The sequence below is a fragment of the Microcebus murinus genome, chromosome 4, assembly GCF_040939455.1.
Source record: "Microcebus murinus isolate Inina chromosome 4, M.murinus_Inina_mat1.0, whole genome shotgun sequence".
NCBI lineage: Eukaryota > Metazoa > Chordata > Mammalia > Primates > Cheirogaleidae > Microcebus > Microcebus murinus.
This window is the reverse complement of record NC_134107.1, coordinates 54,223,150-54,367,328: the sequence shown is the minus strand read 5'-3', so window position 1 is coordinate 54,367,328 and position 144,179 is coordinate 54,223,150. Positions and strand designations below refer to the sequence as shown.

General features: G+C 37.2%; 8 protein-coding genes across 11 annotated transcripts; 5 read left to right on the top strand and 3 right to left on the bottom strand.

Annotated features, from left to right (window-relative positions):
* Positions 1 to 31,563: 31,563 nt before the first annotated feature.
* Positions 31,564 to 32,517, top strand: OR10A5 (olfactory receptor family 10 subfamily A member 5). The gene has a single exon (XM_012744156.2). The coding sequence runs from the start codon at positions 31,564 to 31,566 to the stop codon at positions 32,515 to 32,517; it is 954 nt and encodes a 317-aa protein (XP_012599610.2).
* Positions 32,518 to 43,245: 10,728 nt separating this feature from the next.
* Positions 43,246 to 44,238, top strand: OR10A4 (olfactory receptor family 10 subfamily A member 4). Its single transcript, XM_012744155.2, has one exon. The coding sequence runs from the start codon at positions 43,269 to 43,271 to the stop codon at positions 44,214 to 44,216; it is 948 nt and encodes a 315-aa protein (XP_012599609.1). The 5' UTR covers positions 43,246 to 43,268; the 3' UTR covers positions 44,217 to 44,238.
* Positions 44,239 to 51,632: 7,394 nt separating this feature from the next.
* LOC142870537 (olfactory receptor 2D2) lies at positions 51,633 to 52,586 on the bottom strand. Its single transcript, XM_076001390.1, has one exon. The coding sequence runs from the start codon at positions 52,584 to 52,586 to the stop codon at positions 51,633 to 51,635; it is 954 nt and encodes a 317-aa protein (XP_075857505.1).
* Positions 52,587 to 63,168: 10,582 nt separating this feature from the next.
* LOC105859915 (olfactory receptor 2D3) lies at positions 63,169 to 64,146 on the top strand. Its single transcript, XM_012744165.3, has one exon. The coding sequence runs from the start codon at positions 63,211 to 63,213 to the stop codon at positions 64,144 to 64,146; it is 936 nt and encodes a 311-aa protein (XP_012599619.2). The 5' UTR covers positions 63,169 to 63,210.
* A 9,820-nt stretch (positions 64,147 to 73,966) lies between these two features.
* Positions 73,967 to 74,954, bottom strand: LOC105859912 (olfactory receptor 2D2). The gene has a single exon (XM_012744162.3). It carries the CDS (start codon positions 74,952 to 74,954, stop codon positions 74,001 to 74,003), a length of 954 nt encoding a protein of 317 aa, XP_012599616.2. The 3' UTR covers positions 73,967 to 74,000.
* A 9,499-nt stretch (positions 74,955 to 84,453) lies between these two features.
* LOC105859893 (olfactory receptor 2D3-like) lies at positions 84,454 to 85,398 on the top strand. Its single transcript, XM_076001389.1, has one exon. The coding sequence runs from the start codon at positions 84,454 to 84,456 to the stop codon at positions 85,396 to 85,398; it is 945 nt and encodes a 314-aa protein (XP_075857504.1).
* Positions 85,399 to 93,002: 7,604 nt separating this feature from the next.
* Positions 93,003 to 110,462, top strand: ZNF215 (zinc finger protein 215). Of its 2 annotated transcripts, XM_012744213.3 has the most exons (6): positions 93,003 to 93,202; positions 99,362 to 99,917; positions 103,990 to 104,075; positions 105,507 to 105,639; positions 105,935 to 106,030; positions 109,489 to 110,462. In XM_012744213.3, the coding sequence occupies exons 2-6, from the start codon at positions 99,512 to 99,514 to the stop codon at positions 110,355 to 110,357; spliced, it is 1,590 nt and encodes a 529-aa protein (XP_012599667.2). In that variant the 5' UTR covers positions 93,003 to 93,202; positions 99,362 to 99,511; the 3' UTR covers positions 110,358 to 110,462. The 2 variants fall into 2 exon arrangements, with proteins under 2 accessions (XP_012599667.2, XP_012599668.2); XM_012744214.3 differs by lacking the exon at positions 105,935 to 106,030 and having other exon boundaries at positions 93,004 to 93,202.
* Positions 110,463 to 119,130: 8,668 nt separating this feature from the next.
* ZNF214 (zinc finger protein 214) lies at positions 119,131 to 139,248 on the bottom strand. Of its 3 annotated transcripts, none has more exons than XM_012744208.3 (5): positions 139,150 to 139,248; positions 138,556 to 138,618; positions 137,820 to 137,908; positions 125,325 to 125,486; positions 119,131 to 124,159 (listed from the first exon to the last, which is right to left on the bottom strand). In XM_012744208.3, the coding sequence occupies exons 2-5, from the start codon at positions 138,570 to 138,572 to the stop codon at positions 122,472 to 122,474; spliced, it is 1,956 nt and encodes a 651-aa protein (XP_012599662.1). In that variant the 5' UTR covers positions 138,573 to 138,618; positions 139,150 to 139,248; the 3' UTR covers positions 119,131 to 122,471. The 3 variants fall into 3 exon arrangements, with proteins under 3 accessions (XP_012599662.1, XP_012599665.1, XP_012599664.1); XM_012744211.3 differs by having other exon boundaries at positions 138,422 to 138,618; positions 139,150 to 139,245; XM_012744210.3 differs by lacking the exon at positions 139,150 to 139,248 and adding an exon at positions 138,979 to 139,142.
* Between the last annotated feature and the right edge of the window lie 4,931 nt (positions 139,249 to 144,179).

Here is a 144,179-nt window from a genome sequence, read left to right as displayed (position 1 = left end):
AGATTCTAGTTATCAGCCCTTCATCAGATGTGTAGCTTGCAAAAATTTTCTCCCATTCTGTGGGTTGTCTGTTTGCTCTTTGACAGTTTCTTTGGCTGTGCAGAAGCTTTTTAATTTGATAGGTCCCATTTGTTTATTTTTGTTGCTGTTGTGATTGCCTTTGGGGTCTTCTTCATAAATTCTTTGTCTAGGCCAATGTCTAGAAGAGTATTTCCAACATTTTCCTCTAGAATTCTAATAGTTTCACACCTAAGGTTCAAGTCTGTTACCCAGCATGAGTTGATTTTTGTGAGATGTGAAAGGTGTGGGTTTGTTTCAGTCTTCTACATGTGGCTATCGAGTTTTCCCAGCACCATTTATTGAATAAGGATTCTTTCCCCCAGTGTATGTTTTTGTCTGCTTTGTCAAAGATTAGTTGGCTATATAAGGATGGTTTTATATGTGGGTTCTCTGTTATGTTCCACTGGTCAATGTCCCTGTCCTTGTGCCAGTAAAAAGCTGTTTTAATGACTATAGCCTTGTAGTATAGTTTAAAGTCTGGTAAATTGATACCTCCTATTTTGTTTTTATTGCCTAGGATTGATTTTGCTATACAGGGTCTTCTCTGGTTCCATACAAAGCATAAAATTATTTTTTCTATACCTGTGAAAAATGATGATGGTATTTTGATAGGGATTGCATTGACTCTGTAGGTCACTTTGGGTAATATAGACATTTTAACAATGTCAATTCTGCTGACCCATGAGCATGGTATATTCTTCCAAGACATTCTATAATAAAGACATCTGCACCCAGTTGTTTATGGCAGCATAATTCACTATTTCAAGGATGTGGAAACAACCCAAGTGCCTGTCAATTCATGAGTGGTTTATTAAAATTTGGTGTATATATATATATATAATGGAATAATACTCAATTATAAGAAATGACAGTGATCTAGCTTCTCTTATATTCTCCTGGATTGAGCTTGAGCCCATTTTCCAAAGTGAAGTAACACAAGATCAGAAGTAGAGGCTCCATTTATACTTGCCATCAAATTGGTACTGACTAACACTATGGTGCTGACTACCATGTGAGTAATATTCTTCAGGGATTTGGGTTTTGGGGGTGGGTAAACTCACAACTAAAGGATACAGTGAGCATTGTAGAGGTGAGGGGCATGCCTCTAACCCTCGCTAGGGAGAGGCAAAGATACAAAAGGTAACCAAGATGTTTGTACCCTTATAATACCCTGAAATAAAAAAAAAGAAGCGCTATATGAATGTTAATTATAATGATGATATCTTGACAATGATGACAGTGATAGTAGTAGTAATTATGATGAAATGATAACATGCAAGAGAAGTCTGGAGGGAGATAAGGGTGGAGAGGTAGGCGGGAATAAAATATTGAAAGGTCTGGTATGCTGAAGAATTTGAATGTTATTTTTTAAGTATGTATCTCCATTAAAAGGTTTTAAGCATGATGTAACAATCACCTATGTGTTGAAAGGTTGCCCTGGTAGCAATGTACAGAATGGGTGGCAAGGGAACCCAGCCTGCAGCATAGAGACCAATAAAAAGTCTTATGCAATTGTTCAAGAGCCAAAAACTCAGAGCCGCACAAAAATCACCTCTTAGTTTCAGAATTTGAAGCCCTCCATCAAAATGAGTCAGCAGAGCGCCTGCTGACAGGAGAGCTGACAGCTCAGAGGACAATCACTGCTGCTCTGGACTGCATCTACTCCTGTAAACCTGCAGGCCAGCAGGGACTTGAGCTTCAGAGGTGGCTGTTTGCCAAGATGAGTTCATTTGGAGGCATGTACCTACAGTCTCTACAGCCTGAGTCATTATCCCCTTCTCCAGATCTGGTCCCATCTATTCACCTAAGGTTTCCCTCCAGGCCCCAGGATGGGCCACTGGGAGCCTCAGTCAGCTGTGCTCCCTGAACAGCAGAGTGCCTCATTAACTACTTTTTAATGAGGTCACAGCCTGTGATCGCTCATTAATAGGCTGGTTAGTCTGCTACCCCAGGGGTAGAAGAAATTGAGGACAGAAGTCAGTGATAACAGAGCTCAACCCAAGCATAGCTGCATTATAGGGAAAGTGAACTTAGCAGAGACTCCTAGGATTTTACTCTGAGGTCTCCAGGGTCCCTTCCGACTCTCAGAAAACTGGAGATCTGGAGGGACCAGGGCCTTGGTAGGAGGCAGTGACAAGAAAGTCAAGGGATCCCAAGCCTGGGCCAGCTCTTACACTAGAGATTCTTGAGGGACTCAAATGTTCTTCAGGTGTTCTTGGATGCTTGTGTAAATGTAGTATTGCTCTTAATACTTTTTGTCATCTTGTCTTCCATAACCATGGATTCCCTTGCTATTCCCCCTACATGTTTAAGTGCAGATTGTGTTGTTTACTAAGTCCTTTTAAAATGTATTGGTCTTAGGAGTTCAGTCGTTGGCCTTCTTCTCTCCTCCCTGTGTACTCTCTCTCTTAGACATCCCACTCATTCACAGGGTTTCAACAAATCACCCCTGGGGAGTTGAAACTTGGGCATTGACTTATATTAATATCTCCCACCAGGATTAGCGCTAGAGCCTCCTAATTGGTCTCCCTGACTCCAGTCATGCTGCAGACATACACATACAGCTCATTCCAATCCACCCTCCTTAGCCTGCTCTGAGTTCTTTCTAAACATACATGTGACGATCTGTCACTATCATGCTTAAAACCTTATGTTTAACCCTCATAGTCAGAATGAAAATAATGTTCTTAGCATGTCATAAGAGCCCTCTTATCATTCAGGTCCAGTTTCTCATTCCAATTTCAGTTCTTACCACATCCCAGCCATACAGTTTGAATGAATATTCAACTATTGTCATACCAGACTATTTTCTTTCACCATCCACCATGCATCTTCAATTTCTGTAGGCATGGCCTTTGTTATTTCCCTCAAAAATTCAAAGTCTAAAAAAACCTGAATTCAAATTCTGTGTCTGCTATTTACCAGGTATTCAAGTGCATGAAAATCACCCTAAATTTATATCCTTCCATTTCCTCATCTGCGAATGCTATGATACTATCACATGGGGTTAATGTAAAGATGAAATAAGAATAATGAAATATACTATGAAAATGTTCAAAATCCAGTTGTTCTGTGACAGAAGAGGTACCAGGTGAGTTAATCAAATAATATTAGTGAACTTCTTACACTTATGAAACTTTATGATTCTTCCCATACTTTTGTATTTATTCCAGTTTAAAGTAGTATATTAGTTACACAGAATTTTCAATAGGTGTTCACTACTATTTATAATATAAGCAAATTATTAGGTTCCCTCCTTTTCCCAGGGAGCAGAATAAATAAAGGAACACATATTTACTGTTAATTGTGATCTAAGTATTTGTTAATGAAGGAGTTAATGAAGTATCATTTACTCCTCCAAGGTATAGAATAGGGCAAAGTAACAACTAAATAGTATCAGAGATTAGGTTTAAATCCAGGTCTACCTGATGCCAAAATATCATGTTCTTTTCAAGATAGTATATTCCTTCTCTAAAACATAAAGACAGAAGCTAGAAAGACATTAGGAGGAAAAGGAAAGAATTGATATGTAATATGGAAGGCCAAGAGGCTTTAGGAAGGTCATAAGAGAAAAAAAAACCTTTGAGATCAATGATATAAATAGTTATAATATTAGTATATATGATGAACTATTTCTTTGGGATTATTGAAAGGACTCATAAAGCTACTTTTATTCTCTAAATAAAGCTACTTGGAACATAATAAGTCTTCAACAAAAGGTAGATATTATTATTAAATCTGTATAGCTTTACTCAATTACCCTGCCTATAATTCTTTCCTCTCATCCCATATTCCCACTACCAAGTTAACACCTACATATTATTTAAGATTGAACTCATGTTTTATCTCTTATGGATTTCTCTCTCATTTCTCTAGGAAAATCTGAGTCCACTCTCATTTGAACACATATGATATATTGCGTTTATAACTTGAGCATTAATGGCATTACAATTGTATTTTTATAAGCACAGAAGACACAGTAAGAACAGTTTATCATTCATGTTTGTATTTCTGAGACCCAGTCCAGTGCCTAGCATACAGTAGGTACTCAGGGAATGATTGAATGAATGCATAATCCCCAAATTGTCTCTCTAGCCTTGATCTATTCTATTCCTACTGAAATGTGAGGTTTCTATTTCCAACTGTCTCTGAGAAATTATGCTCAGGTGTCAAGGCATACGTCAAGCAAACAAGCTCCCAGACAAACTTATCGTGTCAATCTCCAAATTTTTTTCATTTGAGCATATTATGGGGGTACAAATTTTAAGATTTCAAATAATGCCCTTTACCCCCTCCCCCCACAAGTCTGAGTTTCTAGCGTGACCATCCCCCAGATGGTGCACATCTCACTCATTATGTATCTATATACCCGCCCCCTGCCCCCCTCCCCCCTGCCCAATACCCTATTACTGTAGTTCCTATGTGTCCACTTAGGTGCTGCTCAGTTAATACCAGTTTGCTGGTGAGTATATGAGGTGCTTGTTTTTCCATTCTTGGGATACTTCACTTATTAGAATGGGTTCCAGCTCTAAGCAGGAATATACAAGAGGTGCTATATCACCATTGTTTCTTAAAGCTGAATAATACTCTATGGTATACATAAACCACATTTTATTAATCTACTCATGAATTGCTGGACACTTGGGTTGTTTCCACAGCTTTGCAATTGTGAATAATTGTGCTGCTATAAACATTCAAGTGCAGGGTATTTTTCATAAAGTGACTTTTGATCTTTTGGGTAGATGTCCAGTAGTGAGATTGCTGGATCAAATGGTAGATCTACTTGTATTGCTTTGAGGTATCTCCATATTGCTTTCCACAGAGGTTGAACTAGTTTGCAGTCCCACCAGCAGTGTAGGAGTGTTCCTCTCTCTCCACATCCACGCCAGCATTTGTTGTTTGGGGACTTTTTGATAAAGGCCATTCTCACTAGAGTTAAGTGATATCTCATTGCAGTTTTGATTTGCGTTTCCCCGATGATTAGAGATGCTGACCATTTTTTCATATGTTTGTTGGCCATTCTTCTGTCTTCTTTAGAAAAGTTTCTGTTCAAGTCCTTTGCCCACTTTTTGATAGGGTTGTTTGATTTTTTCTTGCTGTTTTTCATGAGTTCTAAGTAGATTCTAGTTATCAGCCCCTTATCAGATGTGTAGGATGCAAAAATTTTCTCCCATTCTGTAGGTTATCTGTTTACTTTCATGACTATTTCTTTGGCTGTGCAGAAGCTTTTTAGTTTGATCATGTCCCATTTATTTATTTTTGTTGCTGCTGTGATTGCCTTTGAAGTCTTCTTCATAAATTCTTTGCCTAGGCGGATGTCTAGGAGAGTGTTTCCAACATTTTCCTCTAGAATTCTAATAGTTTCATACCTTAAGTTTAAGTCTGTTATCCAGTGTGAGTTGATTTTTGTGAGAGGTGAAAGGTGTGGGTTCTGTTTCAGCCTTCTACAAGTGGCTATCCAGTTTTGCAGCACCATCTATTGAAAAGGGATTCTTTTTCCCAGTGTATGTTTTTGTCTGCTTTGTCAAAGATTAGATGGCTATATGAGGATGGTTTTATATCAGCATTCTCAGATCTGTTCCACTGGTCAATATTCCTATTTTTGTGCCAATACCAGATTGTTTTAATTACTACAGCTTTATAGTATAGTTTGATATCTGGCATATTAATACCTCCCATTTTGTTTTTGTTGCCTAGAATTGCTCTTGATATTCGGGGTCTTCTTTGGTTCCATACAAAGCGTAAAATTATTTTTTCTATATCTGTGAAGAATGCTGATGGGAGTTTAATAGGTATTGCATTGAATCTGTAGATCAGTTTGGGTAGTATAGACATTTTAATGATGTTGAGTCTGCTGATCCACGAGCATGGAATGGATTTCCATCTGTTTACATCCTCTGCTATTTCCTTCCTCAGTGTTTCATAGTTCTCCCTGTAGAGGTCTTTTACCTCCTTGGTTAAGTATACTCCTAGATACTTTAATTTCTTTGTTGCTATTGTGAAGGGTATTGAGTCTTTAATTTGGTTCTCAATTTGATTGTTGTTGGCATATACAAATGCCTCTGATTTCTGTGTATTGATTTTGTATCCTGAGACTTTACTAAATTCATTGATCAGTTCCAGGAGTTTCTTGGTTGAATCTTTGGGGTTTTCTAAATATAATATCATATCATCAGCAAACAGTGAAAGTTTGATCTCTTCTGCCCCTATTTGGATACCTTTAATTCCACTTTCCTGTCTGATTGCTGTAGCCAGGACTTCCAGCACTATGTTGAACAGAAGTGGAGATAGTGGGCAGCCTTGTCTGGTTCCAGTTCTAAGTGGGAATGCTTTCAGTTTTTCCCCATTCAGTATGATGTTGGCTATGGGTCTGTCATATATGGCTTGTATCATTTTTAGGTATGTTCCTTTTATGCCTATTTTCTTAAGTGTTCGTATCATGAAAGGGTATTGAATTTTGTCAAAAGCTTTTTCCGCATCTATTGAAAGAATCATATGATCTTTGTTTTGGCTTCTGTTTAAGTGGTGAATTACATTTATAGATTTATGTATATCGAGCCATCCCTGCATCCCTGGGATGAAGCCTACTTGGTCGTGATGGATTATTTTTTTTGATAAGCGTCTGGATTCTGTTAGCTAGGATTTTGTTGAAAATTTTTGCATCTATATTCATTAGGGATATTGGTCTGTAGTTTTCTTTTTTTGTTGCATCCTTTCCTGGTTTTGGTATCAGAGTAATATTTGCTTCATAAAAGGTATCAGGGAGGTTTCTGTTCTTCTCGATGTTGTGGAATGATTTCTGCAAGATAGGCACCAGTTCTTCTTTGTAAGTGTGGTAAAATTCAGGTGTAAAACCATCTGGACTGAGACTCTTCTTTTAGGCAGATTTTTAATTGCTGTTTCTATTTAAGCTCTTGAGATTGGTCTGTTCAGGAATTCTATTTCTTCCTGACTGAGCCTAGGGAGGCTGTGTGTTTCTAGAAATTTGTCCATTTCCTGCACATTTTCCAGTTTGTGTGCATAAAGATTTCTGTAGTATTCGTAAATTATTTCTTGTATCCTCTTGGGATCGGTTGTGATATCTCATTTTTTGTTCCGGGTGGAGCTTATTAGAGATTTCTTTTTTCTGCTATTCATAAGCCTACCCAATGGCATGTCAATTTTGTTTATTTTTTCAAAGAACCAACTTTTTGTTTTATTCATCTCCTGTATAGCTTCCCTGTTGTCAATTTCATTTAGTTCTGATTTGATCTTGTTGATTTCACCTCTTCTGCTGGATTTGGGGTTGGTCTGTTCTTCTTTTTCCAGCTCTTTGAGTCATTTCATTAAATTGTCTAGTTGTGATCTTTTTGACTTTTGGTTGTAGGCATTTATGGAAATAAACTTTCCTCTTAGTACTGTTTTAGCTGTGTCCCAGAGGATTTGATAACTTGTCTCTCCATTGTCATTTTGTTCAGAGAATATTTTTATTTTCATCTTGATTTCTTCATTTATGAAGGAATCATTTAGTAGGAGTTTGTTTAATTTCCATATTTTTGTGTAGAAATGTGAGTTTCTGTTAGGGTTGATTTATACTTTTATTCCACTGAGATCTGAGAAGATACATATTATGATTTCTATTTTTTTAAATTTCTTGAGTCTTACTTTGTGTCCTAGGATATGGACAATCTTAGAGAATGTCCCGTGAAATGATGAGAAGAACGTATATTTAGTGGATTTGGGGTAGAATGTTCTGTAAATGTCAGCCAGATCCAATTTTTCTAGAGTTTTGTTAGTCTATTATTTCTTCATTAATTTTCTGTTTGGAGGATCTGTCCTGTGCCGTCACTGGGGTGTTGAAGTCTCTGGTGCTTATATAGTTGCTGTTAATCAATTTGCTTATATCCAGTAAGGTTTGCTTTATGAATCTGGGTGCACCTAAGTTGGGTGCATATATATTTTAAATTGTTATCTCTTCTTATTGAACTGTGCCCCTCACTATTATATAATGACCCTCTTTGTCTTTCACTACTTTTGTTGGTTTAAAAACTAAATCATCTGAGATTAGAACTGCCATGCCAGCCTTCTTTTGGCTTCCGCTTGCCTGGAATACTGATCTCCACCCTTTTACTTTTAGTCTATATGCATCCTTGCAGGTTAGATGTGTTTCCTGAAGACAGCATAGACTTGGCCTGTATTTTCTTATCCATTCAGCCACCCTATGTCTCTTGAGTGGAGAGTTTAAGCCATTCACATTTATTGAGAGAACTGATAGGTAAGGTAGATTACTGTTCGTTCTGTTGGGTTGGATGTTGTTGCTTTGATTTCTCTCTTGAGCCATTGTAATATGTGGCCTTTAATCTTTGGGTTTTGGTTGTTTTTATATTCGTGAGTTTTTATTATGCTGTTCCGTGTGTAACACTGTTTTGAGTACTTCTTGTAGGGCTGGTCTTACCTTGGTGAATTCTCTGAGACTTTGCTTATCTTAGAATGTCTTAATTTCTCCTTCATATATAAAGCTTAGTTTTGCAGGGTACAAGATTCCAGGCTGGGTGTTATTTTGTTTCAAAAGAGTGAGAATGGGGCCCTAGTCTCTCCTTGCTTGTATTGTTTCAGTTGAGAAATCTGGCATTATTCAGATTGGTTTTCCTTTGTATATAACTTGCTTCTTTTGCCTACCAGCTTGTAGGAGGGTCTCTTTTGATGATATTTTCGTCAGTCTGATGACTACATGCCATGGTGTTTTCCTTTTTGCATTGTATCTCCCAGGAGTCCTTTTGGCCTCTTGTATTTCTAATTCTATGTTACTGGTTAGACCTGGGAAATTTTCCTCAATTATTTCTTCAAATATCTTATCCAACCCTTGGGTTTTTTCTTCCTCCTTCTCTGGAATCCAGTGGACCTGCAGGTTATTTTTCTTTGTATAATCCCACAATTCTTGTGAGCTTTGCTCATGTCTCTTATTTTTCTGCTCTAACTCTGTGATTAACTTATTTGATTTGAATGTGTTGTCTTCAACCTCTGAGATTCTTTCTTCTGTTTGGTCCACCCTATTTTTGAGGCTTTCCACTGTGTTTTGAATTTCCCTGAATAAATTCTTCATTTCCAGAATATCGGATTGATTCTTCTTCAAGATCTCGATTTCCTTAGTGAATCTTTTTTCCAAGTCCTGTATCTTCTTTGTAGTTTCCTTGTGTTGGTTATCCATTTTTTCTTGCATACAATTGAGCATATCCATTTTTTCTTACAATCCAGTTTGGGAATTCTTCTGTCATTTTAGTGTTTTGGGTTTGTTCAGACTCCGTTTCTTAAGAGCTGGTGTATCTCCTAGGGGGAGTATTTTCGGTTTGATTTTTTGAGTTACACTGGGCCGTCCCCATCAGGATCAGTTGCTAGAGCTCAGCTGTCCTCTCTTTTGTAGTTTCTTGATCAGCCACTGGGGGAGCTCTTCTACCACACTTGGAAGTTTCCCCTGATGAGGGTAGTAACTTGTGGGGCCTGCCCCTGACTGGGGAGGAGATCCAGTCCCAGCTTTTTGTTCAACTGGGTGACCTGAGCTCCTTTGGGAAGCGAAGTCTTTTATACTGTGTGCTTACGAACTACACAGGTCTAGCGGGTTCTCCCTAGATCTGGGGGAGAGTGGGTTTTCTTGTCTCACCCCACCTCTAGGGGTGGAGCCTACCACTTTCGGCAGGAGAGTTGTAGGCTGGGGGGAGGAGTTAGCTCCCCAGTCTGCCCTGCACCCCGGGGCCCCACGGCTGTAACTCCCCTTGGCTGTTAGTCTTCTCAGTAGTTCATTGGTCGAGCCAGGCCTGGCGAGTGGCAGATTGTGTTGGGGTGGAATTTGCCAGGAGAGACTCTAGGCTGGGCGGGGAAGGGGGCTTACCCGGCACACCATATGACGGCTGGGCTGTGGACCCGCTCAGGCCCACTTGCAGGGCACCAGCACTGGGGGCGACTATTTAGGTTGTGGCAGGTGCCGGGTTGGGAGTCTGGGTCATCAGGACACCCCATAGCCTCCTCTATGCCACCTGCCTGATCTCCTGTTCAGCCATAGGCCTCGCTCTTATTTACCTGCCTGGTGCAGTCTTGTTTGCCCGAGGCAGTTACAGCTTAGAGTCCCTGACTTAGTGAACAGCTCTGTAGATTTGGCCCTGCTGGTTACCAGAGGCAAGACATCTAACTGCCTCCCCTATCAGCTCAGTTCAGTTTCCTCCCATTTTGGAGCCGTCCTAGCACAGGGCTCAGGGGAGTTCACGGTATTTTCCACCATTGACCACACTCTCCAGCACCCTCTTCTCCTGCCTCCATTTCGCACCAGTTTCAGACAGGTCCTGGCTGGATGGGCGTGGAGGTCAATGGGGAAGCAAGGAGTTCTCCTGTGGGTCTGATCCCACTTCACCCCCTGGCTCGGCAGGCCAGTGCCCTCCCATGCACCCTATTGTTTGTTTTGCACTCTCCAGAGAATGTGATCTTATCTCCCTTGGTTTTCCTTTTATGAGAGTCCTGTGCTGAACCTACCTTGGTTTTACTTTTATGAGAGTCCTGTGCTGAACCTACCTTGGTTTTCCTTTTATGAGAGTCCTGTGCTGAACTTCTGCAGACTCTTTTTTTTTTTTTTTGGAGTATAGAATTTTTTTATTTCCATCTTGATTTCTTCATTTATGAAGTAATTATTTAGTAGGAGGTTGTTTAATTTCCACGTTTTTGTGTAGAAATGTGAGTTTCTGTTAGGGTTGATTTCTACTTTTATTCCACTGAGATCTGAGAAGGTACATGGTATGATTTCTATTTTTTTAAATTTCTTGATATTTACTTTGTGTAAATCTCTAGGATATGGTCAATCTTAGAGAATGTCCCGTGAACTGATGAGAAGAACGTATATTCAGTGGATTTTGGGTAGAATGTCCTGTAGATGTCAGTCAGACCCAGTTGTTCCAGGGTTTTGTTTAAGTCCATTATTTCTTTATTAATTTTCTGTTTGGAGCATCTGTCTTGTGCCGTCAGTAGGGTGTTGAAATCTCCGGTAATTATCGAGTTGCTATTAATCCTTTTGCTTAGCTCCAGTAAGGTTTGCTTTATGAAACTGGGTGCACCTAAGTTGGGTGCATATATATTTTAAATTGTTATCTCTTCTTTTTGAAGTGTGCCCTTCACCATTATATAATGACCCTCTTTGTCTTTCACTACTTTTGTTGGTTTAAAAACTAAATCATCTGAGATTAGAACTGCCACGCCAGCCTTCTTTTGGCTTCCACTTGCCTGGAATACTGATCTCCTCCCTTTTACTTTTAGTCTATATGCATCCTTGCAGGTTAGATGTGTTTCCTGAAGACAGCATAGACTTGGCCTGTATTTTCTTATCCATTCAGCCACCCTATGTCTCTTGAGTGGAGAGTTTAAGCCATTCACATTTATTGAGAGAACTGATAGGTAAGGTAGATTACTGTTCATTCTGTTGGGTTGGATGTTGTTGCTTTGATTTCTCTCTTGAGCCATTGTATTATCTGGCCTTTAATCTTTGGGGTTTGGTTGTTTTTATATTCGTGAGTTTTTATTATGTTGTTCCGTGCGTAGCACTGTTTTGAATACTTCTTGTAGGGCTGGTCTTATCTTGGTGAATTCTCTGAGACTTTGCTTGTCTGAGAATGTCTTTATTTCTCCTTCATAGATGAAGCTTAGTTTTGCAGGGAAGAAGATTCTAGGCTGGGCATTGTTTTGTTTCAGAAGAGTGAGAATGGGGCCCCAGTCTCTCCTTGCTTGTAAAGTCTCATTAGAGAAGTCTGGTGTTATTCGAATTGGCTTTCCCTTGTATGTCACATGCTTCTTTCGTCTTACAGCTCTTAGAAGGGCCTCTTTAGTTTATATTTTGGTCAGTCTGATGACTGCATGTCGTGACGTCTTCCTGTTTGCATTGAATCTCCCAGGGGTCTTCTGAGCTTCTTGAACTTGTATATCGAGATTTTGAGCAAGGCGTGGGAAATTTTCCTCTATTATATCTTCAAATAGCTTGTCCAACCCTTGGGTGTTGTCTTCTTCCCCTTCTGGTAACCCTATGACCCTCACATTAGGTTTCTTCACATAATCCCACATCTCTTGTAGGCTTTGCTCTTTTCTCTTGTTTCTCTGCTCTATCTCTGTGATGGTTTTATTTAGTTGGAGGGTGTTATCTTCAAGCTCTGAGATTCTTTCTTCTGTTTGATCTACCCTGTTCTTGAGACTTTCCACTGTATTTTGTAGTTTCCTAAATTGATTCTTCATTTCCAGGAGTTCAGTTAAACTTTTCTTCATTGTGTCCATTTCTTTTTCCAGATCCTGGAGGCTTTTTGTGGTTTCTTTGTGTTGGTTATTGAGTTGTTGTTGCATGTCGGTGAGTGTTCTTATGATCCACATACGGAATTCCTCTTCTGTCATTTTGGTTGCCTGATTTTGGTTGGTGTCCGTTTCTAGGGGGCTGGTGCTCCTCTTTGGGGGTGTGTTTTCCGTTTGGTTCTTCATATTTCCTGAGTTCTTTCGCTGATTTCTTCCCATGTTGATCAGTTGTTGTTTCTTTCCTCTAGGTTTTTGTTTGGATATTCACATGCCTTGTTTAGTTTCTGAGCCGTTAGGTGGTGTCTGTGGGTGAGATTCGACCACTCCCTGTATAATGAGCCAGTGGGTGCTGTGATAAGGCTGTGCAGGATGCTGTCCCTGTCAGTAGGTGGCGCTTGCTTGGAGGAACAGGCTATGCTGTTGATTTTGAGTCCTGTTATCAGCTCTTGTTCTGGGTGGAGCTGGGTTGGGTAAGCTTGCCCTCAGGCACCACCAATGCTGTTAGCAGGAGTCAAAGTTCTGTTCTCTGCTTCCAGGAAAAGCTGTCAGGGTGGGGCTGGAATGGTCCCGCTCAGCCAGAAAGTCTGCTTGTGGGGGTGGTGCTGTCTGAGACCGGCAGTCTGGAGCGGGCCTCGCTTCTTTCCACCCTCCCCAACTCCGCAGCTACTCCTGGGCCTCTGCCAGCAGGCCAGACCACACGTCACCAGGCCTCCCCGGATTGTGATGCCTGCGGGGAGGTTCCCTGCGCAGAAACGCTGCCTGGGCTGGGCACACAGCCTCCCTTTGGTGGGAGGGTTGCCCTCTAGGACGCTGATCTGCCCCTGGAGGCACACACACCTCCCCAGGCTGTTCACAAATATCCCTTCTGTGCCCCGGGCAATGCTAGACCTCAGTGCACGGGATCTGGTCTGCAGGTCCGACCTCTGGGTCCCAGAGTTCAAACTGTATCCCCACCAGGGAGAGGATTTCTGGTCCCAATTCACCCACAGGGAGCCCAAGCTGTGTCTGTGTCTCTCAGCCTCTGAGTCAGCACCGTTCTCCTGGGAACACCGTGCCAGCAGCACCTGGGAGGGCTGGCGGGTAGGGAGCTCACAATCTGAGTTCCCCTTAGTCAGCTGTAGGGTCCCAAAAGGGAAGGTCCCGTTCCCTGGAGGTGCCTCCGGTTGGTGGCTGTATTGTCTCTCTGGGCAGCCTCAGGTAGGGTCGGCGGAGGGGAGAAGGAGGCAATATGGTGTCTGCCATGTGGCTCGGGTCTGTGCACATGGAGGTGCACAGGGACTTGGGAGTCTGGTGCTGCATCCGCTACAGGCTCACCGCTAGCTGGCGGTGGCTGTCTCTGGGCTGGTGTCTGCAGGTCTCTCCACCCGCTGGGGAGCCCACCAGCAGTCCCAAATGCAGGGGAGGGGAAAGGTGATTTATCCACCTACCCTTCCCGCTGGTCTCCGGGCTGCTCCAGCAGTCTCAGCTTCCAGTTCTGCTCCGAAGCCTCCTCCCATGGAGTCTCCCTGGGTCTCAGGTACCCCTCCTTCTGGCTCGTCTTCTTGCTTCTTTTTTCTAATTTCTGCTAGAATCTGTCTTTTCTGCAGAGACACTCTTTCTGGCGGTGTTTCTCGTCCGCCATCTTGATCCTCTCCTCTGCGGACTCTTGATACTGTCCTTGTAGTGGGGAGATCCGCTCGCATGTAGGAGACCAAGATCTATGTCTCCTTTCTCTGGGAGCAGGAGTCCAGGGGGTTAACTTTACTCTGCCATTTTCCAGCCTGAATATTGGTTATTTTTTAACTTTTAGTAGGTTAAAAGTCTCAGGAATGATATTCTTAAGGGAGAAGCACAAAACACCTCTGTGAGGGTGTCTCTGCATGGCCCAGAGGCCTCCAAATCTTAAAAAAAAATTCCTATTACTCATTCCTTTGTTTGATCCCACCTTTCATTGGCATATCCTTCATTTAGTCGGTGAATATCTATATACTGAATCCTAAAGGTACAATGAACAAAATGCTGCCCTCTAGGAGCTCCTGGCTTCTTGAGTGAAACAGACAAGTAAATACACAGCTAATAACCAGACTCTACAAAGAACTCAAGCAAATCAGAAAAAGAAATCAAACAACCCCATAAAAAGGGGACAAAAAACATGAAAAAGACATGAACATAAGCTTTTCAAAAGAAGATAAACTAATGGCCAATAAACATGTGACAAAATGCTCAATATCTCTAATCATCAGGGAAATGCAAATCAAAATAACAATGAAATGTCACCTAACTACACTGGGAATAATTTTTATCAAGAAGTCTCAAAACAACAGATACTGGTGTGGATATGGAGAGAAAGGAACTCTACACTTATACACTGCTGCACTGCAAACTAGTGCAACCTCTATGGAAAATAGTATGGAGATACTTCAAAGAACTAAAAGTAGATATACCATTTGATCCAGCAATCCAACTACTGGGTATTTACCTGAAGGAAAAAAAAAGACACTTTATAAAAAAGACACTTGAACTTGAATGTGTATTGCAGCACAATTCACAATCACAAAGATATGGAATCAACCCAAGTGCCCATCAATACATGAATGGATTAGTAAAATGTGGTATGTATACTATGGAGTTCTACTCAGCCGGAAAAAAATGGTAAACTAATACTTTTTAACAACCTGAATGTAACTGGAAACCATTTTCCTAAATGAAGTATCACAAGAATGGGAAAACAAACCACATGTTCTCATTATTAAGTTGGAACTAATTGATCAACACTCATGTGCACATATGGAAGTAAAACTCAATGGAAATCAAGCAGATTGGGCAAGGAGGAGGGGATGGGTAAAATCATACATAATGTGTACCATGCACACTATCTGGGTGATGGGCACACTTATAATTTTGATTCAAGCTGTACAAAAGCAATTCATGTAGCCAAAACATTTATACCCCTGTAATATTCTGAAATAAAAATTAAAGAACAAAAGGACAATGCCATGCAAAGGGGTTTATTATGTTATAATTCTACACTGATAAGTGCTATCATAAAAGTGTTCAACTAGTCGGATAATCCTGTCAATTCTTCCTTGGTAGAAATCTTTTTACTCAAACCTTGGTTCAGTTCCCATTTTCATTGCCCACTGCCATGAGCCCAGCCAGGCTCTTATTTATAAACTATTATCATAAGCACCTCCTTACTGTTCTCACGAATGGTAATTCATCTCTGCCCTCAGGGAAATTAGAGCCCTATGAAAAGAGAATTAAAGAAGTTGCAAACAAATATATGATTATATATTACTATCAGTGCTATGAAGTAAAAGAACAAAATTCTCCGAGAAAGTATAAATGGGACGCCCAATGCAAGGAAGTTAGGGAAGTCCTTTCTGAGGAAGTCATAACAGAAAATGAGAGCCATATCAGAAAACTGAGTAGGAGTTAACTAGGTAAAAATTAGGAGGAAAAACATTGAAAACAAATGTATCGACTTACATAAAGTTCCCAAGGCAGGAAAGAATTTGGTGAATTAGATGGAAAGAACGAAGACAATCTGACAAAAATTTAGTGTGATTAAATAAGCAGTGTTAGTGGCAATAATAGTAGTGGTGGTGGTCATCAAATAGTCAGCTGGAAGTCCCTTTCCCCTCTTTGATGGCAACGTTAAAGTCCAAGGTCAAATAATATCATGATAGAGCCTTGTCATATATGACATTCACCAGGTTTGGCATATTTTCTACACTTTATCTTGTTTCCTTCTCACAGCAGGTATTGGGCAATTTATACATCAGAAATTGGGAAGGAACATGGAATAATTTTCTGTAGGTCATAAGGTGAGGAATCAGTGGAGGAGAACCAGAATTAAGTTTTGTTTTATTTCAAATATGTATCTGTTTTTTATTAAAAAAAAAACAATTATTTTGCACAAAAGAAAAATTTAATCAGAATCTTTCCCTCTGGAAGTTGAGATTAATTTCCCTTCCTTGCATGTGGGTTGGATTTAGTAACTCATTTCTAAGAAACAGCATATGGAAATGGAAAAGAAGTAATTTTACGGTGCAGAAAACCTGGCACACACTACCATAATGAAGTGATTAAGGCTAATATAGTTAGTGATAAGTCATGTTGATATCATGCGCACCCTGATATGATGTGATGAGAAAGGCACCTCACTTCAGTGGCAATATCCCCCTGCCCTGCCAAAACAATTAAATAAATAAAACCAGTCTAATAATGAAAAAACAACAAGCATGACCTAACTTGGGGACATTCTACAAAATACTTGACCAGTACTCTCTTCTAAAGTAAGTATATGTGATAAATAAATACAACATAGTATCCTGGCATGAGTTCTGAAACAGAAAAATGACATTTGTGGAAAAAAACGATCAAATTCAAATAAAGCCTGTAGTTTAGTTAACAGTATTGTACCAATGCTAATTTTTTAGTTCTGGCGAACGAACCATAATCATGTAAGGCTTTTTTTTTTTTTTTTTTTTTTAATATCTGAAAAATTTTCTTTTTTTTTATTTTTTATTTTTTATTTTTTATTTATTTTTTTATTTTGGCATATTATGGGGGTACAGATTTTAAGGTTTCAATAAATGCCCATTTCCCCCCCTCCCCCCAAAAGTCTGAGTCTCCATCATGACCATCCCCCAGATGGTACACATCTCACTCATTATGTATGTATATACCCACCCCCCTCCCCCCTCCCCCCTCCCACCTGCCCAATACCCTATTACTGTAGTACCTATGTGTCCACTTAGGTGCTAGTCAGTTAATACCAGTTTTCTGGAGAATATATCTGGTGCTTGTTTTTCCATTCTTGGGATACTTCACTAAGTAGTATGGGTTCCAGCTCTAACCAGAAAAATATAAGATGTGCTATATCACCATTGTTTCTTAGAGCTGAATAGTACTCCATGGTATACATATACCACATTTTATTAATCCATTCTTGGATTGATAGGCACTTGGGCTGTTTCCACAGCCTTGCAATTATGAATTGTGCTGCTATAAACATTCGAGTGCAGGTGTCTTTTTTGTAGAGTGTCACTGGATCATTTGGGTAGATGCCCAGCAATGGGATTGCTGGATCAAATGGTAGATTCAGTTATATCGCTTTAAGGTATCTCCATATTGCTTTCCACAGAGGTTGAACTAGTTTGCAGTCCCACCAGCAGTGTAGGAGTGTTCCTCTCTCTCCGCAACCACGCCAGCATTTATTGTTTGGAGATTTTTTGATAAAGGCCATTCTCACTGGGGTTAAGTGATATCTCATTGTGGTTTTGATTTGCATTTCCCTGATGATTAGAGATGTTGAGCATTTCTTCATATGTTTGTTGGCCATTCTTCTGTCTTCTTTAGAAAAATTTCTGTTCAAGTCTTTTGCCCACTTTTTAATGGGGTTATTTGATTTTTTCTTCCTAATTTTCGTGAGTTCTAAGTATATTCTAGTTATCAGTCCCTTATCGGATGCATAGGATGCAAAAATTTTCTCCCATTCTGTAGGTTGTCTGTTTACTTTCATGACTATTTCTTTGGCTGTGCAGAAGCTTTGTAGCTTGATCATGTCCCATTTATTTATTTTTGTTGCTGCTGTGATTGCCATGTAAGGCTTTTGTTTGTTTTTATTTTTGTTTTCTTGTAGAGCTAGGATCTTACTGCGTTGCCCAGGCTGGTCTTGATCTCCTGGGCCCAAGCAATCCTCCTACCTCAGCCTCCCAAAGTGCTGGGATTACAGGTATGAGCCACTGTGCCCAGCCAAAATGCTAAAGTGAGGGGAAACTGAGTGAATTATATAAAGGAACTCCATATTATCTTATGACTCATCTATAAATCTAAAATTATTTCAAAATTATAAAATTTTAAGTAAAACTATTCAGTCAGTATAAAAATGATACACAATCAAAAGTAGATCCAATACCGACCTCTGTTCCTCCATCTCCTTGCACAAGGCAACAACCTATTATCAATTTCTTGTGTGTCCTTCCAGAAATTTTCTAATAATAAATTTTATTTATATATTTGTAATTTTTTAAATAAAATCTATACAGTTTATGTTATGTGGTGTGTATATAATATTCACCTTGATTTTTTTTAAATAAGCTTTTTAAATTTTATACCCAATTTAGATTTACAGAAAAGTTATAATGATAGTATACCTAGTACCCATATGTTCCACACATAATTTCCCATTACTAACACCTTACATTAATGTGGCATATTTACCACAAAGAACCTACATCGATACATTATTACTAAAGTCCATAATTTATGTAGACTTACTTAATTTTTACCTAATGTCCTTTCTATATCCCAGGATAACATCCAAGATATCACAGTACATGACGTCATTATGTCCCCACTGGGCTTCATTGGCTGTGCCAGTTTCTCAGACTTTCCTTGTTTTTGATGATCTTGACAATTTTGAGGAATACTGTTCAGGTATTTTGTAGAATGTCCCTCAACTAGGATTTGTTTGAAGTCTTTCTTATTTAGATGGGGGTTATGGTTTTGGGGAGAAATACAGGAGTAGTGTTATTCTCATCATTTCTTATCAAGGATACATATTATGGACATGACTGAGTGCTGTTGATGTTAACCTCAGTCACCTGGCTGAGACAGTTTATCAGGCTTCTCTACTGTATAATGTTCCTCTGTCCTCACCCCCGGCATTCACACTGTACTCTTTGGAAAGAAGTCGCCATGCTAAGCCCATGCTCAAAAGGGGAGTTATGTTTCATCTCCTTGTGGGCAGAGTATCTACACAAATCATTTGGAATTCTTCTGCAAGATTTTTTTTATTCTTCCTGTTTTATTTCTTGATCTAATCATTTATTTACACCAATATATACCCATGGGTATTTATTTTCTACTTTGTGTTATAATCCAACATTATACTAGCTTTGACTACCAGAAACTCTTTCATTCGATTTCTGGGTTCCTTTGACATAACCCAATAGGGTTTTTTTTTGTTTTTGTTTTGTGAGCGCTTTCTTACTTTCTGTACTATAAAAGGCTCCAGATCCTTTCATTGGAAAATAGTATTAGAAACAAAAATCTAAGTGTTAGATATTCACCTTAATTTTTAACATATGTATTAATATATATTCACAGTTACATGCCATTATATTGTATCCTATGGAATATTCATAATTTTTTAAATCAGTCCCCTATTGATGGAATTAAGATATGTCCCTCATTCTTTTGCAATTAAAACAGTGCTACATAAAAAATAATTAGGACTTTTCTTTCTCTAAAACTGAACGACTTTTAAAGCCTCAATCAAATAATTTAGTGCCATATTATCTTCGTCTTACATTATTCACGAGCTATTTCAAAACTTGATAGGCTCAACTCACCTGTACACCCTAGGGACCATGAATTGTGTTTCCTAGTTATACATTTTCCCTAACAACAACCAGTGTAGCACTAAATAACAACAATAACATAATATTCTTACATTAAAGTATGTATTTGAGCCCTTTTTTATCTACAGTTTCCTATTTATTCCCTTCTGTATTTAATAACAGCCACTTAGTCTTATGTTCTCAAGTGTTTACTTATAGTTTGGTTTGGGTTTATGAACACAGAAAGAAAATCTATTTGTTTTTGTTTTTTTTTTTTTTAGTTTTAGCTTTTATATTTATTCTTTTTAAAAAATTTTTTTATTTTTTCATATTATGGGGGTACAAATATTGTTAGGGTTACATATATTGCCCCTGCCATTCCTCCCATGCCCTCCCCCCCCCCGCCTTACCAAAACATCAAAAGAGTACCTTACATTTAGTAGATAGTTAGTGAATATTTATTGAATAAACAAATAATTGTTAACTATGTGATAGATTTAATTAATACAAGCCATTTAATGTCATCATAACATAAACCCCACACAATAAATTTGTTGTCTTTAAGCAATTTGGATACTGAAGCTCAGAGAGATAACAAAATTGCTAATCATCAAAGCCAGAGAGTTCCAGTGCTGAGATTAAATTTAGTTTGCTCTAACTTCAAACTTTTAGTTCTTTTTCTCTACATAGTGCTACTTCTCTAGGCTAGCGTGTGGCTTTCCTTTCTTGAATTTTATTCTCTTGGCATCTGAAATTCATCATATTCTCAAAGGACAGTAGATCCAAGAAAGGTCAGGTCCCCCTGCAGAATGGAAGAGGAACTTAGGTGAGCCCAGAAACACCTGGGGGAAAACACAGGTGCCAGCCCTGCGACTAACCCAGAGGACAAAAAAAGGCACTGCTGGGAATAAGTCTCCTAAAGCCAGGTCTAGGAGCTCGGACAACCCTCATAGAGTGCTCACTCATACCTGACACAGAAGGCAGCAGTGAGGTGATTATAGCTCCAGTCATTAATAGATAAGCTGAACAAGGCAGATGTCCCTGTTGGACACAGGTAAGATTCCTTATCAATGACTAAATCTACCAGGAGCACCTCTCCAGTTTGTTACTTAACCAGACAAAATTTGGGCAGGGTTTCGTAGAACACCTAATTCTATTCCTCTATCCATGCTGGGCAGATCTCATCAGTTCCTCGCTTCCCTGGGCCTCAGTTTCCCCTTCCTATGTAATAAGAAAATTGAGAACTGAGGCCACAAGAAGATTGATATTATCCAGAATTTTTTTTTCCAATTTTGTACTTTAAATTTTGGGAGGTCAGGAAACTTCCAGGCCCTAAAGTCTTAACAAGACATGTAACCCCTCTAGGTCTTGATTTTCCCCTAACTCAGAGAAGACTTGCTTCGATGGAAAATTCATGATGCAGAGACATCTGAGCAAATTATTTCTTTACACCAATTCTATGGTTTTAAAGGGTTTGGAAGAATGGGTTCCTATTTCTGGGACAGTCAAATAATTAGCAAACAATGCTCCTGGGAAAGTTCTAGAGGGACCTGACAAGCAGCCTGTGGGCTGGCCGTGGGCCACCAGCTTCTGCAGTATCTCCCACACTGGAGACAGGGCGCAAGCTCTTCTTTCCCAGAAGTTTCCAGACGTTCTATGGGAAACCCAGCAGGCTCTTTCATCTCTGCCACTCTTCCTTCCCAGCCCTCTCCACAAGGACCACACAATACACATGTCATGAAATGGAACTGCTAGTGAAAGGGGAGTTCTGACAAAGGAGAAGCAGTCAGTGATAATAGTAAGAACTCTAATGGTGAATGAAAATTCCAGGAAGAATGAACTTTGTCAAATCCATGTATTCATTCATCCAAGTAGTTATCTAAAACACATATATTAAATAATTAGCTTATTCTGAACTGACACTGGGCTTCATCCTAGAAAGATGACTAAGATAGTTTATACTATGAAGGAGTTTACAGATTAAGATGTAAGTTGGCAATGAAAATATCTGAATAAATATGTTAAAGGATATAGGAAAATAGATAAGATGACTAATCCTATCTGGAAGCATCACATGACAGCTGAGTTTTGAGGATGTGAAGGGGTCAGCCACGTAGAGGAGGGGATGTGCACAGACAGAGGTGATGTCACATGCAAAGGGAACTGACATGTTCAGTAAAGAGCAAGAAGCTCAACAGTGAAGCAGAAGGAGGAGAGATGTATGTGGGGGACCAAAGATGGCACTTCAGGTGCAGCTCATGTTCGTTTTATACACCTTGCTGGAAACCCCAACTTTTTATTATAAATTTTTCTCATTATGGTTTTAAGTGCAGGCTCTGCTATTTAATCTCTATGTATTACAAAGGTTTTAAACTACAAAATTACATATCGGTTCTAAATTTCAGTTTATTTATCTCTAATATGGGGAGGATTATGATGGCTGTTAAATTACAGAGTTGTGAGAAGAAAATAAGAGAAAGAATGTAAAGCCTAAGGTATAAATTTATTACATACTGAATAAATATTGCCGGCTTCATCATTATCATAATTGTCATTATTTTCATTTGTAATTTTTTTAATTTCAATAGATTTAGCGAGTATGAGTAGTTTTTGTTACCTGGATGAATTGTATCATGTTGAAGTCAGGGCTTTTCTGTACCCATCACCAGAATAGTGTACATTGTACCCAATAGGTAATTTTTTATCCTTCATCTTCCTCCCACCCTTCCCTCTTCTTGGTTTCCAATGTCCTTTATATATATTTGTACCCATTTGTATCCTTTGTTTAGCTCTGACTTATGAGTGAGAGCATGTGGTGTTTGTTTTGCCCACTTTTTAATGGGGTTGTTTTCTTTTCTTGCTGATCTGTTTGAGTTCCTTATAGATTCTTGACATTATTTCTCTGTTACATGTATAGTTTGAGACTATTTTCTCCCATTCTGTAGGTTGTTTATTTACTTTTTTTGATTATCTCCATTGCTGTGCAGAAACTTTTTAGTTTAATTAAGTCCCACTTATTTATTTTTGTTGTTGCTGTATTTGCTTTTGGAGTTTTAGTCATAAATTCTTTGCCTAGGTCAATGGCCAGAAGAGTTTTTCCTACATTTTCTTCTATAATTTTTATGGTTTCAGGTCTTACATTTAAGTCTTTAATCTATCTTGAGTTAATTTTTGTACTTGGTGAGAGATAGGGGTCCAGTTTCATTCTTCTGCCTTTGGTTATCCAATTTTCCAAGCACCATTTATTGAATAGGGTGTCCTTTCCCCAGTGTATGTTTTTGTCTGCTTTATCAAAAATTAGTTGGTTGTAGCTCTATGGATTTATTTCTATGTTCTCTGTTCTGTTCCATTGATCTGACTTTATGCCAGTATCATGCTGTTTTGGTTTGACTTGCAGTATAATTTGAAGGTTCATTTTTTTTTTTATTTTAGCGTATTATGGGGATACAAGTGTTAAGGTTATGTATGTTGCCCATGCCTCCCCTACCCCCTCGAGTCAGAGCTTCAAGCGTGACCATCCCCCAAATGTTGCACATCTCACTCATTGTATTTGTATATACCCATCCCCTCCTCCCACCTCCCATCTGCCCAACACCTGATAAATGTTATTCCTATATGTTGAATAACATATAGGTATTGAGGTGTTGATCTGTTAATACCAATTTGCTGGTGAGTACATGTGGTGCTTGTTTTTCCATTCTTGAGATATGATACCTCCAGATTTGTTCTTTTTACTTAGGTTTGCTTTGGTTATTTGGGCTCTTTTTAAATGTTTTTATTGCTAATATATAGCAAATATAGCTCACTGAAGAAAATTTGGAAAATCAGAAAAATAAAAATAAAAAAATCCCCTCCTTTTACCACTTTATGTAGATCACTTTTAAATTTTGCATATAGCCTTTCAGTCTCTTTATATGGCATATATTTTAAAAGTTGGAAATTTATTATATGTGAGCAGGTGTGTTCTTGTTTTTCAATTTAATATTATATGGTGTTTATTACATGACAGCATTAAATGTTCTTCAAAATGACTTTAATGATAATCCTTTAAATACATGCTTCATAATTGACCATTCATTCATTTTATAAATGATCGTTTTGATTTATCACTATAATAATTGTCATTGAATAAATTTATACATAAAATCATTGCCTCCATCTCTTCTACCAGATGGGATTACTCCGCCAAAATGTATGAATAATAAAAGATTTTCATATAATTATGCCAAATTGATTTTCAGAGAAATTATACTAATTTACAGAGCCATAACGAATTAAGATATTGCCTACTACACCATCCCTTACTAGCACTGAATATTATGTTTTTTAATACCTCAAATTTGATGAAGGAATAGAATCTCTATGTTGACTTTTTATTTTTATTACTAGTGAAATAGAATAATTTTCACATCTTTACTGGCTATTGGTATTTCTTGGCAAATTAAATTTTTATATTCTCTGACTATTTTTCTTTGGGGGAGATCTTAATTATTTAAATGGCTCATTTTATATCAAGTGTAAAAACACTTTTAATTATTTATTGCCATTATCGTAAATATTTTCCTAAATTTTTCACTTGTCTTTCCCCTTTTGTTTATGGGCTGTTTTGTGTTATCAGTATTTCATTTCTAATAATATCCAAGTATTTGTTCTTCTAAATAAAAAGCAATGTATTTTCACTATGGGAAAAGTAAAAAATATAAAACATAAAGAGGAAATTTAAAACACCATAGTACCACTAAAATAGTAACAAACAAATGGAATTGAAGGCTTTCTATGTATGTATGTGTGTGTATATACATATTTTCCCCAAGGAATGATTTAATTAAATGTACTGTTTTGTAGCCTACTTTATAAATTTAGCAAAACTATACTGAAAATTTTCTCATTTATTTGATATTCTTCTATAACACACTTTTAAATTACTGCACAGCATTCCATAGTGCAGATATAACACAATCTATTTAACCATTCTTCTATTTTTATATTTTTAGGCCTGTCTTATTATTTATTTCAATTACACTATTATAAATAAAGCTGACAGAAGCATTCTGGCCGCTAAAATTTGCACATTATATTAATCTATAATAAAATTGTACATGTGGAAATCCTAGTTCAAAGAGTCTTTGATACATACTGTGGAATCTACCTTTTCTTTAGATCCACAATGTTTGAATGTCTATGTTCTTTCCCTTTTACCCAAAATAAGTATTATTATATTTTAAAATTCAGAAGAAAAAAGAATCTTTTTGAAAATTTATATTTGCTTTTATGATTACTTTAAACTTTTTGATATATCTTAGCCATTTGACTTCTGATCTTATGAATTAAATGATTATAGCTTAATTTGTAAGAATTTCTTACCATCAACTTATAGTGTCTCCTTTGTAATTTATATTTTAATTTGTATTTTAGGGTTTTAATGCTTAAACATTTAATTTTTAGAGTAAAATCAATAAATTTTTAAATGAATTCTACTTTAGAATACATGCTAAGAAAGATCTTCAGAATGCTAATATAAATATTAATTAAAGTAATATTAAATAATTAAATAAAATACATTTTCTTAAAACTTAACCAGATTTTAATTTTTACATTCAAATCATTGTCATATTGGATACCTTTTGTTGTATATTTAAGGTGAAAATGTAACATTTATTTTCCCCTCACATTGCCTGAGTGTTGCTTATTGAAGTCCTCCTATATATGCAGTGCTCCTGAGCTTTGTTCTGTGTCAATTATTTCCCTAAAGCACAAAACTTCAAAGCATGCACAAAGAGACATACTAATAATAAAATATTTTAATACTATGAAAGAGTATAATAAAATATCATGAAGTAGTATTATATATCTGATTATGCATGTGTTTTTGCTCTAATTTTCTTAATGTTTTTAGAATGACATTACATGTATTTATTAATTTGTTAGTAAGTAAATCTTTACAATACTACCTTTTCTTCATGTACACAATATGACACTCACTTTGTCTAAGATACTTTTCTAACATTATGAAAGTGTGTTACATTCCATAAGAACATGTCTATTTTTGACATGCTTAGTATTTTGTATGTTATTGATACAATGAAAATTTTTATTCTAACTAGTTTCTTTTTCATAAGTATAGGAAAGCTACTTATTTATCTATCCTATAACTGGCCAAATTATACTATTAATTAGGACTATTAATGCTAACTTCTTAGTGATAATAGCTTTTGTCTTCTTGAAATAATAATGTTATCTTTTTCTTTCCAATATTTATGCCTATCTGTTTTCCTTTCTTATAATATTGGCCAATATTTCCAATTGTGATGCTAAACTCCTATGGGACTCTTGAAGTCTTTAGATGGGCTTCAAGAGATTTTAGACTTCACCAAAAAAACTCCATGCAATTTTTTGTGTATGAATATAATATATACATGGATAGATGTATATTTATTTGTCTTTTGAAGGAGAGAGATTTCATATCTTTTGTCAGATTCTCAAAAGAATCTATGAGCCTCCAAATTTGAAAACCTCTGTTATAATGTTTTCCTTGTAAGTATTGTATTGCTATTATTTTTACATAGTTATTAAGGTAATATTTAAAAAGTAGTCTTCTTTTCCTGGTTGACCAGAACTTTATTTGTTTGATATTTTTAAAAATCATAAATAAATATTCAATTATATAAAATATATTTTGGGAATCTACTAAGATTAATATTTTTTAAATTGTGCTGTTGATATCATGAATCCCACCTATTAAATAACTGTGAGCCATATTTGCACTCTTGAAGTAAATTCTACTTTAGCTAATGTATTAATGAAATATAGAATTTGGATTCACATTGCTAAAATTGACTTTTATTTCTGATTTTTGCATCTCTACTCATAAGTGAGATTGATCCATGGGAATTTTTACATGTGTTAATATCTTCAATTCAGAATAAGACATTTGATTTTGTCATAATTACAGAATAAATATTGTTCTCTTCATTCTGAAGAGGTTTAAATGACTCAAGATCTATCTCTTCCTTGAAGATTTGAAATAAAGATCTCACACAACTGTGCTGGCTCAGTACCATTTTTGTTTTATACTTTTGATGAAATTTCTTCCACTTGTATTTTTATGTTTTTAATTCAAGATTGGATCTTTTATTTTACCAGAAAAACATCCATTTCAAAATTTTTAATAAATTTAGTAATTTGTGTATTAAACTAATTATGTATAGAGATATTCAGATCATTCTCTTCTACCTATAAAAGTTTCCTTCTGTGTCTGGGGTTTTCCATTTCTTATTCCTAATATTTTTATTTGTGTTTTTGAAGAAATGGTTTTGAGTTTTATTTTTCTCTCTTTTTTTAACTTTTTGAGATCATTGTAGATTTGCATGCACTTTTAGGAAATAATACAAAGAGATCCATATAACCTTTACCTAGTTTCTTCCACATCTCAAAAAGCTATAGTAGAATATCACAACCAGGATATTGCCATTAATGTAGTTCAGATGTAGAATGCTCCATTTCTATGAAAATCCTTCATGTTGGTCTTTTATATCCTTATCCACTTCCCTCTCATCCACATCCTTTCCTTAATCACTGGCAACCACTAATCTGCTTTTCATTTCTGTTAATTTTGTCATTACAGGAATGTTCTATGAATGAAATAATATGTATCTTCTTTCACTCAGCATAATTATCTGGAAATTCATTCAGGTTGTTGTGTGTATTGATAGTTTATCCTTTTTTATTGCTGAGTATACCAAGGTACAGATGCACCAAAATTTGTTTAATTATTCACCTGTTGAAAGACACCAGGGTTTTCTTTTCTTTCTTTTTTTTTTTTTTTTTACCAGTTTGAGGATATTTGAATACAGCAACTATGAACACTTATATTTTTGTGGGAACATAGGCTTCATTTTTCTGAGATAAACATTCAGAAATACAATTGCTGAGTCATATGGTAGTTGCATGCTTAGTTTCTTAAAGAACCACCAAAATGTTTTCTAGAGTGGCTATTTACATTTCCATCAGCAATGATTGTTATTCCAATCCTCACCAGCACTTGGTATTGTCACAATTTTTTTTTTGCTTATTGTAATATGTGTGTAGTGATACATCATAGTGGTCTTAATACGTGTGTATACATTTCCCTGATGATAAATAATGGTGGACAGTTTTTATTTTTTGTTTGGTTGTGGTTTATAGGGGTATTTTTTTTCCATACAAAATTCTTTTTTAAAACAATTTCAGAATATCATGGGAGTAAAAACACTTTGGTCGCATATGTTGCCTTTGCACAGCCCAAGTCAGTGTTACAAGCATGCCCGTCCTCATACAGTGTGTATTGCACCCATTAGGTGTGAATTTACCTATCCTCTCCTTCCCCTCTCCCACCTGCCCAACATCTGATGAATGTTACTTCCATATGTGCACATAAGTGTTGATCAATTAGTAGCAATTTAATGGTGAATACATATGGTGTTTGTTTTTCCATTCTTGTGATACTTCACTTAGAAGAATGGGCTCCAGCTCCATCCAGGATAATACAAGAGGTATTTGTTCACCATTGTTTTTTATGGCTGAGTAGTACTTCATGGTATACCTATACCACATTTTACTAATCCACTAATGTATTGATGGGCACTTCGGTTGTTTCTACATCTTTGCAACTGTGAATTGTGCTGCTATAAACATTCTAGTGCAGATGTCTTTTTTATAGAATGCCTTTTTTTCTTTTGAGTTAATACCCAAAAGTGGGATTGCTGGATCAGATGGTAGTTCTACTTTTAGTTCTTTGAGGGATCTCCATATTACTTTCCACAGAGGTTATACTAGTTTGCAGTTCCACCAGTAGTGTAGGAGTGTTCGTATTTCTCTGCATCCACACCAACATTTGTTGTTTTGGGACTTTTTGATAAAAGCCATTTTAACTGGAATTAAGTGGTATCTCATTGTGGTTTTGACTTGCATCTCCCTGATGATTAGACATGTTGAGTAATTCTTCATCTGTTTGTTGGCCATTAGTCTGTCTTCTTTTGAAAATTTCTGTTCATGTCTTTTGCCCACTTTTTAATGGGGTTGTTTGATTTTCACTTGGTTGACTTTCCTGAGTTCTATATAGATTCTAGTTATCAGCCCTTTATCAGATGGGTAGAATGTGGATATTTTCTCCCATTCTGTAGGTTGTCTGTTTGCTCTCATGGTAGTTTCCTTGGCTGTGCAGAAGCTTTCTAATTTAATCAGGTCATTTTTTATTTGTTTTGTTTTGTTGTAACCATTTTCTAGTCTGGTTACTTAACAGAATTCCTCTCTATTTTCAAAATTTAAAAAAGTCTTTTATTTAAAGACATATACTCATGTAATTCTTTTTTTTTTTTTTTTTTTTTTTTTTTTTTGAGACAGAGTCGCACTGTGTTGCCCAGGCTAGAGTGCTGTAGCATCAGCCTGGCTCACAGCAACCTCAAACTCCTGGGCTCAAGCAATCCTCCTGACTCAGCCTCCCAAGTAGCTGGGACTACAGGCATGTGCCACCATGCCTGGCTACCCTTTTTTATATATTTTTAGTTGGCCAATTAATTTCTTTCTATTTTTAGTAGAGACAGGGTCTCACTCTTGCTCAGGCTGGTTTTGAATTCCTGATCTTGAGCAATCCACCCAACTTGGCCTCCCAGAGTGCTAGGATTGCAGGCGTGAGCCACCATGCCCGGCCATAAAGACATATGCTCATGTAATTCTTTTAAAAATTATTTTATTTTGTACTTAGGGATTATTTTGGTTCAAAAAGTCATGTTTTTCATTAGCTCAGAGATATTAATTCTTCCCTGGGTACTTCTTTGAATGTTTTTCTTTTCCTTATCCTTTGTTCTATCATTCTGGAATGCCCATTAAATTTATTTTATTTCTTGTATTTCACTTTATTATTCTCATAATTTTTATCCTTTCAAAATTTTTACTAGTAACTTATGTATAATTTCTCAAACTTGTATTCTAATTAACTAATTCTAATTAACTAATTTAGTTCTAGCATTGTGCTCCATGGCCTATTAATTCAATAATCATAGCCGCCCCTCCCATCCCACCCCACCCCTGCCCCAGGTGGTCTTTTCTGACCTAAGGCTGTCTTTTTTATGACTACTTATTCAATATTCAATATTGCACAGGGCTTGGTTGTAAGTAACTAATAATGACAATGCAATGTCTCTCTATTTTCTTTCAGACTCTTTTGAGAAGGAAAACAATGGCTCTGATGTCTTGGGTTTATCTCATTAATCTAAACCAGTGTTTTCATATCTTCCATGACTTTCTCTGTTTATTTATTCTGAAAGATAGATGTCTGGTTTGTCTTGCAATGACAGTAGGAGAGTTTCTAGTTGAGATTCTCTGTTTCCTGAATCAGTAGTCCTTTTATTATCTTTTTAAAATTTGTATTTATTTCTCTGAAGTTGATGTCAAAACTGTAGACATTGCTTCAGTTAATCTTTAGTGCCTCAGAGAAATCTCACATCAGTTTTACTGTAATTCTATTATAAAAATTTTCTTTTCTTTTATAGATGTTCTGGAGTTTTAAATATAATCTTGAAATTCATATTATTCACCAAGAACCTGGCTAATATTTAGCCTCTTTTCAGTAACTTTGCTGCTTGAAAATGGATTGTGAATGAAGATTGCTAGTGTTGATGAACATATCCCAGTCTTCTGGGTCCCAGGCATACAGCTCTGGATCCCTCCTCTAAGCCCACCCTATACCACCCATTCTCATGACAATGGCAGAGTGATCTTTCTACATGGCATAATGACAATGTCACTCTGCTGCTTCAAATATTCAGGTGAATCTCCTCAGCTATAAAATAAAATCCAAATTCATTAGGATGGAATAAAAGTCTATTTATGTAATATGTTCAAAACATTGACCACATTCTTGTTTGTCTTTTACTTCATGTCAATTCTGCTTTTTACTACTCCTAATAATGTTTTTATTTTTATTATTATGCTTTTAATTTTTTACAATAGTTTCCTAACTATATCCAATTCCTTTTTACTTATCACAGCCTCTCAGCCAATTTCATTTTCCAGCTTCATCTCACAATTTCTCTATTAGAATTCAATATTCTAGATTACTAAGATAGTAAAAAAAAAAAAAAGAGCCTCTTGATAATCAACTGCAAATTAGAAACAAATGGTACAAAATTGGGATCCAGTTGAGTTTAGGGAATCTCCTAAACATCTTGGTATTAATGATTTTGGTTCTCTTGGTTGTCTTCTCCTCTATCTTCACTGTGATTTTGCATAAATCCCAATTCTAATTCTCTTAGGTATCAATGAGTTAGTCCTCAAATAAGGCAGAACAGTCCAGTGAACATGGTGTAGTAAAAACTAGAAGGACTTTGGAATACAACAGATGTGGTTTTGAGTCAAGATCTGCCATGTAATTACAGTTCCTTAAATTCTCTGAGATCAGTTTTCCCACCTATAAAATAGGAATATAAAAGGACAAAAACATGCATATGCATCTCACTCACCTGTCAAATTCTAGCCAGGAAACAAAGATTTACAAAGAGTAGAAAAATTATTATTTGCATTATTTCCTCAAATGTGCTTTCAGTATCTCCTTCAAGCACTCATCATTCTGACTTTGCATGGCATTTTCATGTAGGTTAATGTATGAATAGGAAAATATCAACTTCTCCAAAAGGTGATTCAGGGCCATGTCAGAGTTTAAGCTCTGGTTATTCTTTATTTTGTCTTTATTCTTAAACAACACAAGGCCTTTCCTCTTCCAATTGAGACCCTGACCCTACCCCTTTCTATGACATTAAAAAGGAATCTGAAAAACAAATCCAGAATCTGACTCCTCCAATCAAGAATCTCTCTCCATGACCACAGCTGGAGATTTTTGCCTATGCCTATGGCTACAGAAAACTGGACAAGAGTAAGTGAGTTTATCCTCATGAGCTTCTCCTCTCTGCCCACTGAAATGCAGTCATTACTCTTCCTGGCATTTCTAGTCATCTACCTGGTCACCCTGACAGGAAACAGCCTCATCATTCTGGTTACCCTGGCTGACCCCATGCTGCACAGTCCCATGTACTTCTTCCTCAGAAATTTGTCCTTCTTGGAGATTGGTTTCAACCTAGTCATTGTGCCCAAAATGCTGGGGACCCTGCTTGCCCGGGACATAACCATCTCTTTCCTTGGCTGTGCCACTCAGATGTATTTCTTCTTCTTCTTTGGGGTGGCTGAATGCTTTCTCCTGGCAACCATGGCATATGACCGCTATGTGGCCATCTGCAGTCCCTTGCACTATCCAGTCATCATGAACCAAAGGACACGTGTCAAACTGGCTGCTGCCTCCTGGTTTCCAGGCTTTCCCGTAGCTACTGTGCAGGTCACGTGGCTCTTCAGCTTTCCATTCTGTGGCACCAACAAGGTGAACCACTTCTTCTGTGACAGCCCCCCTGTGCTAAGGCTGGTCTGTGCAGACACGGCACTGTTTGAGATCTACGCCATTGTCGGGACCATTCTGGTCGTCATGATACCCTGCTTGCTGATCTTATGTTCCTACACTCGCATTGCTGCTGCCATCCTCAAGATTCCATCAGCTAAAGGGAAGCATAAAGCCTTCTCTACGTGCTCCTCCCACCTCCTCGTGGTCTCCCTTTTCTATGTATCTTCAAGTCTCACTTACTTCCGGCCCAAGTCCAACAATTCTCCTGAGAGCAAGAAGCTGCTATCCTTGTCCTACACTGTGGTGACTCCCATGTTGAACCCCATCATCTACAGCCTGAGGAATAATGAGGTGAAGAATGCCCTCAGCCGGACCATCCGCAAAGCCCTAGCCCTCAGAAACAGTATCCCATAGACATCATGAAGTGAGACTAAATTCTATTAAATGAGAAACAGTCTCATCTTTGAGATTCCTCTTTTCACATCTCCACAGATATGGAATCCAGTTGCTGAAGTGGCTATTGGAAAGCTCAGTGGAGAGAACAGAATGTAGAAGTAGACTAGACCTCTCACTACCACCTGCCAAACTACTGTGCCTGCCCATTGCAGACTTAAATTGTTTTTCTTATTGATTCAATTGGTATTTTAACACTTTTGTGCCCAAATTTTTCCAGATATTCCATCCCTGTGTGACATACATTGCGGACAATGTGAAAGTGCTAGTAATTTTAAATGGACACACATAGCAAAATAGAAAACAGCCCACTAAAAATCATCTTGTATGTCTCTTCTTTTGGGCAAATCAGACTCTCCATTGATTAGGTAGAAAATCCTATGATCCCTCTCAATGCACTGTCTTAGTTCAGTTCTTATGCCCTTGAATCAGTGTTAGTTCTTTTAAGTTTACTGGTATGCAGTATACAATGTAGGAAAGTGGATCAACAATTCACATGCATAAATTATTATTACCTATACACATCCATTTCAAGTTTATCAATAGATAAGTTAAATTTTGTATGTACTATTCTATACGTATTTTTACATGTTTGCCTTCCTCCAGCCCGTGCATAACTCCTGTAACTCTTTGAAAATAGTAACTGCACAACTGTTTATGTTTTAATATGCCATAGGCATTTCTGAAAAATTTATGTTATGTAAAACCCAGCACTAAAAATATTATGGGGAAATAGGGTCAGAGTTAAAGTTAGACTCAAAATATATGCAACTTTGAAGCCACAACATTAATAGAAACAGCAGCTGGTACCTAGAGAAACAACACAGATTTCCCAGGCAAGCAGCTCAGTGAGACTAGAGGTTTCCACAGTAGATATTTAAAATATACAGTAGCAGATCACAGGAGCTACAAAAATAAATAAATAAGACCTCATCAAATTAAAAAGCTTTTGTACAGCCAAGGAAATTATCATTAGAGTGAATAGACAACCTACAGAATGGGAGAAAATATTTGCTCTCTACACATCCGATAAAGGGCTGATAACAAGAATCTATCTAGAACTCAAAAAAATCAACAAGAAAAAATCAAACAACCCCATCAATAAATGGGTAATGGAAATGAACAGAAACTGTTCAAAAGAAGACAGAATAATGGCCAGCAAACATTTAAAAGTGCTCAATGTCTCTAATCATTAGGGAAATGCAAATCAAAACGACAATGAGATATCACCAAACTCCAATAAGATTGGCCTGTATCAAAAAATGCCAAAGCAACGAATGCTGGTGAGGATGTGGAGAGATAGGAACACCTTTACATTGTTGGTGGAACTGCGAATTAGTACAACCTCTGTGGAAAAGAATTTAGAGATACCTCAAAGATCTACAAGTAGAACTACCATTTGATCCAGCAATACCACTATTAGACATCTACCAAAAGGAACAATAATCATTGTATAATAAATACATCTGCACTTGAATGTTTATGGCAGCACAATTCACAATAGCAAGGATGTGGAAACAACCCAAGTGACTGTCAATGCATGAGTGGATTAATAAAATATGGTATGTGTATACAATGGAATACTACTCAATTATAAGAAACTATGCTGATATAACACCTCTTATATTTTCCTGGATAGAGCTTTAGCCCATCCTCTGAAATGAGGTATCACAAGAATGGAAGAGAAGGCACACTTGTACTCACCATCAAACTGGCACTGACTGATCAACACTAAGGTGCTCACACAGTAGTAATATTCTTTGGGGGTTGGAGGTGAGTAAACTCACAACTAATGGAGGTGGTAAGCATTGTAGGGGGGAAAGGGCATGCCTCAAATCATTATTTTTACATTGCAAAGTCATAACATGTAACCAAAATGTTTGTACTCCCACCCATAATTTCCTGAAATAGTAAAAAAAAGAGAGATGCCAAAAGAAATATATACAGTAACAGTGAAATGAAAATAATAGAAGTTCTTTAATTAGAACAACAATGTTTGATGCTGAGACAGTGAAGATGGATTTGACAGTCTAAACCAGGGAAGCAGTCCTTAGGTGATTATGGGAATAAGTGCCACTTGCCAGGAGCCAAATGCCACACAAGCAAGAGGTACCTCTACCTGGGAATGGTTAACACTTGGGTGGGCACACTTTTAAATTTTTATGAAAAACAGCTACAAGAGCTCCTGATGCCAGAGCTTAAAGACATATGTATGTCATTGTTGAAAGGTATCACTCTATCTATTCTGGTTTGCCTTGCTCAAGAAAAACTTATACATTGTAATGAAATCATTCTCTGATGTTTTCAGTAGTGTATGAAAGATGAATAAATGGATGGGTAGTCCAGTTGAGAAATTATGGCGACTTGGAATAGAGAGGTATGACTGGGAATCAATTCTAAATAATTTTTGGAGGAAAAATTGATAGGATTTGTCAGCAGATTACATGTGGAGAAATGCACTACACAAGAAAGGAGGGTTGATTCTGGAGCAAGACCAATTCCCGTGGTAGAGCATAGGTGTTCTGGAGGCCTGGAAAAGATCCACAAGAGAGGTGTGAGAGATGATTTTCTTTTCAAACCTGAAGCTTTTTTCTTCATATCTCTATGATGAATCCCTTTCTACCTTTCAGGAATATCTACCCCCAAACAACAAGAATTGGACTTGCCTTAAGACCAAATCTTTCATCACAAGTCCAGGTTCTCCCGGAATCATGTGTGGAGCCAAGGATGCAAGTGAAATTAACCTAGTAAGGAGAAACCCGTGTTTGAGTGGGGGAAGTTGAGTAAGAATGGAGAAGAAACTAAGCAACGGTGCAATTTCAGGTGAAGTCCCAGATTCAGCCTGATTCAGAAGGGAACCCCAGAGCATAAAAACAAAACTCACAGTCTGTTCACGTCAGGGCATTATTGGCTACTGGTGGACTCTGGGGTGGGAAAAGAGGGAAAAACAAAACTCCCAGGTACCTCTGTGTGCTGGAGAGGGTCCCCAGTGCCCAAGGGCAGTCTTCTGATGGTTTCAGGTATAAGCTGTTAGGGAAAGTTCACAAGTAAAGCTCGTGCTAAGTGTTCTTACTCCCCACGCACACACGAAAACTTTTGGAGGTGATAGGTGTGTTTATTACCTTCATACATTTTTTGTAAAAGTAGAGCTTGCAGAAGCTGAGGGAGTGGGCACAGAGCTCGTGAAAGTGACTCAAGAGGACTGAGGAGGAACTACAAGCATCTACCATAGTCCTCCCTTCAGAAGTGCTTTTAATCATTTGAGTATTTGAATCAAAAAAAATCCACAAAGATTTTAACCAGGATATTGAAAAATAACCACTGAGGTATATGTATACCATGGAGTACTATTCAGCTCTAAGAAACAACGGTGATATAGCACATCTTATATTTTCCTGGTTAGAGCTGGAACCCATACTACTAAGTGAAGTATCCCAAGAATGGAAAAACAAACACCAAATATACTCACCAGCAAACTGGTATTAACTGAGCAGCACCTAAGTGGACACATAGGTACTACAGTAATATGGTATAGGGCAGGGGGGAGGGGGGAAGGAGGGGGGTCTATACATACATAATGAGTGAGATGTGCATCATCTGGGGGATGGTCATGCTGGAAACTCAGACTTGTAGGGGGAAGGGGGAAAGGGCATTTATTGAATTCTTAAAATCTGTACCCCCATAATATGCCGAAATAAAAAAAAAAAACACAATGAGAAAAAAGAAAAGAAAAGAAAAATAACCACTGAAATCCTAACTCCAGAAAACAGTTCAATGTGTGGTACCCTCTCCAACTTCAACACCTATGCACCAGTGTGAGTTGCTGATATATTTATTTTTTTTCCATGAGTAATGTGAACCAAAGACAAATATTCAAACTCATCTCTCAAAGATATGCACTAAGTATTAGAAATAATAGAGTCTAACACATAAATAGCAAATAAATATTTTCTTATGTAATTCATCATTTTCAAGGCATCTTTATTTTTCACAATAGTCTCAGAACCACATATCATTAGATAGGGCAGTGACAGTTCTTTTTCTTCCTCTCCCACTTTCACAGAAGCCCCCTTTGAGATTGCTGGGGCTGAGAAAGTAGCTCATGGTGATTGATTTACCTCTGAAAGGCTCTTTTCTTCGCAATCCAAAAACATGGCTGAAGCCGTTAGGATGCTGCTCATAATAATTTTATAAAATTAGTACCCGCTTTTCTCATGCTCATAGATTGTGCTCAGGGTAAAAGGAAATGGTGGTGCTATTTTTGGAACTGCATTATTTTCTTCTAGTTACATGTTCATCACAGTTGTAATTTCATATTTTTATATGGTTCTTTGGTGTTTGTCTTCGGAGACAAACTGTATGTTTCATGAGGCCAGGGACCATGTCTTTTGAATTTATTATTAAATCCTTAGTGCCTGTTGTATGTTAGGTGTCCAGTAAATATTTTCCAGATGAATGGACAAACATCCTAAGTGGGTTTTATGCATTTGTTCATTGGCCATTACAGGCTGTGTTTATGATTGCTCCTCCAAACTGTACAGAACAGGACTAGGGTTGAGAGGAAGAATGGCAGAGAGAAGTCAGGTGGCTGTATCTACCCTCACATTATCTTTGGTTGTATCCAGGTAAGCATGGGAGCCAAAAGAGATTTAGAGTAGATACTAGACAAAGAAAAGGATTATCAGGGGCAAAAACAAACAGCTGTCCTTTTTTATCCACTGAGTAACCTATCATCACTTCTTTTGGGATATGAAGTATTTCCATAGAACAGAGGACAAGATGAATATGCCATCCTAATCAATCAAAATGGAAAAGCCCAAGTTATGTGGGTGGGAGTGAGACAGAGGGCAGTATATTAAATATGTCTTGTGGAAAAATTCAAGCACATAAGTGCAGATACCATGCTAGATGCCAAGCAAACAATAATGAACAAATCAGATACGGCTACTACTTTCAGTAGGAAACATGTAATCAAATGTCTCTTTCAAAAGCACTGTGAGAAATGTTCAGATGTCCATTTGAGTCTTTGGGCCCTTATCACTGGGGAAAGTTTTATCCCACAGCAGTGACTTCACCTCACTCTCTCAACTTCAACTCCTATTCCAGATGGGTTAGAGTGTTGAGACTGTTAGTCAGACTTTCCTCTCCTCATCTAAACCTGGAGTTAATAACCTACCAAACAAAAAGCATCCCCAACTAACTGATAATGGCTGTGTATTAATAACCTCCATTTGGTTTAGATAATGGTTAAAGGATTCTCTCCCTCATTCTTGAAATCTTCTCCTGAGTCCACTTCAGAAATACTCCTGAAAACCAGCCCAATGTGTATCAAAAGTGAGGGGGAATTGAAAAATAACACTGCTATGTGTCTCTACTCTCTCTCACATACAAACCTTGGAGGATACATAGACCACTGAGTTTTGACCTTTGTAATTATAGCCTCGCACTTGCAGGAGAAGTTGGAGCTGTAATAAAGTCCTTCCTCCGATTATAGGGTTGCAGAATCTTCATGAATTTTTGCACTCTGGGAACTCCCCCAAATTTATACCTGTCAGAAAGTGAATCGATATCTTCACCAGAGGAAGAGAAAGCATTGGGGGAATCACTAGCCTACAGTAAACAGCAGGGAATGAAACAGTCCTGAGACCTAATCTGGAATCCTCTAGAGGCCCAACATAGAGCACAGAGCTTCTCTGGAGTGATGAATGCTGTGCAGCTCAGAGCTCTTTTACAGGGACTGACCCAGTCACAGCCCAAATTCACCTAGCTTGTCCTGGGACAAAGCTTCTTTGAGAATGTGACAAAGTCACAGCTCAGAGTTCACCAGCAATGTGGACTGAGACAAGCAGAGCCCAGAGTGTCTTTGGCATGCCTGACATGGTCACAGCCCAGGGCTTCTCTAGAATAACTTGCACAGACAAAGCCATAATTTAGGACTCCCTTGGACTGGAGTCACTCACAGAAACAGCCTAAGACTGCTCTAGAATGACTGACACTGGCCAGAGCTTCTGGAACTTACGCAGACAGGTGCCATTCGCAGGAGGTGAGTAAAGGGTGAGAGGATGGGGCACAGACTTGAAGCCTCTTGTAAAGAGGGTGATGGCTCACAACCAAAAATGTATCTTCTTTGACACATTTCTGAGAGACAAGAAAACAGATCAGGGGTCTCAAGTAAAGAACTTAGAGTTTTATAGGACTTGACAAATTAAGGAACCCGAGAAAGGATAGAAAACAATGGTAAGATACCGATTGTGCATTAGAATGCTCAAAGTGTTTGCATATATACTATCTCATTTCACTCTCACAACCACCCTGTCAGGGCATTTAGGGCATTTATTATAATTAACATTTTGCAGTTGAGAAAACTGTAACTCAGAAAAGGTCATGTCATTAGTTCAGTGTCTCACAATTAAAAAATAATAATAGCCAGAATTTTGATTATGAACTTACAGTTCCAAAGTCCTTGGAGTTTCACAAAGTTCTCTTAAGTATGCGATCTAGTTCTTCTTTATGGAAACAAAACGTAGAATCTCTAAGACGTAATCCCTGATAGGAGATGCTCTGGACAGAGAGGTGTAGCTGACCAGGCAACCTCAACTAAGTTTCCCTATAACTTTTCCTCCCCCCTAGGGCTCTCTCTCCCTCTCTCTGATGGCTGCAGTCACAACCACACTTGTCAAATGTCAAATGTTCTGTGCTTTGTAAGACCAGTAGTAAACTAGTACCTGAATTATACTGCACTGATAACATCTTTACAGCCATAACTACACATGCAGTTATAGGAAAGTCAATTCTTCAAAATCTTCCCAGCAACTTCTCTTCCATCATCCCTTCCATACTTAGTAGGGGGAAAACATAAAAATTTAAAGCAGCAGAGAAAGATGAAAGGTAAGAAAGAGAAAGAGAGGAAAGGATAGATCAAAAGAAGGAAATATAAACAGGCAGATTAGAAAGGGATCAAGACAAATGAAGGAAAATATAGAATTACAACTATGGGAAGGAGGCAGACGCAAAGTCCTAAGTCGGTTTCACATTGTGTTTCTTGCAACCCTAGGGCCTTAGGATGCAAGAGGGGGCCATTTTAGGGGACAGGACAAAAGCGAAAGCCAACCAGGTGGAGCTCTGAGCCCTGCCCTTGTTCATCTTCATGGATTTAAATGTTGCAATTCCCTGTAAAATTTGGTTTGAAAAAATAATGGGGGAACACCTGCTTAAAAAGTTAAAAAAAACTGCTATCAGGCTGCAAGTTCCCACAGCTTCACTAACTGAACATGCAGCAATACTCTGGTAACTTCTGAATTTTTGGCCTGAAAACCTTTTTATTCCTAACCCTTTGTATGGCCAGTGTCCAACTAGTATCATTTGGTTGTGTGTCCTTAGGAAATTCTCAAACTGTTCTGTGCTGCATTTTTCCTTTGGTTTCAACTGTCATAAGTCTTGGCTACATGTCATTGGATTGTTTTCTGTCTAACCAACCCTGGTTTACAAAAAGGTTAGATTTAGAGTCTTTTTGAAACTATAGGAGCTGTAGTAATATCAATAATAATTATAACAATATGAATTCAAATTTTTATACTGTTTCATATGTGTACATTTATTCCATCTCTCTTATCAGACAATAATTTAAAAACTGTTAAAAAGGAAATTTTACAAAATTTTTTAAAAAATAGTGATTACTCTAATGCATCATGGATTCACAAAGAATATCATGACAAAGAATCTCATTAATTTCTAAGATAAATGTTAGTATGTTAGGGCAATTAACTAATGTCATTAAAATAAATGTTAATTAGTAATTCAACAAACATTTATTGTTACTTAGTAGGTACCAGGCAATGTAATATGGATACGATGATGGATATGGTTTTGTTTTTGTCTCCAAGGAGTACACAATTTGCAGGAGAGGATATATATGTAAAAATAGTTACACAAGGAGAGAATAATTATTTATACCCAGTTGGGAGATGGGGATGGTCAAAAAGGATTTACAAGAAAGTTGACATTATATCTCAGTGTAAAGAATGAATGTTGATATGGTTTACCTGCATTTCACTAAGATATTTCATAAACTCTTTCATGAGATCTTTGTCGCCATGTCTCTAAAGAGATATGTGCTAGATGACAATGCCTAAAACTGTGGGTTTTTTTCACCTAACCAGTGTCTGAAATGATTTAAGGACACTGACAGAAAAAAATAGATGGCTTTGCCCAAAAAGCATAGATTAAAAATTGGTGCCAATCCATTTTGGGATATAGCTTAAGTGATATGCCTCAGGGTCTTGGCTCTGTCCCGGGAAATATTTTGATTAAATATTTGAGGGAGTGGGATGCTGAGTGATGGAAACCTAGTATAATAAAGCTTTAAAATATTTTATAAGAACACAGCAAAAAATTTAAACAAAATAAATATACCTGGAAGATAACTTAATATACCACCTATAAAATATACACTCAGAGATGTGACTGTAGGCTCAGCTAGAGATCAAATACTGTCATCAATCTCCTGTAAAAATATAAGTCTCAGGTTACTTTAAACACTGAGCACTTGGAGTTAAGCACTCTGTTAGGTGCAAAAGATAAAAGGATGAAAGAATAGATTTGTCCTCATGGTGTTAACAATTATAATAACATAAAAAGATACACATGTACACAATTATAAAAGTCTCTAGTGGAGGTTTGCACAAAGCGTTATGACAAAATAAAATAAATAATTCCTTGATTCTGCCAAAGGAGGACAGGGAAACTTCACAAAGAACGCTTCAGCTGAGACTTGCAAGATGAAAAGAAAGTTGTATGTTGTCCTTGGAGAGGTTTGAAGAGAAGAGGGCTGCATACACAAATGCAAGGAGGGTGGGGTGAGAGGACATGGTGTGTGCAAAGAACAAAAGATATTTTGGTGTGGCTAAAGAATCAGCTGTGTGGGGAATTTGAAGCCATAAAAATAAGCAGAAATCAGAGAAAACGACCTTGTTAAAGAGTTTGTACTTTATCCCAAGGGTGGTAGGAAGTGATTGAAAGACAGTAAATGCCTTAATCAGAGTTGCTGTCAGATCACATACAAGCCAACGATGGTTTGAAGAGAATGAACTGGAAGTTGGTTCCTACAGTACTCCAGGCCAGAGAAAATGAAAGCCAGAACCTAAAGGCAGTGGCGCTCAACCAGTGCTTAGGAGGAAAAACAATCAAGCTTGGGGGATAGATTAAAGAATTATATTCCAGTTCCTGGCTTGTACTTTTGGATAGCGCCATGTACTAAAATGAAATACAAGGAGGAAGTTTGAGGTGGAGTAAGATGATGAGTACAATTTATATCTCTTATCACTCTTTAAATCCGTGTTAACTGTAAGAGACTATGCTATTCTTTTGTGTGCGTGTCTATATTCCTTATGAATGGGGCTTACTGTACCTCCATTATGTCTATATAGATGTTTCCCTGATTATTTCCCACATTTTATTCATCATATATTAATTCATTCAATAACACTTTATTGGACTTCTACCTTGATGGACATCGGGATAAAAATTTCTACTTTAAAGGAGCATGCCATCTAGAGTATGAGACAGAGACATAAATAAATGATTATTCTAAAACAAGGTCTATGAAGGTGGTATTCCAGTTCTCCAGTAAAGGCCACAGTGAGTTTGGGCCATGAGTTGGATAAGATTTTAGAAGGTAGATCTAGCATTATGTTATAATACTTGATGGTTAGCATTTATTGACCCTTTGTTATGTACCAGACAACATGCTAAGTGCTTTAGATGTATTCCTTCATTTAAGTTTATAGTCATGAGAAAGAATCTCAGGGTCCCAATTTTGAAGCTTAGTTATTGATACAATGATGAAATCTTCTGTTTCTTTTTCATAGGATTTCTTACGATAGCCACACCTGCATATATTAGTTGAACTTTATTAACATGTAAAATGTGTGCTTCAAAATTTCTTGAGAGTCAAAACATAAGTTAACTAAGAAAGCTGATGAAAAGTGCATGCTTAACATATTTAGAGTCTGTCCACGGTTCTGATGCTGTCTTGACGCATACAGCTCCATGGAGAATATTGGGCCCTCGGATCAAGATAGGCTGTACTTCCTGTATTGTGTGTCTTCTTGTTTGTATTGCAATTTTCTGAGTGTAGAAATGGAGATTTCTACCATAAGGTGAAATCTCCTGAGTATAGGTTACTTGAGACTGGGACACATTCAGGTCCCCTTCTCAGGAATTATTTGGTAATTGTTGGTTCATTTTCTTTCATTTTTCTTTCCAACACTTTTGTTTTACAGAAAATACACCCTGCCTGACCTCCCCACCTTTCATAGTGAGTCAAGACCTCTCTCTTAACAAATGCTTGCCTGGCTCTCTTAGCACCATTGACCATTGTGAGATAGGGTAGGAGCATGACAGTGAAGATGTGACTTTGACCATCCTGTATTGAGAAGAGAAAAGTCAGGACATGTATAGATATCTGTGGTATTTTTCATTTCTAGAAAAAAGAATAGAATTCTTCCCCCAAATTTGTGAATCCAATGGTCAATTCTTTTTATTACATTTTGGAGAGTATGTATATTTGATCCTCAACAACTATAATGAGAAAGGTGGAGAATGAATCCACAGGTGGTTCCTTTTCTAAAGGTATGATAGAAGTATAAATAACATATGAAGATTTTTCCTACCTTCCTAGAGTCTGAATGCCCAGTGAAATCCTGGGCAGAAGAATGATGTGGGAAAACTGGACAATTGTCAGTGAATTTGTTCTTGTAAGCTTCTCAGCCCTGTCCACTGAGCTGCAAGCTGTACTGTTTCTCCTTTTTTTGATCATTTACCTGGTTACTTTAATGGGCAATGTCATCATTATTCTGGTCACTACAGCTGACTCTGCACTACAAAGTCCTATGTACTTCTTCCTCAGAAACTTGTCCTTCCTGGAGATAGGTTTCAACTTGGTCATTGTGCCCAAGATGCTGGGGACCCTGATCATCCAAGACACAACCATCTCCTTCCTTGGATGTGCCACTCAGATGTATTTCTTCTTCTTCTTTGGGGCTGCTGAGTGCTGTCTCCTGGCCACCATGGCATATGACCGCTATGTGGCCATCTGTGACCCTTTGCACTACCCAGTCATCATGGGCCGTAAGTCTTGTGCTCAGCTAGCAGCTGCCTCATGGTTCTCAGGGGTTCCAGTGGCCACTGTTCAAACTACATGGATTTTCAGTTTCCCTTTTTGTGGTCCCAACAGGGTGAACCACTTCTTCTGTGACAGCCCTCCTGTCATTGCACTGGTCTGTGCTGATACCTCTCTGTTTGAACTGGAGGCTCTGACAGCCACCGTCCTATTCATCCTCTTCCCTTTCTTGCTGATCCTGGGGTCCTATGTCCGCATCCTCTCCACTATCTTCAGGATGCCCTCAGCTGAGGGGAAACGCAAGGCCTTCTCCACCTGCTCCTCCCACCTCCTGGTTGTCTCCCTCTTCTACAGCACTGCCATCCTCACATACTTCCGACCCCGATCTAGCACCTCTCCTGAGAGCAAGAAGGTGCTGTCACTGTCCTACACGGTGGTGACTCCCATGTTGAACCCCATAATCTACAGCTTAAGAAATAGTGAAGTGAAGGCTGCTCTGAAGCGGGTGGTCCACAGGACCCTGGGCCCTCAGAAACTGTGACTGACTTAGATGGAACTGAAGGCATGGAATGTAAGAGAAAAGAAAAGAAAAACAAATTCCTCAAATGGGTTTTGGGTCTCTACTCTTTCCAGGCAACATAATATGCTCACTTGGATTTTGAACTTTCCACTAGGATCCATGCCTGAAAGAAAGAACATGAGTAATGAAAGAAAGCACTGTAGTAGGCTCAGTATTCAATGGGACCATGGTATCAATTTCTCTGAGTATGCTGCTAGTTTACGTAAATTAGGATCTTCTGAAGGTTGATAATTTCACTACATTTTTATTTGTTTTAGCATTTCTTGAACTTCTTCATTCATTTCATTTTATAATTTTCTGCTTTACTTTCTTCTATTTGTCCAAAAACTCCACCTACATATTTCTATGGTTTCTTTGTTTATAAAATAATAAAAAAATTAATAATGCTAATAAATAAAAGAGTTGTTTCATTCTTTCACTCTCTTTTTAACAAATTTTGAGTTTGAATTCAAATTTTAACAAATTTTTATCAGCATTCAGCACATGCCAGGTCCTGTTTAGGCCCTGAAGACACATTGGTGAACAAAACAGATAAATTTCTTGCATCATAGAATATTCATTCCAGTGAGAAAGAGAAATAATAAAAAGATACCTAAAACCTCCAGTGGTTACAAAGTGCATGTGTTTAGAGGGCTAGCAATTGAAGAGTTTTTCACCTGCTACCTCAGTCAGTCTGTGCTCATCCGGAGAAAGACTGCTCCAGACTAACAACTGCCTAAATCTCAAGTGGTGCACCTGGAGTATGAGAGCTGCTTGACAGAAATGGTGCAGAACTCCTCAGTCAAGTATAAGTGGAGAAATTACAGGAAACTCCTGTAAATAACCCAAAGATTCTTTGTTTACTAGATTTTTTCTGTAATCTTATTGTGATTGGATAAGATCAATTGTGCTTTTCAAGCTTGCCTGTTATTCAGCCAACACAGAAGACTGTCTTTATGATTTTGTCCAGTGAACATAGTACAACTCTGGACTCTCAGCAAATAGCAGCCTTGGGTATGGGCATCGTAACTTTGTGTAAACATATTCCTAACAATTAATTGATAATTACAGGGTCAAATAACATTTGATGCACAGACATGTGCTCTCCACCAACTCTATAAACAACCCTACTTCCCTGCATCATGAGGTACAAGGACTAGTTTCATTTCCTGCACAAGGTGTCCTTCTGCTCTGTGTAACAAGGGCTTCAGAAGGGCAGCCCATTTTGTAAAATAATCACAAGAATTTTCGAAGGAAAAGGTAGATCATGGGGTTCTACTTGTATGATGGCAATCACACAAATAAACAGATTTACACCATTAAAAATTTATAGTCTCCCAATTTTAGCCGAACTTGAATTACTTCTTCATATTCCTTTTTCTTGAGCTTGGTATAGTAGCCTAAATAGTGGTCCTTCCAAAGATGTCCATATTCTAGACCCTGGGACCTGTGAATGTGTTACCACACATGGTGAAAATACTTTGCAGATGTGATTAGCGTAAGGATCTGACACGGGCAGATTGTCCTGGATTATCTGGGTGGGCCCAATCACAAGGGTCCTTCTAAGAGGGAGGCAAGAGGATCAGAGTGAGAGACAGAAAATGTAAGGATGGAAGCAGAGGTTATAGAAGAGAGAAGATGATACACTACTAGTTTGGGATGTGGAAGAAGGGACCATGAGCCAAGGAACATAGGCAGCCTCCAGAAGCTGCAGAAGTCCCGGTGAATTCTCCCCCTAGAGCTTCTCGACAGGAATGCGGGTTACCAACACCTAGTCTTTGCACTGTACTTGAAGTAACTTCAAAGTAGACTGTGATAAGTTAAAACTGCAAACTATAAACTCTAAGAACAATTCTAAAGTGACAAAACAAAATGTTATAGCGAATAATCCAATAAGGAGATAAAATAGAACAATAAAAATTCAAATATTATAATATAAAAGATGACAGAAAAAAAGAAAAATGTGAAAAAGAAAAGATTGGACAAATAGAAAATTAAAGATTCAAACTAACTACATTAAAGATAAATAGTCCAAACACCTCAATTAAAAGTTAGAGATTACCCGAGTGGAGGAAAGCATGCCCAACTATACACTGCCTTTAAGAAAAGCATTTTACGTATAGAGACACAAATAAGTTAGAAGTAAATAAGTGGAAAAAAAGATATACCATGTTAACACTAGTCAAATGAAATCTAACAAAGGAGATTTAATATCTGAAAAAGTAGATTTCAGGGCAAGGAATATTTCTGGCAATAAAGACGGTCTTTTCATAATAATAAAGAAGTCATTCAATCTAAAGGACTTAGCATCCCTAAATATTTATGTACCTAAAGACAAAATTTCAAAATACATGAAATAAAAACTGACAAAACTGTAAGGAGAAATAGACAAATCTACAGTTATCATAAGACATTTCAATATACCCCTCTTAATAACTGATAAAACAAGTAGGCAGAAATTCTGCAGGACATAGTAGACTTTTACAATACTATTCAACAACTTGACCTGATTGACATTTCCAGAACATTCCACCCAACAACAGCAGAATATACATTCATCTCCAGTGCACACCAAATATTTATCAAGATAAACAATATCCTGTGTCATAAAACTAGTCTCAATAAATTTAAAGGGATTTAAGTCATATAGAGTGTGTTATATGACCACAGTAGAACTTAATTAGAAGGAAATAACTGAAGATATCTGGAGAATATCCCAATATTTGGAAACTAACACACTTCTATATAGTCCATTGATCATAGAGGAATTGAGAGGGAAATTAGAAAGTATTCTGAAAAGTAAGTGAAAGAATAGCATGTCAGAATTTCTTGGATACTGCTAAAACCATTCTTCAGGAAATTTATGACATAGACTTTCTATATTTTAGAACATAGGCATTATCTTCAAGCTCTGAGGTTCTCTCCTCTGCATGATCCATTCTATTTTTAAGGCTTTCCATTGTGTTTTGAAGTTCCTTGAATGACTCCTTCATTTCCAAGATTTTTATTTTTTATTTTTTAAAAATAACTACTCTGCCCTCTGATAGCTTGAAATGGAGGGCACTGTGTTGAGCTGTGGGGTTACCCTCTCTGTCATTGGTTGTCGATTCTGTGGAAGAGACAGTTATTGAGGTAATCTATTGCCTTTGAATTGGTTTCTGGTCCGCAGGTGAGGAATATTAGTGCCCTGATCGTTAGGAAGGAACTTGCCACTACCAAGGGTTTCTTGGACCCCATTCCCCCTTAGAGTGGTGGTAGGACCAAGGTTGATTTCAGCTACTGCCTACCAACCTGGATGTGTGTGCTTCTATGGTTGCTTGATCCGCCGCTAGGGGAGCCACTAATATGTTATTCAGGATTCTTCAACCATGCTTGGGAGGCTGCTCCTGATGGGGGGCGGGGGTTACTTGGTGCACCTGCTGTGGCCTTTGGCAAGAATTTTCCTTACCTGACCGGGAACCCCACTGTTGGCAGCTGCCTGGATGCAGAGAGCAGGCCCCAGAATTATGCTCCTACCAGGTAACCTAAGTTGGTCTGACAGGCCATGTCACTGGGCTTGTTGACTATTGACCTGAACCAAGGCCCCACAGATTCCTGCCAGGCTCACGGGGAAAGTGGCTTTTCTTACTTCTCCCTATCTCTAGGGGTGGAGCCCACCACTTTCAGGGGAAAGGCTCTACACTAGGAAGAGAAGGGGTTGATGTCAGAGACTGACCAGCGCTCAGCGCCTGGGAATCCCACAGGTGGTTAGTCTCCCACAACTGGGGAAGTATTTAAAATTCACCCAATGAAACAGTCCTGGCTAGCTGAAAATGGATCATGGAAGGGCGGATCCTGTTGCCAGTGTCCCTGGGCTGGAGGAAGGAGTGCTGCCTGAAACTGCAGCATGCCACAGCTTCTCGGTTGTGGACCCTAAAAATGGCAGCCGCCCGTGCACAGAGCGCTACCACTGGGGCGACTGTTCAGGAGTTGGAGGAGTCAACTGGACGCCTGTTATCTCTTGTGTGTCGCCTTCCCCCAATCTCTTGCTTGTCTGCCAGCAGGTCTTGCTCTTTATGAACTGCCCTGAGCAGGCCTAATAATCTGCAGCGATTTCCAGGGTGGGGCCTCTTTTCAGTGTTCACTTCCTTTGCTCTGGTCCCGCTGATGTCCAGGGACAGGGTGCCTGTCTCCTAACTCCCTCCAAGGGGTAGATCAGACCAGTCCCTCCTCTGCCCAGTGCAATCCTAGTCCAGGGCACCAGGGAAGTTCAAGATGCCTCCCGCTATTGTCCCCTTTCCACAGAGCCCAACATCTCCTGCCACGATTTTGCACCGACTTCAGGCAGGTCCCTGTCTGAGTGGGTGTGGAGGTCAGTGGGGAAGCAGGACATTCTCCTGTGGGTCAGATCACACCGTACTCACTGGCTGGGCAGGCCCAGCCACCCCACTCTCTATTCTCTATTGTTTATCTGGCTCTCTCCAGGCTTCCTGATCCTATCTCCCATTCACCTTTTACCCCCCTGTGTTGTGTGTCCCACGCTGTTTCTCTGCAGTATCGCAACACTGTTCTTGTCAGGGAGCAATCCACTCCTGTGTAGCAGTCAGAGTTCTTCACCTCTTTCTCTGTGAGCAGAGAGCCAGAAGGTCACCTTTACTCTGCCATTTTTCATCTCCAGAATTCCTATATTTTAAAAAAGAAAGTTCTCAGATCAATAACCTTAGCTTCCACCTTAACAAACTAGAAAAATAAGAACAAATTAAGATCAAAGTAAATGGAGAAAAGAAATAAGAAAGATCAAAGCAGAAATCAGTGAAATAGAAAACAGAAAAACAATACAGAAAAATCAATGAAACAAAAAAGCTGGTGCTTCTCATAAAAATCAACTCACTCTGGGTAACAGACTTAAATCTAAGGTGTGAAACTATTAAAATTCTAGAGGAAAACATTGGAAATACACATCTAGACATTGGCCTAGGTGAAGAATTTATGAAGAAGATCCCAAAGGAAATGATAGCCTCAACAAAAATAAAAAAATGGGACCCGATAAAATTAAAAAGCTCCTGCAAAGCCAAAGAAACTGTTATGAGAGCAAACAGACAACCTACAGAATGGCAGAAAATTTTCACAAGCCACACCCGATAAAAGGCTGATAACTAGAATCTATTTGGAACTCAGGAAAATCAGCAAGAAAAAAAATCAAACAACCCTATCAAAAAGTGGGCAAAGGACATGAACAGAAATTTTTCAAAGGAAGACAGAATAATGGCCAACAAACATATGAAAAAATGCTCAACATCTAATCATCAGAGAAATGCAAATGAAAACCACAATGAGATATGACTTATCTCCAGTGAGAATGGCCTTTATCAAAAAGTCCCCAAACAATAAATGTTGATGTGGATGTGGAGATATAGGAACACTTCAACACTGCTGGTGGGACTGCAAACTAGTGCAACCTCTGTGGAAAGCAATATGGAGATACCTTAAAGAGATATAAGTAGATCTACCATTGGATCGATCCAGCAATCCCATTAGTGGGCATCTGCCCAAAAGAAAAAAAAGACACTCTATAATAAAGACATCTGCACTCAAATGTTTATAGCAGCACAATTCACAATTGCGAAGATGTGGAAACAACCCAAGTGCCCATCAATACACGAGTGGGTTAATAAAATGTGCTATATATATATATACCATGGAGTACTATTCAGCTATAAGAAACAATGGTGATATAGCATCTCTTGTATTTTCCTGAATAGAGCTGGAACCAATTCTACTATTTCAAGAATGGAAAAACAAGCACCACATGTACTCACCAGTAAGTTGGTTTCACTATCAACACCTAGGTGGACATATAGGAATAGTATTTATAGAGTGTCGGGCAGACGGGAGTGGGGAGGTGGGGATGGGTATATATACACATAACGAGTGCAATGTGCATTATCTGGGGGATGGACACACTTGACGCTCTAACTCCAGGGAGAAAGGGGGAGAAGGCAACACACATAAACTAAACATTTGTACCCCCATAATATGGTGAAATTTTAAAAAAGCTAGTGCTTTGAGATTAGTAAAATTAATAGGTCTCAATTAATCAGAAAAGTAAGAAAAAAGGAACAAATTACCAATATCCATGAGAGAGATGATGTCACTGCAGATTCTACAGGCAGTAAAATGATAATAAGGAAATGTTATCAACAATTTTTTGTCAATAAATCCATTAACTTATGAAAAAGACAAGTTCCTTGAACAGCACAAATTTTCAAAGCCTACTCAAGGAATACATATAACCTCAATAGTCCTTTTATGATTGAAGAAATCAAAATTATGGTTTAAAAACTTCCCTACAAAGAACACCTCAGGCCCAGGCAGTTTTATATTAAATGCAAATGGTCTAAACACCCTAATTAATGTTTGAATTAATATTTGAATTCTAGCAAAGATTTAAGAAAAAAACAATAATAATTAACAGGGGATCAGAAAATGGGTGGAGAATGAGCTGGAAATATTTCTTCCCACGGTGTCCTTGCCTCCATATAACCTAGGTCCACACATCCTGTATGGTGCCCCTTGCATAGAGCTACCTTCTCCAGGTTCTAGCTCCCGCCACGTGGTCCTTTAGGCTTAGGAGCAATTACAGCTTCTCACTATTGTTAGCCCTGGGATGTGTCACTATTTTTTCTTGTTTTCCAAAACCCTGTGTTCATGTCTATGAAGGTCTATCCTGATAGATATGATCATTATGTATCTAAAAAGAGTATGAGAAGGACAGCAGAGTTCATCTATTCTGCTTCATTGTACCCATGTTCCTCACCGCCCACATTAAACACACACAAAGGTGCACACACAGACTCACATGTAGCACCTACCTCATAGTGAGTGAATAAATAATGGTTGTTAATTTACTGATCATTTGATGATGCAGAGAGACTCAGAAATACTGAAAGACGAAGAAATTGGAGTAGGATCCGGGATAGATAGATGATAATATATAGCATGATTAAAATCACAGATTTTATTAGGTTTATTCAACAAGAATGTTTCTCAGGTGATTTCCTAACCCTTAAGTATCAAAAGGCCAAGCAGAAGGAAGCAGATCTTCCTTCCCATTGCTCCCTGAATTATTGTTCTTCTCTGAATACAAAGGAAATGCTAGAGGAAAGATAGAGGGTGTGTCCATGGACAAGACCCAAAGATGAGAATCTTATCATTTTTTAGTAATTTTTATTTATCATTGACATAATAATTGTACATATTTATGGGGTACATTGAGATGTTTCAACACATGTAAATATTATATAATTAACAAATCCAAGTAATTACCATATCCATCACTTGAAATCTTAGCTTTTTTTAGTTTCACAAAGAAGACTACCCAGCAAGTCCTACAAGTAGAAAGCCACAGGGTCTCTGAGTTCATTGCCACCTTGAGGTTCCAAGCCTGCATGGGAAATTCCTTGTGGCTACTTTCCTTAGAGCTCCCTTCACATCCTTGTTCCTCAGGCTATAGATGAGGGGATTAAGCATGGGGGTCACCATGGTATAGAAAACAGACACCAGCTTTTTGTGCTCTCTGGAAGACTTGGGTGTCATGTAAGTGATAATTGCTGATCCATAAAAGAGGATGACCACGATGAGGTGGGAACCACAGGTAGAAAATGCCTTGAGCCTTCCTGCAGCTGACTTCATCTTGACCACAGTCACTAGGATGTGGCCATAGGATACCAAAATTAGTGAAACAGGTACGAGGAGAATCACAACCCCCATGAGGAAAATTGCCATCTCTGATGTGCGGGTGTCTGTGGATGCCAAGATCAGTAGTGCAGGAGCCTCACAAAAGAAATGAGCAATACTGTTACTGCCTTGGTAGGGTAGCCTTAGAGTGAAGGTGGTGTCCACCACAGATACCAGAATGCCACTGGTCCATGATCCTGTGGCCAGCTGGACACACACTTTCCATGTCATGATGCTAGAGTAATGCAAAGGACTACAGATTGCCACATACCGATCATAGGACATCACTGCTAGAAGGGCACACTGTGTACACCCAAAAATGAGGAAGAATAGAAGTTGAGCCGCACAATGTGTGAATGAAATGATCTTCTTCTGGGAAAGTAGGTGGACTAGGGCCTGAGGAACTATGTTGGTAGAGAAACAGAGGTCAGCCAGAGACAAGTTGCAGAGAAAAAAATACATGGGTGTGTGAAGTTGGGAATCAATGTGAACAAGGGACATGAGAAGCAGATTTCCAAGCACAGTGACCAGGTAGACACCCAGGAATAAGAAGAATAGCAGGTGTTGGGTGTGTGGGTCATCAGAGAGGCCCAGAAGGAGGAATTCTGTCACCTGAGTCTGATTTGTCTGTTTCATAGTTTGTCTCACTTTTCAGTAAGAAGTCTCTATATGCTAAATATAGGCACGCATAACGTATACAATTATGTAATTCAGAGTTGCAGGACTTAGAAATTGCCCACAATGACTATGACAAACTTCAAGAAGCCCCTGTATAAGATCTTTAGAAGATGATCTTGCTACTTTCATTGGAACATTTTCAGTGTTGCAAAACAATACTTTAAAAGATGCTACATTCATTGTTGGTATCATCTGGCAAATGTAGAGAAGATTTTTAAAAAATAATCTTTTTTATTCTGAATATCACATTTCTAATAATGCAATAACAAATACAGACTGGATTAATCTGTAATGTCACGCCATTTAATTTCAGTTTAATATCAACTAAAGCCCCTGAGTCTTACATGCTCTTGCCATATCTCCTCCCTTATGATTATGTAAAATTTTCAATGATGTTCTTACTTTCTGAAAGGAAGTCACAAAGGTATAAGAAGTCAGCAAGAGTCAATATGCCTTGTAGAAATGATATGTTTCTTCAAGAACATAACCTATCTTGAGAAAGCTGGGGAGCCAAGGGGTAACTCACGATGCCCCGTGGCATTGCTGTCTGTAGCTTCAGCTGGAGCTCTGTTCAGTCTCAACTATGAATGAACTTCCAGAATGTCAGAACACACCATCACAACGGAATTTCCATTTAAGCCACCAGTTTGCCTAGTTTCCTACTCAGCCCACCTGAAGCCCATGATATAAAAATATTAATACTTCTAATCCATTGTTGCCAAAGTCATAGATACTTCTAATATAGGTGTGAGTTACTTATATGCATTCAAACTGGAAATGTCAACTTTACATGAGAGGAAAGTAAAAATAAAGAAGTAGCAATTGACTCTAATTTGAAGAAACCCCTGAATTCCAGTCAAGAACTGCTGAACTACAGGAATTCTCAGGAGGCCCAGAAGAAGGAATTCTGTCACCTGTATCTGATTTGTCTGTTTCATAGTTTGTCTCCCTTTCCAGTAAGACATCATTATATGCTAAATAGTGCTAGAGGCTATAGGAGAACTAGAGGAGGATGGATAAGGAGCACATAGGTTTGTTTTGGAGTGATGAAAATGTTCTGCATTGGTCTGGTCTGTGTGTTGATGTGATGAAAGATTTCAATTCATAATTCGTCTTAAGACTAAAGCTAGAATTTGGCATTGGAAGGACAGTCCTATTGCACTGCTATTTAATTGTTTGGTGCTTTAGCTTTTTAGCATTCCTACTTATTGTATTTGTAGGATGAAGGTCTTAAGCAAACAGCCTTGTCCAACCCAAGCATCACCTATATGACACAATGCAATATGTAACTCTTCTACCTTTACCCATTGCTGTTTAGCTACAGACTGCCTGCTGCTTTCCCCACTGCCCGGATTTTCTCCCACAACATTTCACCTCCAGACAGGAATTCAGTTTTCCTGAGTCTATGTCACCTCTAATGGGAAAAATTTGACCTAATGTCTCTTCTCTTGTACATCTGTTTACCACCAAATAAAGAATCCTAAATACAATTTCATCTTCGTGTTCCACTTTAACAATGTACAGATTAGTTAATTTTTTTTTTTTTTTTGAGACAGAGTCTTGCTTTGTTGTCCAGGCTAGAGTGAGTGCCATGGCGTCAGCCTAGCTCACAGCAACCTCAAACTCCTGGGCTTGAGTGATCCTTCTGCCTCAGCCTCCCGAGTAGCTGGGACTACAAGCATGCACCACCATGCCCGGCTAATTTTTTTTTTTTATATATATATCAGTTGGCCAAATTAATTTCTTTGTATTTATAGTAGAGACGGGGTCTCGCTCTTGCTCAGGCTGGTTTTGAACTCCTGACCTTGAGCAATCCGCCCGCCTCGGCCTCCCAAGAGCTAGGATTACAGGCGTGAGCCACAGCGCCTGGCCAGATTAGTTAATTTTTAAAGGTTATTTTTAAATTCAAAATACACCTTTTATCTCTTCCTCTCTTTTATAGATCCACGAAAGTCTGTTAAACAAAAACACTCATATGAGATGATATAAACATAATGGTTACATGATATTACCCTTATATCAGGTAAATGGAGGAAGAGATGTTGACTCAATTTTAGTAAAATAAAAACCATTGCTACCAAATTTTAAGTTTTCAAAAGGATAAAATTCTCTTACCTAATCTCCAAAGGGACTCTAAATTCCTTCTCAGTCTTCTTTATTTCAATTTCGGTTGCCTATAGTCCACGTTTTGAAGAAGGTATGTAATTTAATTTTTAAATTTTGTTTGCTTAATTACATTTTAAATATACATCAAATATATTTTTCCCATAAAAATAATAAATAAGACATTATCAAAATTAAAGACTCTTGTGCTTCAAACGACACTATGAAGGAAATAAAAATATAACTCACAGATTGGGAGAAAATTTTGGGAAATTATGTATGTGATAAGGGACTAGGATCTAGAATACATAAAAAAACAAAACTTGACAATAAAAAGATATATAATCTAATAAATGAAACAAAGAATCTAAATAAATATTATTTTCAGATATTGTGAACAGCCAGAAAGCACACGAAAATATGCTCAAGGTCATTGGCTATAAGGGGAATGCAAACCAAAATCTCAATGGCACACCACTTTATACTAGGATGGCTAGCAGGTTACCATACGAAGCAGCAATTCCACCAGTAGGTATATACCCAAGAGAACTGATTTCTATCCCTTCTTTGTGAGGCTCATAACCACATATTTTTAAGATTCTGTTTAGGAAAAATATTCTCTAGGAACACTTCTATACGTTTTCCATTCCCCATCCTCAGGCATAGCACACATAGACATGGACACACACAAATACACACTCGCAAACACCCAGTCCGTCTTAGATATACAATGGACCTACAGCATCATGTACTTACCTCCATCATAGCTCTTAACAAATTGTATTGACATAATTTGTCTTTCTTTGTGACTGTAAGAGATTTAAGGTCAGGGACCACATCTGAGTCATCTTTATTCACAGAAAATAAGATCAATCATGGTATGCAATTAAGTATCCAAAACATGTTTCTTGAACTGATTTGACCTGAGGCAAAACAGCAGGAGGCAGAGAGGGGAATGTGAGTCAGAGATGAGTGTGAGTTGTGACTTGTCAGGTGGTAGGTGTTCTCCCTGACCCTCGGATTACAGCATTAGAAGGTAGCAGCCCTAACCTCTCCTGATTTGGTTTTAAAATGTTATTTTCCCATGCAAGGAGAGGAGAAAATGTTCCCCCAGATGACTATGAATCTTCCCCCGGGGTCAAAGAACAAAGTCGTGCTTATTGTTATTTTCTTCTGCTTTTTCTCTAGATTTAACATAACCTTGTGAGTTCATTTCTTTAAAAATAAAATATGTGACTAGGTATGGAACAGAAGACAGGGTCACAAAAACATGCATTGTCCAATGTGACATAAATTTTAGGAAGAAAAATCAGAGTAAACACATAGGGAACCAAGAGGAAAATACTAAGTATCTCTTTTGATTCCAAGATCCTTCATGGTTAAAATCACCTATTCCTTATCCTTCATACCCACTTACTATCTCCAAACCCACTTCAATCGGAGCATAAGAATCATAAAAATCTTCACTTAAAGGACCATCATTGACATCGTGGAAGGTCCACTTATCTCTTCATAAGGTCATAAGGTGAGCACCAGAATTATTCCTCACAGGAAGTCTCACAGTATAATTGTGTAAGGAAGATTCACTACCAAAAAGAAAAAACCTCGGCTAGATGTATTGCAAAAGATTTAACCCCAAGAATCAGATTAGTTGGATAAAATCAGTTGAATTTTAACAATCCAATCTATGAAGAATTTGAAATCAATTCACTACTAATACATCCCCAGTTATCCCCTCTTTGTTCAACCTGTGCCTTCTCTTCTCCTCCCTCTAATAATCTTACCAAATTTTTTCATGTGTCGGAGAAAAAGATCAACTTAGCCTGTCAGCGCCAGGACAGACACTCCCCTGTTGAGGGGGAAGCGCAGCAGGTGCGTTGGCTGCAGTCAGGGCAGCACAGAGACAGTGGGCACCTTTTCCTAAAGGCAAACAGCTCAGTAAAATCTCCCAAGTCCACCCTAAGGACACGGCAGGAAGGGGAATCACCACATTCCCATGCCCTGCCAAGGTCTTACCGTTGACATCGGGGTATACTGTGCAACAGTACTTCCATTTAAATGGCATGAACGGGGCATACTAAGAGCAGTCTCTGGAGAGGCTGAAGTGCTCAGGAGAATTCTGAGCCATTAGGGTGGATCCTGAGCTGCGTTTCCCATCAGAAGGACCCAAACTGTTACAAGGAAGATAGAAAATAACATGTCGTTAGCACTCATCTTTCCATTTACTGGCCCCATCATGAGCTCTTCTTTCAGGTCTTCCCGGTGGGGAAGCAATGTGTTAAGGAAACTCAGTACTTGGTCTTTGTAGAAAAAATACCAGGTTGCAGCTTGAGTCAACCGCATATTCTCTGTGTGATTTTGAGAATGTTCATCATTTGTAGAATGTGAATGTGTCTCAGATAGTAGTAATTAGATGAACGTCATTAACATAATGTCTTCACATGAGAAGAGCTCAATAAATACTACCCTAATTATTATAATCAAGGCCAGGGGATTGAGATTATGGACAAGTATCTGAGTTTTGGCAGATGTCATATGTTCGATATTGCTTAGGAAATCTATTATACATTTTCAGAAACCTAAACTACCCAGATGAGAAGCTGAAAAACCAACCACAAATCCACTTCAAAGACACACACACACACACACACACACACACACACACACACACACACACACATACACACAGGACTAAGAATACTTCAAGCTGGGTTGTGCATGGGTGGGGAGTGAAGATTAGGGTCTGAAAACAAGAGAGCTTCTGGCAGTTGTGGCTCCTGAATGACTACCCAAAGAGAGAGAGCCAACTGAACAGGAACCAGCTATCACAAAACTAACTGGGCAGAATATTCTAGTTGGTAAAGTTAGTTAATTGTGTGGTAACAATCTTCATTTCTTTACTGATTTTTCTGTCAATTTACTGTAAATTTTAAAATTTACTGAAAGAAATTCATCAAAATATATGTAAATCTTATGTTTAGTAAACTTTGTTATTTTATAATTTTACATTTTGAAATAATTTTAGGGTTTAAAAAAATCAAACGAATAGTACAAAGAACTCTCATACCTCCCTTACCAAAGTTCCCTAATTATTAACACTGCATCATATTTCTCTATCACTTGTGTCTATTTATATACATATTATTTTAATAATTTGACAATAAGCTATGGGCATGATGCCCGGAATATAAAGAACATCAAAAAAATAATAGAAAAAGTGAAAATAATTCCAGTTTTTAAAAAGGGGAGAATACTGGAACAGACACTTTCAATATAGGAAGTACAAATAGCTAACAAGCACTAAAAAGTGACACAAGATAATTAGCCACCAAGGTATATAACTGAAAACCACAGCAAAATGCCACTAATCCTAATCAAAATGGATAAAATGACTGAGAGTGTAGAGCAATTTACATTGCTTATGATAGCACAAATCAGTCAATTCAAAAAGTCCATTTGGAAGGATCTTTGAATACTAAGCCAATCATATGTCCCTTTCCTGTGATCCACTAATTCCTCTCCTGAGTATATATATGCAAGAGAGACCAATGTTTATATTGACCAAAAGACATATAAAAGGATGTTTATATTAGCTTTAATCATAATGGCCCAAAATGGAAAAAATATAAATTTCCATGGACAATAGAAAGCATAAATTGTGGTACAGTCATGCAGGGGAATGCTATAAAATAATTTTAAAAAAATGAATTACTGCTAGGAACAACCACAATGATGTAAAAAAACCAGACACACAAAAAAGTGCATACTGTATGACTTCATTTATTTGAAGCTCAAGAACAGGTAAAACTAATTTATACTTTTAGAATTCCAAATAATGGTTACTTTTGAGGGAGTGATGACTTGGAGTTTACTGGGAGCCTTTTGAGGTGCTGCGAACGTTCTACATTCTGATCTAAATGATATTTATACACGTATATACATGTGTAAAAATGTATTGAGCTATACTTAAGATTGGTGCATATTACTGTATGTAATACCTCATTAAAAATGAAAGACTAGAAGGAGGAGGATAAATAGAAGGAGAAGAAGGAAGAAGAGGAGGAGGAGGAGAAGAAGAAAAAGACAAGGAAGAAGATAAAAGAGAAAAAATGGAGTTAAGCATTGAATTTAAATTGCTGGGGGCTGGAGGTAGAGAGGGAAGGGATAGCAGAGCATATCCAAAGGCACACACAGGGAAATAATAAAGATAAAAGAAGAAATCAAGCAAATAGACAACAAAATGTAAATAAGATTATCAAAATCTCAAACTGGTTCTTTGCAGAGATTACTAAAATGGTCAAAACTCTGTCAAAACTTATTTTTAACATTGGAAATGGTGAAGTAGGGGACTCCAGTGGGTCATCCTTCCAAAGACATACAACCCTCCCAAAAAAATACTATCAGAATAAACTTTTTCTGAACTCTGGAAAATAGTTAAAAGTTTATAGCAATAAATAAAATACATAATAAATACATAAATAAATAAACAAGAGAGTGATTTTGAAATCATTATAGTAATGTGTTATATACTGAGGAATATGATTAACCCCACTTTCTGCACCTGAAAATCAAACAAATAACAAAAACAACAACAAAGAGGAGCAATTAAGATTGCATGCTATTTGTTTGGAAATATAAAGTCAGAAAAGGAACAGACTACAGAGTACAAAAATAGACTGAATCCAGCAGGAATTTAGCATCTCATGTAAAAAAATATTTCAAATTGATGGGGAATTTTCCAATAATGGTGGGAAGTGAGCATTTGGGGAAAAAAATCTAAGGTAGATCCCTATCGCATTTCCCATCTCAAAATAATTTCTAGATGTATACAGATGTAAATTAAGCCATATATGTAAGCAAACTACAAAAACCTTAGAAGAACAAAAAATGGATGCCTTTTAAAAAGCATAACTTTTAACAACAAAAGCCTTTCAAATATTAACACAAAAAGCAAAAGTCTTAAGGAGAAACACTGACTGGTTCACACAGATTAAATTAAAAATATATGTGTGATGCAAAAATACAAAAAAAAGTGAACTGGCAAAGTAGACACTTATTTCTAAGGCAAAATGAAAGAACCAAGGTTTCATAATATTCCAGGATTTTACAAAGCAATAAAAAACGGTGAACAGCTCAATAAAAGAAAATGAGCACAGGAAATACAGTCACTTCACAGAAAAAAGAAGTGAAGAGGATCAATAAACATAATGGAAAATTATACTCATCCTCAAGTATAAAGGATTACATAATAAAGTAAAAATGAGATATCATTTTTTACTTGACAGATTAGTAAACTTGAAGTGTTTGAAAATAACAAATATTAGTAAAGGTGTAACTATTAATAAAATAATTCATGAAATTTTGATGGGAGTGTAAATTAATGCAACTTTTTAACATACAATTGTCAACATCTGTTGATGTTTAAAAGATATATACCTATAGACCCAGCAATTAAGCCTCAGGAAACTTATCTTTCAAATATATCTGAAAGGGCGCAAAGATATATGTTCAAAGATGTTCACTGGGGCAACATTTCACTGTCTAAAGATTGTAAATAACCCAGTGTACCCTAATATGGATACAGTTAAATAAATCATGGCATATTTATATCATGGAACACAATTCCATTTATTTTAATGAGCTAGATCTACATGTGCTATGAAACCAAAACTAAACTATGAATGATGTATAAGCCAAGTCTAAAACCAATAAAACAATAATATTCAATTAAGAGCATTAACTTAATGAGATGGATCATGGTTTGCTAAAACTAAATTGTCACCAGAAATATGAGTGGGGAATTGACAACTTCATATTATTTTTATTTAATCTTACATGGCTATACTACCACCCAACTAAATTCTTCCACCATTTTTCTCTTACATCTTTTGGTCTTGAGATGATATGAATGTATCATTTTGATGTAAAACTTTCCTTTGTCTTCAATTTTTTATTACCTTGAGAGAATTATAAGAGCAGTTCCATTTTCATGAAGTAAGCCAATGTCTTAATTTAATGATTTAAGTAACTAAAGTCTCATTATACAAAACTGTCCTTTGACTGTGAATTTCCCCCTCAAAAGAAAAGCTTTGACTTCAGAATCCAAACAATTATAAACTGAAATGAAAGTACAAGTCCTAAAATCAAGATGCATTACTTGATTAGAAAGTCAGTATCTAGATGATCCCATATCTGCTCATTTTCATTCCTATTTAATTGTCATGTAAACAAAGACACAATGTTGATAACTTGCTAACCCCTGAGAATATACCTGTTGCTGTCATTTTGAATGACATTGATGTAAGATACGAAAGAAGGGTAAGTATATTTAGAAACTTCAGTATGTGATTTCAAATATAACACAAATTGTCCCAGGGTGTCTCAGAGGATGGAAAAGGTAATAAAGTTGAGGGCTCTTAAAGCTCCCGGGAATGCCCCGTTTGCATAACTCTCAGGACCTCACCTTTAAATCTTGTCTCAAAGGAAAATACTCTGTTCAGAAGGGGGACCTAGGAGAACTGGAGTTTGTATATTGAGTCAAGTAAAGCAGAAAGGCTTGAGATGAAGTCAAACTCCTAGGATGACTCTGGTGCAGCCTTGGGAGGAAATGCTCAGGAGGCAAGCTACAGATGGGTGCTTTCCTTCAGATGTGGATCTGCAGACTACGGAAATCACTCCCTCTCTCCTTGACCAGTGATCCCACATTGGAGGGATCCTGCTTTGCCTCTACCCTCAGGTGAGAGAGGAGAACCTGCTGATAAGCCCCAGTCTGCAGCATTCTGCAATACTGGTGGAGGGGGTTGGAGGTGGGCACGATGTTGGGGGAGATCAACTTTGCCATTTGCACTCAACACATTTACACAACAGTCTTTTTGGGTATTTAGGATATCCATCACTTTAAGCATTTATTATTTCTATGTGTTGGGAATATTTCAAGTCCTCCCTTCTAGCTATTTTGAAATATACAATACACTGCTGTTAACTACAGGCACCCTACTCTGCTATTGAACATTAGAACTTGTTTCTTCTATGTACCTGTATGTGTGTACCCATTAACCAAATTTTATTCATTACCATCCCCACACACAGACACACCCTGCTCAGTCTCTGGTAGATCATTCTACTCTCTACCTCCATGAGATTAAGCTGTTTAGCTCCCACATATGAGTGAGGATATGCCATATTTGTATTTCTTTACCTAGCTGATGTCACTTAACATAATGACCTCCAGTTCCATCCATGTTGCTGCACATGACAGAATTTCATTCATTGTTAAGGCCAAATATTATTCCATGTGTATGTATACAATATTTTCTTTATCTGTTGATGAAAACTTATGTTATAATCATATAAAACTCTTAAAGTAATACCTGTTATGTGTTTAATGTTCAAAGAAACACTAGGTTTTTTTTTGTTTTTTGCTGTTAAAATCTTAGATTATCCAGGAGAAAATGTATTTCTCAGTTTTGTAATTGTATTTAGTGAGTTATAATTATATTGAATATTTTCTTACATTCAGTAGCTATTTTCATTTCTTCTTTGTAGTCTGTTCATAGTCTTGGCCTATTATTTATTGGACTTAACAATTTTTGTAGTGTTTTATTATGTGAACTCAAGGTAATAAAGTTATTAAACTTTTCTCTGGCATCCCCCTCAAATATTTTCCTCAGTTTACAGTTTATCTTCTAAGATTGGTTACGATATAATCTCACAGAGAAGTCTTTCAATTTATGTTGTAAACTCTACAGATATTTTCTTTCATGGTTTCTTAGAAGACTTTTGTATTTTTTAAGTCTGGTGCTATCCAGACCAGATATTACAACAATTTTAACTTATTTTTTCTTTTTTATTATTTTAATTTTAATATGTGGTTGATTAATCCAAGTGGAATGGTCTTTAATGTAGATATGCTAAGGACTTATTTTTAAATTCAGAAAAAGTTTATTATTTTTAAGAGGTCAAATTAAGACTCATGCATAAAAACTGCTTCATATACTTTACATATACTTTACTGCTTCATATACATAACATATACTTTCTGAAGTATATGTTATAATTAAATTATAGTATTTTGAACAGTTAATCATGCAGTTTTCTGCATTGAAATAGTTGTAATAACAGTATATACAATTATTTCATAACAATTAGCCAGTTGGTATAATTCACATGAACTCTAACATCCTTACATGAGAATTAGCCAGAAAAACTTTAATAATATTATACCCTATCTGTAACAAAGTGGTACTGAGGGGAGAGGATTTGGAAAAAAAACATAAAGTCGATTTAAATTACAACCAAGTAAGAAGAATAAAAATATCCATTCATTGTCAATTAGAACATGTTGGATATCAAAGAGCTAGAAATATCCAATTTGGTTGCAATTCTAACATGAGCCTCTTCTACAGGACTTAATGTCATAAACCCAACAAAAATTTGTTCTTTTTGCTTGGGCCAAACAGGTCAACAGGCATAAATCCCAATGGGAGAAGAAAATCAAACCTTTGTGGCTGAGTTTATCTTCCTGGGTCTTTCACAAGACCTGCACACCCAGATCCTGCTATTTATTCTTTTCCTCCTCATTTATCTGCTGACTGTGCTTGGAAATCTGCTCATCATCATTCTCATCTTCATGGATTCTAGACTTCACACTCCCATGTACTTTTTTCTTAGAAACCTCTCTTTTGCAGATCTCTGTTTCTCTACTAGCATTGTTCCTCAAGTGTTGGTTCACTTTTTGGTAAAGAGGAAAAATATTTCTTTTTTTGCATGTATGACACAGGTAATTGTCTTCCTTCTGGTTGGGTGTACAGAGTGTGCTCTGCTGGCAGTGATGTCCTATGACCGGTATGTGGCTGTCTGCAAGCCCCTGCACTACTCCACCATCATGACCCAACAGGTGTGTCTCAAGTTGGCCATAGGGTCCTGGGCTAGTGGGACACTAGTGTCTCTGGTAGATACCACCTTTACTTTCCATCTTCCCTATCGGGGACAGAACATAATCAATCACTACTTTTGTGAACTCCCTGCCCTTCTGAAGCTGGCTTCAGCAGATACTTACAGCACAGAGATGGCCATCTTTGCAATGGGTGTGGTAATCCTCCTGGCTCCTGTCTCCCTCATCCTTGCCTCTTACTGGCATATCATCTCCACTGTCATCCAGATGCGGTCTGGGGAGGGGAGGCTCAAGGCTTTTTCCACCTGTGGCTCCCATCTTGTTGTTGTTGTCCTCTTCTATGGGTCAGGAATATTCACCTACATGCGACCAAACTCCAAGACCACAAAGGTGCAGGATAAGATGATATCTGTCTTCTATACCATGGTAACTCCAATGCTGAACCCCATAATTTATAGCTTGAGGAACAAGGATGTTAAAGGGGCTGTCAGGAAACTAGCTGGAAGACAGTTCTTCTCTTAGTTCAGGTCACTTCTGGGTCTGACTTTTAGCGCTGTGGTAACATCCTTAAAAGAGGAGCAGGGTTTTAGTAGGTGGTTATGAATTAGTCATTTCAGGAAGAAGCATAAAAGTGAAGGACATGTTATAAAAAACTAAATACTCCACTCAAACCTAGAACATAGGCAAGAAATAAAAGGATGAAAGGTTAGGCTATTCCTGATTATGACGGTACCAGGTTCTATTTTGAGAAGTTTGTAGTTAATTCAGCTGCCATGGACATGTTTTAAACACAATCACAATTGAATCTAATACGTTTAAACCAGATTAGCCTAAAATAATATCTAATACAAATTGCATGCATAATTCTAACATCAGAGGCATGTCAAGTTTGCAAGTCCTGTTCATATGAATCTTGGAATAGACTGATTAAAACAATTAATATATGTGAAAGAGTCTTTAATTGGGATCATTCAGGCCCAGAGTATTTCAGCTTGTTAAAAGGTCATATAAATAGTTCATTGTGTTCTCCCCTGAAATCTTCAGAAAATAGTTTTTTGTTTGTTATTGTTGTTGTTGTTGAGACAGAATCTCACTATGTTGCCCTGCCTGGAGTGCCGTGGCATAAGCCTAGCTCACAGCAACCCCAAACTCCTGGGTTCAAGCAATCCTTCTGCTTCACCCTCCTGAGTAGCTGAAACTACAGGCATGCGCCACCATGCCCAGCTAATTTTTTCTATATATTTTAGTTGTACGATTAATTTCTTTCTATTTGTAGTAGAGACAGGGTCTTACTCTTGCTCAGGCTGGTTTCAAACTCCGGACCTTGAGCAATCCTCCTGTCTCAGCCTCCCAGAGTGCTAGGATTACAAGCCAGAAAATCAGTTTTATATAATCACCCCAACTTTCATACAAGCATAGTTAGAATAAAATTATATTTATTTCTCCTACCTAAGATTGAGCAAAATCTTCCTATCTTTTCAACCCTATTTTTATCCTTTAGACTTCTAAATCTATATCGCATTTTTGTCAAATTTATTTTTAGAAATTTATATTTAATGCTATCATAAATGTCATTTAAAAATAATTTGTAATGTTATTTATATGTCTACACTCTATTTCTCTATTATTTAGATTTTATGTGATTTGAACTTTATTGTGATTTATTACATATGTGAATATTTGGAAACATTTACAATTTAAAACACAATAGCAACATGAACACCCACCATCTAGACCAGCAAAAGCTTTAGAAAGCCCTGTGATGACCCCGCAATTTCATTCCCACCCCTTTCTAGAGGGGCAACCACTATCTTAAATATTGTGCTTATTATTCCTTAGCTTTTTTTCCCCAGTGATGTTAACTATATACATTTGCATCTCTGAACAAAGTTGTTATTAGTTGAATTTGGTGACTTTGCTGCTGGTTATAATCTAGATGAGATCTGTTTCAGTGAAGGGAGGAAAAGTAAGAAAATGGAAACAAAATATGGACACGAATTTGGAGAAGTATTACTGTGAGACAGAAGGAAGAAAAAGGTATGGTCAGGAAAGTAGGATTACGGGGATTTAATTTATTTTATTTTAGATTCTTAGATCACTCCCCCATTTTCCTTGAATACTTTAGCTCCTGGCTCACTGTGGCTCCCTCCAACCCACTGCTTTTGTTATAATTTTCACATAGAATGACATGTTTGAATATTCTGCATACTCACATTCCCTGATCCTCACTTCTCCAATGATCTCAGCTATTCACTGCCTTGGCCATATCTTAAATGTTGCCGTTACTGATAACTGCCATGCCCCTGACCAAACCCCGAACACACAGACTCCTGAACAAAATAAAATGGCTGCTGTTTTAAGGTACTAAGTTTTTAAATGGTTTGTTATGCAGCAGTGGATTCCTGAAACACTGAGAGGATCATGCTCCCACTCATTCCACCAGAACAGTGCCAATGGGACTTCTTCCCATGACCAGTGGAAAGCTGCCTGTCTGAACCACTACCTCTCATGCTATGGAGGAAGAGCAGAAAGAAAGGCCCAGAAACCTTTTTGTACATATACCCAAAAACCATAATAAAGATGACGTATCAGTCAAGCTTCTTAGTTGCAAGTAACAGAAACTGACTCTGTATGTTTAAGCTAAACATAAAAAATATGGAACTACTGGTAATTTCAGTCCTGCAGCCAGAATCACAGGCCAAAATCATTATCACAGAATCAGTCTGATGAGTACATGGCTGCCATTCAGCACTAGATGACACAGTTTACCCAGCCCATACCATCAAACACAGCAGCGGTGCCCAGGGACTGGTTTCATGGAAAACAATTGTTTCCATGGACACTGGGTGGGGGATGCTGGTTTCACAATGATTCGAGTGTATTACATTTATTGTGCAGTCAAACCTCTCTGCTAATAATAATCTGTATTTGCAGCAGCTCACCAGCATTACCATCACTGCCTCAGCTCTACCTCAGATCACCAGGCATTAGATTCTCATGAGGAGGACACAACCCAGAGCCCTCACATGTGCAGTTTACGGTAGGGTTCCTGCTCCTATAAGCATCTAATGTTGCAGCTGGTCTGAAAGGGGTGGAGCTTATGTGATGATGAGAGTGATGGGGAGCAGCTGTAAATACAGATGAAGCTTTGCCTGCTCACCTACCACTCCCCTCCTGCTGTGCAACCCGTTCCTATCAGGCCACCAACCAGTACCAGTCCTGCAGCCCATGGTTGGGGACCACAGAAATACAGGGCACTGCTGCTGGAGCTGCTGATTCTAGTAACTGGATATTGCTGCGTCCACTGCCACCGTGAGAAAGAAACAAAAAAGAAATTGTCTGCTGACAACCACAACCTCAGCCAGGTGATCAAGGTTAACACCAGCAAAGATAACTCATGTCAATAGCATGTCCCCTTGGTATGATGAAATGAAAATGCCACTCTATCTCTGTGACCTTCATCTCCAAAACCTATAACCCGAGTCTAATCATGACAAAAACATCATACAAATCCCAATAGAAAGAACTCCTACAAAATACCTAACCAGCACTCATTAAACTTTCAAGGTCATCAAACTCAAAGTCTGAGAAACTGTCACAGCCAAGAGGAGCCTAAAGAGACATCACAACTAAATGTAATGTGGTATGCTAGATGGGATCCTGGATCCGAAAAAAGACAACAGGTAAAAACAAAACAAATAAAATAACGAAGCAAAGAAATGTTAATAAAATGTTATGGACTTCAGTTAATAATACGATATCAACATTATTGTCTTAGTTATAACAAATATACCATAATAACAGAAGATGTCAGTATAAGGGAAAACTGGTTGCAGGGTATATGGGAATTTTGGACTATCTTTTAAATTTTTCTGTAAGTCTAAAACAGCTATTAAAAATAAAATCTATTTTTTTAAAAAAATAAACTGCATCCTTGTTTTTCATGTCACTAGCTCGTCACTCAAAGTCTGGACTGGGTTTATCTAACTGACTGAGTTCAAGTTATATGCTGTGCCATAGATGCAACAGAGACAGAAAAAGTGAATTTGGGGTGTTTTCAGCCTCTATGGAAAGGGACAGTCTCTAACTCCCTCCAAGACTCACATAGGACTATACACATAGAAACAGTATTCAGATGATTAGAAGCTCAAAATTGACAAATGTTCATTACACATAACCTATGAAACCAAATCATCCTCGCTAATGTCTTGACTACCTACAAATTTCAGACTTACAGATGCAACTCATAATCCATACATCACACAATATTCTGAGGATGTGTAAAACACAAAATATTGAATAATGAAATACAACAGCTTTGCATAGGAAATGCTTCTGTGGTTGATAAGGCTGTCCTCTTTTGGTTGTGTTTATTAGTATATTTCCAATGCCTAGTACATTATCTGCCACATATTATAATAGCTCCTCAATAAAAATTTGCTGAATGAATGAATGAGTGTCTAAGGAAAACTGTTGGCTTAAGTCAAGTGATGTTTTCTATCTTTCCTAAATATAGGTGGAGTATCCCTTATTCAAAATGGTTGGGACCTGAAGTATTTTGAATTTTGGAAATTTTTGTATTTTGGAATATTTTCATATACATAATGGAATAGATAACTTGGGGATGGAATCCAACCTTAAATACAAAATTCATTTATGTTTTATATACAGCTTATGACATAGCCTGATGGTAATTTTATATAATATTTTAAATAATGTTGTGCATAAAACAAAGTTTGTGGACATTGAACCATCCTAGAGCAAAGATGTCACTATCTCGGCCACCCATGTATACAATCTGTGGTTGTTTGGCATCGCCATCATTCCTGACTCTGAATTTATATGCTACTAATAAACAGTCATTTTCTTAAACTTATTCACACATAAATACTTAACAGTAAAAATGGGACATACATTAATACACTGAAAAATAGTTTAGGGTAAACAAGGAACACAGTCCCATCAGCAGAGTATGTGGGAACTCTGAACAAACTGTATGTTGTTCGCCTGTGTCTTGACTGCAATCTGTCACATGAAGTCAGGTGTGGAATTTTCCACTTGAGGCATCATGTCAATGCTCAAAGCTTTGGATTTTGGAGCATTTAAGATTTGGGATGTTCAAATTAAGTATGCTCTATCTTTACAGAGAGATTCTAGTCTAGAGGAGCACTTTTCACCCTCTTCTTCAGACTGATGCAATGGCTCAGCTCAGAAGGGAAAACAGTTCCAGCAGGTGAATCCATGCTTGGGCCCAGTCACCTGGGTTTTTCGAGCAGTAGCTAGCACCAGTGTTGAGAAAAATCATTATTTTAAGTGTTATTTTACCATTATTTCACCATCTTGGAGGACACCCGGCATTTCACCAGCATTTTTAGAGGCCTGGTTTCATGAGCTCACAGCCTCAGGTGACTCTCACAGAGATTTCTGATGACAGAAGGGAATGGAATTTGTAGCAAACAATTCTATACATCTTAAGGATCTAGTCCCACATGACTTCAGGGTCCTTCACCTTCATGTGGTCATGGGCTCTCTTACCCTTTTGCCTTGCCTTCTGCCATGGTTGGACCCAGCATTCCTCCCCTCCAGAGCATGCAGCAATAAAGCACCATGTTGGAAGGGTAGAGCAGCCCTCACCAGAAAACTGAACCTGCCAATGCCACAATCTTAAACTTTCCAGCCTCCAGAACTGTGAGAAATAAATTTCTGTTGTTCATAAGTGACCTGGTCTCAAGTACTTTGTTATAGCAGCACAAACAAAGACAAAAATATTGAGAGAAATCTTATAAAGTTGTGCCATTAAAAAATAGCTGTACTGGCAGTGAAGTGACTGCAACCTTAACATAACCCTTGTTCAATTAGTGAGCAGTGTGCAGCCTTCAGTGGACCTTTGAAGAAACCTGGTCAGAAATATCATACCTATGAGAGGAGGGCTGTCATTATCCCTTCTATTTTGGACCTTTTCCATTTCCCTGCCTCTTAATTGGCTGTATTCCATGCTTGAGCCTGTTTTCTGGCAACACTTGCTAGTTAAAATTTTTATTTTGCTTAGCTAGCTAAGTATGACTTTTCTAAAGATCAGTCTCCTCACAAGTGATTCATGGCATATATCAATTTTAGAAAATATCATTCCACAATTCTGTCATATCTTACCAGTTATTGAGGTAATCTGATGCCTCTGCGTTGGTTTCTGGTCCCTGGGTGAGGAATACTAGTGCCCGGATCTTTAGGAAGGGTCTTTCCATTTCTGAGGGTTACTTGGACCCTATTCCCCCTTGGATTGGTGGTAGGAGCAAGGCAGATCTCAGCTGCTGCCTACCAGCCTGGATGTGTGTGCTTCTATGGTTGCTTGATCCGCCGCTAGGGGGAGACACTGAAATGTTATCCGTGTTCTAACATGCTTGGAAGGCTGCTCCTGATAAGGAGGGCTACTTGGTGCACCTGCTGTAGCTTTCGCAAGAATTTTCCTTCCCTGACCAGGAACCCCACTGTTGGCAGCTGCCTGGACGCGGAGAGCAGGTCCCAGAGTTATGATCCCACTAGATGACCTAAGCTTGTGTGACAGGTCACATCACTGGCCTGTGAACTATTGATCTGCACCAAGGCTCCACAAATTCATGCCAGTGGCACAGGGAAAGTGGCTCTTCTTACCTCTCCTTACCTCTAGGGGTGGAGCCTACCACTTTGAGGAGGAAAGTCTCTACACTAGGAGCAGGGGTTGATGTCAGACCGCCCAGCGCCACAGTGCCTGGGAATGCCAGGACTGGGGAAGTACTCAAAATTCACCCAATGAAACAGGCCTGGCTCGCTGACAACAGGTCACAGAAGGGCGGATCCTGTTGCCAGTGTCCCTGGGCTGGAGGAGGGTGCTGCCTGAAACTGCAGCATGCCACAGCCTCTCGGTTGTGGACCCTAAAAATGGCAGCCGCCCACACTCAGAGCACTAGCACTGGGGCGACTGTTCAGGAGTTGGAGGAGTCAACTGGACGCCTGTTATCTCTTGTGTGTCGCCCTCCCCCAATCTCTGTCTGCCAGCAGGTCTTGCTCTTTCTGAATTGCCCTGAGCTGGCCTAATAATCTGCAGCGATTTCCAGGGTGGGGCCCCCTTTTCAGTGTTCACTTCCTTTGCTCTGGTCCCGCTGATGTCCAGGGACAGGGTGCCTGTCTCCTAACTCCCTCCAGGGGTAGCTCAGACCAGTCCCTCCCCTGCCCAGTGCAATCCTAGTCCAGGGCACCAGGGAAGTTCAAGATACCTCCCGCTATTGTCCCCTTTCCACGGAGCCCAACATCTCCTGCCACACTTTTGCACCGACTTCAGGCAGGTCCCTGTCTGAGTGGGTGTGGAGGTCAGTGGGGAAGCAGGACATTCTCCTGTGGGTCAGATCACACCGTACTCACTGGCTGGGCAGGCCCAGCCACCCCACTGTCTATTCTCTATTGTTTATCTGGCTCTCTCCAGGCTTCCTGATCCTATCTCCAATTCACCTTTTTCCCCCGTATGTTGTGTGTCCCACGCTGTTTCCCCGCAGTTTCACGACACTGCTCTTGTCGGGGAGTGATCCACTCCTGCAAAGCAGTCCCAGTTCTTCACCTCTTTCTCTGTGAGCAGACAGCCAGGAGGTCACCTTTACTCTGCCATATTTCATCTCTAGATTCCTATATTTTAGAAGAGAAAGTTCTCAGATCAATAACCTTGGCTTCCACCTTAACAAACTAGAAAAATAAAAACAAATTAAGATCAAAGCAAATGGAGAAAGGAAATAAGATAGATCAAAGAAGAAATCAGTGAAATGGAAAATGGAAAAACAATAGACAAAAATCAATGAAACAAAAACGCTTGTGCTTCTCATAAAAATCAACTCCCCTTGGTAACAGACGTAAACCTATTGTGTGAAACTATTGGAATTCTAGAGGAAAACATTGGAAATACACTTCTAGACATTGGCCTAGGCAAAGAATTTATGAAGAAGACCCCAAAGGCAATTGCAGCAACAACAAAAATGAATAAATGGGACCTGATAAAATTAAAAAGCTCCTGCACGGGCAAAGAAACGGTTACCAGAGCAAACAGACACCCTACAGAATGGGAGAAAATTGTCTAAAGGTACACATCCGATAAAGGGCTAATAACTAGAATCTATTTAGAACTCAGGAAAATCAGCAAGGAAAAATCAACCCCATAAAAAGTGGGGTTGAACAGAAACTTTTCAAAAGAAGAAAGAATAATGCCCAACAAACATATGAAAAAATGCTCAACATCTCTAATCATCAAGGAAATGCAAATGAAAACCATAATGAGATATCAATTATCTACAGTGAGAATGGCCTTTATCAAAATGTCCCAAAATGATAAATGTTGGCGTGGATGTGGAGAGATAGGAACACTCCTACATTGCTGGTGGGACTGCAAACTAGTGCAATGTCTGTAGAAAGCAATATGGAGATACCTTAACGAAATAAAAGGAGATCTACAATGGGATCTAGCAATACAATTACTGGGCATCTACCTGACAGAAAAAAAGACACTATATAAAAGATATCTGCACTCGAATGTTTACAGCAGCACAATTCATAATTGCGAAGATGTGGAAATAACCCAAGTGCCCATCAATACATGAGTGGATTAATAAAATGTGGTACATATATTTCATGGGGTACTATTCGGCTTTAGGAAATAATGGTGATATAGCATCTCTTGTATTTTCCTGAATAGAGCTGGAACCAATTCTACTAAGTGAAGTGTCCCAAGAATGGAAAAATAAGCACCATATGTACTCACCAGTAAATTGGTTTCACTGATGAACACCTAAGTAGACATATACGAATAACATTTATCAGGCATCAGGCAAATGGGAGGAGGGAGGAGGGGACGGGTATATACACACATAATGAGTGCAATGGGCACTGTCTGGGAGAAGGACACATTTGAAGCTCTTACTCCAGGGAGAAAGGGAGGAAAAAAACACACGTAACCTAAACATTTGTACTCCCATAATATGCTGAAATTGAAAAAAACTAGTGCTTAGAGATCAGTAAAATTAATAAGCCCAGATTGATCAGAAAAGTAAAAAAAAAGGAACAAATTACCAATATCAATGAGAGAGATGATGTCACTGCAGATTCTACAGCAGTAAAATGATAATAAGGAAATGTTATCAACAATTTTTTGTCAATAAATCCATTAACTTAAATGAAACTGACAAGTTCCTTGAACAGCACAAATTTTCAAAACCTACTCAAGGAATACATATAACCTCAATAGTCCTTTTTCGATTGAAGAAATCAAAATTGTGGTTTAAAAACTGTCCTACAAAGAACACCTCAGGCCCAGGTAGCTTTATATTAAATGCAAATGGTCTAAACACCCTAATTAATGTTTGAATTAATATTTGAATTCTAGCAAAGATTTAAGAAAAAAACAATAATAATTAACAGGGGATCAGAAAATGGGTGGAGAATGAGCTGGAAATATTTCTTCCCACGGTGTCCTTGCCTCCATATAACCTAGGTCCACACATCCTGTATGGTGCCCCTTGCATAGAGCTACCTTCTCCAGGTTCTAGCTCCCGCCACGTGGTCCTTTAGGCTTAGGAGCAATTACAGCTTCTCACTATTGTTAGCCCTGGGATGTGTCACTATTTTTTCTTGTTTTCCAAAACCCTGTGTTCATGTCTATGAAGGTCTATCCTGATAGATATGATCATTATGTATCTAAAAAGAGTATGAGAAGGACAGCAGAGTTCATCTATTCTGCTTCATTGTACCCATGTTCCTCACCACCCACATTAAACACACACAAAGGTGCACACACAGACTCACATGTAGCACCTACCTCATAGTGAGTGAATAAATAATGGTTGTTAATTTACTGATCATTTGATGATGCAGAGAGACTCAGAAATACTGAAAGATGAAGAAATTGGAGTAGGATCTGGGATAGGTAGGTGATAATACATACCATGATTAAAATGGTAAATTTTATAAGGTTTATATAACGTGAATGTTTCTCAGGTGATTTCCTAACCCTTAAGTATCAAAAGGCCAAGCAGAAGGAAGCAGATCCTCCTTCCCATTGCTCCCTGAATTATTGTTCTTCTCTGAATACAAAGGAAATGCTAGAGGAAAGATAGAGGGTGTGTCCATGGACAAGACCCAAAGATGAGAATCTTACCATTTTTTAGTAATTTTTATTTATCATTGACATAATAATGGTACATATTTATGGAGTACATTGTGATGTTTCAACACATGTAAACATTATATGATTAACAAATCCGAGTAATTACCATATCCATCACTTGAAATCTTAGCATATTTTAGTTTCACAAAGAAGACTACTCAGCAAGTCCTACAAGTAGAAAGCCACAGGGTCTCTGAGTTCACTGCCACCTTGAGGTTCCAAGCCTGCATGGGAAATTCCTTGTGGCTACTTTCCTTAGAGCTCCCTTCACATCCTTGTTCCTCAGGCTATAGATGAGGGGATTAAGCATGGGGGTCACCATGGTATAGAAAACAGACACCAGCTTTTTGTGCTCTCTGGAAGACTTGGGTGTCATGTAATTGATAATTGCTGATCCATAAAAGAGGATGACCACGATGAGGTGGGAACCACAGGTAGAAAATGCCTTGAGCCTTCCTGCAGCTGACTTCATCTTGACCACAGTCACTAGGATGTGGCCATAGGATACCAAAATTAGTGAAACAGGTACGAGGAGAATCACAACCCCCATGAGGAAAATTGCCATCTCTGATGTGCGGGTGTCTGTGGATGCCAAGATCAGTAGTGCAGGAGCCTCACAAAAGAAATGAGCAATACTGTTACTGCCTTGGTAGGGTAGCCTTAGAGTGAAGGTGGTGTCCACCACAGATACCAGAATGCCACTGGTCCATGATCCTGTGGCCAGCTGGACACACACTTTCCATGTCATGATGCTAGAGTAATGCAAAGGACTACAGATTGCCACATACCGATCATAGGACATCACTGCTAGAAGGGCACACTGTGTACACCCAAAAATGAGGTAGAATAGAACTTGAGCCGCACAATGTGTGAATGAAATGATCTTCTTCTGGGAAAGTAGGTGGACTAGGGCCTGAGGAACTATGTTGGTAGAGAAACAGAGGTCAGCCAGAGACAAGTTGCAGAGAAAAAAATACATGGGTGTGTGAAGTTGGGAATCAATGTGAACAAGGGACATGAGAAGCAGATTTCCAAGCACAGTGACCAGGTAGACACCCAGGAATAAGAAGAATAGCAGGTGTTGGGTGTGTGGGTCATCAGAGAGGCCCAGAAGGAGGAATTCTGTCACCTGAGTCTGATTTGTCTGTTTCATAGTTTGTCTCACTTTTCAGTAAGAAGTCTCTATATGCTAAATATAGGCACGCATAACCGATAAAATTATATAATTCAGAGTTGCAGGACTTAGGAATTGCCCACAATGACTATGACAAACTTCAAGAAGCCCCTGTAGAAGATCTTTAGAAGATGATCTTGCTACTTTCATTGGAACATTTTCAGTGTTGCGAAATAATACTTTAAAAGATGCTACATTCATTGTTGGTATCATCTGGCAAATGTAGAGAAGATTTTTAAAAAATCACCTTCATTATTCTGAATATCACATTTCTAATAATACAATAACAAATACAGACTGGATTAGTCTGTAATGTCACGCCATTTAATTTCAGTTTAATATCAACTAAAGCCCCTGAGTCTTACATGCTCTTGCCATATCTCCTCCCTTATGATTATGTAAAATTTTCAATGATGTTCTTACTTTCTGAAAGGAAATCACAAAGGTATAAGAAGTCAGCAATAGCCAATATTCCTTGTAGAAATGATATGTTTCTTCAAGAACATAACCTATGTTGAGAAAGCTGGGGAGCCAAGGGGTAACTCACGATGCCCCGTGGCATTGCTGTCTGTAGCTTCAGCTTGAGCTCTGTTCAGTCTCAACTATGAATGAACTTTCAAAATATCAGAACACATCATCACAGCGGAATTTCCAATTTAAGCCACCTGTTTGCCTAGTTTCCTACTCAATCTACCTCTAGCCCATCATCTCTCTGCTAAACATTATCTGCATAATCTGTCAACTCCTTTGAAAAACTATGTCTGTCTTTCTCATCTCTGTGTCCTTTATATGACATAGCATGGAGCTTGATTCCATAAATCATCATTAATTAAATAAAGTAAAATAAAAATAACTTGTCATATAGACAAGCACAGTTGTTTAGAAGGCCTGCAATATCCCTGGAGAGATTCAAAAGAATTTGGAAGTTAATAATAAAATTTCATGGAGCTGTTTGAAAAAGAAGGGAGATAAGTTTGCTTTAAAGTATAAAGATTAAGGTCCTATGCAAGGGTTGGGCTGTCAATCCTTTATCCATCTGGTAAAAATGTCTCAAAATAATATTTCTAATACATCAAATAAAATGTGTAGGATTACCAGTTATATTAAAATACAGTTATCAAAATAGTTTTAGAAAAATGTGTAAACAGCAATACATGTGCTTCCTTATTAATACATTAAATTTTTGATATGTATTGGTGGGTCTAATAGTCACCTTTATTTCAAATAATGATAAGCTAAAATATTTGGAGATCTCTTCAACACCTGCTATGTGCTATAAAAATATTAATACTTCTAATTTCCTTTGTTGACAAAGTCATAGATACTTCTAATATTTGTGTGAGTTACTTATATGCATTCAAAGTGGAAGTAAATGTCAACTGTCAGTTAGAGAAAGTAAAAATAAAGAAGTAGCGATTCACTCCAAACTGAAGAACCCCCTGAATTCCAGTCAAGAACTGCTGAACTCCAGGAAGCCTCAGGAGTCCCAGAAGAAGGAATTCTGTCACCTGTATCTGATTTGACTGTCTGATAGTTTGTCTCCCTTTCCAGTAAGACATCATTATATGCTAAATAGTGCTAGAGAGTGTAGGAGGACTGGAAGAGGATGAATAAGGAGTGCATGAGTTTGTATTGGAGTGATGAAAATGTCCTGCATTGGTCTGGTCTGTGAGTTGAAGTGAAGAAAGATTTCAATTCATAGTTCGTCTTAAGACTAAAGCTGGAATTTGGCATTGGTAGGAGGGTCCTATTGCACTGCTATTTAATTGTTTGTTGCTTTAGCTTTTTAGCATTCATACTTATTGTATTTGTAGGCTGAAAGTCTTAAGCAAACAGCCTTGTCCAACCCAAGCATCACCTATATGACACAATCCAATATGTAACTCTTCTACCTTTACCCATAGCTGTTTAGCCACGGACTGCCTGCTGCTTTCCCCACTTCCGGGGTTTTCTCCCACAACATTTCACCTCCAGACAGGAATTCAGTTTTCCTGAGTCTATGTCACCTCGAATGGGAAAAATTTGACCTAATGTCTCTTCCCTTCTACATCTGTTTACCACCAAATAAGGAATCCTGAATACAATTTCATCTTCGTGTTCCACTTTAACAATGTACAGATTAGTTAATTTTTAAAGGTTATTTTTAAATTCAAAATACACCTTTTATCTCCTCTCTTTTACAAATCCAGGAAAATCTGTCAAACAAAAACACTTATGTGAGATGATATAAACACAATGGTTACATGATATGATATTACCCATATATATATATATATATATATATATATATATATATATATATACAGGCAAATGGAGGAAGAGATGTTGACTCAATTTTAGTAAAATAAAAACCATTGCTACCAAATTTTAAATCTTCGAAAGGATAAAATTCTCTTACCTAATCCCCAAAGGGACTCTATATTTCTTCTCAATATTCTTTATTTCAATTTCGGTTGCCTATAGTCCACGTTTTGAAGAAGATATGTAATTTAATTTTTAAATTTTGTTTGCTTAATTACATTTGAATTATACATCAAATATACATTTTCCATAAAAATAATAAATTAGACATTATCAAAATTGAATACTCTTGTGCTTCAAATGACACTATGAAGGAAATAAAAATATAATTCACAGATTGGGAGAAAATTTTGGGAAATTATGTATGTGATAAGGGACTAGGATCTAGAATACATAAAAAACACAACTTGATAATAAAAAGACAAATAATCTAATAAATGAAAAAAGAATCTAAATAAATATATTATTTTCAGATATTGCAAACAACCAGAAAGCACACGAAAATATGCTCAAGGTCATTGGCTATAAGGGGAATGCAAACCAAAATCACAATGGCACACCACTTTATACTAGGATGGCTAGCAGGTTACCATACGAAGCAGCAATTCCACCAGTAGGTATATACCCAAGAGAATTGATTTCTATCCCTTCTTTGTGAGGCTCATAACCACATATTTTTAAGATTCTGTTTAGGAAAAATATTCTCTAGGAACACTTCTATACGTTTTCCATTCCCCATCCCCAGGCATAGCACACATAGACATGGACACACACAAATACACACTCGCAAACACCCAGTCCGTCTTAGATATACAATGGACCTACAGCATCATGTACTTACCTCCATCATAGCTCTTAACAAATTGTATTGACATAATTTGTCTTTCTTTGTGACTGTAAGAGATTTAAGGTCAGGGACCACATCTGAGTCATCTTTATTCACAAAAAGTAAGATCAATCATGGTACACAATTAAGTATCCAAAATATGTTTCTTGAACTGATTTGACCTGAGGCAAAACAGCAGGCGGCAGAGGGGGGAACATGAGTCAGAGATCAGTGTGAGTTGTGACTTGTCAGGTGGTAGGAGTTCTCCCTGACCCTGGGATTACAGCATTAGAAGGTAGCAGCCCTAACCTCTCCTGATTTGGTTTTAAAATGTTATTTTCCCATGCAAGGAGAGGAAAAATGTTCCCCCAGGTCATTGTGAATCTGCCTCCCGGGTCAAAAAACAAAGTCGTGTTTATTGTTATTTTATTCTGCCTTTTCTCCAGATTTAACATACACTTGTGAGTTCCCGTCTCTAAAAATAAAATATGTGATTAGATATGGAACAGGATGACAGGGTCACAAAAACATGCATTGTCTAATTTGACATAAATTTTAGGAAGAGAAATAAGAGTGAACACATAGGGAATGAAGAGAAAAATACTGTTTCTCTTCTGGTTCCAAGTTCATTCATGCTTAAAATCACCTATTCCTTATCTTGCATACCCACTTACTATCTTTCAAACCCACCTCAATCGAGGCATAAGAATCACAAGAATCCTCACCCAAAGGACCAATACTGACTCAATGGAAGGTCTATTTATGTCTTCATAAGGTGAGCACCAGAATTATTCTTCACAGGAAGTTTCACATTATAATTGTGTAAGGTAGATTCACTATGAAAAAAATTTGGCTAGATGTATTGCAGAAGATTTAGCCCCAAGAATCAGATTAGTTGGATAAAATCAGTTGAATTTTAACAATCCAATCTATGAAGAATTTGAAATCAATTCACTACTAATATATCCTCAGTTAGCCCCTTTTTGTTCAACCTGAGCCTTCTCTTTTCCTCCCTCTAATAATCTTACCAATATTGTTTCATGTGATGGAGAAAAAGATCAACTTAGCCTGTCAGCGCCAGGACAGACACTCCCCTGTTGAGGGGGAAGCGCAGCAGGTGCGTTGGCTGCAGTCAGGGCAGCACAGAGACAGTGGGCACCTTTTCCTAAAGGCAAACAGCTCAGTAAAATCTCCCAAGTCCACCCTAAGGACACGGCAGGAAGGGGAATCACCACATTCCCACGCCCTGCCAAGGTCTTACCATTGACATAGGGGTATACTGTGCAACAGTACTTCCATTTAAATGGCATGAACGGGGCATACTAAGAGCAGTCTCTGGAGAGGCTGAAGTGCTCAGGAGAATTCTGAGCCATTAGGGTGGATCCTGAGCTGCGTTTCCCATCAGAAGGCCCCAAACTGTTACAAGGAAGATAGAAAATAACATGTAGTTAGCACTCATATCTCCATTTACTGGCCCCATCACTAGCTCTACTTTCAGGTCTTCCCTCTGGGGAAGAATGTGTGGAGAAAACTCGGTATTTGTTTTTTGTAGGAAAAAATACCAGGTTGCAGCTTGAGTCTACCGCATACTCTCTATATGATTTTGAGAATGTTCATCATTTGTAGAATGTGAATGTGTCTCAGATAGTAGTAATTAGATGAACGTCTTTAACATAATGTCTTCACATGAGAAGAGCTCAATAAACACTACCCTAATTATCATGATCAAGACCAGGGGATTAAGATTATGGACAAGTATCGGAGTTTTGGCAGATGTCATATGTTCGATATTGCTTAGGAAATCTATTATACATTTTCAGAAACCTAAACTACCCAGATGAGAAGCTGAAGAACCAAGCACAAATCCACTGCAAAGACACACACACACACACACACACACACACACACACACACACACACACACACAACTAAGAATACTTCAAGCTGGGTTGTGCATGGGTGGGGAGTGAAGATTAGGGTCTGAAAACAAGAGAGCTTCTGGCAGAAGCTTCTGGCAGTTGTGGCTCCTGAATGACTACCCAAAGAGAGAGAGCCAACTGAACAGGAACCAGCTATCACAAAACTAACTGGGCAGAATATTCTAGTTGGTAAAGTTAGTTAATTGTGTGGTAACAATCTTCATTTCTTTATTGATTTTTCTGTCAATTTGTTTTAAAATTTACTAAGAGAAATTCATCAAAATATATGTAAATTTTATGTTTAGTAAACTTTGTTATTTTGTATTTTCATATTTTGAAATAATTTTAGGGTTTAAAATAATTGAAAGAATAGTATAAAGAACTCTCATACCTCCCTTACCAAGATTCTCTAATTATTAACAATGTACCAAATTTCCCTATCACTTGTCTCTATTTATATACATATTATTTTAATAATTAGACACTAAGCTATAGACATGATGCCCAGAATATAAAGAACTTCCTAAAATTAACAGAAAAAGTAAAAATAATTCTGGTTTTTAAAAACGTCAGAATACTTGAACACTTTCAATATAGGAAACACAAATAGCTAATAAGCACTACAAAGTTACACAAGATAATTAGCCACCAGGGTATATAAATTAAAACCACAGCAAAATGCCACTAACCTTAATCAAAATGCATAAAATGACTGAGAGTGTGGAGCAATTTGCATTGCTTATGATAGCACAAATCAGTCAATTCAAAAAGTCCATTTGGATGTATCTTTGCATACTAAGCTAATCATATGTCACTTCCCTATGATCCAGTACTTCCACTCCTCAGTATATACTCAATAGAGACCAATGTTTATATCCAACGAAAGACATATAATAGGATGTTTATATCAGCTTTATTAATTATAGCCCAAATTGGAAACAATATAAATTTCCATGGACAATAGAAAGAATAAATTGTGATACAGTCATGCAGTGGAATGCTATAAAATAAATGATGTTTAGTAAAGAAGCCAGACACACAAAAAAGTGCATACTGTATGATTTCATTTATTTGAAGCTCAAGAACAGGTAAAACTAATTTATGCTTTTAGAATTCCAAATAATGGTTACTTTTGAGGAAATGATGACTTGTAGTTTTCTGGGAGCCTTTTGATGTGCTGTGAATGTTCTACATTCGAATCTATATAACATTTACACAAGTATATACATGTGTAAAAATGTATTGAGCTATACTTAAGATTGGTGCATATTCCTACTGTATGAAAGCAATACTTCATTAAAAAGGAGAAAGAGTAGAAGGAGGACGATAAATAGGAGAAAAAGGAGGAGGAGGAGGAGCAGGAGGAGAGGAGGAGGAGGAAGGTAGAAGAGAAAAAATGGAGTTAAACATTTAATTTAAATTGCTGGGGGCTGGAGTTGAGGAGGGAAGGGATAGCAGAGCATATCCAAAGGCATACACAGGGAAATAATAAAGATAAAAGAAGAAATCAAGCAAATAGACAACAAATGTAAATAAGGTTATCAAAATCTAAAACTGGTTCTTTGCAAAGATTACTAAAATAGTCGAAACTCTGTCAAAACTTATTTTTAACACTGAAAATGGTGAAATAGGGGACTCCAGTGGGTCATCCTTCAAAAGAAATATAAAAAAAAAAGAAAAATACTATCAGAATAAACTTTATCTGAACTCTAGAAAATAGTCAAAAGTTTATGGCAATAAATAAAATACATAATAAATACATAAATAAATAAACAAGGAGACTTTGAAATCTTTATAGTAATATGTAATATACTGAGGAATATGATTAACTCTACTTTTTGCACCTGAAAATCAAACAAATAATAAAACAACAACAAACAGGAGAAATTAAGATTGCATGCTACTTGTTTGGAAGTATAAAGTCAGAAAAGGAACAGACTAAAGAGTACAAAAATAGACTGAATCCAGCAGGAGTTTAGCATCTCATGTAAAACATATTTCAAATTGATGTGAAATTTTCCCATAAATGGTTGTAAGTGAGCATTTGGGGGAAAAAATCAAGATGCATTACTTGATTAGAAAGTCAGCATCTAGATGATCTGATATCTGCTCATTTTCATTCCTATTTAATTGCCATATAAACAAAGACACAATGTTGATAACTTGCTAACCTCTAAGACTATACCCGTTGGTGTCATTTTGAATGACATTGATGTAAGATACGAAAGAAGGGTGAGTATAATGTAGAAACTTCAGTATGTGATTTCAAATATAACACAAATTGTCCCAGGGTGTCTCAGAGGATGGAAAAGGTAATAAAGTTGAGGGCTCTTAAAGCTCCCGGGAATGCCCCGTTTGCATAACTCTCAGGACCTCACCTTTAAATCTTGTCTCAAAGGAAAATACTCTGTTCAGAAGGGGGACCTAGGAGAACTGGAGTTTGTATATTGAGTCAAGTAAAGCAGAAAGGCTTGAGATGAAGTTAAACTCCTAGGATGACTCTGGTGCAGCCTTGGGAGGAAATGCTCAGGAGGCAAGCTACAGATGGGTGCTTTCCTTCAGATGTGGATCTGCAGACTACGGAAATCACTCCCTCTCTCCTTGACCAGTGATCCCACATTGGAGGGATCCTGCTTTGCCTCTACCCTCAGGTGAGAGAGGAGAACCTGCTGATAAGCCTCAGTCTGCAGCATTCTGCAATACTGGTGGAGGGGGTTGGAGGTGGGCACGATGTTGGGGGAGATCAACTTTGCCATTCGCACTCCTACACAACAGTCTTTTTGGGTATTTAGGATATCCATCACTTTAAGTATTTATCATTTCTTTGTGTTGGGAATATTTCAAGTCCTCCCTTCTAGCTATTTTGAATACGTTGTATTGTATATACGAATATATACAATACGTTGCTGTTAACTATAGTCATCCTACTCTGCTATTGAACATTAGAACTTGTTCCTTCTATGTACCTGTATGTGTGTACCCATTAACCAAATTTTATTCATTACCATCCCCACACACAGACACACCCTGCTCAGTCTCTGGTAGATCATTCTACTCTCTACCTCCATGAGATTAAGCTGTTTAGCTCCCACATATGAGTGAGGATATGCAATATTTGTATTTCTTTACTTGGCTGATTTCACTTAACATAATGACCTCCAGTTCCATCCATGTTGCTGCACATGACAGAATTTCATTCTTTTTTAAGGCCAAATATTATTCTATTGTGTATATACACAAAATTTTCTTTATCCATTCATCTGTTGATAGCCACTTAGGTTATAATCATTTAAAACTTTTATAGTTATACTTCTTATGTGTGAAATGCTAAAAAAAAAACAAACAGTAGTTTTTGTTATGTTTTTTGCTGTTAAGATCTTAGATTGACCAGGAGAAAATTTATTTCTCAGTTTTGGAATTGTACTTAGTTAGAATTATAATGAATGTTTTTCTTACATTCAGTAACTATTTCCATTTCTTCTTTGTAGTCTGTTCATGTTCTTGGCTTATTATTTATTGACCTAACAATTTTCATAGTGTTATTTCATGTGTTATTTCACTTAGCATATGTTTCATAGTGTTTTATATGAATTCTAGGTAATAAAGTTATTAACCTTTTCTCTGGCATCCTCCTCAAATATTTTCCTCAGTTTCTGATTTATCTTCTAAAATTGCTTATGACATTGTCTCACAGGGAAGTCTTTCAATTTATGTTGTAAACTCTACACATATTTCCTTTCATAGTTTCTTAGAAGGCTTTTGTGCTTTTAAAGTCTAGTCTTATATGACCAGATATCACAACAATTTTAACTTATTTTTTCTTTCTTTGTTTTTTAATTTTAATATTTGGTTGATTAGTCCAAGTGAAATGGTCTTTAATGTCGATATTCGAAGGACTTATTTTTAAGTACAGCAAAGTTTTTAAAAGAGGTCAAATTAAGTTTGATGCCTAAAAACAGTTTCATGCTTCTGAAGTACATGTTATAATTAAATATATAGTATTTTGAACAGTTAATGGTACAGTTTTCTACATGGGGAGAGTTGTAATAACTATATACACATTTATTTCCTAACAATATGCTTATAGCCAGTTAGTAAAATTCACATTAATTCTAACATCCTTATATCAGAATTAGCCAGAAAAAACTTTAACAATATTATACCCTATCTATAACAAAGTGGTATTGGGGAGAGGGGCTTTTGTGTTTTTATTTTAGAAAAAAAATTAAAGTTGATTTATACTACAACTAAGTGACAAGAATAAAAATATCCATTCATTGTCAATTAGAACATGTTGGATATCAAAGAGCTAGAAATATCCAATTTGGTTGCAATTCTAACATGTGCCTCTTCTACAGGACTTAATGTCATAAACCCAATAAAAGTTTGTTCTTTTTGCTTGAGCCAAACAGGTCAACAGGCATAAATCTGAATGGGAGAAGAAAACCAAACCTTTGTGGCTGAGTTTATCCTCCTGGGCCTTTCACAAGACCTGCACACCCAGATCCTGCTATTTATTCTTTTCCTCCTCATTTATCTGCTGACTGTGCTTGGAAATCTGCTCATCATCATTCTCATCTTCATGGATTCTAGACTTCACACTCCCATGTACTTTTTTCTTAGAAACCTCTCTTTTGCAGATCTCTGTTTCTCTACTAGCATTGTTCCTCAAGTGTTGGTTCACTTTTTGGTAAAGAGGAAAAATATTTCTTTTTTTGCATGTATGACACAGGTAATTGTCTCCCTTCTGGTTGGGTGTACAGAGTGTGCTCTGCTGGCAGTGATGTCCTATGACCGGTATGTGGCTGTCTGCAAGCCCCTGCACTACTCCACCATCATGACCCAGCAGGTGTGTCTCAAGTTGGCCATAGGGTCCTGGGCTAGTGGGACACTAGTGTCTCTGGTAGATACCACCTTTGCTTTCCATCTTCCCTATCGGGGACAGAACATAATCAATCACTACTTTTGTGAACTCCCTGCCCTTCTGAAGCTGGCTTCAGCAGACACTTACAGCACAGAGATGGCCATCTTTGCAATGGGTGTGGTAATCCTCCTGGCTCCTGTCTCCCTCATCCTTGCCTCTTACTGGCATATCATCTCCACTGTTATCCAGATGCGGTCTGGGGAAGGGAGGCTCAAGGCTTTTTCCACCTGTGGCTCCCATCTTGTTGTTGTTGTCCTCTTCTATGGGTCAGCAATATTCAACTACATGCGGCCAAACTCCAAGACCACAAAGGTGCAGGATAAGATGATATCTGTCTTCTATATCATGGTAACTCCAATGCTGAACCCCATAATTTATAGCCTGAGGAACAAGGATGTTAAAGGGGCTGTCAGGAAATTAGCTGGAAGAAAGTTCCTCTGTCAGTGCAGGTGACCTCTCGTCTGACTTTTAGCACTGTGGTAACATCCTTAAAAGAGGAGCAGGGTTTTAGTAGGTTGTTATGAATTAGTCATTTCAGAAGGAACCATAAAAGTGAAGGACATTTTCTAAAAACTGAATACTCCACTCAAACCTAGAACATAGGCAAGAAACAAAAGGGCTACCCAGTAGAAATTAAATAACTTCATTGTATTGTAATTTTTTTCCATGTGCTTTTACAATTTAAATCTTGTTATGCAGTCAAATATCAGTCCTCAGTATGAGTGGGACAAATAGTTTTCCATTTTATGTGCTCCTTATCTTTGTAACCTAAAATAATGCACAATAATTTGGGTATAAAAAAGAAACAAAAAGATGAAAGGTTAGGCTATTCCTGATTATGAAGGTACCAGGTTATATTTTGAGAAGTTTGTAGTTAATTCAGCTGCCATGGACATGTTTTAAACACAATCATAATTGAATCTAAGAGGTTTAAACCAGATTATCCTGAAATAATATCTAATACAAATTGCATGTATAATTCTAACATCAAAGGCATTTCAAGTTTGCAAGCCCTGGTCATATGAATCTTGGAATAGACTCTGATTAAAACAATTAAAATATGTGAAAGAGTCTTTAATACTGGGGTCATTCAGGCTCAGAGTATTTCAGCTTGTGAAAAGGTCATATTATATAGTTCATTAGGGTCTCTCCTGAAATCTTCAGAAAATCAGTTTTATATAGTCATCCAACTTTCATATAAGCATAGACTATCAGAGTAAAAAGTGAGGCTTAAATTATTCCATAATATCTCTATTGAATAATTGTCCAGCATTTACCTAAACAGGAATGACAGAGCTCCCTACTTTGTTGATTTATCTCTTTTATGTATAGATAATTTTTGCTATTAGATTTTCCCCACAGTAAGTCAAAATCAATTTTCCCATATGTGCAATCCAGTTTCCTTAGTTTAACTCCTAGAATAATTTTCATTATTCTTACATTCCACAAGTTACTGAAATCAGTTTCTATATTTGTCCAGATTCAATTATCACTGCTAATCACTTTAAAATTCTTTTATGTAAAATGCTTTGATACCCAGTATTCATGTTGGTCATCCTCCTTTGAATAAGTCCAATTTATCCAATGAATATTTCTTCAGAAATCAAAAGAGAAATTAGAATTTTAGAAATTGGAGTTTACCCATCCTAGGATGACCCCCTCATAGGCTTAGATACCTGTATACCATGCCTCATTGTGGCTCAATTTCTCTAGAACAGTCAATTCCAGAGTCCACTTCTGGTTCTCATAAACTCTTGGTCCAAATGAACTGGCTGGAAGTCACTTTCCTTTCTCTTGCCTAAACTTCTAATCATCACATGTTCAAAGAGGGTTCCACGGTCTATAGTCAATCATGAACATGGGGGCTCAGAACCTCACACGTCAGATAGGCTCTGCAGAAGTCCTCCACAATAAAGAGCTATCTGGTAGCTGTAATTATTTGTTTAATTCATGAATTCATTTTAAACCATTTATTGAGCTCTTATTTCATTTTATTATAGCTTATCCAACTCTGGGTATATGGAATACATCCAGAGAAATGACCAAGGCATAATGTGTTTTAATATACATTATTTGGATCTGTTACTGTCTTTTTAAAATTACTGGAACTGTACCACAATAGACAAACTTTAATATGAATCATGATGATCAGTGAAAACCCTCATTCAGATGATATGTGTTAGTTGAAGAGACATAGATGAGAACAGAAAATTATTAATTGAATTTGGTGACTTTGGCTGCTGGTTATAATCTATATGAGATCTATTTCAGTGAAGAGAGGAAAAGTAAGAAAATGGAAACAGAAAATATGAACACGAATTTGGAGAAGTATTACCATGAAAGACAAGGAAGAAATAAGGTATGGTCAGGAAAGTAGGATTATAGGGGATTTAATTTATTTTATTTTAGATTCCTAGATCACTCCCCCATTTTCCTTGAATACTTTAGCCCCTGGCTCACTGTGGCTCCCTCCAACCCACTGCTTTTGTTATAATTTTCACATAGAATGACATGTTTGAATATTCTGCATACTCACATTCCCTGATCCTCACTTCTCCAATGATCTCAGCTATTCACTGCCTTGGCCATATCTTAAATGTTGCTGTTACTGATAACTGCCATGCCCCTGACCAAACCGCGAACACACAGACTCCTGAACAAAATAAAATGGCTGCTGTTTTAAGGTACTAAGTTTTTAAATGGTTTGTTATGCAGCAGTGGATTCCTGAAACACTGAGAGGATCATGCTCCCCCTCATTCCACCAGAACAGTGCCAATGGGACTTCTTCCCATGACCAGTGGAAAGCTGCCTGTCTGAAACCACTACCTCTCATGCTATGGAGGAAGAGCAGAAAGAAAGGCCCAGAAACTTCTGATACATATACCCAAAAGCCATAATAAAGATGACGTATCAGTCAAGGTTTTAGTTGTAAGTAACAGACACTGACTCTGCATATTTAAGCTAAAAATAAAAAATGTTGAAATAGGCCGGGCACTGTGGCTCATGCCTATAAAACTAGTACTCTGGGAGGCCAAGGCAGGCGGATCGCTCCAGGTCAGGAGTTCGAAACCAGCCTGAGACATAGCAAGACCCCATCTCTACTAAAAATAGAAAGAAATTAATTGACCAACTAAAATATATATATCCAAAATAAATTAGCCGGGCATGGTGGCACGTGCCTGTAGTCCCACCTACTCTGGAGGCAGAGGCAGTAGGATCGCTTAAGCCCAGGAGACTGAGGTTGCTATGAGCTAGGCTGACACCAGGATACTCACTCTAGCCTGGGCAACTAAGTGAGACTGTTTCAAAAAAAAAATTACTGAACTAATGGTAATTCCAGTCCTACAGCCAGAATAACAGGCCAAAATCATTATCACAGAATTGGTCTGATGTATATGATTGCCATTCTGCAAGCACTAGATGATACAGTTTACCCTGGGAATACCATCAAAAACAGCAGTGGTGTCCAGACTTTTTGGCACCAGGGACCGGTTTCATGGAAGACAATTTTTTCCATAGACAGTGGGGTGGGGGGGTGGTAGAGGTGTGTGTGCTGGTTTCGCAATGATTCGAATGTATTACATTTATTGTGCAGTCAAACCTCTCTGCTAATAATAATCTGTATTTGCAGCAGCTCACCAGCATTACCATCACTGCCTCAGCTCTACCTCAGATCACCAGGCATTAGATTCTCATGAGGAGGACACAACCCAGAGCCCTCGCATGTGCAGTTTACAGTAGGGTTCCTGCTCCTATAAGCATCTAATGTTGCAGCTGGTCTGAAAGGGGTGGAGCTTATGTGATGATGAGAGTGATGGGGAGCAGCTGTAAATACAGATGAAGCTTTGCCTGCTCACCTACCACTCCCCTCCTGCTGTGCAACCCGTTCCTATCAGGCCACCAACCAGTACCAGTCCTGCAGCCCATGGTTGGGGACCACAGAAATACAGGGCACTGCTGCTGGAGCTGCTGATTCTAGAAACTGGATATTGCTGTGTCCACTGCCACAGTGAGAAAGAAACAAAAAAGAAATTGTCTGCTGACAACCACAACCTCAGCCAGGTGATCAAGGTTAACGCCAACAATGATAAGTCATGTCAATAGCATGTCCCCTTGGTATGATGTAATGAAAATGCCACTCTATCTCTGTGACCTTCATCTCCAAAACCTCTAACCCGAGTCTAATCATGACAAAAACATCATACAAATCCCAATAGAAAGAACTCCTACAAAATACCTAACCAGTACTCATTAAACTTTCAAGGTCATCAAACTCAAAGTCTGAGAAACTGTCACAGCCAAGAGGAGCCTAAAGAGACATCACTAAATGTAATGTGGTATGCTGGATGGGATCCTGGATCAGAAAAAGACAACAGGTAAAAACAAAACAAATAAAATAACGAAGCAAAGAAATGTTAATAAAATGTTATGGACTTCAGTTAATAATATGGTATCAACATTATTGTCTTAATTATAACAAATGTACCATAATAACAGAAGATGTCAATATAAGGGAAAACTGGTTGCAGGGTATATGGGAACTTTGGACTATCTTTTAAATTTTTCTGTAAATCTAAAACAGCTATTAAAAAATAAACTCTATCTCTAGGAGGCCGAGGTGGGTGGATCATTTGAGCTCAGGAGTTCGAAACCAGCCTGAGCAAGAGCAAGACCCTGTCTCTACTATAAATAGAAAGAAATTAATTGGCCAACTAATGTATATAGAAAAAAATCAGCCGGGCATGGTGGTGCATGCCTGTAGTCCCAGCTACTCGGGAGACTGAGGCAGCAGGATCGCTTGAGCCCAGGAGATTGAGGTTGCTGTGAGCTAGGCTGACGCCATGGCACTCACTCTAGCCTGGGCAACAAAGCGAGACTCTGTCTCAAAAAAAATAAATAAATAAAATCTATTTTTTTTAAATAAAGTGCATCCTTGTTTTTCATGTCACTAGCTCGTTATTCAAAGTCTGGACTGGGTTTATCTAACTGACTGAGTTCAAGTTATATGCTGTGCCATAGATACAACAGAGACAGAAAAAGTGAATTTGGGGTGTTTTCAGCCTCTATGGAAAGGGACAGTCTCTAACTCCCTCCAAGACTCACATAGGAACTATACACACAGAAACAGTATTCAGATGATTAGAAGCTCAAAATTGACAAATGTTCATTACACATAACCTATGAAACCAAATCATCCTCACTAATGTCTTGACTACCTACAAATTTCAGACTTACACATGCAACTCATAATCTGTATATCACATAATATTCTGAGGATGTGTAAAACACAAAATATTGAATAATGAAATATAACAGCTTTGCATAGGAAATGCTTCTGTGGGTGATAAGGCTGTCCTCTTTTGGTTGTGTTTATTAGTATATCTCCAATGCCTAGTACGCTATCTGCCACATATTATAATAGCTCCTCAATAAAAATTTGCTGAATGAATGAATGAGTGTCTAAGGAAAACTGTTGGCTTAAGTCAGGTTATGTTTTCTATCTTTTCCTAAATATAGGTGGAGTATCCCTTATTCAAAATGGTTGGGACCAGAAGTGTTTTGAATTTGGGGTATTTTTGTATTTTGGAATATTTTCATATACATACTGAAATAGATAACTTGGGGATGGAATCCAACTTTAAACACAAAATTCATTTATGTTTTATATATAGCTTATGACATAGCCTGAAGGGAATTTTATACAATATTTTAAATAATGTGCATAAAACAAAGTTTGTGGACATTGAACCATCCTAGAGCAAATATGTCACTATCTCGGCCACCCATGTATACAATCTGTGGTTGTTTGGCATTGCCATCATTCCTGACTCTGAATTTATATGCTACTAATAAACAGTCATTTTCTTATACTTATTCACACATAAATACTTAACAGTAAAAATGGGACATACATTAATGCACTGAAAAATGGTTAAGGGTAAACAAGGAATACAGTAGCATCAGCAGAATGTGTGGGAACTCTGAACAAACTGTGTGTTGTTTGCCTGTGTCTTGATTGCAATCTGTCACATGAAGTCAGGTGTGGAATTTTCCACTTGGGGTATCATGTCAATGCTCAAAGCTTTGGATTTTGGAGCATTTAAGGTTTGGGATGTTCAAATTAGGTATGCTCTATCTTTACAGAGAAATTCTAATCTAGAGGATCTGGATTTTATTATGACAGAAGGGAATGGAGTTTGTAGCAATCAATTCCATACATCTTAAGGATCTAGTCCCACATGACTTCAAGGTCCTTTGCCTTCATGAAGCCTTGGGCTTTCTTACTCCTTTTTCTTGCCTTCTGCCATGGGAGGACCCAGCATTCTTCCCCACCAGAGAATGCAGCAATAAGGCACCATGTTGGAAAGGTAGAGCAGCCCTCACCAGAAACTGAACCTGCCAGTACCTCAATCTTAAACTTTCCAGCCTCCAGAACTGTGAGAAATAAATTTCTGTTGTTCATAAGTGACCTTGTCTCAAGTACTTTGTTATAGCATCACAAATAATGACAAAAATATTGAGAGAAACATGATAAAGTTGTGCCACTAAAAATAGCTGGACTGGCAGTGAAGTGACTGCAGCTTGAAAATAACCCTTGTTCAATTAGTGAGCAGTGTGCAGCCTTCAGTGGACCTTTGAAGACACTTGGCCAGAAATATCATACCTATGAGAGGAAGGCTGTCATTATCCCTTCTATTTTGTACCTTTTCCATTTCCCTGCCTCTTAATTGGCTGTATTCCATGCTTGAGCCTGTTTGCTGACAACACTTGCAATTTTAAATTTTTATTTTGCTTAGCTAGTTAAATATGACTTTTCTAAAGATCAGTCACTTCGCAAATGATTCATGGCATACATCAGATTTAGAAAATATCATTCCACAATTCTGTCATATCTTACTAAAGGTCATCTAAATCTTGAAGTATTTGAGTGGGCAGAAGTGGAAAAAGTATGAAGAGCTAGGAGCTAGAAGCTTAATATTGCTACCTTTGTTTTAATAAATTTTGAGATTATAATAATCTCAGTTGTAGTGATGATTAAATGAGATGACATCCATAATTTGTTTATGATTGATAAGAAGAACAAAGTAGGTTGGCCAAAAAGGAAAAAAAATCGTTGTTGTCTTCTTTTCCCTTAGTTAACTCCTGGTCTAGAATTTAAAGCTCTTTCTGGGAGCCTTTTCCTGACTTAACTACTTTGGGTTCTTTCTATCTGCTCTTACAACACTGTCTACATGCTTCTATTCAAGCACTAATCATATTATAATCTAATTAATACCATTGAGCATTCTCTCCTTTGTGACACACACTTCCTTTCCTTCTATGCCTTCACACCCACCAAATTTCCTCCTACCTCTTAGGCTGATCCTCCTCTCTCTGTTTTGTAGGCACTTTTTCCTATGATGTCCGTGTAACTGGGACAATCCAGCACATCTCCTTATACTCTATTCTCTCTCTCTCTGTGCAATCTCATTCCAACTCATAACATCATCTACCCAGATTGACATAAGTTTTACAAGTCTAGCTCCAGATATCTCTAAATTTTAGACGCTTATATCCAAATATTTAAATAGCAACCCTCTTGAACGTCACGAAGTATCACATACCCAACAAACGAAAATTGAACTCATGATCTGCAAGATCTGTTACTTCTACGCAAAACCGAATGAATGAATCAGTGAACCAATAAATCAATGAAGATTCTGCAATATACAAGACGATATCTTGTTGAAATTATGTCACTGTTTTTTTATTCCAGGCAAATGTCCCGGGGGTCGGGGGAAGGGGAGAAAGTAACGAAGGTTTTGGCCAGTTTTCCTGGATGAGATCTGGGAATCCCCGGAACCTTGAAGCTTTTTTCCCCAACCCACCGGAAGTGTGATATCAGTCTGCTTGGAGCTCCAAGGTTGCAGTCTACGGGTTGAGCGGGCCTGGGGAAAGAGGCGGGGCCTGGGGAAGAGGCGGGGCCTGGGGAAAGGGGCGGAGCTGGGGAAGGCCCGGGTCTACTTTACAGACCTGGGTCGCGGGGGCTTCTGGGGGTTCTTCCCTGGCTCGTGCGCGTGCGCGAGAGTGCGCAGTGGCAATTTAGGAGACCGCAGTTTGTGTACTAGCCGGCAAGCTTGGGGATTTTAGTTGCTGCGTAGTTACCAACGCCAGTCCTCTTCACCAGCCAGGGCGGCGATTTCCGCGCCTCCTGTCGGAATTGGCACCAGGGCGGGCGTGACTGAACGAAGCCCTGGATAGGAGTCGTGCCTGCAGGTATCACCTGGGTCAGTGGGCGGTGGGGACGCGGGTGTGTGGAGTTGGAATTCACGCTTGAGGGCGTCCGGGCGGAATGTGCAGCTCCCCTCAGCGTGTTTGCACTTATTCCAACCAGGTCTCTGCCGGAGAACCTGGAGGGCACGAGCTGGCGGAGAGGGATGGAAAGGTGGGTTGCGGAAGGAAGTTAGATGTGCGAGACAAAGCAGGGATAGACGGCGGGGAGTGAGAGAGAAAGCAGGGATAGACGGCGGGGAGTGAGAAATAAGACGCCTGGGTTCTAGGTCGGCTTCTGCTAAACCTGGGGTTTAACTTCATCCCGTCCCCTCTTCCATTCTGTAGCGAGGGCAGTCTCCAGGTGCGTGACTTGCTTAATATATCATGGTCAGCTGGTTTTGGAATGTCTGATATTGTTGGTCTCAAGAAAATACCAGGTGTGATTGGATCAATAAGCTAGGAAAGAAAACGGCGTTTTCTTTTAATTAATTCCATCTTACCCTGCTTTCCCTGTCATTCCTGGCCACCACCCTCCCCTACCCCCCCAAAAAACATTAAAACTTACAGGTATCTTACTTATTTCAGACACTCATTTGCAAAGTGCCTTCCGTTCCTCTTTATCTGAGGTAATCTCCATGCTCTTCTTACAAGCTGCTGACCTACCTTTGACTTATTCGATCAAAAACAACCTTCTTCACAGATACTACCGTTTTCCCCATAATTAGCCGCTGTTTGAGTTCCTTGAGGCCACAGAATCCTTAGAGCCTGTGCCACCCGGTTATATTAATCTAATGCTCAATTGTGAGGTCCTGATCGCTCCGTTACATTGGCAACGGCTCATTGCCTTAACTCTATGCTGAGTACCGCCCTCACCCTCAGAGGCGTCTGTTGAGGGCTATGGAGTTTAAATGTAACTGTTTTTGGTTTTGCTTCACTTGCCACTTAAGCTAATCGCAGTCATACCAATCCTTGGACCTTGAATCTTCAAAACTGTTCCTCCTCAGAAATCTTAAGTGCAAGCATATCATCCTGAGCATGCATACCTTTCCTAGCTCTGTAATTATTTACACTGTGTAATTCATTAATTTGTACTTAACTTATCAATCGTCCCCAGTATATTTTGTTGCTTTTTTTCACTTCCTGAGTTGAATGTTTAATTCATCTCATTCTTTAATTATGTGTGAGCTTTGCCATTGCATAGCAGTAGAGTTTGAGCTGTGCTTTGTAGATTATGATGTGCAATATTTTTATTGTTTTTAGGTATTTTGCAGTTGTGCTTTTGATTCTCTTCTATCTGGTTATTTTTTAGAAGCAAAATTTAAATTTCAAAGTAATTGGAATTGTTTTTTCTGTTTGGTGTTAATTTCTAGTTTTGCATTCTGGTAAAAAATGTCTCCACTGTTCTTGTTTACTTTTTTAATTTACTGAGAATTTTCTTTTTAGTAGCCTAACAGCAGCTTTTGTAAACATTCCTATAGGTACTTGAATAGAAACTACATTCTATCTGGTTTATATACCTATTTATTTATCTACCTATTTATATACCTATATACACCTGTATACCAATTAGTCAATCATATATACTATACTATTACTTAATTTTAACTTACTTTATTAAGGACTTAGAAAGTTGCCTAATATCCCATTTCTATTGTATCATTGATTTCATTTCTTGCTTTCTGTTAGTTTTGTTAAAAATGTTCCAGTATATTTGATACATTTAATGACGATTATTTCATTTTGAGTTATTCTCTTATTTAATGTCTTTTGTCTGATGCATTGTGCTTTTAATTTATTATAATTTTAATTCAATATACCCCTACGTATTTCTTGTTTATATTTATTTGCCTGTTGTTTTGTTTAATCCTTTTACTTTCAACTTTGGAGTTCTTTCCTTTTGGATGTCTCCTGAGTTTTTATGTAGTTGAGTTTAAATATTTACCCAATATATTTATTGTTACAGTGGATATACTTGTTATTATTTCCCCTTTTATTATTATTATTAACCCTTTTTCTCAATGCGTGCTTGTTTTTTGATTTGCTTTGTGTTGTTTTTGACAGATGGCCTGTGAGCTTTTTTTTTTCCTTTCTCCATTTATGTTAATTTAAAAAGTATCTGGGCTCATAGTTCATTCTTTTGCTGGGACTCAATGACACCTCTTCAGGACTTTTCCACCAGTCATATATTAAATTTAAGAGATCTTTCTTGTTTACTGATTTTTTTCATTGTGCTTGTTTGGCGCATGTTTTAATTGGGTTTGTGTTTAGAGGTGGTTCCAATTTATCTTCTATGCTGAGTGGGACCACAAACCCTCCAAGTAGGCCTTTCATCTGGGGAACACATTACTGGGTTAGGTGCTACCTCTTTGTAGCTTTTTTGTTTGTGTATCCTGATGGAGTGAAGGCTGAGTGGTATATTTTTTAGAGCAGGTAGAGAAGGATCTGTCTGGAAGTTGTTGGTGACCTGAAAAAAATACAGATAATTGCGTAAACCACATAAACCTCTGACAAGGCCAGATCAAGAGGGTCAAGAATGTCAGCAGGTATGGTAGGTTTCCATCTGTTTAATTACTGATAGGCCTCAGCAGGTGCAAATAGGGAGAAAGATGGACTTTTGTTCAGGGTCTGAGGAGATGTCAGGGAGTACCCAAGAGGGATTTGTTGCAGGAAGGACTTGTTTCATGACAACTGGAAGCAATTTCCTATCCATTGAGACCCAGGAAGGGTACCACAGTTCTTTCCCTTTCCTGGCCATGGCAACCTGGATGGGATGTTTCAAGACAGAAGGCATCGGCCTCTGTGGCTTTAGATTTGCTGTGAGGAATCCTTTTGGGAGCTTGCATTCACAGGGCCAAAAAAAAAAAAAAAATTTCTAAATAAACTGAATAAAGTTACAGGCAAATTGAAGATAGTACAGCAGAGAGTGTCTGTGTACTCCACACTCATTTCATCTATTAGTAAGATTTTGTATTAATCTAGTACAGGTGTCCTCAAACTACGGCCCTGCGGGCCACATGCGGCTCACCAAGGACATCTGGTCTGCCGGGTGTTTTTTCCGCCACTGCCTGTCCTGCTTAGCAGCTGACTCATCCCCCGCCCACAGTGCGCGTGTGTGGAATGTGCCCCGCACTCTCCTACAGCCCTCCAATGTTCTGAGGGACAGTGAACTGGCACCCTGTTTAAAAAGTTTGAGGACCCCTGGTCTAGTATGTTTGTTACAGTTAATGAAATATTATTACATTAACTAAAGTCCATACTTTATTCAGATTTCTTTAGTTTTTACCTGACGTCTCTTTTACTGATCAGGATTCCCATCCAGGCTGCCACATTACTTTTAGTTGCCATGTCTCCTTAGGCTTCTCTTGGTTATGACAGTTTCTCAGATATTCCCTATTTTTGATGGTAATGACAGTTTTGAGGGACAACTGGTCAAGTACTTTAGAAGACCCATCTATTGGAATTTGTCTGATGTTTTTCTCATGATTAGATTGGGGTTGTGGGTTTGGAGCAGGAGGATCATAGAAATAAAATGCCATTTTCATCACATTCTCAAGAGAACATATTATCAACATGATATGTCACTGTTGATGTAATCTTGATCACCTAGCTGAGATAGTGTGTTTGTCAGGTTTTTCCACTTTTAATTTACTCTGTTTCCTGTCCCATACAATGCTCTTTGGATGGAAATCCTTATACTGAACCCATATTCAAGGGTTCGGGAGTTAGGCTCTGCCTCCTGGACAGCTGATTATCTGTATAAATTATTTGGAATTCTGCATAGGAGATTTGCCTCTTCTCTGTCATTTATTCAGTAAGCTATCATTTATATAGTATGGCTTATAGGTATTTATAGTTTGAGTTATAATTTAATATTACTTTATTCTGTTCCAGCTTTTGGCCATAGGGAGCTCTGTATGCCTTTGACATGCCCCAATAAGTGTTTTGATTTTGTTTTATTTTTAAGCACTTCTTTGCTTCTGTCACTATAGGATGCTCCATGCTCATCTTGTATAAGACACAATCTTAGAATCAGCCATTTCTCCAAGAAGTGTTCCTCCTCCTTATTAGAGAATGATATTAGAAACCAAGATGTGGGAGCTAGGTGTTCTATTGCTGCTGGGGTGTTCTTGCTTCTTGATCTGATCAGCTGATAGAGCAAGGAAATAAGTGTTTATATAAATCTGTGTATATACGTATCTGTATTTCTGTATGTAACCATGTTCATATAAATTCAACCAAACACAAGTTCATAATTATGTCTCCAACTCTAATCCATTACTACATGGATCGTTCTAGCCTAAAAGTTTCCTCGATTATCTATAAACTCCTACTTAAATGTTGAGAAACCTACCTCTCACTATCTGCCTTCTTTTTATTTATTCAATTCTATTATACATTTATAGCAGTGTCAGAAGTGTTAACCTGTATCCTCCTCATGGGGAATCATTTTATCAGCTGGAGTACAGTGCTATTGTACGTTTCCTTTGCCTTTAGTCTTACAGATTCCACCCATTTCTAAACTTTTTTAAACAAAGTCATATTCTAAAATGTTCTTTTGCCCTGACTTTTAATAATTGTGCTTTTTCTCCTTCTACTAAATTGTCTTTTCATAGGTCCCCATATATCCGGCCACTCTGTTCACTAATCCTTATTTGAATGTTGAATGATCTGTTCACATAGGCATTGCCAGTAGACAGGGTCACACAAAGTTTTGATCAATATATAAAATCTAACATTGACATACATGTGTGCCTATGATTGAGTGCTTACTATGTGCCAAGACGTAAGATGAAAACTCTTTTAATCCCTATAATTCAATGAGATATTGTCATATCCATTTTACAGTTGAGAATTCAAGTTTAGGTTGAAATAATTTGCTCAAGTTTATACATGTAAATATTAATAGTACAGCTGGGATAAACTCATGTTGGTATGACTCCAAAGTATGTAGTCTTATCTGCTATATATTGCCTGTTGCAGAGTTTCTCAGCCTTGGAATTTATTGACATTTGGGAAATGGATAATTTTTTACTATGGAGGGCTGTCCCGTGTAGGGTATTTAGCAGCATTCTTAGCCTCCACATGCTAGATGCCAGTAACAACCCCCTGCTGTGACAACAAAGCTGTCTCCTAACATTGACAGATTTCCCGTGGTGATAAAAATCTCCCCTTGTTGAGAACCACTGGCCTAAAGGCTTATAATAAAAATGACCCCTGAATAGCAAATTGAGTCTGGACTGGGAGAGCTATAAATCACCTAGCAGACTGTATCTGGACTTCCCTGAATGTAGCGACTCCTGTAATGTGTCAGGCTCTTTGGGCTAACCCTATAAGCTATGCTTACTTATCACAAGAGATACTGGCTCCTGTGGGAAGGCTTTTCAGTCAGGGTGATTCCTGCACCACCTATATGTGTCTCCTATACTCTGCAAAGACTCTCGCTGAAGAAAAATACCTCTTACTCCTCTGCTACCATGATGTGCTTTTGACTTCTAAGTAAACTATTGCCAAATATGACCTATGGTAATCTGTGAGTTTAAGTGTTTAGTTGTGCCTAAGACCCCTGGTGGGCATTGCATACTGGCTACCAGTAAATCCTAACAAATGGAAATTTTTAATTATTGTAGTCTGGGAATATACTTTTTGATTTATGCCTAATAATGAAATAGTTCATGGATATTATTCTAATGTATTTTGAATAATTGTCTCTTACCTTAATTTCTAGTGGTATTGCCTGTTTTACTCATTTTATAGAAATTTATTGGTATTTTAATGACAACATGGGAAAATGTTTTTTAGGCATTTCTAGTCTGAAGCCTTAATACCCTGAATATCCTGTCTCAAGATTTGTTTTGCTTTGTTTTAAAGCAAAAATGGCTTGTTAACTGATACAGAAGAAATCTAATTGCAATTAAATTATGAAGTTTTTTTTAAATCAAAGGACTATTTCCTCTATCATTTGTTTTGGAATGTCTATTTGTGTTTGTTTCTCTCTGTCTTTTGGGAGGAAGGAAAAACACTTTTCTCTTCCAAGGTAAAAACACAAAAATAGAATGACTTCATATTCATTTTTCTTAGGTAATTTTAATAATATTCTTTTATCTTTTAACACTATGCTAATAGATGTTTGCTACCTATGGGTTATGTTTCTTCTTTTTTCAGTCTCTCAGGTAGCTGAATATTGGTTTTGTGTCTGAAGTTCCTGGAACTTGTCTCAAGTTACACTGCATATGGTACGCGGGTGCTTAGCTCAAACCTGAGAATTATTGGAACTCTCTAGTAAGACACATTTAGACTACAGTGGGAGTTCTAATGAAGATGCAGCTTCTGAACAAGTTGATGGCTATCTCCAAACCTCAAAACTTAGCTCTACATGAACAAAGTGAGGTTCTGAGAGCAGATGTGTCTTGGCAGCAGGAAACCATCTCCATGGTGGAGACACATGACTCCGAGGCATCTCGTCAAAAGTTCAGACATTTCCAGTATTTGGAAGTGTCTGGGCCCCATGAAGCCCTGAGCCAACTCTGGGATCTCTGCGTTCAGTGGCTAAGACCAGAGATTCATACAAAGAAGCAAATCCTAGAACTGTTGGTGGTAGAACAATTCCTGGCAATCCTCCCTGAAGAAGTCAGGACTTGGGTGAATTTACAACATCCAAAGAATAGCAAAGATGTGGTGAGCCTCATAGAAGATGTGATTGAAATGCTTAAAGTTGAAGGTAAGAGCATAGAAAATTAGAGCTAGAATATTTGACCATTTCTGTCTGAAGGGAAGTTATCTTTTTTCTGAAGCCAGAGAAGCTAGATCATGAAGGACTTTATATTACTCTATTAGGAAGCCTAAAATTTATTCTGTAGGTAATAGAAATAGAGAATTAGATCTCATAGATTGAGTAGCAGAGTAACATAGTTTGATTTGCCTTTTAAAAATATTACATTGGCATCAATGTAGAGTAGGAGTTTGCAAAACATGGAGTTATATTAGAACATAGCTACATCCATTTATTTACATTTTGTCTATAATGTTGCTTTCATGCTACAACCAGAGTTGAGTATTTGTAGCAGAGACTATATTGCCTGCAAAGCCTAAAATATTTACTATCTGGACCTTTATAGGAAAAAATTGACTGATTTATATAAAGGAGATTATATAAAGGAGAGACCTGAGGATTCTGAAAATAGGAAAACCAGTTAGGAGATTGTTGAAATAGATTAGATATTAGAGAATGAGCTTTAGGAAAATAGGGGTTTGAACTGAAAGGAATTATTGACTAGATAAGGTATGAGTAGGATAAGTTTTTACATAAACTCACACGTACTGGCTTGCATGAATGGAATGTAAGTAGCAAATTTTGTGGACGGGGCAGAATACATTAATTATATGGCATGTTGAATCCGAGGTCTCTGTGGGACTTCCACAATGAATAAACCAATATAAAGTTAACAGTATGGCTGTAGTGTTCAGTAAGAGAAGATTTGGAAGCTTATAGGTATGAGCAGAAGTAGGAAATGTACAAATCGTAAAAGAGCATCAATATTTAAGAGCTGTTTAATATCCAACTACCAACTACAAGAAATGTAGAGGAGAGAGGAACATAGTAAACTAGACCACAATAATGCTATTCATAAAATCCAAACTGTGGGAAACTATGAGACAGTTCCTAAGGAAGCAGGAACGGACACGGCAAAGGGATTTAGAATCGTGACTGTGTAGACCTTATAAGACATAAGGCAGTTGCATATTTGATAAGGAATTATTGACTGGGGGCAGTGATTATGTTGGTATTGTGGTTATATTTAGTCCTTATCTAAGAAAATATAAATGATGAGCTGAGCAAAAGAAAAGCCAGGTAAGCAGGCTAGAAAGGAATAATCTAGAGGTCAAAGAATCAGTAAAGATTGGTGTTTGAGCTAAGAGAAGGAATCTTCAAGGAGGAGATGTTTAATAGCAGTGCCACAAAAAGGTCCTATTAAGATGTGTATTGAAAGTAATTTATTGAAATCGTGAAGGAATTTGAAGACCTAGTTTAAGCAGTTTCAGAGGATTTGGGGGGGGTGCTTATTTGTAATGGATTATGTTCATTTTCTATTGCTACTATAACAAATTATCATAAACATATTGGATTAAAACAGCATGAATGTATTATTCTATAAGTCTGTAGATCAGAGGTCCAACTTGGGTCTCCCTAGGCTGAAATCAGAGTAATTGTAGTAATGTGTTCCTTTCTGGGACTTATGGTCGCCTTCCCCCATCTTCAAAGCTGTCAACAGTGGGCCAGGTACTTTTCATATACTGCCATGTCTCTGACACTTTATTCTGCTCTCATAGTTTGCGCACCTACCCTTACCCACCACCACTGACTTCAGCTGGAAAGGTTCTCTACGTTTCAGTATTCATGTGATTAGATTGGGACAACCTAGATAATTCAGGTTGATCTCATGCTAAGGTCTTGGACTTTAATCACATCTATAGAGTCCCTTTTGTCACGTATCTGAGGATTAGAGTGTAGACATCATTGTAGGCTATTTTTCTGCCCACTACACAGTTCAAAAAAAAAATAATAGAAGGTGGGAGGTGGGAATGTGATAGTGACTATAGATTATTCAGTAAATGTGTTGAAGAATGAATGTGTAATAGTTTAATGTTACATTAAGATGGTATAGCTAAATAGTATGAACCTCTAAAAATCTTTTTTTGCATGAGAGAAATTATGAGGAAGTAGGAATAGGGAGGTACAAGTATATCAGAATAACTTCCAAGATCATAGTACTTGGAGGGTTCAAAGAGGTGACTTTCATGGCCAATATGGGAAGCAGGGGGATTGCTTGAGGTCAGGAGTTGGAGACCAGCCTGAGCAAGAGCTAGACCCTGTGTCTACAAAAAACAGAAAAATTAGCTATGTGTGGTGGTGCATGCCTTGTAGTCCCAGCTACCTGGGCAGCTGAAGTGGGAAGATCACTTGAGCCCAGGAGTTTGAGGTTGCAGTGTGCTGTGATAAAGGCACTGCACTGTAGCTGGGGCAACAGAGGGAGACTCTGCTTAAAAAAAAAAAGGGCGAGGAGAGGGAGATGGAGAGAAGGAGTATTCTAAAAAGAACTTGAGAATGTATGTGGAGTTTTCTTTGAATGGAATGAGAATTTCAGAGAACACAGTTGTAAAGTTTCAAGAAGTTCAGCAGGGAAGTAGTAAGGGAAGGAAAGGGAATTCAGAAAGAGCAGTAAAAGAATAGCTGATTGGAGGTATTTGTATTTTTCTAAGATAGCTCACATTTCCAAGAATGACAAGAATAAGGAACAACGTCATATTGACTATCCTAAGTACTGAGCAGAGTGAGGTTCCTCATGGTGTTACAGGTCTGTGTAAAGTTAGCAGACCATAATCTATGCAGCATTCAGATGGCATGTTGCTGAGAAATTTGGATGTGTTTTACGAAATCCCCCATGCCGTTGTTTCATTTGTCTTTGAATCCAATTGTACATTAATGATGGAGGATTAATGCTTATTTTTATGTAACTGCATGGTTCTCAGATTTTGAGGAGTTTTAAAGGTCATTAAAAGTTTAAAAAATGGGAATAGGGGTAATGTAGTTTTGCCACCTCTGTTTTTTAAACATTTTTTAAATCATTAATTAACACATTACACAAAATAAAAGACATTTTAACCTCAAAATATAGTCCTTCAAATTGAATAAATGTGATATTATAACAAACTTATTACATTATTTCTGGATATTTTTCTCATTTTACCCTGAATCAATGAAAACTTCCTCACAGACCAGTATTGGTCCGTAATCTGGCATTTGAGAATCACTGATGTAGCTCATTAATCTTGGAGAAACTTCTCAAGTGGCTCTTGGATAAACTTCTCACCAATGGGCTGGAGAAGAAAATTGGTTACCTTTCAGAATTTTATGTCCTGAAAGAATCAGTAGTTCAAGATGGGCAACTTACTTACATCTGTATATAGGATACACAGAGCAACTTAGAGGAAAACAACCTTGAATAGAATTCTCACTGGTGTGTTTGAAGAAGGGATTGATTGGATAAGATATTCTTAGGTCCAAATAGAATTATAACTTGCAGTGGCTAAACTGTAATTAGATTTTAATTATGACAAAATTAAAGTTATTTTTTGGAATCTGCTATAACCACAGATGAAATCTGAAAATACTATTTTGGACCTTTCTCTGATTGAAGAGATCTCAACTTCTGATAGAATATCAGAATCACTTTTTGAGTGTTTTTAAAATATTAATATAAGGGCCGGGCGCGGTGGCTCACGCCTGTAATCCTAGCTCTCTGGGAGGCCGAGGCGGGCGGATTGCTCGAGGTCGGGAGTTCGAAACCAGCCTGAGCAAGAGCGAGACCCCGTCTCTACTATAAATAGAAAGAAACTAATTGGCCAACTAATATATATAGAAAAAATTAGCCGGGCATGGTGGCTCATGCCTGTAGTCCCAGCTACTTGGGAGGCTGAGGCAGAAGGATTGCTTGAGCCCAGGAGTTTGAGGTTGCTGTGAGCTAGGCTGACGCCATGGCACTCACTCTAGCCTAGGCAACAAAGCGAGACTCTGTCTCAAAAAAAAAAAAAAAAAAAAAAAAAAAAATATTAATATAAGATCTAAGCCCTACCCTTAGAGATCCTAATTGCTGGTAGGGCCTGGGGTTGTTATTTTTTCAAAGTTTAACAGATAACTTCTGTGAATAACTTGTTACAGCAGCTGCTATAATCATTAAAAGTTGCTCCAGGACAAAACTTGTATCCTCGATGTTTTCCTTCATCTTCTTCAGATACACTCTGCAAAGATTCTGTCCTCCAAAACGGGAGCATCCAGGAGGAGAAAATGGAAGCTGAGTCACTAACAGGCAGACTCCAGGTGAGTTAAGATTCTCCTCTTTACTTGAAATGTATGCTCTTTTTTAGTATGACTTGCGTTTACTTTTTTGATCTTTGAACTTTTGCAAACATAGTTCCATTGAAGGACATGAGATTCTTATTTTCTCAGAGGGCATTGCATCTCTTTTAGTTGATAATACCATCTTTGGAAAGTATTAATATTTTCTCTTAGCCTTATACACTCTATCTGTTCCGTCAAGAATATAGGTAATAATTGAAGTGATAGAAATAGAGCCTACTCCAGAATGTTTAAAATTAAAAGTGAAGGAGGCCCAAGGGTAGAATTCTGAGCAGTGTCATTTGCTAGGCAGGAGTAAAAGAAACCTTAAATGATACTTAAAAAGAAAGGACCAAAGACATAGAAGAAAACCAGAGAAGTATGTCCAAAGGTTGAGAATCTTTAAAAGAGAAATGCTTTTAAAGGTCAAGATAATAAAGCTCAAGTAATGTCTGTTTACTCATCATCATGGAGATACTACCATGCACAGGAAAAGAAGCCAGGTTGTGATGAGTTGAGGAAAGAGGGGAAGATGAAGAAATAAGCAAAACTAATGTAGACAACTTATTCACAAAAACTAACTCTAAAGGAGAGAAAAGGAAGAGATTTGTATATCTCAGTGTGATTGAAGGTGCCAATAAAGATAAGGTTGAGGATGCTGGAGAGAGAAGTGGAATGATTGATGGTAGGAGACAGGAGGCAATTTATTCATTAACAAATATTTATGCAGTGCCTAATATGCCAGATACTTTTCTAAGGGCTAATAGTGATTTGTAAACAAAACCCCTGCCCTGTGGAGATTACATTCTAGTGGAGGTATACAGCTACAAACAAGCAAACAAGATAATTGCAGATAGTGTAATTACTAGAAAAGAAAGAAACATAATGTAGTAGAGACTGATTAGCAGGGAGGCTACTTGGAGTAATCAGGCAACCTTGCCTGTCAGACAAGCTGACAGTGAGCTGTGAGTCCTGAATGATAGGAGCAGGCTGCGTTTCCCAATTACAGAAAATGCCCTACCTCTTCTCTCAGCAGAACCTGTGTTTTCATTCCAAACTTCCCTGAAATCTACCATAAACTCTTTCTGTTTTGAACTATTATGTAAATTCTTTGTATGCTGTAGTAATTTTTGTTGCACAATTACTTCAGTTGTCTTTTTCTCCTTAACCAAAGTGTAAGCTAATCTGGAATAAGGACTGCAATTCACTTTTCTTTTGTAGCCCTCAGGGTGTATGTATAGTACCAAGTTGATTGTCCCTTAATATAATTTGATTTCATCACTTAGAACCCCAAACATTGTCCTATCAATTTCTTGTATATTCTGGCTCCTCCCCTATTCTTTCCAAATTCTTTCCTCTTCTGATAATATCTTCAAGGGTGACTTTTGATAAAAAAGGAACTTAATGTTTTAGGAACCAGTGACATTCAAGGATGTGGTTGTGGAATTCAGCGAGGAAGAGTGGGAGCAACTAGACCCTGATGTAAAGAACCTGTACAGGGATGTGATGCTGGAAAACTACAGGAACCTGGATTCGTTGCATAAAGGTGGCTTCTATGTATTTACCTAATCTGTCCATTCGTAGTCTCCTATTTTAAAAAGCTATAGGACTGCTGAAGTGGTTAAATTCATTTTGGGGTCTGGGTTCAGGTTTCTTAATATCTTTTGGACACATAATAGAAGATTTACCTACTCTATTTGGTTGAAAGTTCTTTCATGGTGCTCTTCTGGCTTTATTCTTCAGCAGCTTAGACTACTGGGTTGGGATGGAATTCTCTTCCCTATAAAAATGTCTGAAGTGTCATGTTTGTTTGTTGTGATTTTTATTTTCCCCATGAACAGCACATTTACTTGCCAAACCAGTTGAGATCTCCGAGTTGGAGAGTAAAGAAAAAAGATGGATAATGGAGAAAGAAATTCCAGGGAGAATTGTTTGGGGTAAGAAGCAGAAGATATGAGGCATTCGTAAGAACCTTCTATTTGTTAAACACACAATGGGCAACACAATCCTCAAATAACATGTTAGTTGGAGAGGTGACAACAAAACTACCTAAATTTTGATGGAGGAAAAAAAGCATCATTGCCTTTATTCACAGGTTCCTTTTCTAATATGACAAAATAGTATCATGGGTTAGGACCACAGATACTTAACTTAAAGCTGTGTGACCTGGGGCAGCCTTTCTGCCAGTTTCCTCATCTGTAACAGAGTTAATAACAGTGCCTACCTCTAGGTTATTGTGAAGATGAAATGAATTGGTGTGTCTAACACACTTATTGCCTAGAGTCAGGTAAGTGCTACATAGTCAACCTAACATTAAATGTTGTTATTTCTTTTAAAGGAAACAAATCTGCTTTATATTAGAGTGATTTCTAGTAATCTTCCATTTTTCCTTTTTTTTTTTTTTAACTGTAGAGCTTCTTGTGCCTAACTGTCTACCTTCATCATGTTCTCTTTATTCTTGTTAATGCTTTGTTTGTGAGAGTGTATAAAATTGTTGTGAGATTAATACAAATTTTAGTAAATATAGAAAAGTATGAAGAGAAACATAACTCACCTATTATCTCACTACCCAGACTAGACAGTATTAACATTTTGGTTTGTTTTTTTAAGCCATTTTCTTTGCGGTTTCTGAATTCTGATTAATTAGTCAAAACCTAGAGATTTTAATGTGTAAGCATGGATAAGCCACTGAACTGTTTTTGAGTAACTGTGGGAAATTTTCAGATAGGTCCAAGGCAGGCAGAGATAGATTATTTAGCATGAGCTGGTCTCTAGGAAAGATGTAGGTAGAGACTCAGAGTTGGGGTTATAGACTAAGGTTTTAAGTGTTTATTCTTGTTTTATATTACAGGCAGGAACAAAATCTTACAGAAAATGCACAGTTTGTGAGTTTGGAATTAGTGGTGAGGAATAAGCCAATGCTTTGACATCCATTTGGTGAGAGCCAAAGGAAAACAAACCAGGGGTTAACATTGTATGAAATGCTAAAACAACATTAGCACTACAATCATCAGATAAGAATGTCTGTTATCATAATCGTTTATATTGACCTGAAAGACCTAACCAGTGAAAGAAAAATAAATGAAATAGAAATGAGAAATTAAATGTTAGAAAAGAGCTAAAAACCATTTGCATACAATAACTTTCTATTTAGAAAAATCCAAGAGACTCACTATCAAAACTGTTATATCTGTTAAGAGTTTTGTGTGGTGGCCTGTTAACCACAATTATTTAATATTGGCCTAAAAGACTCAACTAATGAAAGAAAAATACATGAACCATATATGAGAAATGAAAAATTTATTATTTAAAAAGGAGAAGGAAAGCTATTTGCAAATGATAACTTTCTATTTGTAAGGTGGTCAGATATTAAAAATATTAGTAGCTTTCCTACAGATCAGAACTAAGTGAGTTGAAAATGACAAAATACATGAAAGTGATTTTAAAAATAGGAGTGAGGAAGTTACATGAAAAATGAGTTGTACAAACATGAGAACACCAAAAATTTACTTAGGGAAATACTATTAGGAATTTTGCTATTAATACTTCTGGAACAACTGTTTTAGTCACCTATTGCTTCTAACAAATTACCCCAAAACAGTGACTTAAAAGAGCAGTCATCTTATTCTCAAATTAATTCTCAAATTGATTGAGGAGTTCTTATGTTCCATATGATGTTTGGTGGGGCTGCAATGTTGCAGGGGCTCAAATGGATGCAGTGTCCAAGGTGGCACATCACATGGTTGGAAGTTAATGCTGGCTGTCCCAGGGAACTCAGCTGGTAGCGTGGATCCTAAAGCACCACAGGCTTGGGCTTCTCAGAGCATGGCATGGCAGCAAGGTTCTAAGAGGAAATACCTTGAGAAGAGGTATCAGAAGCTGTCAGTCTCTTAAAGGGTAGGCCCAGAAGTGGCATGGTATCACTTCTGCCACATACTGTTAGCTAAGCAGTCACAGGATCAGCCCAGTTTCAAGAGGAAGAAAAACAAACTCTACTTCTGTGTAGGGAGAGAGGCAAAAAATGTGTAACCATTTTAATTTACCATAATCAGTCCTGTGGTCATAAATTATCTCTGTTCTTCCCCCTTGTAAAATATATTTACTTTCTCCTAAGACCCCATTATAGCATCAAGCTTGAAGTCCAGGATCTCATCATCTAAATTAGGTGCAGGTTTGGAAGAAGAACTTCTTATAGGAAGACCTATGAATGAAAGGGACAGGGTATCTGCCCCACATACCTAATGTACACTGGTGAGAAAGAAATAGGAAATTTTATAAAATATAAAATAAAATAATAGTACCTAAGCACAGATTAAATGTGAGAGATAAAGGAATAGTTGTTCAAGCTTTTTTATGGACTCTAGTATAAATATCAGAAGAACAATGACTCATTGAACAAAAATGAAGACATTGAAGGAAGTTCTTTCAACATGGAAGATAACTGTAGTGTCTCATTTGTAGGGTAGTTAAGTGGAGGTGTCAATAAGGAACAGTAACATGTGATTGCAAAGCTGAAGTTGTAATTTGACTATCAATAAAGCATGAAGGATAAAATCATATCCGAAGTTACATGGAAAAGGAGAAAGGGAAGTCAGTGAAATTTAATTTTTAAAAATTGCTAGAGTGTATAGTATACTGAGTATGTTTATATAGAAGCTAAGTGAGAAAGGAATTTTGAGAAGGGAAATGAATATTAAATGAGAAACAGAAACTAAGGACAGGAGAAAGGAAGAGAACTTGGCCTTAATCAGAATAGGTAAAGGTTTGAGTTCTAGCAAGTACAGTAGAAAAGTATCAAGGTACTAATGGTAAAATCAGGAGTTATTTTGAGTCCAGAAAAAGGATGATTTCCCTGCTACTTTAATATTCTTTCTGCTTTTGTTACATATGGGGAATAAGTGCAGCTGTATGGAAAATAGGAGTGCTCTGATTGTAAGTTTGCTTTTAGCTAGTTAAGGTGTGGGGGCTGGAAATATAAACATGTATTTAAAGTTATGATTAAATCGCTATATATGGGAAGGCTTATTGGTAAACAATAAATGAGTTAAAAGAAAATGCTAGAGAAAGGAAGATTAGGTAGAAACTTTACAGACTAGTTATTGAGCCAGTGATAGCTTAAATTATGATATACCACCTCATCCTAATTCATGAACTAATACTTTACCTGAGCCCTCCTTAATATTCTTGAATAGCTCTCTTTATATTTTATGATTTCCTAATCCCCTTTTAAACATTTTTATACTATTTATTTCTAAGTCTTTTTTAACCTCATCTAACATTTTCATTCTGTATTTAAGACTGATGGTGTATACATATACCCTTATATGGTTTAGCTGCCCTTTCCTAATTAAATAGTTTCCCTTATAGTTCATGGTATTTTTTTATTTCTTTTTAGACATTAAGACTGTTTCAGAAAACCAGGATTCAGTTCCAGAGCAGAGAGTTTCTAGAGAAGAATCATCCCATGGAGAGATTATGACAAGGCTTACCAAAAGTGAACATCCTTCATTAGATGTCTGGAAAAGTGAGGATTGGTTATATGGGAACCAGAAAAACCAGGACATAAATTTGTCACCAGAAGCTTTCATTCCTATGACAATCTGCACTGAGGAAGGAGACTTTGAATGTAATGAAAACAAGAAAAGCTTTGATGTTAACTTGATTAACTCAATTTGTGATATACAGCAAGAAATTCCTATATGGAAGGGGTCCCCAGAGTGTGATCAGTTTAAAACTGACTTCAGATTTAATTCAGTAAGTGAGCCACATTCAGAATATAATGAATATGTTAATGCCTTGAGCCTGAGTACAGAGATTGTTCAGCCCCCAAAATGCTATACTACAGTGAATTCCTATGAATGTTATCAGTGTGGAAAAGCCTTCAACAGAAGCTCATCCCTCATCCGACATCAGATCATTCACACAGGAGAGAAACCCTATAAATGCAGTGAATGTGGGAGATTCTTCAACCGACGTACAAACCTTTCTAAGCATCAAAAACTTCATGCTAAAGCAGAGGCATATAAAGGCAATAAATGTGAAACAGCCTTCAGTACGAGTGAAGATAATAAAAACCCAAAATGCTATTCTCAAGATAATCTCTATGAATGTATCGACTGTGGAAAATCCTTCAACCGGAGCTCCTCCCTTATTCGACATCAGTTGATTCATACAGGAGAGAAACCATTCAAATGTAAGGAATGTGAGAAAACCTTCAACAGGAGTTCAAACCTTGTTAAACATCAAAAACTTCATACTCGATAAGTCCTGAAAAAGGAAGAAATGCAGTATTACCTTCAGTCATTCAACATCCATACACTTATACTGCGAGGAATCCCATGAATATAATAAAACATTTGTCAAAGGTTATTCTTCAATATGACAAAATTAATATTGATAGAAACCTGTTACTGGATAGAAATCTGAGGGAGAGTTCCTGGCTCCCAAATGAAGCCACAAGGGTTTGGAGCTAAGCATAGTATCACCATACAAGTTCTTTGTCATTATTTTGATATCAAGTACCCTAATCATTTCCTAGTTCATAAATGGGACCTATAACATTCATCTGATTTATTGATGAAGAAGATATTAGAGAGGAGATAAGCAATACTGTTGGAGTTTATGTTTAATAAAACTCAAACTCTCAGTCTTTATAAGAAGGTCACAAGAAGTCAGGAGCTCATGAGAATATAGGAGAACACTTATAAGGACTGAAATCTCTAATGGCAAAGACCACAATGACAGCCATTTAATCCACCCCAGACAATATCCTTGGCTGACCTCATGCCAAGGTCTAGACTAGAATTAGGATAGTGTTGTCAACTGCAGTGGGAGAAGGATGTGTTCTTTATATGTATTCTTGACATCTACATTTTTCAAAGTGCAGCAGATCCTCCAATAAGTTTTTATTCAACATTGTTTTGTTCTAACATTAATGAGAAAAAAAATTCTAATCCTGGCCAGTGCCTTTGGAGTTTGCATGTTCTCACCATGTGTACTTGGTTTCTCTGGATGCTCCAGTTTCCTCCCATATCCCAAAGATGTGCACATTAGGTTCATTATTGTTGTGTCTAAGTGATCCCAGTCTGAGCAAGTGTGGGTATACTCTGCAATGGAATAGTGTCTTGAGCTGCCAAGATAGGCTTCAGACACCCAAAACTCTGGACCGTCACAGAGTAAATCATCTTGTTTCTGTTCATCTTTCTTGAATAGATCACGTTTATTTCAGTGTTTAATATTAGAAGTATTTGGGGTCTTTATAAGTTTGATGTTTTTGTGATCAGAAATGAGGCATAGGAAATTAACCCTTGTTTAGATTGGCCTATGGTAAAATTGATTTCATTATATATCAGTTATAATCAGTCGCAGTTTCCAGGAACCTATTGATGACATTAAGTGAGGACTTAATGTGCTCTTTGGAATCTTGGCTGAAGAGATACACATAGCCTTAGGTCCATCATTTATCCCAGACATAATGAGGTCAATAAAGTGTCCTAGTATATAATACTTTGTGTGCCAGAACTGTTTTCTGTAATCTACCTCAGGATCCCAAATGCTTCCTTCAGCCAACAAGCATGACTTAATCTGACCAAAAAAATTCATACTGGAGACATTCCCAATGAATGACGGAGGCTTTTTGTCAGAGTTGATACCTTATTCAAATGAAGAAAAGGTACACTGGAGTAAATTCCTATGATTAGCTAATGTGGAAAATTATTTGTTCATCCTTCATGTAATAACACCAGTTGTAATAGGACAAAACCCTACATAGGTAATTAATATGGAAATTCAGATAAAAATATAAGGTCAATTTTAGCAGATCCTAACAATGTAAAAAATTCTTGAGGTGTAGTTCATTCATCAAAGCACTTATGACATGTTAAATATAATATGTTTGTAGGAGTTTGAGGTTGCAGTGAGCTATGATTGTGTCACAGCACCCTAAATATATCTCTAAATATATGTATGTAATCTCTAAATATATGTATGTAATCTTTTTATTTTAGGTATTCCATTATCAGCTGTGATTTTTTTTCTGGGGTGGTCCAAAGGTAAAAGTATTGTTTTAATCTTTTCTCTCGGCAACTATTTGGGTCTAAGTAAAATGCTTATTTTTTTCCTCCTAAATCTCTAAGCTTTCTTTAAAAAAACCTGTGTACTATGTTCACTAAGTTATAACGTAGCTTCAAATACCTTTATAGAGTGCATTTAATATTTAATTCTGTCATAACATTTACAGCCAATTAACATCTTCCCCCAGTCTTGTTCCATAAGCCCACTAATAAATATTTGAATTTTACTGTATACCATCAAAGGCAGAAATCTAAGCTGAAACATGAAGAAAAAGTACAGACTAGCTAGATTGTGTGTGGCAGAGGGTGGGCATGTTAGAAGAGAGAAATGAAAAACAAGGAGTACAGAGGAATGAGGGCATGGCATGTTCAGGTAAAGTTCACTGGCTTTGGCAAAAAATGAAGCTTTCACCTCACATAGAGATAAAGCTGGAAAGACTCAAAGGCCGGGTCACGAGAAGGCTTATAAGCCACCTTAGAAGTTCAGACTTCAGCCTAAGGGTAATGGTGAGAGAGAAAGTTCTTATTAACTCCACAATTATTTAGCTGAAAATGCTAATTGAAATGAGACAAGGAAAACAAATTGGAAAAGAGAAAATCATTTGCTGATGATAAAGTTGCCCAAATAAAATAAGTTGAAAAACCATTGGATTTAATAAATGAATTCAAAAATGTTACACTTACCCACTTTCCTCAAAAAAATAAGTTGGAAAGATGTCCAGAGTGGAAGACTTTTGTAGAGATGTTGAGTTCCCCACATTAAACTATTAAAGAAAAATTCTAATCAAATATTCAGTTGGGAGGTTTTGACAAAGCGATTATAAAGTTTATTTTGTAGAAATAAAAAAATAGCTGTGAACATTTTTTAAAAGGGCAATGGAACATTACTAGTAACTTAGTGTGATAGTCACCAAGGAATTGGAATCAGTGAGAATTGATTGTAACTAGACCTAGGTGTTAATGAGAATTTAGCATATCATAAATTGTCACTTCAAATGTGTGGAAAAAATATTTAACTCAATATTAACATATGTAATGCAGATGCATTAAATATATGAAAATGTATACTACGTTGATGTTATTTTGAAAAGCTGAACATGCTGTGGAAAACTAGTCTAAAAATTAACTATTTTCCAAAGATAAATGGGAAAAGTTCTATTTTTGCTAATAAAAAGATCACATTTTGAGCTGATAGACAACATATAAAAGATATAGTAATGCTCAGTTGTAGTGGGACTGTCAAGAAATGTAACACACCACTAGCGAGTGGCAAGGTAAGTAATAACTCTCTGGAGGACCAATTTGACGACATTTATTGAGAACCTTTTAAAAGACATGGGAGGGAATAGGAGTTAAGGATTCAAAAAATTGCTAGAATGCGTGCTGCTCCAGAGGGTGACACAGAATGCACAGTCTCTACAAGGAAAGAGCAACAAGAGTTGAAAAAAAGACCAGGCATCCATCCTATAAAGGGGGAGCAAGTAGCTACAGAATTCAACCTGAGCAAGCAAGAATGAGTGCAGGACAAGAACCACCAGATTTTTCCACTCAGCATCAATCACTGAGGGATGAGGCAAGCACCTCACCCAGGGTCTCTTCCTTATACTTAAATATTTAATATATCAATAAGTGGCTTAATAGGCCATCTATTTCATTTTTAAGGAGCTGTAACCAAGTTGTCATTGCCACAGTTTACTCTAGATCAAAATACTGATTACTTCTCCTCCCCTGTAACTTACTGTTAGTAATTATGCCCCTTTGTCTCTGGTACTCTGGAATTATACGATAACCGTAAAGATCAGGAAGCCCATTTCTGTTGCAGCAGTTTTCTCCATCATCTGCAGCCTATAGAAAACAGACACCACAGAGCTCTTCAAGGATGCCTTTGATCCTCTTTCAAGACATCTCTTAAATCTTTAATAAATTCATTCCAGTATTCGATCACCCTCGAGCTTTCGACACCTTTCTCTGTGATGCACCAGAGAAGTGATGTTATTAGCAGTGGGCCAAGGTTGACTCCAGGCTTTAATTAGCCATCTTAACTGAATAGGTTGCTCATTCTGGTGTTTAAAGCAACATATTAAATCTCTGGTCCCAGGTGTTTCACATTCATGTCAAATGTTCCAATCTATATTTGATCCTGGATCAAACCCCAGTGAGTCTTGCAGATCTTTCAGCCACTGTGCTGATAGTAAACTATTTCAAAGAATGTTCTAATTCATTTGTCAGTGTTCAGTGAAAGACACCCATACGTGTAGTCATCCTGGTCTGTATTCTAAATTCTAGGTCCTGCTTAGATGAACAGAAACACACCATAGTAGTGCCTTTTGGACTGGATCACATAGTTTTTCAGCCTCTGCATAGCTAGCACAATATTCAATAGCTATTAGGATTTAACCAATCAATTTGATAGGTGTTTCTGACAGGATCTGCCTGATTCTGATACTTTTATTACCAGAATTGCTGATGGTAAACTCCCAGTTTGCACTGACTCAATGATTCTAAGTTTGTTGACCTGTACCCTATCTCAAAAATTCATCCAATCCCAGGAAGACTAGCCCTTAATGTCTAGGCTATATTTATTCCTAACACTTTGCATTTTGCTCACTTTGCTTGAAACACTTTTACCCCTCCTTTCCTCCCTCTCAGGTTATTACAACTTATTCTGGTCTAAGATTAGAACCACTGTCTCTGGAAAGCCTACCCTGACTACCCAAAGTTGGGTGTGACTATTCCCGTGGCACAAGTTGAGCTTTATATTATTAAGATGAAAAAACTCTAGTCCTTAAGAGTAGCTCAAAACCCAACATAAAATCATTAATCTGGATAGGCTGATTTCACTGTCCCTAAAACGCTATGTGCTCAACTGTAAGTTTTTACAAGAAATCATTCTTGTCTGTATTTTGGCATTCTTTTTACCTATTAAGATACTACCTAAAGTCTAGTTTTAAAATTACCTTGTGATATATTCATTATACTCCAGATATATCCAAAATTTGATTGTTTCTCTCACTTCCACTGTTAACACTGTTAATACCTGATCTCTTTTAGGGATTACTGCAGTACCCCCTAATTTGAATCTCTGCTTTGCCTCTACCTTCATTCAGCTCTTAACATAGCTTTCAGAGTAAGCCTATTAAAATTTAAGTTAGATTCTGTCACTTAAACCCCACTGATGACTTTTCGTTTCACTCAGAGTAAAAGCCCTTACAACGACATATAAGTCCCTTATTACCTTTAACGTCATCCCTTATTTTCCTCCTCTGTTACTGTGCTGTAGTGCATTCGAGGTACATTCCTAGCCATGGAGTCTTTGCACTTGCTGTACTCTTGACACAGAATTCCTTCTCTCTAGATAGCTCCATGGCTCACTTGCTCCCTCACTTCTTTTAGATCTTTCCTCAAATGTTCTTTCAGTGAGGCCATCCTTGATCACTCTATAAAACTGCAAACTTTCTTATCACCTACCCGACTCTTTTCAAGTCCAATTTCTTGTCTTATTTTTCCCATTAGTGCTTATTATCTCATATATATAATTTTGTATTTCTTAATTTATCTTGTTTATTGTCTGCCTCTCCCTCAGGAAGTTAAGCTTGATAGAGGCAATGATTTACATCTGTTTTATTTACTATTTTGTCCATAGATCCTGCAACAAGACCAGATATATAGTAGGTGCTCAATCACTATTTATTAAATAAATTGTTGGAAGTAAGTAATATCTGCAATAAAAAAAGAAATATAAGAATGAGAGTTTAGACTCCCCAAAATAGACTTTATAAACCATTCAGATGCTACTAGTACAGATGATAAACAGGCTTTGACATACAGTACAAATCTGAAAAAAACCTACATTTTTATACCACTTTCCCTGTTAATCTGATATTTATTTACCCTTAAAAATAATGCTCCAGTTAGTTTTACCTTTTCTATGAAAGGTCCTTTAACCCTCTTATATCGAATTACTCACTTATTTGTTTTAACTTTTGTCCCTTGATTACAATTCTTTACCTTCATATTTACCTTTCTGTACACTGCAAGCTACTACTGGCCACCAACTGGATGTTTTCTATCTTATGTTTCAGTGTCTAGCATATACCCTTACATCAGTTCTCAGTAAGAGATTATGATCTTCAAAAGGAAGTCAATGTATTTAATAATTTTTCAAATCATTTCAGAGCAAAGGAAAGAAGAGTAAGTGAATAAAAGATCTGATGAGCACCGTCTCTATACTGGACACCTAATTCTATCCTTTATAAACTCTTCCTTTCTTCTTCAACTAAGTATAGGCATTACTGGTAGGATGATCAGTAGAAACATGTAAGAACAGGGAAATTTTGCTATCTTGATACTCTTATAAGTGAGTCCTTTTTTTAAAAAATCTTTTCTCTTGAACTATTACCATTAATATATCAACTGAAAGCTCTTGTTTGTTATAGCAGTCTAGCCATAGAGCCTAATAATATCCATAAGACATTGAGTCAGTTTAACAAGAGGGGGATAAACTGGACATATGAAAAACAAATCTGTATGTGTAGTATATAAACTCCCTTATTAGAAGGCCTAAATCACATAAGCACACAAAAATTTAATATTATAAAAATAAACTCACATACAAAGCTATAACTACTAATGACTCATCCACTAGTGTGGTAGGCTGAATAATGGCCCTTCATATGTGTTCAGATCCTAATCCCTGGAATCCTTGAATATTTTCATATGGAAAAAGGAACTTTGTAGATGTGTTTGAATTAAGGATCTAGAGATGGGGAGATTATCCTGGAATATTGTGGGCCTTGAATATAATCATATAGCAAATGGAGATTTTTATAACAGAAGAGAAAGCAATGTGATAATAGAAGCAGAGATTGGAGTGATGTGGCCACAAGCCAAGAAGTGCTGGCAGCCATGAGAAGTTGGAAGGAGCAAGAAGTGGGTTCTTGTTGGGTGTGGTGGCTTATGCCTATAGTCCCAGCTACTTGGGAGGCTAAGGTGGGAATATTGCTTGAGGCCAAGAATTCAAGACCAGCCTGGGCAATATAGCAAAACACTGTCTCTAAAATATACAAAAAATAAGCAGTTTTTCCCCTCAAAGTTTTCAGAAAAAAACCAGCTGTACAGAAACCTTGATGTTAGCCAAGTGAAACTAATTTTAGACTTCTGCTATCAGAACTAAAAAGCTAATGAGACTTTCTCAAAAAAAAAAAAGGATACTAAAGAGAAACAATTTCTTGGAAGAGTAGCTTCATTATCTGATAGATTCCTAGAGGAAGTTCCTGTGAAATTTCTGTCCTTGGATTTTCTTTTGTGACATTCTACTACCTAATAATCTATAATCCTATTTTTTACATGAGATAGCTTGAGTGGATCTCTATTCTTTACAAAGTTCTCTAAAACAGTGAAACTCTATTTTCATAGTATATATTCCTAGATGTAGAATTGCTGTAGCAAAGAGTATGAATAATTTTAAGGCTTATGATTGGCCAAATAGCTTTTCCAAAAAGTCTGTATCAATTTATTATCATCATAAGTAGTGTATAAGTATACATCACTCCATATGCTCACTGAAAACAGCTATTATCATTTTTGTTAAAAGTGATATTTCATTGCTTTTCTGTGTATGCCCTTTGTCAGTTTTTTAAACAAGGTGTCCACTTAATTTATAAAAGTTTATACCATCATAATCATGGAAAATATATTTCCTATTGTCTTCTGAGTTCCATGTTTTTGACACACAGTTTTAAAATTTTTATGCAGTCAGACTCCTAGGTATTTTTTCTGAGTTCTTTCATCTAACTTTTAAAAAATGCATATGTTTTCAACCATATAAAAATCCACTGTAGAGAATTTTAAACATTTTTAAATGTTTAAAGGGTGGACCCTCCTTTTTTTTAAAAAAAAAAATGAAACATGTTATTTTTATATATGAAACAGATAAAAATGGGGCTAAATTTGTGGTTCTTTTTGAGCACCAGTCTTCATGAAACCATATGGAGGTCCATGGAATACAACTTGAAAACTTGTGTTTTAATCAATGTATATTTTATTATGATGTAGATCATGAGATGAAAGCCTAATTTTATTTTTCACCAAAAAGTTAATCATCCCAGCACCATTTACTGAATAATCCTTCTCCTGTTTATAGATCTTTGTCATGTGAAGTATATAAGCATATGTGCTACATATACTATATGTTATATACACATATATAATCCATATACTGGTATATTTCTAAGCTATTTAGTGACTCAATTCTAAAATTTTTTTAAATACACAAGTTCTCCATTATTATAACTTTAATATAGCAATTCTTATGTTAGTGCCATCTCATTAAGCTTTCTTATAATTATCTTTGCTTCAACATCTAGTTTTCTAGAATTTTATTTCAAATTTCATTGGGATTTTCATGAGATTTGAAATCTATAAATTAATTTAGGAATATCTCCTCTAGGAAAATTGTAAAACTTCCCTATTCAAGTCCTCTTTTATGATTCTTAATTAATTTTTTCCATTTTTATTCTGTACCTTTATGTGCCTTTTTAAAAAATGTTAATGTTACTAAAAAACAGATATTTTCCACCCATTCCATTTTCTATTATAACAGTCTAGGAAACTATTGATTTTGTATTTTTACCCACCTTATGGGTTTAATTAGTTCAAATTTTTTAACTTTAAAAAATATATTGTATACCATGGAGTACTATTCAGCTCTAAGAAACAACGGTGATATAGCACATCTTATATTTTCCTGGTTAGAGCTGGAACCTATATTACTAAGTGAAGTATCCCAAGAATGGAAAAACAAGCACCAGATATATTCTCCAGCAAACTGGTATTAACTGAGTAGCACCTAAGTGGACACATAGGTACTACAGTAATAGGGTATTGGGGAGGGGGGGCGGGTATATACATACATAACGAGTGATATGAGCACCATCTGAGGGATGGTCATGCTGGAGACTCAGACTTGTGGGGGGAGGGGGGGAAGGGCATTTATTGAAACCTTAAAATCTGTACCCCCATAATATGCTGAAATAAAAAAATATATATATATTGTAGATTCTTCTTTATATTTATTAAAACCCTTGCCTAGCTTCATATTTAATCAATATCATTTTACTTTAATCTTTTCTTTTGTAATAAGATGTAATTAAAATTTTATCCCAATCTGTGTTTTCAGAATTTTCAATAAGGCATTTAACATGTTTTGATAAATTTGGCCTTCTTTCAGCCTGATTCATCCTAATTTTTTAGGCCAACTTCTTGAGATTTTTTGTATTGTCTTTGCTATAGAGACTATTTTTTGCTTTTATCTTCTCCCTTGTTTTGAAAAGTATATGAACTTCTTTTCGTTCTATTATTGCAATTTCTAAGTTTGAGAAAAAAGTTAGACCTTTCTTAAATTGTTAAGAAGAAAATGTTATTATTGGTCTCTGCTATTTAAGATCAGAAATGTAGCACTTTCTTTTGCTATCCCTCCTCCATAGAACTGCCAGATTTAGCAAATAAAAACACAAAATATCCAGAGTTAAATTTGAATTTCAAATAAATTATTAGTGTAAGTCCCATGCAATATTTGGGAGGTACACTAAAAATTCTTATATGAAATTCAAACTTAGTGGATATCCTGGCAACCCTATTTTTCCAACACCCATGCTCTTATATATAATCTGCTTTTATATTTGAAACTGCCTTTTTCACAAATCAATAACAGGGCATGAGGCAAGAACTGTGGTAAGGGCCTAGCTAAAAATAATGCACAGGCCAAGCTAATAATAATAATTAGTAACTCTCCCTGTTTGTTTCTCCAGAGCCACACAGCTGGTGGTCATAAAGATTCTTTACTTTCTCCCCATGGCTGCTGTCCATAAAGATTCTGAACTTTCTCCATAGATAACATCACCGTTTTGAAACCTAAAGGTAGTTTGAAAAATATCTTCCAGGCCCCGCATTCCAGTGGATTAGTTGACCTATCCAATGGACCAGCAGCCCATACCAAGAAATCTACTCAACTGGAATTGTGACCCCAGGGACTGAAACAACACTATGATATCTACACCTCTATAATTTTGTCCCAATTAACAAACCTAATTGCCTAATCCCTTACCTGCCAAACTACACTTAAAAACCCTGTCTCCCAAATTCCCAGGAAGGCAGATTTGAGAAATTTCTCCCATCTCCCTGCTTAGCGCTATGCGGAATAAAGACTTTCTCTGCTTTGTAAACTTTGCTGACTCAGCGTATCGTCTTCCTCTTGGGCAGCTGACATATGAACCTGGTTGGGCAGCAACATACATAGCATTTGTATATTTTCTTGTACAACTGTTTACATTTTTTAAAGTTTTGTAAACAAATGAACTATTCAGACTTAACGCTTTAACTGATTTTAGTGCTCATTACCATTCCTTTTATAATATGACTTTCACATTCATGAACTAAGAAAGGAACATGAAAGATAGGCTGTTTTCTTGCTTATCTATAAAATACTTGTTTCCTGCATATATAAAAGACAATTTTGTTGATTAAACTATTAAGTGATAACAGACGTTTTTAATCTCAGAATCCTAAGGTGCTGTTGCATTGTCTTCTGAGTTCCTGTTGCAGATGTTGGTATCCATCCTCCGTTTTGGTTTTGTAGATAAACTATAATTTTTCTTTCTGCATGCTTTCAGTTGCTCCTTTTTTTCCTAGGCTGTTTCTAAGATTGTTTTTATGTTGGTTTTGCCTGAAATCTAGTGAGGATATGCTTTTAATTCAGGAAAAATTTCTTAATGTCTTTGATCATTGATTCTATTTCAAATGTTCTTTTTTACCTTCTATAGAAACATCTTTAATTCTTATGTTGGACTTCCATTCTCTGCTCTTTACATCTATCTTTTCTCATTGTTTCCATCTCTTTTTCTTAGACATTTAAGATTGTCTCAAGTTTATTCATTACAACATTTGATACTCTGCAATGTTAATTTTACTCTTTACTGCCTTTGATGTAGCATTTTTAATTTCAGTGAAGTCCTTCTTCATTATATCTATTTCAGAGGCTCTTCTCTACCTGTGGATTTCTATTCTTGCTTTTTTAGTTCAGGTTTTCTGTTATGCTACTTGGGATACCAACTCTTTAAAATATTTCTTCTGGAGCCTTAATCAGCTAATTTTCAGGGTAATATATTTCTAAGTCTTGAGGATGATATTCCTTTTGTTGATATTGAAATTCCCTCTTATTTCCCTAAACAGGTCCACTCTTGGCAAGTATTACCTAAGCATATTTCCTATCAATAGTTGGTACTCTATTTCTATTGATTCTTCTATATTTTTATAATAAATTCTCTTCTTACATAATTATCTTGAGGGTTCATTGTTGTACGTAGCTCTGACTTCAATTCTGTTCCTAGCAGATATTTCTCTATTACCACTCTGTTCTACTGAGATTAAATAAAATTCTGCTTGAATCCCTGATTCTGAACCAATGGAGTATCTTGTTGCTAGCATTCATTAATATCAACTTTTGTCCATACCTTTCACATTTTAGAGAAACTAAATTTTGTATTTCTTGTTACTTTGTGTCTGAAACTATGAATAAATGTGGAAAACTGGGGAAAGGATGAGAGTACATTGTGGTTACCTGAAAGTGCAGCACCCATGCAACAGAAGGAAGGTCCCTGAGTTTTCTGTTTGACAGAGATAACATCTTTAAGATATACTCAGATATCTCAAATACAAGCTCATACAATGTTTTCCTATCTTTTATTAAGTGGCTTTTGTTTCATAAACAATTGACTTTTATTGGCCTTATAGTTAGCCATATAGTGGCCGTATAGTTGAGCAAATAGGTTATCTACCAGTTTAAGTTGCAAGTTTTGTGTTTCTACCTTTTCTGTGACTTCCTACAGACTACAGGGGAATCAAGAGATGTTGTGTCAAAGATGGCTAGCTAGTTTCGATTCAAACCGAAATTTGAGCAAATGTTTTGAAATCAGTGAAAATAAAAAGTTGAACACACACACAGAATAATTTCATGCACACCAAAATGCACAGAAAAAAAAGACTAGAATGAAACAGGAGGAAGTTTTCTCCTTAAATTTTTAATATATTTTATAACGACTATGTATTATACTTATAGTGGGTAAAGAAAATACCCTTTAATTTTAAATATATAGATATCCTCTTAAGGATTTCCTCTTGAAGCAAATAATTCTTAGTAGGAGTTAGAGCAAACTATAAATGCTGTATGAGATTGTCTTATTTATAGGATTTCCTTCCATATATTGAGTTTAAAGGTTAAACTTTGATTACACCTGTTAATGAATAAGATTTATAAACTTTCTCTTCTATTATTGTGAAGATGTGACTTCTGATCAAATCCCTTATAATACTCATGGCATTTATAAGATTTCTTTCCTGTATGGACTCTTTGATGAATTCGAAGAGCTGAGCTATGACTAAAACCTTTACCACACTTAGCACATTGGTAAGGCTTCTCTCCTGTGTGGACCCTCTGATGAATATGAAGATTAGAGCTGTGACTAAAGCCCTTTCCACAATCATCACATTTATATGGTTTTTCTCCCGTATGGACTCTCTGATGAATGAGAAGATGTGAACGCTGACTGAATCCCTTGCCACACTCTTCACATTTATAGGGTTTCTCCCCAGTATGTACTCTTTGATGAGTGTGAAGTTTTGAGCTCTTGCTGAACCCCTTTCCACATTCGTGACAAGTATAGGGTTTCTCTCCCGTATGGACCCTCTGATGAATGCGAAGATCTGAGCTGTGACTAAAGTCCTTTCCGCAGTCATCACATTTATAAGGCTTCTCTCCTGTATGCACTCTCTGATGAATTTGAAGATTTGAACGCTGGGTAAAGCCCTTGCCACAGTCATCACATTTATAGGACTTCTCTCCTGTGTGTACTAACTGATGGATTCGAAGATTTGAGCTCTGACTGAAGCCCTTACCACACTCATCACACTTATATGGTTTCTCGCCTGTGTGGACTCTTTGATGAACATGAAGTACTGAACTCCGACTAAAACTCTTACCACACTGATCACACTTAAAAGGCTTCTCTCCTATGTGAAGTCTCTGGTGAATGTGAAGTAATGAATTTCTACTTAGGTCCTTATCACATTCAAATTTATAGAGTTTCTCCTCTGTGTGGACTCTTTGATGATTATCAAGACGAGAGATCTGACTGAAGCTCTTACCACACGCATTACAGATATAAGGCACAGCCCCCGTGTGGGCTCTTTGATGAAAGTGAACTCCTGAGCTCTGACAGAAGTTACTGTCTACTTCATCACATCCATACAGCTTCTTACCTATGTAGATTCTTGGATGTCTATGTAAGTCTGATCTCTGGGAGAAGAATGCTGTGCTGATGGAGCACTGATAGAGGTTTTCTCCAAGCTGTTTTCTCTTGAGAATACACTGTGAGTTCCAATAATAAATTTCTCTACATTTGTTACATCCACAGTATTTGTCTTCCATTGAGTCTTTCAGTAGGTTATTTTGACACGTCTCCCCAACGTACTCTGGAAGGGCTTCCTCCACTGGGATACAAGAATGCTGAACTAAGAGCTTCTGTTCCTTTTCAATGGAGAAGTTTTTCCTGGATATGCCAAGATGGTATCTGCCCCCTTGTAAACCATGGGAATCACTCACATAGATTTCTCTACCATAGTCTTGAGTGTTTTTTGTTTCTAAGGACTGCCAAGGTATAAAATTTTTATATTTTAAGTTCCTGGGACTTTTGCCTTCAAAAGTCAGTGCATAGTTCCCATACCCTGGTATTTGTGTGGAGAGTATTAACCATTCTTGACACTGAGAAAGGTCTTGCTGCTTTAGGTCTTTGGAATCTTTCCTTTGAATAGTTTCCTCATAGTTCTCATTCTCAAATATCTGAGTGTTGGCATTCCTCCAGCCCTGCCAGCAGGAAAAATTTTCATATAGTAAATGTCTGAATCTTTCTTCCTGGGATTTGTAGCTGTCATTCCAGTTTCCTAGAAGAATAAACAGATAATCCAGTGTTGAGATAAAGGTTGTGTTTAAATTTTTTCAAGTGTCTAAATCAATGACCTCTGGAATGACAGGAATATATGTGTGGATGGAGATAGGAAAGAAGGGTTAGGACTTTGGATGCTCCATCTGAGTCTGAAATTCATTTATTTTGTACATTCACATATTTATTCATTCATTTGCTTATTTATTCATTTCACAAGCATATCTTGAGCATCTACTATTTACCAGGTATTGTTAGAAATAAGAGTAAGGTCAACTGCTTCATGGAAATAATATTAAAGATTGATATTTAATAAGATTACTTCATTTTGGATATTATAAAAAATAAAATATATTGTTCTTATTTTTCTGTTCTAGAATAGTGTGGTAGATAGTTTTGCAAAAATGGCTGTATTAACTTGCTACTTTCTTTATCTACATCTTTGGTGTTCACTTTCTATTCTGTCTCTAGGCTTGGCTGTACAGTTTATTTGGTCACTGGGACAATAGCAAAAGTGACACAAGCAGAGACTTGAAAAGTGCTTGCACTCTCTCTCAATGCTTTCGAAACTCCTGAGATCACTACCATGTAAATGAGCCTGGGTTAGCTTATTTGAAAAGGGACATATGGCAAACACATCCCCATCATCCCCACAGATACTAAGCCAACTGCCAGACATGTGAGTCAGGCCAGCCAGCCCCATCTATCCAGTCCCAATCAAATCTCTCCATGATAGAAGATCCGTCCATCCAGCCAATAAGAATAATGAAAAATAATAATTTGTTTTAAGCCACTAGTTTGGCATAATCACTATACAACAAAAGCTAACTTGTATAAATAGTATGAAAAAAACCAAATGTAGTACCACACAAAGTCGACTATGTATAGAGATAGATGCTTAAGGGTAATCCCCAAAATAACTAAAAATAATAATCATAAATATCTATTAATTATATAGCCTAGGTGTCCTGGAAGATGTTTTGCTTTATATTCTATTTGTAACCTGATTTAAAACACATTTTTGAGAGTATTTCTTCCTCTACTCAATATAACATCCAGATTCTTTCACCATTTCAATGCAACACCTAGATAAAAAACCAAAATATTCAGCAAAATGGGTTCTGGAAGACACTAAGTCTATTCTCTGTAAGATGGGATAACTTTACCTACTGACATGAAATTTGTGTAGTTTTCCCACATGACCTCCCTGTAGAGCCTTTTTTGAGAAGAATCCAGGAATTTCCACTCCTCCCAAGTAAAAATAATAGTCACATCTTCAAATGTTATTGCCATCTGGTCAAAGATCAGGCTTTCCAGGAAGAAGAAATCTAAGTGAGAAGCAGGACAAAGAAAAAGATGTTTAGCAAAAAAAGAAGAAAAAAGACTTTTAGCAGGTAACATAAGGGGCAAACTGAATAGAGAATGAACTTCAGTAAGGAATAAAAAAAACAAGAAAGGTAAAGGGAGGCATAACAATAGTAGTCAAATAGCTAATGTATCTAGCAACACCATCCCTTATCATAAGAAACACAGTAGCACCTGTCTGCTAACCACTGAGTAAGTACTTCACCTGCATTTCAGTTAATCCTCATAGCAATCCTATGTTGTATCATCCTTGTTTTACAAATTAGTAAACAATGGTTGAAAGAGATTAAGCAATCCTATGTATCATCCTTGTTTTACAAATTAGTAAACAATGGTTGAAAGAGATTAAGTAAATTGCCAAGGCCACATAGCTAGACAGTAGCATAGCTGGGACTCAGGTCTGCATACTTCAGACCAGAACCATTTGCCACTTTAATGATATGCTCAATTTTGCTTATATTACTGCTTTATGAATAATTAGACAGTATCTGCTTACTTTTTGCTATAAGATGAGGCATTAGATCCTATACCCTACACCTCTACTAACTATTCTCATATGGTGTTATCACTAATTTTTAGTCAAATCAATAAAAAGTTCTGGCCTGTCACAGTGGCTTGTGCCTGTAATCCTAGCACTTCAGGAGGCTGAGGCAGGAGGATCATTTGAGGCCAGGAGTATAAGATCAGTCACAATATAGTGACACCCCACTTGTACAAAATATATATATGTATATATATTTTTTAAAAAGTTATATAATGACTATGTACAGCAGTCTGGAGGATTACCTGTTTTATTTCTATTTAATAAATTCCCTATCCTCATATTCTTAATTATTTTAAAAGGCTCTACGTAATCTACTTTATCAAGTGTCTTACAACCCACCCTACCCCTCACTTTTTTTATTTTGGAAATGTCATCTTCCTGCTCCAATCTGGATCTGGGCTGGCTACTCTTTGGAGCTCCATTTTCAAGATCATATAATTATTCCTCTTTTGTGATTTACTCCCTTATTTTGGAGGAGCACACCCATATGAGTTCAATCAAACTTATGAATATGAATCAAGCCCAGGGCCAATATAAAAAGCAAAGGTGAGAAACAGGCAAGGTTCTCTTCAACACATCATTTAGTTTAAAAAAGATTTCCTAGCATGGTTACCAAGAAAAAAATTACCAGGAATCATTTAGGTCACTATATACCTGTGAAGTCTTCATTATCCCCTCACATTAGCTATGCACAGAATTCTAGAGTGAAAGAATTTTTCTCAGAATTGCTTCATTGTTTGTAAGCATTCAGTGTTGCTGCTAAGATGGATTTTTTTTTTTTAATTCTAATTTTTTTTTAGGTAATATTTTGTTCCCTCTCTGGAAATATTTTAGGATCTTTTATCTCCTGATTTCTTGGTTTGGGACTTTTTTCATTAGTTCTTCTGGGCATTCAGTGAGCCCAGCAGTACCAATAATCTGGAGACCTCTGGTCATTAGCTCTACCAACATTGCTTGTTTCTTTGCAAACTTCCTCTCCTCTCTGATTTCTCTTCTAAAACACTGTACTTACACTGAGTCACCCATTAGTTATACATCAGTTCCTGTGGATGATCTTATGTTTGTCCATTTTCTCTTATATTATTTGTCTCATTGTCTTTTTATTTTATCACCTGGGAGAGTTTTTCAACTAACTTCCAACTCTTCCATTGAATTTTTTATTTTGGCCATCATGTTTTAATTTCTAGGAGATTATTTTCAATCTCTCCTGGTTCTTTTTCTTGACATCCTGTTCTAGTTTTATAGATGGTTTTAACATCTTTCTGAGGATATTAATAAGAGTTCCACTGACACAATGTCTTCTTTAATACTTTAGAAATACTAATTAGAGTTTATCTTGTTGTTGTTGTTGTTGAGACAAAAGTCTTGCTCTGTGGCCCTGGCTAAGTGCAGTGGTGTGATGACAGCTCACAGCAACCTCAAATTCCTGGGCTCAAGCAATCCTTCTGCCCCAGCCTCCCAATTAGCTAGGAGCTAAGGTATGTACTACCATGCCTGGCTAATTTTTTTCTATTTTTAGTAGAGATGGAGTCTCCCTCTTGCTTAGGCTGGTCTCAAACTCCTGACCTCAAGTGATCCTCCCTCCCACTTTGGCCTTCCAGAGTGCCAGAATTACAGGCATGAGCCACTGTGCCTGGCCTAGAGTTTGTATCAAGTTTTCTTATGTTATCTGCATTATGCTTCCTCAGAGTTATACACACACACACATATTTTGGTTTCTCTCTTTAAAGTTATTCTTATACAAGCTACAAAGGTGACTCAAATGCTAGAATTCTCACAGAGTATTCAGCTAGTTCAGAAAAAGAAATATCTAATTTCCTGTTTTGGGGGGATAAGTGTTTACCTGCATCTCAGCCTGGCCCTCTGTGTCAGATGGTATGGATGTAACCTTAGCCTCTGAAGTTTATAGGGCTCATCAGTTCCTTCTTGCCTGTATTCCCCTGCGTGAGTATTCTGGGATGTAATATATTTAGCCCTAAGTGGCTCTTACCACTGTTCCTCCTGTTGTCTCCCAGATTTTTGTTGAAATTTCTCATTTGCTGATAGCTCTTCACTTAATCATTTACAAGTTAATAATTTTTTTAGTTTTTCACTACTGTCATGCAGTTTAGAAAGGAGATAAATACATGTGTTCAAACTGCCTAAAAATATTTCTTTTAGTGGAAAAAACAGATTATAAATTAGTTATGTGACATCATTTGATTTCTTTGATAACATTCTCAGTTCTAAATCTCAATTTAAAATATTGAGTAAAAACTAAGAATAAGGGGAACAGATATTTAAATGGGTTTATGGTAAAATTGAAGGAAACTAAAATGTTAGTGGCAGCAGCACCACCATGGCAGCAGCTAAATATTATGTGAACAGGGCTGGCTATGTCATCTCATTTACTCTCACAATGATCCTACAAGGTATTATTATCTACATTAAAGGAATGAGGAAACATTCAGTAAGACTAAGTAACTTGCACAAGGTCATGTAGTTACACAGTAAAGGTTTTTAAATCCAGGCCTACCTACTAAGTAAAAGTGAGAGAAGTTATAAACACTTGGGATTTATCATTTCTCCAGAGAGTTTGATAATTTTCCACTCCTTTTCTCGTATATAAATAAGTCCTCCAAAATATTATATAAACTTGATATCTCTTTTGTCTTCCCATCCATGAACACGGGTGTCTAAGTATTAAAGTTTTCTCAAAGGTCCTTCCCAAGAAAGGTCAGTTAAAATAATTCTCTATGAATTGGGAGTTTTGAATCCTTCTTGTAATACTGTCAGATTTTGCTATGCACAATTTGAAACACATTCTTAACTACATATTAGTTCATGATTAATATATCTCCTTGATGAGTTTTTATCATTATGTAATCATTATTTACTTTTTGTGTGACATTACCTTAGGTAGGTTTCTCATAATAGCAAAGAGAAGGATTCTGTTTTTTCATCCAGTCAGTGTGACTCAGTCTTTTTCCAGGTAAGGTAAGCTTTATCTATGTTCATTTATTATGCTTACTGATATATTTAGACTTATTTATAAAATATTATTTTTTCTTTCTTAAAAATTGTTTCCATCCTTTCCTGAGTCCTCTTAGATTGGCTGACAGAGTTTTATGATTTAATCACCTCCTATGATTAAATCTCTATGTTTTTACCTGTGATTTCAATTTCACACATAATTTCTATTCTTTTAATATTTAACATTAATATATTTTAAACATATACACTTACCTATTTTCTAACAAGTCAATTAACAAGAGAAATAAATCCAGGAAAGGTTACATGAGATATGATAAGGAAAGGTGATCAAGTACCTTGGAAAAGTTTATTTTTATCATAAAACAAAAAACATAGGAACAAAAGAAAAAGAGAAAGCATATCTATGCCTACATATCTGAGCTACTATTCCTGACAATAAAACATGATGAGGGAGGATAGAGAAAAAAGGACATGGGAGTGTGCTAAAGTACATGTCTTATTAGAAATATGACCTAGATACTAATAAGTTTAAGAAGTTAATAGGGATAAATAAAAGTTAAAAGTTAATGTAGATTTCAAGTTAAGCATAACCACAAGAAACAAAATGGAATCACAAACAAAAATGGAAGACAACCTGCTCCAAAAGAAAACAGAAAATGAGAGAGAGAAAAAAAATAATATAACAATAATTATAATACATGTAAATGATTTAATCTCACAGATTAAAAGACACAGACTCTTAGATTAAAAAATAAGAATCAACATGTGGTTTAGAAGAGACACACTAAAAACAAAAGCATATAGAAATAAAAGGACATAAAAAGATATACCATACAAATATAAACCAAAAGAAAGCGGGAATACCAAATTTAATTTTAGTTGAGTAAAATTTATGGCAAATATATCAAAAGGCAAAAAAAGTACATTTTCTATATGAACAGTAAGACAAAAAAATCCACAATAAATGATACCCAAAAATACAGTTTCAAAATATAGCAAATAACAGCTGTCACAAACACAAGAGCAATATATACACCATCATTTGTAAATATAGATATTAATACACCCATCTTTGAAAGTTATAGATCAAGCAAACCAAAAAGAAAAAACAACAATATGAAGACTGAACATTACAAATAATAAACATGTGATATTTTATCTGTCTTAAACTCTGTTCCACCAAAACACAAAAGATGTGTTATTTTCATACATACATAGTACTGTTACAAAACAGACCATATATTAGTCCATAAAAGAAATCTCAATAAATTCCAAAGGATCAACATAATACAGAATACATTCTTTAGCTACAATGTAACATTGAAACATTATAATAATAAAAATAATTACTTATTATTATAATAATAAAAACAAAATTTGCAAGATCCAGATGAAATACCTAAAGGAAACAAAAAAGGCTAAAAATAAACTAAGCATTCAATTCAGAAACTTTGAAAAGAGAAACCCTCCTCTTAAAAAAACAGAACAAACTTTATAAAAGAAGGATAAAGCTGAAAGTCCAAATTAGAAGGAAAAAAATGGTTGAGGAAATGCATAAAGCCAAAAGATGTTCTTAAAAATTTAATGTCAGACCTCTGAAAATTTGATTTTAAAGAAAGTGTTTATAAACAAAATAGAGGGACAAAGTGGGAAAATAACTATAGACATAAGATTTTAAAATAATACAAGGACATTATGAACTCTTTGCAAATATTCCTAAATACCTACACTAAGGGACAAATTCCTAGTGAAGTACAAAATACCAATATAAATGCCAAAATAGAGCAAATACTAATAGAAAATAATGTAGACTAGTAAGTATTAAACTGAAATGGTAGCCAAGCTTCTTTCTCTCTCCCCCAAATCCCAAGGTCCATAGAGTTTTATAGTGGAGTTCCAGTAAGCATTCAATTAAGAGTTGATTACTAACACCATCAAGTTGCTTTCAAAAGTAGAGAGTGAATATTGCCACCTCATTTGATGTAGGTACTGTAATCTTGATTCCAGATACAAATAAAATTAAATTACAAGCCAATTTGTTAACTTTATAATATGCAAAAATCCTAAATAAAATATTAGCTAATGGGAAATATATATTTTCCTAGAAAACCATTCAATATGGCCCTAAGAGGCAAAAAACTGAATAGATTAGATATTATTTAAAAAATTGGTCTAGTTATCAAAGAACTATGACCTTTAAAAATAACTGGAACAAAAATTGCCTCAAATGAATTCTTTCAAATTTTCAAAGAATAGATTATTTGATGCTATTAAATTGTTCCACTAGCTAATTGAATTCAGTAATGTAATAAAAATATGTATCATAATCAGGCATAGTTTATTACAGGATTGCAAGGATAGTTTCAACATGAGAAAAAATCTATCAACATAATTCACTATTATTAACAGACTAAAGAAGAAAACCATAATTAACCCAATTGATGTAGAAAAATCATGTGATATAAAGTTCAGGAAGTTCAACACCTATATATGTTTATAAAAACACTTTTGGCAAACTACCTAAAAAAGAAACTCACTAAATCGGTTTAGGTTAAATATTAAGAATCTTAAGCTTAACGGAGGAAAATTTATATTTATTCCCTTTATGATGTAACAAGATAACAATGACCACCATCATTGCTGCTTTCAACATAGTACTTAAGATTCTGGCAAATACTACATGAAAAGAAAAAAAATAAGAGGCATAAGAATTAGAAGCAACATTTTTAATACATAACTATGGTCATCTATCTAGAAAATCAAGAGTATACAGATACACCATAAACTAAGAAAGTTCAGCAAAATTACCAGATACAATAAAGCACCAGTTTAACTATACCAGCAATCAACTACTAGAAAGTAAAATACCATTCAGAACAGCAAAAACCTATCTTAACCAAGAATACAAAGAACTCTTTGAAGACAACTTTCAGATTCCAATACAGAAGGATTATCTGAATAAAAGGAGAAACATGCTTCCATGCTCTTGGATGAGAAAACTTATATTCAGTACATCCCAATTTAATTTCCAGCTTAACTTTTTGAGGAACACAATATACTTTTTTTCCTTAAAACTGACAAGAAAAAGAAGTCCATTGAAGACAAGTAGACCAAACAGGAAGTTTACCAAATACTGACATATCACCAAACCATACAGTAAAATCAAAATAGACATATCAGTAGAACAGAATAGAGGACTCATAGAATAATGTACTTCTTTATCTATGTAAAACGTATTAAAAATACAGGAGGCATTCAAAATCAAAGAGAAAAGTATGAATTATTTAATAATAGTATTATGAAAATTGATTAACTATATAAAAAAAGAATAAAACTGAACTCTGACTTAATTCCATATACAATGGGGATGCTAGATGGATTAAACACTTAAATGTTAAAGGGAAAGCTATAAAGTTACTAAAAAAAAAATGCTGGAATTTGAAAATGTTTATCACTGTCAAATGAATCTAAGAGCCAGTTCTTTGAGGGGAAAAATGTTAACAATAAAATAGATACATCAGGCCAAACATGGTGGTTCACACCTATAATCCTAGCACTCTGGGAGGCCAAGGTGGGAAGATCCCTTGAGCTTAGGAATTCAAACCAGACTGAGAAAGAGTTAGAAGCCCGTCTCTACTAAAAACAGAAAAATTAGCTGGGTGTCATGGTGTGTACCTGCAGTCCCAACTACTTGGGAGGTTGAGGCAGAAGGATTGCTTGAACCAGGAGTTTGAGGTTGCAGTGAGCTATGACGACACCACTGCACTCTACCCTGGTTGACAGAGCAAAGCTCTGTCTCAAAAATAAATAAATAAATATAAATAGATAAATCATCAACTACCTAATCCAAGGGGAAAAAAGGAGTGAGTACAAGTAGAAAATATTAAAACAAGATTGGAGAAATGGCAACAGATAAAACTTTAAATGTTAGCTGAGCACTTTCCACAACTCCTTAAAATTTAATTTGAAAATATGAATGAAAAAAAAAATATATATATATTTTTTGAGACAGAGTCTCACTTTGTTTTCTGGGTTAGAGTGCCGTGGTGTCAGCTCACAGCAACCTCAAACTCCTGGGCTCAGGCGATCCTCCTGCCTCAGCCTCCCAAGTAGCTGGGACCACAGGCACGTACCACCATGCCCAGCTAATTTTTTCTACTTTTTAGTACAGACCGTGTCTCGCTCTTGCTCAAGCTGGTCTCAAACTTCTGAGCTCAAACGATCTGCCTTCCTCCGCCCGCTTCGGCCTCACAGAGTAGGATTACAGGCGTAAGCCACCACACCCGGGAAAATATATATTTTCCCATTCAGGGAAAATATATATTTCCCTGAATGGGAAATATATATTTTTTTCCTAGTAGACCATTAAATATGGCCCTCAGAGAAAAAAATTGAACAGATCAGATATTATAAAAAAATGATCAAATTATCATCAAAGAACTATGACCTTTAAAAATAACTGGAACAAGGCCGGGCGCTGTGGCTCACGCCTGTAATCCTAGCTCTTGGGAGGCCGAGGCGGGCGGATTGCTCAAGGTCAGGAGTTCAAAACCAGCCTGAGCAAGAGCGAGACCCCGTCTCTACTATAAATAGAAAGAAATTAATTGGCCAACTGATATATATATATATAAAAAAAAAAAAATTAGCCGGGCATGGTGGCGCATGCCTGTAGTCCCAGCTACCCGGGAGGCTGAGGCAGAAGGATCACTCGAGCCCAGGAGTTTGAGGTTGCTGTGAGCTAGGCTGACGCCACGTCACTCACTCTAGCCTGGGCAACAAAAGCGAGACTCTGTCTCAAAAAAAAAAAAAAAAAAAAAATAACTGGAACAAAAAATGTCTCAAATGGATTATTTCAAATTTTCAAAGAACAGATTATTTGATGCCATTAAATTGTTCACACGCATCAGAAACTGTTCAAGGCATCAGAAACTTGAAAAATTATTCAAGGCATCAGAAATATAGTAAAATATAAGGCCAGTAAAATTCTGCAACACATGTATTCATAATCTACTACCACATAAACAATTACTCCAAAATTTAGTGGCTTAAAATAACAATATTTATTTATTATCTCTCATGTTTTCTCTGGGTCAAAAATTCAGGAGTAGCTTGGCTAGGTAGTTCTAGTTTGGATCTCTCATGAGATTGTTGAGGGCTGTTGGCTAGATCTGCAGTCATCAAAAGGCTTGACTGGGATAGAGGATTCACTTCCAGGGTGGCTCACTCACATGGCTGGCAGGTTGGCGGTGCTGACTGTTGATAGGAGATCTCAGTTTTTCTCCAGTTGGTCCTTTTACATGGCCTGGGCTACCTCTCAACATGATTGCAAGTTTTCCAAAAGACAGAAAGGCAAGCAAAAGCTTCATTCTTTTTACAACTTAAACTTGAAGTCACATTGTATCACTTCTACAGTACTCCTTTGGCCAAAGCAATCACAAGCTCCAGCCAAATTTGAGAGAAGAGGAAACAGACTCCTCTTTCAGTGGGAAGAGTGTCAGCCACATTTTAAGAAGAACACGAAAAGCATAATAAACTATAGGCATCTTTGGAAAATTTAATCTGCTATAAAAAGTATATTATAGCATGGTAAAGTGGTGGGCAGAAGGTAAAGGAAGGTTCAAATTAAGAAAGCTATTAATTTTAAGCCTTTATAATAACATTAAATAAGACATATAATTATTTTAATGGATGACAAAAAGTGTACTTAAAATTCAACATGCATCCTGCATTTAAAACTACAGAAAAGGCAGTTTAGCAAAACAAAAGTAACGACACGATATTTCAAACCCCAAAGTAAAAACATTAAAAGCATTCCCATTAAAACTGGAAACTTAACAAGGATATTGCAAATGCACTATTTTCAAATCACTGATGTGAAAGCACATTTCAATGCAATTAGACAAAATTATCTGCAGAAGATTGTACTGCAGATCTGGGAAATCCAAGAAAATCAGCTGAAAAGTATTAGGGATTATATGGGAATTCCATATCCCAGAAATTCCATTAAGAGGGTTATACTCTAGAGAAGATTACACACATATACCAGAATATATGTACAGGAACATTTACAGTATAATAATTGCTGTAACAGCAAAAAACCAGAAAAAACACAAAAGGTCTAACAACAGTAGAAAGGACAATTATTCATACTATGTAATAGTACACAGCAGTGAAAATGAACTACATGAATCACCATGATGCATTGTAAAAATTTAACATTCTAAAAGAAGCTATTCACAGAGGAATATATACAGTGATTCTATTTATATATGTTCAAAAATATGCAAAACTAAACAACTTTGTTCAGAGATGCAAATGTATATAGTTAAAACCATAGGGGGAAAAAAGCTAAGGAATAATAAACACAATATTTAAGATAGTGGTTGCCCGTCTAGAAAGGGGTGGGAATAAAACTGTGGGGTCATAATGGGGCTTTCTAAAGTATTTGCTGGTCTAGATGGTGGGTGTTCATGTTGCTATTGTTGTATTTTAAATTGTACATGTTTTCAAATATTCAAACATATGTAATAAATCACAATAAAGTTCAAATTACATAAAATCTAAATAATACAGAAAAGGAGTTTAGACATATAAATAATATTACAAATTATTTGTAAATGACATTTATGATAGAATAAAAGTATGAATTCCTAAAAATAAATTTAGCAAAAATACTATGTAGTTTTAGAATTCTAAAGGATAAAAATAGGGTTGAAAAGATAGAAAGAACTTGCTCAATCTTAGGTAGGAGAAATAAATATAATTTATTTCTATTTTCAATGATCCAATCAAGATACTAACAAGATTTTGATGTGGTGATAGAAGAGATCTGACAAACTGGTTTTCAAGTTCTTTTGAGAGAAAAAGGGCAATTTTCAAAGAGAAATAATGAGACTAATCCAATCAATGTATTTATTAAAACTTTAATAAGGCCTCTGTAATTATAATGAGTTTGACATAGAAATAGAGAAGATCTTCTCTATTTGGAAAAGACTGGAATCCATGAAAAAGACTAGGAATCCAGAAAATGGAAAAGACTAGGAAAAGACTATGGAAAAGACTAGGAATCCAGAAATGGACCCAGTATGACAGTGAATTTTACACATCATAAAGGTGACCATCAAATTTGTAGAGAAAAGATGGCTTATTAATTAATGATGTTGGGACAACTGACTAGACATTTGGGAAAAAAAAAATTTTGAGCTTGATTCTTTGCCTCAATTCTGATGTCTTAGTGACTACAAAGAGTTAGATATGCATTTCAGTTTAAATAATAACATAACAGCAATCAACTGTGAGTTTTTTCTCTATGTCAAGCACTGTGATACTTTTTTACATGTCTGATTTTATTTAACCTCCTTAACAGCCCTACAGAGTAAGTTTGCCTTCCCCACTTTAAAAATGAGAAACTGGTTAAGTAGCTCTATCTAGTTCATAGTTATTAAGAAGTGGTAGAGACATAACACAAACTTAGGTAGTATATCCAGAGCCTGTATTTTGACCAATATGCTATAATGATAAAGCATACTGAAAGGTTACTTTATATACTTAATACCTATGTAAATTTTATTTTTTTTCAAAATGGAAATCATTATGATATTATTCTGTGGAATATTCTCAATATATGAGTTATCCTATTTCCTTTTCTTTATCCTTATTAAGTGAAAAAGAAAGGCTATATTCCTCTTCATTGTCTATTAAATGGACTAAATTTTCCCCAATAAAAAATGTAAATAAAGTATGGTATATACTTAGAATGGAAAACTCTATAGTCATTAAAACTTATGCTACCTAAAAAATGCTTGAAAAAAATGCTCATTTATATGTTAAATAAAAAATTATACAAAAAACAGCCATTCATACATTCAACAAATATTTACTGAGTCCTTCCTATATGCAAAGTACAGTTCCATATACTGTGAACACTCCATGCCATCATGAAGTCTATCTGTCATGACTCAAATTTTTATGTATATACTAATCTCTCTATACAGATGTACAAATATATACATCTACACATACACTTATTTGTGTATTTTGTACACATGTTTATGGACACATGTGTATGTACACATGCATACATATTAGTGTTTATATGGATTAGTATGTATGTACCTTAATTATTAGATAAAAGACTATAAATAAATATACCCAACTATCAATAATAGTTGCCTCTGGTTGTGTGAAGGAGACTCTGAGTGGTATAATGTGAGTGGTACACAAGAATAAATAACAAATTAAACATTAATAGCCCTCCATAATGTGGTTTCACTTTATACATTCATACTTATATTTCCCTGTAACTAGCCCAGTTTCCTTATTTGTCCCCTCAAATTCTAACTGAGACTAAATGATGATTTTCCTATCTAGAATGATATCTTCCTATTCATAATGATTGCTCAAATCTAAGTTCCTATTACTGTGTGTTAAGTGCCACTCATTCTGGCACTGTTTAATGTGACTAACTTCAGAAATTATTACTAATCTCATATGGTTTATTCCCTAATGTTAAGACATTCTTATACTTCTTTATCTCAGAGCACCAAGAATAGTAAGAATTACATAGTAGACTTGAGTGACTGACTGACTAAGTAAATGCAGGGAAAAGATACTGGGTGAGGGCAGGGGCATGCTGCATAGGTGGCTTGGAAGCTTCTCAGGCAAACAAGGAACATTTTCTATGTAGTCTTATCCATCCATCCTCATTGCCACTTACACCACCACTACCTATGGAGAATTCAGGGACATTTTATAAATGAGAGAAGACAATGATACTCACCTAGTATCAGACTACAAGGAAAACAGCAGACATTCCTTCCTCCTTTGTACTTCTCTTCTAAGAAAGGGTAGAGTGCTGAGATGGCTGAGCTAAGGGAGAAGAAAAGAGGAATGAAAACTGGGCATGACTTCAAATTCCCAAACTCACTAAAATTTCTATATACTAACCAGGTATGACCCCCAAATCTTTTAGAAAGAGGTCAAAAAGAATACTTCCATTCCCTTTCAATGATCAGAAAGGACAGCTATGAACATTGGTACCTTGGAACTTATTTCTCATCCTCTAGAAACTTCAAAGGATACAACTCTAGTTTGGACTTGAAAACACAGAATTTGATTTTACAGTTTAGTCCCTCTAGAGCTGCAGATGCTCTCTATGTAATCAATCTATCTGAGCCTCAAGGCTTTATTTTATTAATTACATTTATTATATAGTTCATTAATAACAATAAAAATAATACAAATAATGGCAGCACATTTAAATAGTTTCTATTCTTAAAGTATTTTTCTTTTTCTTTTTCAATCAATGTAAGTAGAAAATAATTCCATCGCCCTCCCCTACTTGTTATAATAGACATACTGGATTCACTATCAAAGAGGTACCTGAAATCTTGGAGAAGTATCCCAGATGAAAGACTGGCTCCCAGGTCTTGATCATAGTCTCAACTCTGCCATCAACCACTTGTTGAGTTTTAGAGGGGACAAAATTTGACCTCCTAGGGCCTCAATTTCCTCACCTGTAATATGGGGGCATAAGCCTTTGCCACCCTGGTCCTTCCTTACTGATCACAGGTAGGTTCCTGGGAAAAATTATAAGCAATTAGTCAAGAGCCCTCTTTCTCTAGAGAGAAAAACGACTCATTCATGTGTACTCCCAAAGCGGGACAGATAGGGGCTCTCTCAGTGCGCCAAGGGCTGCCAGAGTGTAAGCACCCAAGAAACAGACAAATGGAATGGTTTCCAAGGAGCGGGATCTCCCAGTCTCAAGGCTCCGTATCTACGCGCGGACCCTGCTTCTGCAGCGAAGCTGCGAGTGGCCTCCGTGGCTTATCCAGGTGGCCGAGCTCCGCGCCAACATCTCTCAACGCCGAGCACCCAGACCCCAAGCATGACCCAATCTGCCACTACCCTCCCCTCTCCTTCCCCGATTCATTCTTAACCTGGAAGGAAATCCGTGAAGGGCCCAGCTACAGGGGTGTCTTGGATTTCTAAGCTGAGAGTCGCTTCTCAGCCCCTGACCCCTAGCTTTTCTGCCACTGTTCCTTCAGCCACAGCTCTTCCTGTTCTTGTCCACCGCCGGCTTGGTCCTCCCAAGAATTCACGTCACTTACCGAGCTTCTGAGGAAGGACGGAACCAGCCAAAACACTCTCTCCACACAAACAATGGCCGCAGCCCGGCTAGACCGAAACGGAAGTTCCAGGCCTCAGAGTAGGCGCTCGCTGCGTTTCCATGACTACGGGAGAGGGCGGGGCGGGGCGGGGCGGGAAGCGAGAGCGCAGGAGAACGTGACTGCTGATTGGCCAGAAGAATCAAGTCGCATGGCGGCCCTTAGCTTCTGGCATTTCTGCGCTGGAGGGCTGTGCGCTCTGGCACTTCTGAGTCTAGGATGGGGAGTGGAGGCCCCAACGTTAAAGGAAGAGGATTACTCCAGGTGCTTTTAGGGCCCCATGAAAGGGAGCGTGGCTGCGGTTTCAGAGAAGCTGAACGACCAGTTCCGGAGAACTCTGGGACCGTCACGGCCCGCCGGGACCAAACTCCCGAACGGAAACCCGAGGAACCACCTGCTGTCAGGTCGCCTTTGGTTGCTAGGCGTGGTTGCGCCCGCTGTCCAGCTCCCCGGCCCTAGCCAGCATCACCCTGAACGTGAAGTTGGAGTAGCCCAGCCACTGAGAGGGCTTTTCAAATTACTTCTTGTTGCTCGAGATCCACTTCGTTTCTGGTCCAGTCGGGCTTTCCTCCTTCTTGCCTTCCTGCCAAGTCCCAGGGCGACTCTTCTGAAAACTCCAGGCAGAGAAGGGAAAGGCAAAGTGGGAATAAGATGAAATCGTGGGAAAGAGCCCCCTCCTCGTGTCCTGGGAGCGCAGAAAGAGTTCCACACGCCTGCTTTCTTGAGTGTGTTATATTAAGGAAATGTTTTAACTTCCTTAAGCCCTCTCTCTCAAACTTGGGCCGGATGAGTAGTATTCAAACATTTTATTAGCAAGGAACCTTCGGCAGAGTAGTCATTAAAAGCAAGGGACTCCTTGGATTCTAATCTGGCAGTGGCACTTATTAAGGATGTAACATTGAATTACTTAACCTTTTAGTGTCAGCTTAATAGACATAATATTAACAGGCATAATAATAGTAACTATTTCACGGGCTTGTTAGAATTAAATGAGTTAGTATAGTTAAAATGCTTTAACTGGGTTTTGGCACATAGGAAGTACTCTAAATGTTAACTATATATTTATGGTTATATGTTTAGCAGGGGTGGGCGGCCTAGAGCCAATCTTCCTGGGCCCATCAAACAATGAACTCCTGCATTTCTTACAACTCTGGAGACAACATTTTGAAAATTATTGTGCATGGACCTCTCCCTGGCTTGAACATTCAGAGACAATATGGAATATGGTATGGGTAAGAATGTGGATAACAGCATCAGAGCCCAGGCATGAGAACTTAAATGTGTCATTTCTTGAAAAGAGCCAGGACCTCAGATGTGTGGGCCTCCTAGGAGACCTGTATAAATTTACCAGGGTTCCTTGACTCCCAAGAGGCCAAGAAGAAGATGACACTGTAAGGTGACTGTTCCTGTGCTTAGTCTGAGAGATTATAAGGAGACTAGAGAGCAAAAAGATTTTATCCAGAGGCCCCCTGAAAGCAAATGACAGGCATCATTCTTCTATTCAATGGCCAACAGAAGTAGAGACCTCTTTGTTGTTTCCCATGTATGGGACTGCTGCCACTTAAAATATCCTATTAACTAGACCTGAACCTCAATGAACTGATGAAAATTAAAAAAAAAGAAAAAGAAAAAGCTAAGAGGGTCCACTTGTCATAAAAACAAATAGAATGTGCATCTGAAGAAATATACTTGCTGAAGTATAGAGGACAATATGAATAACAAAGAGCATCAAGTATAGCATACAAAAGATATTTTTGAATTAAATTAGTTCTGTATATCTTCCTAATTAAGCATTTTAGCAATTGAATTTGAGGAAAAACATGATCACTTTTGGGTCAAAATGTAGCCAATATGGTTTAGTAAAGGAATCTCTGAAAGCACAGGTGGTAAAAAAAAAAAAATAGAGATGGAAATCATGAAAAAAAAAAAAGATAATATGCTTAAAGGATAGATCTATGGGACTTAATATGAAGACACAAAAGTTCCAGAAGGAGAATAGTTTATGAAATTGAAGAAAGAAATGAATAACAAAATAATAGAAAATTGCTCTGGTTTGAATTTTTAAAGAAGGCTTGAATCTGCAGATCTAAAGAACTCACTACATTTCAGTCTGTATTAATGAGTAAAGACTCCCACTAGACATATAAAGGTATAATTCCTATACTGTAAGGGTAAAGAGAAAACTCATAAGCTTTCAGGCAAAAAGGGCAAATTATCTGAAAGGAAAAATGACACTGGACTTTTCATTTTTAATGTTGGAAACTAGAGAACTGTTCAGTAGCAGTATAGACTAGTAAGATAAGGGGGCTGCAATCCTTCAGCCAAAATATATCCTGACAAAAGAAATGTTTGAGGATTTGCAAGATTTCAGAGTCTGTATCACTCAGGTTTCCCCCATCTGAAGAAACAATTCAAGAAAAGATTCCAAACAACAAATAAACCCAAAACAGAGATACCCCACAAAAAATTATAGAAAAGGAAACAGACAAAGCCATGATATAAATAATAAACCTAAAGTAACATATAAAGGATACAATAAATCATCAGTCATTGTGCTAAATTGAGTGGACTGAATTTTCCTATATAAAGGCAGAAACTGTCAGACTGGGTGGAGTAAGAAAATTCAGCCATATGCTATTTATAAGAAACACCAGGGAAATTGGTTAAAAAGATGCCAGGCAAACGGAAAGAACAACTAATTGAAGGTTAATTTAAGAACCAAAGAAAGAGATTGAACTTATATATTGATTAAAAAGCGCAATTTATGAAGAAGTATAATGGTAACAAATGTGCTAAATACATAGAGCAAATATGTGCAAATTTGAGAACTTCACAAAAATACAGTTCTATGGAAAAATTCAATATGTTTGTCTCAAAATTAGATCTAGGAGACAATAAGGTAATATAGAAGTTAAATAGTATAATTAATAATCTTGATTTAAGAGGTATATATAGAAACCTTATATTCCTGGAATACGGGATACATTTTTTTGTGTCCATAGAACATTTACAAAAACTGATTATGAGCTTTGCCATCTTCATCCCCAGGTGATGAATATTTTTAATTGTCCCGAGAAAACAAGCAATTGGATAATTTCCACTCCCCTCCTCACCACCATCCCCCACCAGGCATTCACACACTTTACCTGCATCAGTGCTGATTTGTTCTATCCCTTACTATGGATAAAAAGTCTGTGATCCTGGCTAAGAAACCTATCCACTTAGTCACTGGATTCCATCCATTCTTGCCCACATGTGGACCTAGCTCCAGCAACTCCTTTCTACAATATCAGTGTTTCCCTCTTTAGATCTTTCCCATCAACAATCAAGTATGCTGTCGTTTCTTAAAAAAAAAACAACTAGTGAAACAACACAAAACTTTCTAGGCTTTCTAGGACTCTGTCTTAGTTTGGGCTTCTATAACAGAATACCATAAATTGTGTGGCTTATAACCAACAGACATATTTTGCTTTTGGTTCTGGAGGTTGGAAGTCCTATATCAAGGCACCAACAAGATTTGGAGTCTGGTGAGGGCCTGTTTCCTGGTTTATAGATGGCCATCTTCTTTCTGAGTCCTCACATGGCAGAAGGGGCCAGGGAGTTTTGGGGGCCTCATTTATAAGGGCCTATTCAGGAGAGCTCTGCCCTCATGACCTAATCACTTTCCAGAGGCTGTACTTCCTAATGCCATCACACTGGGGATTAGGTTTCAATATATGAATTTTAGAGGAACACAAGCATTCAGTCCACACCAGGCCCACTACCCCTATCAGCTACTGCCCCATTTCTCTCTTTCCTTTGGAGCCAAGCTTCTTGAAAAAGTCCTTTATTGTCTTCAATTATTTTCTCCTTCCAGTCTTTCTTGAACCTCCTTCAGTTAGGTTTTCACCCACCCTTCCACAGAAATGACTTTTCTCAAAATTACTAGTGATCTTCATGTTGCTAAATCCAATGGTCAATTTTCAGTCTCATTTTGTGGCATCAGTTGAATTTGGCCCAATTGGTCTCAAGCATTTGGCACAATCTCTCTTTTTACCTTGAAACACTTTCTTCACTTGAATTATTAGATACCGTACTCTGCAGATTTTCCTCTCTAGATGGTTTTTTTCAGGCTCTTTTGAAAACACTTTTACTGCCCCCTCCCAGCCTGGCTCCCTCTCTGTGACTTCTAAATGGTAGAGTGACTCAGGGATCAGTCTTTGAGAGTTCTTGTTTCTATTTACTCTAACTCCCCTAAGGATCTCCCATGGCTTTTACATTCCACCTATATGCTAGTAACTCCCAAATTTATATCTCCTGCTGAGACTTGGAATTCTAATTTTAGAATCCTTCCTTGGCATCTCCACTTCAGTTTCTAACAGGTATCCCAAATTTAACATGCCTAAAAATGTGCTCATGAGACTCTCCCAAAGTTACTTCTCCATCTCATCTTCCAGTTTTCCAAACCAATATCCTGGACTCCTTTTTTTCCCCTTACATCTCATATCTGTTCTGTCAGCAAATCCTTGCAGTTCTATCTTTAATATCCAGAATAGAACCAATTTCACAACCACCACTACTACCAGCCTAGCCCTAACCATCATTTTCTCTCATGTGGATTATTATAATAGCCTATTAACTGATCTCCTTGCTTCTGCCATTGCTCTACTCCAGTATACCTCATCAGGATCCAGGATAATTTTCTTAAAACATAATTGTGATGATTTACTTTGCTGAAAATCCTCAGTTGGCTCCCTAACTTACTTACAGTGATCTACATGGCTCTGTAAGATCTCTTTTTCCTTCCACTTCTCATTTTCTCCTCTATCTCTCTAACTCCATATTCCATTATTCTACTCCCTCATCCCATATAGACATTCTGGCTTAATTGTTTTCTTCACCTTGTCATGCTTGTTTACACTTTACTCCCTTCTTATATTCATGGGGTGCTACTGCTTTATTTATTTACTGTTCTAGGTGCTGGAGATAAAACA

Bases quoted from the DNA above. Each gene is read 5' to 3' on its own strand.
- LOC105859915 (XM_012744165.3), top strand. From the start codon at position 63,211: ATGGGAGAAGAAAATCAAACCTTTGTGGCTGAGTTTATCTTCCTGGGT.
- LOC142870537 (XM_076001390.1), bottom strand. From the start codon at position 52,586: ATGAAACAGACAAATCAGACTCAGGTGACAGAATTCCTCCTTCTGGGC.
- LOC105859893 (XM_076001389.1), top strand. From the start codon at position 84,454: ATGGGAGAAGAAAACCAAACCTTTGTGGCTGAGTTTATCCTCCTGGGC.
- ZNF214 (XM_012744208.3), bottom strand. The intron at 125,487-137,819 runs GTGAGTATCATT...CTTCTCACTTAG, and splicing joins TCCTTGTAGTCTGATACTAG to ATTTCTTCTTCCTGGAAAGC. The intron at 124,160-125,324 runs GTAAAGTTATCC...TTATTCTTCTAG, and splicing joins CACAAATTTCATGTCAGTAG to GAAACTGGAATGACAGCTAC.
- LOC105859912 (XM_012744162.3), bottom strand. From the start codon at position 74,954: ATGAAACAGACAAATCAGACTCAGGTGACAGAATTCCTCCTTCTGGGC.
- OR10A5 (XM_012744156.2), top strand. From the start codon at position 31,564: ATGGCTACAGAAAACTGGACAAGAGTAAGTGAGTTTATCCTCATGAGC.
- ZNF215 (XM_012744213.3), top strand. From the start codon at position 99,512: ATGAAGATGCAGCTTCTGAACAAGTTGATGGCTATCTCCAAACCTCAA. The intron at 104,076-105,506 runs GTGAGTTAAGAT...TTAATGTTTTAG, and splicing joins CACTAACAGGCAGACTCCAG to GAACCAGTGACATTCAAGGA. The intron at 105,640-105,934 runs GTGGCTTCTATG...CCCCATGAACAG, and splicing joins CCTGGATTCGTTGCATAAAG to CACATTTACTTGCCAAACCA.
- OR10A4 (XM_012744155.2), top strand. From the start codon at position 43,269: ATGATGTGGGAAAACTGGACAATTGTCAGTGAATTTGTTCTTGTAAGC.